The sequence below is a fragment of the Hoplias malabaricus genome, unplaced genomic scaffold (assembly GCF_029633855.1).
Source record: "Hoplias malabaricus isolate fHopMal1 unplaced genomic scaffold, fHopMal1.hap1 scaffold_118, whole genome shotgun sequence".
In the NCBI taxonomy this organism is placed as follows: domain Eukaryota; kingdom Metazoa; phylum Chordata; class Actinopteri; order Characiformes; family Erythrinidae; genus Hoplias; species Hoplias malabaricus.
In genome coordinates, this window is record NW_027101110.1 from 5,130 (window position 1) to 131,392 (window position 126,263).

General features: G+C 50.7%; 18 non-coding genes across 18 annotated transcripts; 17 read left to right on the plus strand and 1 right to left on the minus strand.

Annotated features, from left to right (window-relative positions):
• The first annotated feature begins 30,335 nt into the window (after nt 1-30,335).
• trnae-cuc (transfer RNA glutamic acid (anticodon CUC)) lies at nt 30,336-30,407 on the plus strand. The gene has a single exon. It is a non-coding gene; the product is annotated as a tRNA-Glu (tRNA).
• Nucleotides 30,408-35,046: 4,639 nt separating this feature from the next.
• trnae-cuc (transfer RNA glutamic acid (anticodon CUC)) lies at nt 35,047-35,118 on the plus strand. The gene has a single exon. It is a non-coding gene; the product is annotated as a tRNA-Glu (tRNA).
• Nucleotides 35,119-36,392: 1,274 nt separating this feature from the next.
• trnae-cuc (transfer RNA glutamic acid (anticodon CUC)) lies at nt 36,393-36,464 on the plus strand. The gene has a single exon. It is a non-coding gene; the product is annotated as a tRNA-Glu (tRNA).
• A 2,620-nt stretch (nt 36,465-39,084) lies between these two features.
• Nucleotides 39,085-39,156, plus strand: trnae-cuc (transfer RNA glutamic acid (anticodon CUC)). Its single transcript has one exon. It is a non-coding gene; the product is annotated as a tRNA-Glu (tRNA).
• Nucleotides 39,157-41,776: 2,620 nt separating this feature from the next.
• Nucleotides 41,777-41,848, plus strand: trnae-cuc (transfer RNA glutamic acid (anticodon CUC)). The gene has a single exon. It is a non-coding gene; the product is annotated as a tRNA-Glu (tRNA).
• Nucleotides 41,849-43,795: 1,947 nt separating this feature from the next.
• Nucleotides 43,796-43,867, plus strand: trnae-cuc (transfer RNA glutamic acid (anticodon CUC)). The gene has a single exon. It is a non-coding gene; the product is annotated as a tRNA-Glu (tRNA).
• A 3,964-nt stretch (nt 43,868-47,831) lies between these two features.
• Nucleotides 47,832-47,903, plus strand: trnae-cuc (transfer RNA glutamic acid (anticodon CUC)). Its single transcript has one exon. It is a non-coding gene; the product is annotated as a tRNA-Glu (tRNA).
• Nucleotides 47,904-48,932: 1,029 nt separating this feature from the next.
• On the minus strand, nt 48,933-49,019 carry trnas-gga (transfer RNA serine (anticodon GGA)). The gene is given in 2 exon segments: nt 48,933-48,968; nt 48,983-49,019. It is a non-coding gene; the product is annotated as a tRNA-Ser (tRNA).
• A 1,504-nt stretch (nt 49,020-50,523) lies between these two features.
• Nucleotides 50,524-50,595, plus strand: trnae-cuc (transfer RNA glutamic acid (anticodon CUC)). Its single transcript has one exon. It is a non-coding gene; the product is annotated as a tRNA-Glu (tRNA).
• A 2,620-nt stretch (nt 50,596-53,215) lies between these two features.
• On the plus strand, nt 53,216-53,287 carry trnae-cuc (transfer RNA glutamic acid (anticodon CUC)). The gene has a single exon. It is a non-coding gene; the product is annotated as a tRNA-Glu (tRNA).
• A 2,619-nt stretch (nt 53,288-55,906) lies between these two features.
• trnag-ccc (transfer RNA glycine (anticodon CCC)) lies at nt 55,907-55,978 on the plus strand. The gene has a single exon. It is a non-coding gene; the product is annotated as a tRNA-Gly (tRNA).
• A 601-nt stretch (nt 55,979-56,579) lies between these two features.
• On the plus strand, nt 56,580-56,651 carry trnae-cuc (transfer RNA glutamic acid (anticodon CUC)). The gene has a single exon. It is a non-coding gene; the product is annotated as a tRNA-Glu (tRNA).
• A 1,274-nt stretch (nt 56,652-57,925) lies between these two features.
• On the plus strand, nt 57,926-57,997 carry trnae-cuc (transfer RNA glutamic acid (anticodon CUC)). Its single transcript has one exon. It is a non-coding gene; the product is annotated as a tRNA-Glu (tRNA).
• Nucleotides 57,998-59,944: 1,947 nt separating this feature from the next.
• Nucleotides 59,945-60,016, plus strand: trnae-cuc (transfer RNA glutamic acid (anticodon CUC)). Its single transcript has one exon. It is a non-coding gene; the product is annotated as a tRNA-Glu (tRNA).
• Nucleotides 60,017-61,963: 1,947 nt separating this feature from the next.
• On the plus strand, nt 61,964-62,035 carry trnae-cuc (transfer RNA glutamic acid (anticodon CUC)). Its single transcript has one exon. It is a non-coding gene; the product is annotated as a tRNA-Glu (tRNA).
• A 24,154-nt stretch (nt 62,036-86,189) lies between these two features.
• Nucleotides 86,190-86,261, plus strand: trnae-cuc (transfer RNA glutamic acid (anticodon CUC)). Its single transcript has one exon. It is a non-coding gene; the product is annotated as a tRNA-Glu (tRNA).
• A 1,947-nt stretch (nt 86,262-88,208) lies between these two features.
• trnae-cuc (transfer RNA glutamic acid (anticodon CUC)) lies at nt 88,209-88,280 on the plus strand. The gene has a single exon. It is a non-coding gene; the product is annotated as a tRNA-Glu (tRNA).
• A 10,694-nt stretch (nt 88,281-98,974) lies between these two features.
• Nucleotides 98,975-99,046, plus strand: trnae-cuc (transfer RNA glutamic acid (anticodon CUC)). The gene has a single exon. It is a non-coding gene; the product is annotated as a tRNA-Glu (tRNA).
• Nucleotides 99,047-126,263: the final 27,217 nt, after the last annotated feature.

Consider the following 126,263-nt stretch of genomic DNA (forward strand, 5'->3'; position numbering starts at 1 on the left):
CCCTGAACTTAATCCTATCTCCTTCCTTTCAGAGGTGGCTGAAAACGGTGTCCCTGGTGGTCTAGTGGCTAGGATTCGGCGCTCTCACCGCCGCGGCCCGGGTTCGATTCCCGCTCAGGGAAGCGTGTGCTTTCTTGCACACCAAGTCCACTACAAGACTCTGGAAGCCCCCCACCCACATGCTGTGTAGGTTAAAGGAATGTAAAGCGTCCTCCTTCTGCTACTTCCTTTTTTGCCAAACTTCGAAACGACACGTTGCTGCCTCATTCACCACCTCCACACACCCACACCAGCGTGGCTTTATGCTTTCAAGTCTGCAAGTCTTTTAGGGAGGCAAGATAATGTTTGAGAAATTTGAATGGAACAGTGTAAATGATCCGTCACTGCCTTCAGCAGATTGCACTCTGGCATGCCAGCGCATCTGCAGGCAGGCACCTGGCCATGATATCCGGCAGTGGCGCGAGGGAAAAGAAAAGTCTTCTTCGAGCCGGATTTGAACCCGCGACCTAAGGATTGCCTTATTAACAACTACAGTCCTCCGCTCTACCAACTGAGCTATCAAAGGCGCAAGCCTAAAGAGTTGGACTGAAAACTGACAAGTGCATTTAGGACAGACTCGGATGCTCTCCTATGATTGTAGAACGAGTACATCTGGCAAAAGCCTAGCCCTAGCCCCTGAACTTAATCCTATCTCCTTCCTTTCAGAGGTGGCTGAAAACGGTGTCCCTGGTGGTCTAGTGGCTAGGATTCGGCGCTCTCACCGCCGCGGCCCGGGTTAGATTCCCGCTCAGGGAAGCGTGGGCTTTCTTGCACACCAAGTCCACTACAAGACTCTGGAAGCCCCCCACCCACATGCTGTGTAGGTTAAAGGAATGTAAAGCGTCCTCCTTCTGCTACTTCCTTTTTTGCCAAACTTCTAAACGACACGTTGCTGCCTCATTCACCACCTCCACACACCCACACCAGCGTGGCTTTATGCTTTCAAGTCTGCAAGTCTTTTAGGGAGGCAAGATAATGTTTGAGAAATTTGAATGGAACAGTGTAAATGATCCGTCACTGCCTTCAGCAGATTGCACTCTGGCATGCCAGCGCATCTGCAGGCAGGCACCTGGCCATGATATCCGGCAGTGGCGCGAGGGAAAAGAAAAGTCTTCTTCGAGCCGGATTTGAACCCGCGACCTAAGGATTGCCTTATTAACAACTACAGTCCTCCGCTCTACCAACTGAGCTATCAAAGGCGCTAGCCTAAAGAGTTGGACTGAAAACTGACAAGTGCATTTAGGACAGACTCGGATGCTCTCCTATGATTGTAGAACGAGTACATCTGGCAAAAGCCTAGCCCTAGCCCTTGAACTTAATCCTATCTCCTTCCTTTCAGACGTGGCTGAAAACGGTGTCCCTGGTGGTCTAGTGGCTAGGATTCGGCGCTCTCACAGCCACGGCCCGGGTTCGATTCCCGCTCAGGGAAGCGTGTGCTTTCTTGCACACCAAGTCCACTACAAGACTCTGGAAGCCCCCCACCCACATGCTGTGTAGGTTAAAGGAATGTAAAGCGTCCTCCTTCTGCTACTTCCTTTTTTGCCAAACTTCTAAACGACACGTTGCTGCCTCATTCACCACCTCCACACACCCACACCAGCGTGGCTTTATGCTTTCAAGTCTGCAAGTCTTTTAGGGAGGCAAGATAATGTTTGAGAAATTTTAATGGAACAGTGTAAATGATCCGTCACTGCCTTCAGCAGATTGCACTCTGGCATGCCAGCGCATCTGCAGGCAGGCACCTGGCCATGATATCCCGCAGTGGCGCGAGGGAAAAGAAAAGTCTTCTTCGAGCCGGATTTGAACCCACGACCTAAGGATCGCCTTATTAACAACTACAGTCCTCCACTCTACCAACTGAGCTATCAAAGGCGCTAGCCTAAAGAGTTGGACTGAAAACTGACAAGTGCATTTAGGACAGACTCGGATGCTCTCCTATGATTGTAGAACGAGTACATCTGGCAAAAGCCTAGCCCTAGCCCCTGAACTTAATCCTATCTCCTTACTTTCAGACGTGGGTGAAAACGGTGTCCCTGGTGGTCTAGTGGCTAGGATTCGGCGCTCTCACCGCCGCGGCCCGGGTTAGATTCCCGCTCAGGGAAGCGTGTGCTTTCTTGCACACCAAGTCCACTACAAGACTCTGGAAGCCCCCCACCCACATGCTGTGTAGGTTAAAGGAATGTAAAGCGTCCTCCTTCTGCTACTTCCTTTTTTGCCAAACTTCTAAACGACACGTTGCTGCCTCATTCACCACCTCCACACACCCACACCAGCGTGGCTTTATGCTTTCAAGTCTGCAAGTCTTTTAGGGAGGCAAGATAATGTTTGAGAAATTTGAATGGAACAGTGTAAATGATCCGTCACTGCCTTCAGCAGATTGCACTCTGGCATGCCAGCGCATCTGCAGGCAGGCACCTGGCCATGATATCCGGCAGTGGCGCGAGGGAAAAGAAAAGTCTTCTTCGAGCTGGATTTGAACCCGCGACCTAAGGATTGCCTTATTAACAACTACAGTCCTCCGCTCTACCAACTGAGCTATCAAAGGCGCTAGCCTAAAGAGTTGGACTGAAAACTGACAAGTGCATTTAGGACAGACTCGGATGCTCTCCTATGATTGTAGAACGAGTACATCTGGCAAATGCCTAGCCCTAGCCCCTGAACTTAATCCTATCTCCTTCCTTTCAGACGTGGCTGAAAACGGTGTCCCTGGTGGTCTAGTGGCTAGGATTCGGCGCTCTCTCAGCCGCGGCCTGGGTTCGATTCCCGGTCAGGGAAGCGTGTGCTTTCTTGCACACCAAGTCCACTACAAGACTCTGGAAGCCCCCCACCCACATGCTGTGTAGGTTAAAGGAATGTAAAGCGTCCTCCTTCTGCTACTTCCTTTTTTGCCAAACTTCTAAACGACACGTTGCTGCCTCATTCACCACCTCCACACACCCACACCAGCGTGGCTTTATGCTTTCAAGTCTGCAAGTCTTTTAGGGAGGCAAGATAAAGTTTGAGAAATTTGAATGGAACAGTGTAAATGATCCGTCACTGCCTTCAGCATATTGCACTCTGGCATGCCAGCGCATCTGCAGGCAGGCACCTGGCCATGATATCCGGCAGTGGCGCGAGGGAAAAGAAAAGTCTTCTTCGAGCCGGATTTGAACCCGCGACCTAAGGATTGCCTTATTAACAACTACAGTCCTCCGCTCTACCAACTGAGCTATCAAAGGTGCTAGCCTAAAGAGTTGGACTGAAAACTGACAAGTGCATTTAGGACAGACTCGGATGCTCTCCTATGATTGTAGAACGAGTACATCTGGCAAAAGCCTAGCCCTAGCCCCTGAACTTAATCCTATCTCCTTCCTTTCAGAGGTGGCTGAAAACGGTGTCCCTGGTGGTCTAGTGGCTAGGATTCGGCGCTCTCACCGCCGCGGCCCGGGTTCGATTCCCGCTCAGGGAAGCGTGTGCTTTCTTGCACACCAAGTCCACTACAAGACTCTGGAAGCCCCCCACCCACATGCTGTGTAGGTTAAAGGAATGTAAAGCGTCCTCCTTCTGCTACTTCCTTTTTTGCCAAACTTCGAAACGACACGTTGCTGCCTCATTCACCACCTCCACACACCCACACCAGCGTGGCTTTATGCTTTCAAGTCTGCAAGTCTTTTAGGGAGGCAAGATAATGTTTGAGAAATTTGAATGGAACAGTGTAAATGATCCGTCACTGCCTTCAGCAGATTGCACTCTGGCATGCCAGCGCATCTGCAGGCAGGCACCTGGCCATGATATCCGGCAGTGGCGCGAGGGAAAAGAAAAGTCTTCTTCGAGCCGGATTTGAACCCGCGACCTAAGGATTGCCTTATTAACAATTACAGTCCTCCGCTCTACCAACTGAGCTATCAAAGGCGCAAGCCTAAAGAGTTGGACTGAAAACTGACAAGTGCATTTAGGACAGACTCGGATGCTCTCCTATGATTGTAGAACGAGTACATCTGGCAAAAGCCTAGCCCTAGCCCCTGAACTTAATCCTATCTCCTTCCTTTCAGAGGTGGCTGAAAACGGTGTCCCTGGTGGTCTAGTGGCTAGGATTCGGCGCTCTCACCGCCGCGGCCCGGGTTAGATTCCCGCTCAGGGAAGCGTGTGCTTTCTTGCACACCAAGTCCACTACAAGACTCTGGAAGCCCCCCACCCACATGCTGTGTAGGTTAAAGGAATGTAAATCGTCCTCCTTCTGCTACTTCCTTTTTTGCCAAACTTCTAAACGACACGTTGCTGCCTCATTCACCACCTCCACACACCCACACCAGCGTGGCTTTATGCTTTCAAGTCTGCAAGTCTTTTAGGGAGGCAAGATAATGTTTGAGAAATTTGAATGGAACAGTGTAAATGATCCGTCACTGCCTTCAGCAGATTGCACTCTGGCATGCCAGCGCATCTGCAGGCAGGCACCTGGCCATGATATCCGGCAGTGGCGCGAGGGAAAAGAAAAGTCTTCTTCGAGCCGGATTTGAACCCGCGACCTAAGGATTGCCTTATTAACAACTACAGTCCTCCGCTCTACCAACTGAGCTATCAAAGGCGCTAGCCTAAAGAGTTGGACTGAAAACTGACAAGTGCATTTAGGACAGACTCGGATGCTCTCCTATGATTGTAGAACGAGTACATCTGGCAAAAGCCTAGCCCTAGCCCTTGAACTTAATCCTATCTCCTTCCTTTCAGACGTGGCTGAAAACGGTGTCCCTGGTGGTCTAGTGGCTAGGATTCGGCGCTCTCACAGCCACGGCCCGGGTTCGATTCCCGCTCAGGGAAGCGTGTGCTTTCTTGCACACCAAGTCCACTACAAGACTCTGGAAGCCCCCCACCCACATGCTGTGTAGGTTAAAGGAATGTAAAGCGTCCTCCTTCTGCTACTTCCTTTTTTGCCAAACTTCTAAACGACACGTTGCTGCCTCATTCACCACCTCCACACACCCACACCAGCGTGGCTTTATGCTTTCAAGTCTGCAAGTCTTTTAGGGAGGCAAGATAATGTTTGAGAAATTTTAATGGAACAGTGTAAATGATCCGTCACTGCCTTCAGCAGATTGCACTCTGGCATGCCAGCGCATCTGCAGGCAGGCACCTGGCCATGATATCCCGCAGTGGCGCGAGGGAAAAGAAAAGTCTTCTTCGAGCCGGATTTGAACCCACGACCTAAGGATCGCCTTATTAACAACTACAGTCCTCCGCTTTACCAACTGAGCTATCAAAGGTGCTAGCCTAAAGAGTTGGACTGAAAACTGACAAGTGCATTTAGGACAGACTCGGATGCTCTCCTATGATTGTAGAACGAGTACATCTGGCAAAAGCCTAGCCCTAGCCCCTGAACTTAATCCTATCTCCTTCCTTTCAGACGTGGCTGAAAACGGTGTCCCTGGTGGTCTAGTGGCTAGGATTCGGCGCTCTCACCGCCGCGGCCCGGGTTCGATTCCCGCTCAGGGAAGCGTGTGCTTTCTTGCACACCAAGTCCACTACAAGACTCTGGAAGCCCCCCACCCACATGCTGTGTAGGTTAAAGGAATGTAAAGCGTCCTCCTTCTGCTACTTCCTTTTTTGCCAAACTTCTAAACGACACGTTGCTGCCTCATTCACCACCTCCACACACCCACACCAGCGTGGCTTTATGCTTTCAAGTCTGCAAGTCTTTTAGGGAGGCAAGATAATGTTTGAGAAATTTGAATGGAACAGTGTAAATGATCCGTCACTGCCTTCAGCAGATTGCACTCTGGCATGCCAGCGCATCTGCAGGCAGGCACCTGGCCATGATATCCCGCAGTGGCGCGAGGGAAAAGAAAAGTCTTCTTCGAGCCGGATTTGAACCCGCGAGCTAAGGATCGCCTTAATAACAACGACAGTGCTCTGCTCTACCAACCGAGCTATCAAAGGTGCTAGCCTAAAGAGTTGGACTGAAAACTGACAAGTGCATTTAGGACAGACTCGGATGCTCTCCTATGATTGTAGAACGAGTACATCTGGCAAAAGCCTAGCCCTAGCCCCTGAACTTAATCCTATCTCCTTCCTTTCAGACGTGGCTGAAAACGGTGTCCCTGGTGGTCTAGTGGCTAGGATTCGGCGCTCTCACCGCCGCGGCCCGGGTTCGATTCCCGCTCAGGGAAGCGTGCGCTTTCTTGCACACCAAGTCCACTACAAGACTCTGGAAGCCCCCCACCCACATGCTGTGTAGGTTAAAGGAATGTAAAGCGTCATCCTTCTGCTACTTCCTTTTTTGCCAAACTTCTAAACGACACGTTGCTGCCTCATTCACCACCTCCACACACCCACACCAGCGTGGCTTTATGCTTTCAAGTCTGCAAGTCTTTTAGGGAGGCAAGATAATGTTTGAGAAATTTGAATGGAACAGTGTAAATGATCCGTCACTGCCTTCAGCAGATTGCACTCTGGCATGCCAGCGCATCTGCAGGCAGGCACCTGGCCATGATATCCGGCAGTGGCGCGAGGGAAAAGAAAAGTCTTCTTCGAGCCGGATTTGAACCCGCGACCTAAGGATTGCTTTATTAACAACTACAGTCCTCCGCTCTACCAACTGAGCTATCAAAGGTGCTAGCCTAAAGAGTTGGACTGAAAACTGACAAGTGCATTTAGGACAGACTCGGATGCTCTCCTATGATTGTAGAACGAGTACATCTGGCAAAAGCCTAGCCCTAGCCCCTGAACTTAATCCTATCTCCTTCCTTTCAGACGTGGCTGAAAACGGTGTCCCTGGTGGTCTAGTGGCTAGGATTCGGCGCTCTCACCGCCGCGGCCCGGGTTCGATTCCCGCTCAGGGAAGCGTGCGCTTTCTTGCACACCAAGTCCACTACAAGACTCTGGAAGCCCCCCACCCACATGCTGTGTAGGTTAAAGGAATGTAAAGCGTCATCCTTCTGCTACTTCCTTTTTTGCCAAACTTCTAAACGACACGTTGCTGCCTCATTCACCACCTCCACACACCCACACCAGCGTGGCTTTATGCTTTCAAGTCTGCAAGTCTTTTAGGGAGGCAAGATAATGTTTGAGAAATTTGAATGGAACAGTGTAAATGATCCGTCACTGCCTTCAGCAGATTGCACTCTGGCATGCCAGCGCATCTGCAGGCAGGCACCTGGCCATGATATCCGGCAGTGGCGCGAGGGAAAAGAAAAGTCTTCTTCGAGCCGGATTTGAACCCGCGACCTAAGGATTGCCTTATTAACAACTACAGTCCTCCGCTCTACCAACTGAGCTATCAAAGGCGCTAGCCTAAAGAGTTGGACTGAAAACTGACAAGTGCATTTAGGACAGACTCGGATGCTCTCCTATGATTGTAGAACGAGTACATCTGGCAAAAGCCTAGCCCTAGCCCCTGAACTTAATCCTATCTCCTTCCTTTCAGACGTGGCTGAAAACGGTGTCCCTGGTGGTCTAGTGGCTAGGATTCGGCGCTCTCACCGCCGCGGCCCGGGTTCGATTCCCGCTCAGGGAAGCGTGCGCTTTCTTGCACACCAAGTCCACTACAAGACTCTGGAAGCCCCCCACCCACATGCTGTGTAGGTTAAAGGAATGTAAAGCGTCATCCTTCTGCTACTTCCTTATTTGCCAAACTTCTAAACGACACGTTGCTGCCTCATTCACCACCTCCACACACCCACACCAGCGTGGCTTTATGCTTTCAAGTCTGCAAGTCTTTTAGGGAGGCAAGATAATGTTTGAGAAATTTGAATGGAACAGTGTAAATGATCCGTCACTGCCTTCAGCAGATTGCACTCTGGCATGCCAGCGCATCTGCAGGCAGGCACCTGGCCATGATATCCGGCAGTGGCGCGAGGGAAAAGAAAAGTCTTCTTCGAGCCGGATTTGAACCCGCGACCTAAGGATTGCTTTATTAACAACTACAGTCCTCCGCTCTACCAACTGAGCTATCAAAGGTGCCAGCCTAAAGAGTTGGACTGAAAACTGACAAGTGCATTTAGGACAGACTCGGATGCTCTCCTATGATTGTAGAACGAGTACATCTGGCAAAAGCCTAGCCCTAGCCCCTGAACTTAATCCTATCTCCTTCCTTTCAGACGTGGCTGAAAACGGTGTCCCTGGTGGTCTAGTGGCTAGGACTCGGCGCTCTCACCGCCGCGGCTCGGGTTCGATTCCCGCTCAGGGAAGCGTGTGCTTTCCTGCACACCAAGTCCACTACAAGACTCTGGAAGCCCCCCACCCACATGCTGTGTAGGTTAAAGGAATGTAAAGCGTCCTCCTTCTGCTACTTCCTTTTTTGCCAAACTTCGAAACGACACGTTGCTGCCTCATTCACCACCTCCACACACCCACACCAGCGTGGCTTTATGCTTTCAAGTCTGCAAGTCTTTTAGGGAGGCAAGATAATGTTTGAGAAATTTGAATGGAACAGTGTAAATGATCCGTCACTGCCTTCAGCAGATTGCACTCTGGCATGCCAGCGCATCTGCAGGCAGGCACCTGGCCATGATATCCCGCAGTGGCGCGAGGGAAAAGAAAAGTCTTCTTCGAGCCGGATTTGAACCCGCGAGCTAAGGATCGCCTTAATAACAACGACAGTGCTCCGCTCTACCAACCGAGCTATCAAAGGTGCTAGCCTAAAGAGTTGGACTGAAAACTGACAAGTGCATTTAGGACAGACTCGGATGCTCTCCTATGATTGTAGAACGAGTACATCTGGCAAAAGCCTAGCCCTAGCCCCTGAACTTAATCCTATCTCCTTCCTTTCAGACGTGGCTGAAAACGGTGTCCCTGGTGGTCTAGTGGCTAGGATTCGGCGCTCTCACCGCCGCGGCCCGGGTTCGATTCCCGCTCAGGGAAGCGTGCGCTTTCTTGCACACCAAGTCCACTACAAGACTCTGGAAGCCCCCCACCCACATGCTGTGTAGGTTAAAGGAATGTAAAGCGTCATCCTTCTGCTACTTCCTTTTTTGCCAAACTTCTAAACGACACGTTGCTGCCTCATTCACCACCTCCACACACCCACACCAGCGTGGCTTTATGCTTTCAAGTCTGCAAGTCTTTTAGGGAGGCAAGATAATGTTTGAGAAATTTGAATGGAACAGTGTAAATGATCCGTCACTGCCTTCAGCAGATTGCACTCTGGCATGCCAGCGCATCTGCAGGCAGGCACCTGGCCATGATATCCGGCAGTGGCGCGAGGGAAAAGAAAAGTCTTCTTCGAGCCGGATTTGAACCCGCGACCTAAGGATTGCCTTATTAACAACTACAGTCCTCCGCTCTACCAACTGAGCTATCAAAGGCGCTAGCCTAAAGAGTTGGACTGAAAACTGACAAGTGCATTTAGGACAGACTCGGATGCTCTCCTATGATTGTAGAACGAGTACATCTGGCAAAAGCCTAGCCCTAGCCCCTGAACTTAATCCTATCTCCTTCCTTTCAGACGTGGCTGAAAACGGTGTCCCTGGTGGTCTAGTGGCTAGGATTCGGCGCTCTCACCGCCGCGGCCCGGGTTCGATTCCCGCTCAGGGAAGCGTGTGCTTTCTTGCACACCAAGTCCACTACAAGACTCTGGAAGCCCCCCACCCACATGCTGTGTAGGTTAAAGGAATGTAAAGCGTCCTCCTTCTGCTACTTCCTTTTTTGGAAAACTTCGAAACGACACGTTGCTGCCTCATTCACCACCTCCACACACCCACACCAGCGTGGCTTTATGCTTTCAAGTCTGCAAGTCTTTTAGGGAGGCAAGATAATGTTTAAGAAATTTGAATGGAACAGTGTAAATGATCCGTCACTGCCTTCAGCAGATTGCACTCTGGCATGCCAGCGCATCTGCAGGCAGGCACCTGGCCATGATATCCCGCAGTGGCGCGAGGGAAAAGAAAAGTCTTCTTCGAGCCGGATTTGAACCCGCGAGCTAAGGATCGCCTTAATAACAACGACAGTGCTCTGCTCTACCAACCGAGCTATCAAAGGTGCTAGCCTAAAGAGTTGGACTGAAAACTGACAAGTGCATTTAGGACAGACTCGGATGCTCTCCTATGATTGTAGAACGAGTACATCTGGCAAAAGCCTAGCCCTAGCCCCTGAACTTAATCCTATCTCCTTCCTTTCAGACGTGGCTGAAAACGGTGTCCCTGGTGGTCTAGTGGCTAGGATTCGGCGCTCTCACCGCCGCGGCCCGGGTTCGATTCCCGCTCAGGGAAGCGTGCGCTTTCTTGCACACCAAGTCCACTACAAGACTCTGGAAGCCCCCCACCCACATGCTGTGTAGGTTAAAGGAATGTAAAGCGTCATCCTTCTGCTACTTCCTTTTTTGCCAAACTTCTAAACGACACGTTGCTGCCTCATTCACCACCTCCACACACCCACACCAGCGTGGCTTTATGCTTTCAAGTCTGCAAGTCTTTTAGGGAGGCAAGATAATGTTTGAGAAATTTGAATGGAACAGTGTAAATGATCCGTCACTGCCTTCAGCAGATTGCACTCTGGCATGCCAGCGCATCTGCAGGCAGGCACCTGGCCATGATATCCGGCAGTGGCGCGAGGGAGAAGAAAAGTCTTCTTCGAGCCGGATTTGAACCCGCGACCTAAGGATTGCCTTATTAACAACTACAGTCCTCCGCTCTACCAACTGAGCTATCAAAGGCGCTAGCCTAAAGAGTTGGACTGAAAACTGACAAGTGCATTTAGGACAGACTCGGATGCTCTCCTATGATTGTAGAACGAGTACATCTGGCAAAAGCCTAGCCCTAGCCCCTGAACTTAATCCTATCTCCTTCCTTTCAGACGTGGCTGAAAACGGTGTCCCTGGTGGTCTAGTGGCTAGGATTCGGCGCTCTCACCGCCGCGGCCCGGGTTCGATTCCCGCTCAGGGAAGCGTGTGCTTTCTTGCACACCAAGTCCACTACAAGACTCTGGAAGCCCCCCACCCACATGCTGTGTAGGTTAAAGGAATGTAAAGCGTCCTCCTTCTGCTACTTCCTTTTTTGGAAAACTTCGAAACGACACGTTGCTGCCTCATTCACCACCTCCACACACCCACACCAGCGTGGCTTTATGCTTTCAAGTCTGCAAGTCTTTTAGGGAGGCAAGATAATGTTTAAGAAATTTGAATGGAACAGTGTAAATGATCCGTCACTGCCTTCAGCATATTGCACTCTGGCATGCCAGCGCATCTGCAGGCAGGCACCTGGCCATGATATCCGGCAGTGGCGCGAGGGAAAAGAAAAGTCTTCTTCGAGCCGGATTTGAACCCGCGACCTAAGGATTGCTTTATTAACAACTACAGTCCTCCGCTCTACCAACTGAGCTATCAAAGGTGCCAGCCTAAAGAGTTGGACTGAAAACTGACAAGTGCATTTAGGACAGACTCGGATGCTCTCCTATGATTGTAGAACGAGTACATCTGGCAAAAGCCTAGCCCTAGCCCCTGAACTTAATCCTATCTCCTTCCTTTCAGACGTGGCTGAAAACGGTGTCCCTGGTGGTCTAGTGGCTAGGACTCGGCGCTCTCACCGCCGCGGCTTGGGTTCGATTCCCGCTCAGGGAAGCGTGTGCTTTCCTGCACACCAAGTCCACTACAAGACTCTGGAAGCCCCCCACCCACATGCTGTGTAGGTTAAAGGAATGTAAAGCGTCCTCCTTCTGCTACTTCCTTTTTTGCCAAACTTCGAAACGACACGTTGCTGCCTCATTCACCACCTCCACACACCCACACCAGCGTGGCTTTATGCTTTCAAGTCTGCAAGTCTTTTAGGGAGGCAAGATAATGTTTGAGAAATTTGAATGGAACAGTGTAAATGATCCGTCACTGCCTTCAGCAGATTGCACTCTGGCATGCCAGCGCATCTGCAGGCAGGCACCTGGCCATGATATCCGGCAGTGGCGCGAGGGAAAAGAAAAGTCTTCTTCGAGCCGGATTTGAACCCGCGACCTAAGGATTGCCTTATTAACAACTACAGTCCTCCGCTCTACCAACTGAGCTATCAAAGGCGCTAGCCTAAAGAGTTGGACTGAAAACTGACAAGTGCATTTAGGACAGACTCGGATGCTCTCCTATGATTGTAGAACGAGTACATCTGGCAAAAGCCTAGCCCTAGCCCCTGAACTTAATCCTATCTCCTTCCTTTCAGACGTGGCTGAAAACGGTGTCCCTGGTGGTCTAGTGGCTAGGATTCGGCGCTCTCACCGCCGCGGCCCGGGTTCGATTCCCGCTCAGGGAAGCGTGTGCTTTCTTGCACACCAAGTCCACTACAAGACTCTGGAAGCCCCCCACCCACATGCTGTGTAGGTTAAAGGAATGTAAAGCGTCCTCCTTCTGCTACTTCCTTTTTTGGAAAACTTCGAAACGACACGTTGCTGCCTCATTCACCACCTCCACACACCCACACCAGCGTGGCTTTATGCTTTCAAGTCTGCAAGTCTTTTAGGGAGGCAAGATAATGTTTAAGAAATTTGAATGGAACAGTGTAAATGATCCGTCACTGCCTTCAGCATATTGCACTCTGGCATGCCAGCGCATCTGCAGGCAGGCACCTGGCCATGATATCCGGCAGTGGCGCGAGGGAAAAGAAAAGTCTTCTTCGAGCCAGATTTGAACCCGCGACCTAAGGATTGCCTTATTAACAACTACAGTCCTCCGCTCTACCAACTGAGCTATCAAAGGCGCTAGCCTAAAGAGTTGGACTGAAAACTGACAAGTGCATTTAGGACAGACTCGGATGCTCTCCTATGATTGTAGAAAGAGTACATCTGGCAAAAGCCTAGCCCTAGCCCCTGAACTTAATCCTATCTCCTTCCTTTCAGACGTGGCTGAAAACGGTGTCCCTGGTGGTCTAGTGGCTAGGACTCGGCGCTCTCACCGCCGCGGCCCGGGTTCGATTCCCGCTCAGGGAAGCGTGTGCTTTCTTGCACACCAAGTCCACTACAAGACTCTGGAAGCCCCCCACCCACATGCTGTGTAGGTTAAAGGAATGTAAAGCGTCCTCCTTCTGCTACTTCCTTTTTTGCCAAACTTCTAAACGACACGTTGCTGCCTCATTCACCACCTCCACACACCCACACCAGCGTGGCTTTATGCTTTCAAGTCTGCAAGTCTTTTAGGGAGGCAAGATAATGTTTGAGAAATTTGAATGGAACAGTGTAAATGATCCGTCACTGCCTTCAGCAGATTGCACTCTGGCATGCCAGCGCATCTGCAGGCAGGCACCTGGCCATGATATCCCGCAGTGGCGCGAGGGAAAAGAAAAGTCTTCTTCGAGCCGGATTTGAACCCGCGAGCTAAGGATCGCCTTAATAACAACGACAGTGCTCTGCTCTACCAACCGAGCTATCAAAGGTGCTAGCCTAAAGAGTTGGACTGAAAACTGACAAGTGCATTTAGGACAGACTCGGATGCTCTCCTATGATTGTAGAACGAGTACATCTGGCAAAAGCCTAGCCCTAGCCCCTGAACTTAATCCTATCTCCTTCCTTTCAGACGTGGCTGAAAACGGTGTCCCTGGTGGTCTAGTGGCTAGGATTCGGCGCTCTCACCGCCGCGGCCCGGGTTCGATTCCCGCTCAGGGAAGCGTGCGCTTTCTTGCACACCAAGTCCACTACAAGACTCTGGAAGCCCCCCACCCACATGCTGTGTAGGTTAAAGGAATGTAAAGCGTCATCCTTCTGCTACTTCCTTTTTTGCCAAACTTCTAAACGACACGTTGCTGCCTCATTCACCACCTCCACACACCCACACCAGCGTGGCTTTATGCTTTCAAGTCTGCAAGTCTTTTAGGGAGGCAAGATAATGTTTGAGAAATTTGAATGGAACAGTGTAAATGATCCGTCACTGCCTTCAGCAGATTGCACTCTGGCATGCCAGCGCATCTGCAGGCAGGCACCTGGCCATGATATCCGGCAGTGGCGCGAGGGAAAAGAAAAGTCTTCTTCGAGCCGGATTTGAACCCGCGACCTAAGGATTGCCTTATTAACAACTACAGTCCTCCGCTCTACCAACTGAGCTATCAAAGGCGCTAGCCTAAAGAGTTGGACTGAAAACTGACAAGTGCATTTAGGACAGACTCGGATGCTCTCCTATGATTGTAGAACGAGTACATCTGGCAAAAGCCTAGCCCTAGCCCCTGAACTTAATCCTATCTCCTTCCTTTCAGACGTGGCTGAAAACGGTGTCCCTGGTGGTCTAGTGGCTAGGATTCGGCGCTCTCACCGCCGCGGCCCGGGTTCGATTCCCGCTCAGGGAAGCGTGTGCTTTCTTGCACACCAAGTCCACTACAAGACTCTGGAAGCCCCCCACCCACATGCTGTGTAGGTTAAAGGAATGTAAAGCGTCCTCCTTCTGCTACTTCCTTTTTTGGAAAACTTCGAAACGACACGTTGCTGCCTCATTCACCACCTCCACACACCCACACCAGCGTGGCTTTATGCTTTCAAGTCTGCAAGTCTTTTAGGGAGGCAAGATAATGTTTAAGAAATTTGAATGGAACAGTGTAAATGATCCGTCACTGCCTTCAGCATATTGCACTCTGGCATGCCAGCGCATCTGCAGGCAGGCACCTGGCCATGATATCCGGCAGTGGCGCGAGGGAAAAGAAAAGTCTTCTTCGAGCCAGATTTGAACCCGCGACCTAAGGATTGCCTTATTAACAACTACAGTCCTCCGCTCTACCAACTGAGCTATCAAAGGTGCTAGCCTAAAGAGTTGGACTGAAAACTGACAAGTGCATTTAGGACAGACTCGGATGCTCTCCTATGATTGTAGAACGAGTACATCTGGCAAAAGCCTAGCCCTAGCCCCTGAACTTAATCCTATCTACTTCCTTTCAGACGTGGCTGAAAACGGTGTCCCTGGTGGTCTAGTGGCTAGGACTCGGCGCTCTCACCGCCGCGGCCCGGGTTCGATTCCCGCTCAGGGAAGCGTGTGCTTTCTTGCACACCAAGTCCACTACAAGACTCTGGAAGCCCCCCACCCACATGCTGTGTAGGTTAAAGGAATGTAAAGCGTCCTCCTTCTGCTACTTCCTTTTTTGCCAAACTTCTAAACGACACGTTGCTGCCTCATTCACCACCTCCACACACCCACACCAGCGTGGCTTTATGCTTTCAAGTCTGCAAGTCTTTTAGGGAGGCAAGATAATGTTTGAGAAATTTGAATGGAACAGTGTAAATGATCCGTCACTGCCTTCAGCAGATTGCACTCTGGCATGCCAGCGCATCTGCAGGCAGGCACCTGGCCATGATATCCGGCAGTGGCGCGAGGGAAAAGAAAAGTCTTCTTCGAGCCGGATTTGAACCCGCGAGCTAAGGATCGCCTTAATAACAACGACAGTGCTCTGCTCTACCAACCGAGCTATCAAAGGTGCTAGCCTAAAGAGTTGGACTGAAAACTGACAAGTGCATTTAGGACAGACTCGGATGCTCTCCTATGATTGTAGAACGAGTACATCTGGCAAAAGCCTAGCCCTAGCCCCTGAACTTTATCCTATCTCCTTCCTTTCAGACGTGGCTGAAAACGGTGTCCCTGGTGGTCTAGTGGCTAGGATTCGGCGCTCTCACCGCCGCGGCCCGGGTTCGATTCCCGCTCAGGGAAGCGTGCGCTTTCTTGCACACCAAGTCCACTACAAGACTCTGGAAGCCCCCCACCCACATGCTGTGTAGGTTAAAGGAATGTAAAGCGTCCTCCTTCTGCTACTTCCTTTTTTGCCAAACTTCTAAACGACACGTTGCTGCCTCATTCACCACCTCCACACACCCACACCAGCGTGGCTTTATGCTTTCAAGTCTGCAAGTCTTTTAGGGAGGCAAGATAATGTTTGAGAAATTTGAATGGAACAGTGTAAATGATCCGTCACTGCCTTCAGCAGATTGCACTCTGGCATGCCAGCGCATCTGCAGGCAGGCACCTGGCCATGATATCCGGCAGTGGCGCGAGGGAAAAGAAAAGTCTTCTTCGAGCCGGATTTGAACCCGCGAGCTAAGGATCGCCTTAATAACAACGACAGTGCTCTGCTCTACCAACCGAGCTATCAAAGGTGCTAGCCTAAAGAGTTGGACTGAAAACTGACAAGTGCATTTAGGACAGACTCGGATGCTCTCCTATGATTGTAGAACGAGTACATCTGGCAAAAGCCTAGCCCTAGCCCCTGAACTTTATCCTATCTCCTTCCTTTCAGACGTGGCTGAAAGCGGTGTCCCTGGTGGTCTAGTGGCTAGGATTCGGCGCTCTCACTGCCGCGGCCCGGGTTCGATTCCCGCTCAGGGAAGCGTGCGCTTTCTTGCACACCAAGTCCACTACAAGACTCTGGAAGCCCCCCACCCACATGCTGTGTAGGTTAAAGGAATGTAAAGCGTCCTCCTTCTGCTACTTCCTTTTTTGCCAAACTTCTAAACGACACGTTGCTGCCTCATTCACCACCTCCACACACCCACACCAGCGTGGCTTTATGCTTTCAAGTCTGCAAGTCTTTTAGGGAGGCAAGATAATGTTTGAGAAATTTGAATGGAACAGTGTAAATGATCCGTCACTGCCTTCAGCAGATTGCACTCTGGCATGCCAGCGCATCTGCAGGCAGGCACCTGGCCATGATATCCGGCAGTGGCGCGAGGGAAAAGAAAAGTCTTCTTCGAGCCGGATTTGAACCCGCGACCTAAGGATTGCCTTATTAACAACTACAGTCCTCCGCTCTACCAACTGAGCTATCAAAGGCGCTAGCCTAAAGAGTTGGACTGAAAACTGACAAGTGCATTTAGGACAGACTCGGATGCTCTCCTATGATTGTAGAACGAGTACATCTGGCAAAAGCCTAGCCCTAGCCCCTGAACTTTATCCTATCTCCTTCCTTTCAGACGTGGCTGAAAACGGTGTCCCTGGTGGTCTAGTGGCTAGGATTCGGCGCTCTCACCGCCGCGGCCCGGGTTCGATTCCCGCTCAGGGAAGAGTGTGCTTTCTTGCACACCAAGTCCACTACAAGACTCTGGAAGCCCCCCACCCACATGCTGTGTAGGTTAAAGGAATGTAAAGCGTCCTCCTTCTGCTACTTCCTTTTTTGGAAAACTTCGAAACGACACGTTGCTGCCTCATTCACCACCTCCACACACCCACACCAGCGTGGCTTTATGCTTTCAAGTCTGCAAGTCTTTTAGGGAGGCAAGATAATGTTTAAGAAATTTGAATGGAACAGTGTAAATGATCCGTCACTGCCTTCAGCATATTGCACTCTGGCATGCCAGCGCATCTGCAGGCAGGCACCTGGCCATGATATCCGGCAGTGGCGCGAGGGAAAAGAAAAGTCTTCTTCGAGCCAGATTTGAACCCGCGACCTAAGGATTGCCTTATTAACAACTACAGTCCTCCGCTCTACCAACTGAGCTATCAAAGGTGCTAGCCTAAAGAGTTGGACTGAAAACTGACAAGTGCATTTAGGACAGACTCGGATGCTCTCCTATGATTGTAGAACGAGTACATCTGGCAAAAGCCTAGCCCTAGCCCCTGAACTTAATCCTATCTCCTTCCTTTCAGACGTGGCTGAAAACGGTGTCCCTGGTGGTCTAGTGGCTAGGACTCGGCGCTCTCACCGCCGCGGCCCGGGTTCGATTCCCGCTCAGGGAAGCGTGTGCTTTCTTGCACACCAAGTCCACTACAAGACTCTGGAAGCCCCCCACCCACATGCTGTGTAGGTTAAAGGAATGTAAAGCGTCCTCCTTCTGCTACTTCCTTTTTTGCCAAACTTCTAAACGACACGTTGCTGCCTCATTCACCACCTCCACACACCCACACCAGCGTGGCTTTATGCTTTCAAGTCTGCAAGTCTTTTAGGGAGGCAAGATAATGTTTGAGAAATTTGAATGGAACAGTGTAAATGATCCGTCACTGCCTTCAGCAGATTGCACTCTGGCATGCCAGCGCATCTGCAGGCAGGCACCTGGCCATGATATCCCGCAGTGGCGCGAGGGAAAAGAAAAGTCTTCTTCGAGCCGGATTTGAACCCGCGAGCTAAGGATCGCCTTAATAACAACGACAGTGCTCTGCTCTACCAACCGAGCTATCAAAGGTGCTAGCCTAAAGAGTTGGACTGAAAACTGACAAGTGCATTTAGGACAGACTCGGATGCTCTCCTATGATTGTAGAACGAGTACATCTGGCAAAAGCCTAGCCCTAGCCCCTGAACTTAATCCTATCTCCTTCCTTTCAGACGTGGCTGAAAACGGTGTCCCTGGTGGTCTAGTGGCTAGGATTCGGCGCTCTCACCGCCGCGGCCCGGGTTTGATTCCCGCTCAGGGAAGCGTGCGCTTTCTTGCACACCAAGTCCACTACAAGACTCTGGAAGCCCCCCACCCACATGCTGTGTAGGTTAAAGGAATGTAAAGCGTCATCCTTCTGCTACTTCCTTTTTTGCCAAACTTCTAAACGACACGTTGCTGCCTCATTCACCACCTCCACACACCCACACCAGCGTGGCTTTATGCTTTCAAGTCTGCAAGTCTTTTAGGGAGGCAAGATAATGTTTGAGAAATTTGAATGGAACAGTGTAAATGATCCGTCACTGCCTTCAGCAGATTGCACTCTGGCATGCCAGCGCATCTGCAGGCAGGCACCTGGCCATGATATCCGGCAGTGGCGCGAGGGAAAAGAAAAGTCTTCTTCGAGCCGGATTTGAACCCGCGACCTAAGGATTGCCTTATTAACAACTACAGTCCTCCGCTCTACCAACTGAGCTATCAAAGGCGCTAGCCTAAAGAGTTGGACTGAAAACTGACAAGTGCATTTAGGACAGACTCGGATGCTCTCCTATGATTGTAGAACGAGTACATCTGGCAAAAGCCTAGCCCTAGCCCCTGAACTTAATCCTATCTCCTTCCTTTCAGACGTGGCTGAAAACGGTGTCCCTGGTGGTCTAGTGGCTAGGATTCGGCGCTCTCACCGCCGCGGCCCGGGTTCGATTCCCGCTCAGGGAAGCGTGTGCTTTCTTGCACACCAAGTCCACTACAAGACTCTGGAAGCCCCCCACCCACATGCTGTGTAGGTTAAAGGAATGTAAAGCGTCCTCCTTCTGCTACTTCCTTTTTTGGAAAACTTCGAAACGACACGTTGCTGCCTCATTCACCACCTCCACACACCCACACCAGCGTGGCTTTATGCTTTCAAGTCTGCAAGTCTTTTAGGGAGGCAAGATAATGTTTAAGAAATTTGAATGGAACAGTGTAAATGATCCGTCACTGCCTTCAGCATATTGCACTCTGGCATGCCAGCGCATCTGCAGGCAGGCACCTGGCCATGATATCCGGCAGTGGCGCGAGGGAAAAGAAAAGTCTTCTTCGAGCCGGATTTGAACCCGCGACCTAAGGATTGCTTTATTAACAACTACAGTCCTCCGCTCTACCAACTGAGCTATCAAAGGTGCCAGCCTAAAGAGTTGGACTGAAAACTGACAAGTGCATTTAGGACAGACTCGGATGCTCTCCTATGATTGTAGAACGAGTACATCTGGCAAAAGCCTAGCCCTAGCCCCTGAACTTAATCCTATCTCCTTCCTTTCAGACGTGGCTGAAAACGGTGTCCCTGGTGGTCTAGTGGCTAGGACTCGGCGCTCTCACCGCCGCGGCTCGGGTTCGATTCCCGCTCAGGGAAGCGTGTGCTTTCCTGCACACCAAGTCCACTACAAGACTCTGGAAGCCCCCCACCCACATGCTGTGTAGGTTAAAGGAATGTAAAGCGTCCTCCTTCTGCTACTTCCTTTTTTGCCAAACTTCGAAACGACACGTTGCTGCCTCATTCACCACCTCCACACACCCACACCAGCGTGGCTTTATGCTTTCAAGTCTGCAAGTCTTTTAGGGAGGCAAGATAATGTTTGAGAAATTTGAATGGAACAGTGTAAATGATCCGTCACTGCCTTCAGCAGATTGCACTCTGGCATGCCAGCGCATCTGCAGGCAGGCACCTGGCCATGATATCCCGCAGTGGCGCGAGGGAAAAGAAAAGTCTTCTTCGAGCCGGATTTGAACCCGCGAGCTAAGGATCGCCTTAATAACAACGACAGTGCTCTGCTCTACCAACCAAGCTATCAAAGGTGCTAGCCTAAAGAGTTGGACTGAAAACTGACAAGTGCATTTAGGACAGACTCGGATGCTCTCCTATGATTGTAGAACAAGTACATCTGGCAAAAGCCTAGCCCTAGCCCCTGAACTTAATCCTATCTCCTTCCTTTCAGACGTGGCTGAAAACGGTGTCCCTGGTGGTCTAGTGGCTAGGATTCGGCGCTCTCACCGCCGCGGCCCGGGTTCGATTCCCGCTCAGGGAAGCGTGCGCTTTCTTGCACACCAAGTCCACTACAAGACTCTGGAAGCCCCCCACCCACATGCTGTGTAGGTTAAAGGAATGTAAAGCGTCCTCCTTCTGCTACTTCCTTTTTTGCCAAACTTCTAAACGACACGTTGCTGCCTCATTCACCACCTCCACACACCCACACCAGCGTGGCTTTATGCTTTCAAGTCTGCAAGTCTTTTAGGGAGGCAAGATAATGTTTGAGAAATTTGAATGGAACAGTGTAAATGATCCGTCACTGCCTTCAGCAGATTGCACTCTGGCATGCCAGCGCATCTGCAGGCAGGCACCTGGCCATGATATCCGGCAGTGGCGCGAGGGAAAAGAAAAGTCTTCTTCGAGCCGGATTTGAACCCGCGACCTAAGGATTGCCTCATTAACAACTACAGTCCTCCGCTCTACCAACTGAGCTATCAAAGGCGCTAGCCTAAAGAGTTGGACTGAAAACTGACAAGTGCATTTAGGACAGACTCGGATGCTCTCCTATGATTGTAGAACGAGTACATCTGGCAAAAGCCTAGCCCTAGCCCCTGAACATAATCCTATCTCCTTCCTTTCAGACGTGGCTGAAAACGGTGTCCCTGGTGGTCTAGTGGCTAGGATTCGGCGCTCTCACCGCCGCGGCCCGGGTTCGATTCCCGCTCAGGGAAGCGTGTGCTTTCTTGCACACCAAGTCCACTACAAGACTCTGGAAGCCCCCCACCCACATGCTGTGTAGGTTAAAGGAATGTAAAGCGTCCTCCTTCTGCTACTTCCTTTTTTGGAAAACTTCGAAACGACACGTTGCTGCCTCATTCACCACCTCCACACACCCACACCAGCGTGGCTTTATGCTTTCAAGTCTGCAAGTCTTTTAGGGAGGCAAGATAATGTTTAAGAAATTTGAATGGAACAGTGTAAATGATCCGTCACTGCCTTCAGCATATTGCACTCTGGCATGCCAGCGCATCTGCAGGCAGGCACCTGGCCATGATATCCGGCAGTGGCGCGAGGGAAAAGAAAAGTCTTCTTCGAGCCAGATTTGAACCCGCGACCTAAGGATTGCCTTATTAACAACTACAGTCCTCCGCTCTACCAACTGAGCTATCAAAGGTGCTAGCCTAAAGAGTTGGACTGAAAACTGACAAGTGCATTTAGGACAGACTCGGATGCTCTCCTATGATTGTAGAACGAGTACATCTGGCAAAAGCCTAGCCCTAGCCCCTGAACTTAATCCTATCTCCTTCCTTTCAGACGTGGCTGAAAACGGTGTCCCTGGTGGTCTAGTGGCTAGGACTCGGCGCTCTCACCGCCGCGGCCCGGGTTCGATTCCCGCTCAGGGAAGCGTGTGCTTTCTTGCACACCAAGTCCACTACAAGACTCTGGAAGCCCCCCACCCACATGCTGTGTAGGTTAAAGGAATGTAAAGCGTCCTCCTTCTGCTACTTCCTTTTTTGCCAAACTTCTAAACGACACGTTGCTGCCTCATTCACCACCTCCACACACCCACACCAGCGTGGCTTTATGCTTTCAAGTCTGCAAGTCTTTTAGGGAGGCAAGATAATGTTTGAGAAATTTGAATGGAACAGTGTAAATGATCCGTCACTGCCTTCAGCAGATTGCACTCTGGCATGCCAGCGCATCTGCAGGCAGGCACCTGGCCATGATATCCCGCAGTGGCGCGAGGGAAAAGAAAAGTCTTCTTCGAGCCGGATTTGAACCCGCGAGCTAAGGATCGCCTTAATAACAACGACAGTGCTCTGCTCTACCAACCGAGCTATCAAAGGTGCTAGCCTAAAGAGTTGGACTGAAAACTGACAAGTGCATTTAGGACAGACTCGGATGCTCTCCTATGATTGTAGAACGAGTACATCTGGCAAAAGCCTAGCCCTAGCCCCTGAACTTAATCCTATCTCCTTCCTTTCAGACGTGGCTGAAAACGGTGTCCCTGGTGGTCTAGTGGCTAGGATTCGGCGCTCTCACCGCCGCGGCCCGGGTTCGATTCCCGCTCAGGGAAGCGTGCGCTTTCTTGCACACCAAGTCCACTACAAGACTCTGGAAGCCCCCCACCCACATGCTGTGTAGGTTAAAGGAATGTAAAGCGTCATCCTTCTGCTACTTCCTTTTTTGCCAAACTTCTAAACGACACGTTGCTGCCTCATTCACCACCTCCACACACCCACACCAGCGTGGCTTTATGCTTTCAAGTCTGCAAGTCTTTTAGGGAGGCAAGATAATGTTTGAGAAATTTGAATGGAACAGTGTAAATGATCCGTCACTGCCTTCAGCAGATTGCACTCTGGCATGCCAGCGCATCTGCAGGCAGGCACCTGGCCATGATATCCGGCAGTGGCGCGAGGGAAAAGAAAAGTCTTCTTCGAGCCGGATTTGAACCCGCGACCTAAGGATTGCCTTATTAACAACTACAGTCCTCCGCTCTACCAACTGAGCTATCAAAGGCGCTAGCCTAAAGAGTTGGACTGAAAACTGACAAGTGCATTTAGGACAGACTCGGATGCTCTCCTATGATTGTAGAACGAGTACATCTGGCAAAAGCCTAGCCCTAGCCCCTGAACTTAATCCTATCTCCTTCCTTTCAGACGTGGCTGAAAACGGTGTCCCTGGTGGTCTAGTGGCTAGGATTCGGCGCTCTCACCGCCGCGGCCCGGGTTCGATTCCCGCTCAGGGAAGCGTGTGCTTTCTTGCACACCAAGTCCACTACAAGACTCTGGAAGCCCCCCACCCACATGCTGTGTAGGTTAAAGGAATGTAAAGCGTCCTCCTTCTGCTACTTCCTTTTTTGGAAAACTTCGAAACGACACGTTGCTGCCTCATTCACCACCTCCACACACCCACACCAGCGTGGCTTTATGCTTTCAAGTCTGCAAGTCTTTTAGGGAGGCAAGATAATGTTTAAGAAATTTGAATGGAACAGTGTAAATGATCCGTCACTGCCTTCAGCATATTGCACTCTGGCATGCCAGCGCATCTGCAGGCAGGCACCTGGCCATGATATCCGGCAGTGGCGCGAGGGAAAAGAAAAGTCTTCTTCGAGCCAGATTTGAACCCGCGACCTAAGGATTGCCTTATTAACAACTACAGTCCTCCGCTCTACCAACTGAGCTATCAAAGGTGCTAGCCTAAAGAGTTGGACTGAAAACTGACAAGTGCATTTAGGACAGACTCGGATGCTCTCCTATGATTGTAGAACGAGTACATCTGGCAAAAGCCTAGCCCTAGCCCCTGAACTTAATCCTATCTCCTTCCTTTCAGACGTGGCTGAAAACGGTGTCCCTGGTGGTCTAGTGGCTAGGACTCGGCGCTCTCACCGCCGCGGCCCGGGTTCGATTCCCGCTCAGGGAAGCGTGTGCTTTCTTGCACACCAAGTCCACTACAAGACTCTGGAAGCCCCCCACCCACATGCTGTGTAGGTTAAAGGAATGTAAAGCGTCCTCCTTCTGCTACTTCCTTTTTTGCCAAACTTCTAAACGACACGTTGCTGCCTCATTCACCACCTCCACACACCCACACCAGCGTGGCTTTATGCTTTCAAGTCTGCAAGTCTTTTAGGGAGGCAAGATAATGTTTGAGAAATTTGAATGGAACAGTGTAAATGATCCGTCACTGCCTTCAGCAGATTGCACTCTGGCATGCCAGCGCATCTGCAGGCAGGCACCTGGCCATGATATCCCGCAGTGGCGCGAGGGAAAAGAAAAGTCTTCTTCGAGCCGGATTTGAACCCGCGAGCTAAGGATCGCCTTAATAACAACGACAGTGCTCTGCTCTACCAACCGAGCTATCAAAGGTGCTAGCCTAAAGAGTTGGACTGAAAACTGACAAGTGCATTTAGGACAGACTCGGATGCTCTCCTATGATTGTAGAACGAGTACATCTGGCAAAAGCCTAGCCCTAGCCCCTGAACTTAATCCTATCTCCTTCCTTTCAGACGTGGCTGAAAACGGTGTCCCTGGTGGTCTAGTGGCTAGGATTCGGCGCTCTCACCGCCGCGGCCCGGGTTCGATTCCCGCTCAGGGAAGCGTGAGCTTTCTTGCACACCAAGTCCACTACAAGACTCTGGAAGCCCCCCACCCACATGCTGTGTAGGTTAAAGGAATGTAAAGCGTCATCCTTCTGCTACTTCCTTTTTTGCCAAACTTCTAAACGACACGTTGCTGCCTCATTCACCACCTCCACACACCCACACCAGCGTGGCTTTATGCTTTCAAGTCTGCAAGTCTTTTAGGGAGGCAAGATAATGTTTGAGAAATTTGAATGGAACAGTGTAAATGATCCGTCACTGCCTTCAGCAGATTGCACTCTGGCATGCCAGCGCATCTGCAGGCAGGCACCTGGCCATGATATCCGGCAGTGGCGCGAGGGAAAAGAAAAGTCTTCTTCGAGCCGGATTTGAACCCGCGACCTAAGGATTGCCTTATTAACAACTACAGTCCTCCGCTCTACCAACTGAGCTATCAAAGGCGCTAGCCTAAAGAGTTGGACTGAAAACTGACAAGTGCATTTAGGACAGACTCGGATGCTCTCCTATGATTGTAGAACGAGTACATCTGGCAAAAGCCTAGCCCTAGCCCCTGAACTTAATCCTATCTCCTTCCTTTCAGACGTGGCTGAAAACGGTGTCCCTGGTGGTCTAGTGGCTAGGATTCGGCGCTCTCACCGCCGCGGCCCGGGTTCGATTCCCGCTCAGGGAAGCGTGTGCTTTCTTGCACACCAAGTCCACTACAAGACTCTGGAAGCCCCCCACCCACATGCTGTGTAGGTTAAAGGAATGTAAAGCGTCCTCCTTCTGCTACTTCCTTTTTTGGAAAACTTCGAAACGACACGTTGCTGCCTCATTCACCACCTCCACACACCCACACCAGCGTGGCTTTATGCTTTCAAGTCTGCAAGTCTTTTAGGGAGGCAAGATAATGTTTAAGAAATTTGAATGGAACAGTGTAAATGATCCGTCACTGCCTTCAGCATATTGCACTCTGGCATGCCAGCGCATCTGCAGGCAGGCACCTGGCCATGATATCCGGCAGTGGCGCGAGGGAAAAGAAAAGTCTTCTTCGAGCCAGATTTGAACCCGCGACCTAAGGATTGCCTTATTAACAACTACAGTCCTCCGCTCTACCAACTGAGCTATCAAAGGTGCTAGCCTAAAGAGTTGGACTGAAAACTGACAAGTGCATTTAGGACAGACTCGGATGCTCTCCTATGATTGTAGAACGAGTACATCTGGCAAAAGCCTAGCCCTAGCCCCTGAACTTAATCCTATCTCCTTCCTTTCAGACGTGGCTGAAAACGGTGTCCCTGGTGGTCTAGTGGCTAGGACTCGGCGCTCTCACCGCCGCGGCCCGGGTTCGATTCCCGCTCAGGGAAGCGTGTGCTTTCTTGCACACCAAGTCCACTACAAGACTCTGGAAGCCCCCCACCCACATGCTGTGTAGGTTAAAGGAATGTAAAGCGTCCTCCTTCTGCTACTTCCTTTTTTGCCAAACTTCTAAACGACACGTTGCTGCCTCATTCACCACCTCCACACACCCACACCAGCGTGGCTTTATGCTTTCAAGTCTGCAAGTCTTTTAGGGAGGCAAGATAATGTTTGAGAAATTTGAATGGAACAGTGTAAATGATCCGTCACTGCCTTCAGCAGATTGCACTCTGGCATGCCAGCGCATCTGCAGGCAGGCACCTGGCCATGATATCCGGCAGTGGCGCGAGGGAAAAGAAAAGTCTTCTTCGAGCCGGATTTGAACCCGCGAGCTAAGGATCGCCTTAATAACAACGACAGTGCTCTGCTCTACCAACCGAGCTATCAAAGGTGCTAGCCCAAAGAGTTGGACTGAAAACTGACAAGTGCATTTAGGACAGACTCGGATGCTCTCCTATGATTGTAGAACGAGTACATCTGGCAAAAGCCTAGCCCTAGCCCCTGAACTTTATCCTATCTCCTTCCTTTCAGACGTGGCTGAAAACGGTGTCCCTGGTGGTCTAGTGGCTAGGATTCGGCGCTCTCACCGCCGCGGCCCGGGTTCGATTCCCGCTCAGGGAAGCGTGCGCTTTCTTGCACACCAAGTCCACTACAAGACTCTGGAAGCCCCCCACCCACATGCTGTGTAGGTTAAAGGAATGTAAAGCGTCCTCCTTCTGCTACTTCCTTTTTTGCCAAACTTCTAAACGACACGTTGCTGCCTCATTCACCACCTCCACACACCCACACCAGCGTGGCTTTATGCTTTCAAGTCTGCAAGTCTTTTAGGGAGGCAAGATAATGTTTGAGAAATTTGAATGGAACAGTGTAAATGATCCGTCACTGCCTTCAGCAGATTGCACTCTGGCATGCCAGCGCATCTGGAGGCAGGCACCTGGCCATGATATCCGGCAGTGGCGCGAGGGAAAAGAAAAGTCTTCTTCGAGCCGGATTTGAACCCGCGACCTAAGGATTGCCTTATTAACAACTACAGTCCTCCGCTCTACCAACTGAGCTATCAAAGGCGCTAGCCTAAAGAGTTGGACTGAAAACTGACAAGTGCATTTAGGACAGACTCGGATGCTCTCCTATGATTGTAGAACGAGTACATCTGGCAAAAGCCTAGCCCTAGCCCCTGAACTTAATCCTATCTCCTTCCTTTCAGACGTGGCTGAAAACGGTGTCCCTGGTGGTCTAGTGGCTAGGATTCGGCGCTCTCACCGCCGCGGCCCGGGTTCGATTCCCGCTCAGGGAAGCGTGTGCTTTCTTGCACACCAAGTCCACTACAAGACTCTGGAAGCCCCCCACCCACATGCTGTGTAGGTTAAAGGAATGTAAAGCGTCATCCTTCTGCTACTTCCTTTTTTGCCAAACTTCGAAACGACACGTTGCTGCCTCATTCACCACCTCCACACACCCACACCAGCGTGGCTTTATGCTTTCAAGTCTGCAAGTCTTTTAGGGAGGCAAGATAATGTTTGAGAAATTTGAATGGAACAGTGTAAATGATCCGTCACTGCCTTCAGCAGATTGCACTCTGGCATGCCAGCGCATCTGCAGGCAGGCACCTGGCCATGATATCCGGCAGTGGCGCGAGGGAAAAGAAAAGTCTTCTTCGAGCCGGATTTGAACCCGCGACCTAAGGATTGCCTTATTAACAACTACAGTCCTCCGCTCTACCAACTGAGCTATCAAAGGCGCTAGCCTAAAGAGTTGGACTGAAAACTGACAAGTGCATTTAGGACAGACTCGGATGCTCTCCTATGATTGTAGAACGAGTACATCTGGCAAAAGCCTAGCCCTAGCCCCTGAACTTAATCCTATCTCCTTCCTTTCAGACGTGGCTGAAAACGGTGTCCCTGGTGGTCTAGTGGCTAGGATTCGGCGCTCTCACCGCCGCGGCCCGGGTTCGATTCCCGCTCAGGGAAGCGTGTGCTTTCTTGCACACCAAGTCCACTACAAGACTCTGGAAGCCCCCCACCCACATGCTGTGTAGGTTAAAGGAATGTAAAGCGTCCTCCTTCTGCTACTTCCTTTTTTGGAAAACTTCGAAACGACACGTTGCTGCCTCATTCACCACCTCCACACACCCACACCAGCGTGGCTTTATGCTTTCAAGTCTGCAAGTCTTTTAGGGAGGCAAGATAATGTTTAAGAAATTTGAATGGAACAGTGTAAATGATCCGTCACTGCCTTCAGCATATTGCACTCTGGCATGCCAGCGCATCTGCAGGCAGGCACCTGGCCATGATATCCGGCAGTGGCGCGAGGGAAAAGAAAAGTCTTCTTCGAGCCAGATTTGAACCCGCGACCTAAGGATTGCCTTATTAACAACTACAGTCCTCCGCTCTACCAACTGAGCTATCAAAGGTGCTAGCCTAAAGAGTTGGACTGAAAACTGACAAGTGCATTTAGGACAGACTCGGATGCTCTCCTATGATTGTAGAACGAGTACATCTGGCAAAAGCCTAGCCCTAGCCCCTGAACTTAATCCTATCTCCTTCCTTTCAGACGTGGCTGAAAACGGTGTCCCTGGTGGTCTAGTGGCTAGGACTCGGCGCTCTCACCGCCGCGGCCCGGGTTCGATTCCCGCTCAGGGAAGCGTGTGCTTTCTTGCACACCAAGTCCACTACAAGACTCTGGAAGCCCCCCACCCACATGCTGTGTAGGTTAAAGGAATGTAAAGCGTCCTCCTTCTGCTACTTCCTTTTTTGCCAAACTTCTAAACGACACGTTGCTGCCTCATTCACCACCTCCACACACCCACACCAGCGTGGCTTTATGCTTTCAAGTCTGCAAGTCTTTTAGGGAGGCAAGATAATGTTTGAGAAATTTGAATGGAACAGTGTAAATGATCCGTCACTGCCTTCAGCAGATTGCACTCTGGCATGCCAGCGCATCTGCAGGCAGGCACCTGGCCATGATATCCGGCAGTGGCGCGAGGGAAAAGAAAAGTCTTCTTCGAGCCGGATTTGAACCCGCGAGCTAAGGATCGCCTTAATATCAACGACAGTGCTCTGCTCTACCAACCGAGCTATCAAAGGTGCTAGCCTAAAGAGTTGGACTGAAAACTGACAAGTGCATTTAGGACAGACTCGGATGCTCTCCTATGATTGTAGAACGAGTACATCTGGCAAAAGCCTAGCCCTAGCCCCTGAACTTTATCCTATCTCCTTCCTTTCAGACGTGGCTGAAAACGGTGTCCCTGGTGGTCTAGTGGCTAGGATTCGGCGCTCTCACCGCCGCGGCCCGGGTTCGATTCCCGCTCAGGGAAGCGTGCGCTTTCTTGCACACCAAGTCCACTACAAGACTCTGGAAGCCCCCCACCCACATGCTGTGTAGGTTAAAGGAATGTAAAGCGTCCTCCTTCTGCTACTTCCTTTTTTGCCAAACTTCTAAACGACACGTTGCTGCCTCATTCACCACCTCCACACACCCACACCAGCGTGGCTTTATGCTTTCAAGTCTGCAAGTCTTTTAGGGAGGCAAGATAATGTTTGAGAAATTTGAATGGAACAGTGTAAATGATCCGTCACTGCCTTCAGCAGATTGCACTCTGGCATGCCAGCGCATCTGGAGGCAGGCACCTGGCCATGATATCCGGCAGTGGCGCGAGGGAAAAGAAAAGTCTTCTTCGAGCCGGATTTGAACCCGCGACCTAAGGATTGCCTTATTAACAACTACAGTCCTCCGCTCTACCAACTGAGCTATCAAAGGCGCTAGCCTAAAGAGTTGGACTGAAAACTGACAAGTGCATTTAGGACAGACTCGGATGCTCTCCTATGATTGTAGAACGAGTACATCTGGCAAAAGCCTAGCCCTAGCCCCTGAACTTAATCCTATCTCCTTCCTTTCAGACGTGGCTGAAAACGGTGTCCCTGGTGGTCTAGTGGCTAGGATTCGGCGCTCTCACCGCCGCGGCCCGGGTTCGATTCCCGCTCAGGGAAGCGTGTGCTTTCTTGCACACCAAGTCCACTACAAGACTCTGGAAGCCCCCCACCCACATGCTGTGTAGGTTAAAGGAATGTAAAGCGTCCTCCTTCTGCTACTTCCTTTTTTGGAAAACTTCGAAACGACACGTTGCTGCCTCATTCACCACCTCCACACACCCACACCAGCGTGGCTTTATGCTTTCAAGTCTGCAAGTCTTTTAGGGAGGCAAGATAATGTTTAAGAAATTTGAATGGAACAGTGTAAATGATCCGTCACTGCCTTCAGCATATTGCACTCTGGCATGCCAGCGCATCTGCAGGCAGGCACCTGGCCATGATATCCGGCAGTGGCGCGAGGGAAAAGAAAAGTCTTCTTCGAGCCAGATTTGAACCCGCGACCTAAGGATTGCCTTATTAACAACTACAGTCCTCCGCTCTACCAACTGAGCTATCAAAGGTGCTAGCCTAAAGAGTTGGACTGAAAACTGACAAGTGCATTTAGGACAGACTCGGATGCTCTCCTATGATTGTAGAACGAGTACATCTGGCAAAAGCCTAGCCCTAGCCCCTGAACTTAATCCTATCTCCTTCCTTTCAGACGTGGCTGAAAACGGTGTCCCTGGTGGTCTAGTGGCTAGGACTCGGCGCTCTCACCGCCGCGGCCCGGGTTCGATTCCCGGTCAGGGAAGCGTGTGCTTTCTTGCACACCAAGTCCACTACAAGACTCTGGAAGCCCCCCACCCACATGCTGTGTAGGTTAAAGGAATGTAAAGCGTCCTCCTTCTGCTACTTCCTTTTTTGCCAAACTTCTAAACGACACGTTGCTGCCTCATTCACCACCTCCACACACCCACACCAGCGTGGCTTTATGCTTTCAAGTCTGCAAGTCTTTTAGGGAGGCAAGATAATGTTTGAGAAATTTGAATGGAACAGTGTAAATGATCCGTCACTGCCTTCAGCAGATTGCACTCTGGCATGCCAGCGCATCTGCAGGCAGGCACCTGGCCATGATATCCGGCAGTGGCGCGAGGGAAAAGAAAAGTCTTCTTCGAGCCGGATTTGAACCCGCGAGCTAAGGATCGCCTTAATAACAACGACAGTGCTCTGCTCTACCAACCGAGCTATCAAAGGTGCTAGCCTAAAGAGTTGGACTGAAAACTGACAAGTGCATTTAGGACAGACTCGGATGCTCTCCTATGATTGTAGAACGAGTACATCTGGCAAAAGCCTAGCCCTAGCCCCTGAACTTTATCCTATCTCCTTCCTTTCAGACGTGGCTGAAAACGGTGTCCCTGGTGGTCTAGTGGCTAGGATTCGGCGCTCTCACCGCCGCGGCCCGGGTTCGATTCCCGCTCAGGGAAGCGTGCGCTTTCTTGCACACCAAGTCCACTACAAGACTCTGGAAGCCCCCCACCCACATGCTGTGTAGGTTAAAGGAATGTAAAGCGTCCTCCTTCTGCTACTTCCTTTTTTGCCAAACTTCTAAACGACACGTTGCTGCCTCATTCACCACCTCCACACACCCACACCAGCGTGGCTTTATGCTTTCAAGTCTGCAAGTCTTTTAGGGAGGCAAGATAATGTTTGAGAAATTTGAATGGAACAGTGTAAATGATCCGTCACTGCCTTCAGCAGATTGCACTCTGGCATGCCAGCGCATCTGCAGGCAGGCACCTGGCCATGATATCCGGCAGTGGCGCGAGGGAAAAGAAAAGTCTTCTTCGAGCCGGATTTGAACCCGCGAGCTAAGGATCGCCTTAATAACAACGACAGTGCTCTGCTCTACCAACCGAGCTATCAAAGGTGCTAGCCTAAAGAGTTGGACTGAAAACTGACAAGTGCATTTAGGACAGACTCGGATGCTCTCCTATGATTGTAGAACGAGTACATCTGGCAAAAGCCTAGCCCTAGCCCCTGAACTTTATCCTATCTCCTTCCTTTCAGACGTGGCTGAAAGCGGTGTCCCTGGTGGTCTAGTGGCTAGGATTCGGCGCTCTCACTGCCGCGGCCCGGGTTCGATTCCCGCTCAGGGAAGCGTGCGCTTTCTTGCACACCAAGTCCACTACAAGACTCTGGAAGCCCCCCACCCACATGCTGTGTAGGTTAAAGGAATGTAAAGCGTCCTCCTTCTGCTACTTCCTTTTTTGCCAAACTTCTAAACGACACGTTGCTGCCTCATTCACCACCTCCACACACCCACACCAGCGTGGCTTTATGCTTTCAAGTCTGCAAGTCTTTTAGGGAGGCAAGATAATGTTTGAGAAATTTGAATGGAACAGTGTAAATGATCCGTCACTGCCTTCAGCAGATTGCACTCTGGCATGCCAGCGCATCTGCAGGCAGGCACCTGGCCATGATATCCGGCAGTGGCGCGAGGGAAAAGAAAAGTCTTCTTCGAGCCGGATTTGAACCCGCGACCTAAGGATTGCCTTATTAACAACTACAGTCCTCCGCTCTACCAACTGAGCTATCAAAGGCGCTAGCCTAAAGAGTTGGACTGAAAACTGACAAGTGCATTTAGGACAGACTCGGATGCTCTCCTATGATTGTAGAACGAGTACATCTGGCAAAAGCCTAGCCCTAGCCCCTGAACTTAATCCTATCTCCTTCCTTTCAGACGTGGCTGAAAATGGTGTCCCTGGTGGTCTAGTGGCTAGGATTCGGCGCTCTCACTGCCGCGGCCCGGGTTCGATTCCCGCTCAGGGAAGCGTGTGCTTTCTTGCACACCAAGTCCACTACAAGACTCTGGAAGCCCCCCACCCACATGCTGTGTAGGTTAAAGGAATGTAAAGCGTCCTCCTTCTGCTACTTCCTTTTTTGGAAAACTTCGAAACGACACGTTGCTGCCTCATTCACCACCTCCACACACCCACACCAGCGTGGCTTTATGCTTTCAAGTCTGCAAGTCTTTTAGGGAGGCAAGATAATGTTTAAGAAATTTGAATGGAACAGTGTAAATGATCCGTCACTGCCTTCAGCATATTGCACTCTGGCATGCCAGCGCATCTGCAGGCAGGCACCTGGCCATGATATCCCGCAGTGGCGCGAGGGAAAAGAAAAGTCTTCTTCGAGCCAGATTTGAACCCGCGACCTAAGGATTGCCTTATTAACAACTACAGTCCTCCGCTCTACCAACTGAGCTATCAAAAGTGCTAGCCTAAAGAGTTGGACTGAAAACTGACAAGTGCATTTAGGACAGACTCGGATGCTCTCCTATGATTGTAGAACGAGTACATCTGGCAAAAGCCTAGCCCTAGCCCCTGAACTTAATCCTATCTCCTTCCTTTCAGACGTGGCTGAAAATGGTGTCCCTGGTGGTCTAGTGGCTAGGACTCGGCGCTCTCACCGCCGCGGCCCGGGTTCGATTCCCGCTCAGGGAAGCGTGTGCTTTCTTGCACACCAAGTCCACTACAAGACTCTGGAAGCCCCCCACCCACATGCTGTGTAGGTTAAAGGAATGTAAAGCGTCCTCCTTCTGCTACTTCCTTTTTTGCCAAACTTCTAAACGACACGTTGCTGCCTCATTCACCACCTCCACACACCCACACCAGCCTGGCTTTATGCTTTCAAGTCTGCAAGTCTTTTAGGGAGGCAAGATAATGTTTGAGAAATTTGAATGGAACAGTGTAAATGATCCGTCACTGCCTTCAGCAGATTGCACTCTGGCATGCCAGCGCATCTGCAGGCAGGCACCTGGCCATGATATCCGGCAGTGGCGCGAGGGAAAAGAAAAGTCTTCTTCGAGCCGGATTTGAACCCGCGAGCTAAGGATCGCCTTAATAACAACGACAGTGCTCTGCTCTACCAACCGAGCTATCAAAGGTGCTAGCCTAAAGAGTTGGACTGAAAACTGACAAGTGCATTTAGGACAGACTCGGATGCTCTCCTATGATTGTAGAACGAGTACATCTGGCAAAAGCCTAGCCCTAGCCCCTGAACTTAATCCTATCTCCTTCCTTTCAGACGTGGCTGAAAACGGTGTCCCTGGTGGTCTAGTGGCTAGGATTCGGCGCTCTCACCGCCGCGGCCCGGGTTCGATTCCCGCTCAGGGAAGCGTCTGCTTTCTTGCACACCAAGTCCACTACAAGACTCTGGAAGCCCCCCACCCACATGCTGTGTAGGTTAAAGGAATGTAAAGCGTCCTCCTTCTGCTACTTCCTTTTTTGCCAAACTTCTAAACGACACGTTGCTGCCTCATTCACCACCTCCACACACCCACACCAGCGTGGCTTTATGCTTTCAAGTCTGCAAGTCTTTTAGGGAGGCAAGATAATGTTTGAGAAATTTGAATGGAACAGTGTAAATGATCCGTCACTGCCTTCAGCAGATTGCACTCTGGCATGCCAGCGCATCTGCAGGCAGGCACCTGGCCATGATATCCGGCAGTGGCGCGAGGGAAAAGAAAAGTCTTCTTCGAGCCGGATTTGAACCCGCGACCTAAGGATTGCCTTATTAACAACTACAGTCCTCCGCTCTACCAACTGAGCTATCAAAGGCGCTAGCCTAAAGAGTTGGACTGAAAACTGACAAGTGCATTTAGGACAGACTCAGATGCTCTCCTATGATTGTAGAACGAGTACATCTGGCAAAAGCCTAGCCCTAGCCCCTGAACTTAATCCTATCTCCTTCCTTTCAGACGTGGCTGAAAACGGTGTCCCTGGTGGTCTAGTGGCTAGGATTCGGCGCTCTCACCGCCGTGGCCCGGGTTCGATTCCCGCTCAGGGAAGCGTGTGCTTTCTTGCACACCAAGTCCACTACAAGACTCTGGAAGCCCCCCACCCACATGCTGTGTAGGTTAAAGGAATGTAAAGCGTCCTCCTTCTGCTACTTCCTTTTTTGCCAAACTTCTAAACGACACGTTGCTGCCTCATTCACCACCTCCACACACCCACACCAGCGTGGCTTTATGCTTTCAAGTCTGCAAGTCTTTTAGGGAGGCAAGATAATGTTTGAGAAATTTGAATGGAACAGTGTAAATGATCCGTCACTGCCTTCAGCAGATTGCACTCTGGCATGCCAGCGCATCTGCAGGCAGGCACCTGGCCATGATATCCGGCAGTGGCGCGAGGGAAAAGAAAAGTCTTCTTCGAGCCGGATTTGAACCCGCGACCTAAGGATTGCCTTATTAACAACTACAGTCCTCCGCTCTACCAACTGAGCTATCAAAGGCGCTAGCCTAAAGAGTTGGACTGAAAACTGACAAGTGCATTTAGGACAGACTCGGATGCTCTCCTATGATTGTAGAACGAGTACATCTGGCAAAAGCCTAGCCCTAGCCCCTGAACTTAATCCTATCTCCTTCCTTTCAGACGTGGCTGAAAACGGTGTCCCTGGTGGTCTAGTGGCTAGGATTCGGCGCTCTCACCGCCGTGGCCCGGGTTCGATTCCCGGTCAGGGAAGCGTGTGCTTTCTTGCACACCAAGTCCACTACAAGACTCTGGAAGTCCCCCACCCACATGCTGTGTAGGTTAAAGGAATGTAAAGCGTCCTCCTTCTGCTACTTCCTTTTTTGCCAAACTTCTAAACGACACGTTGCTGCCTCATTCACCACCTCCACACACCCACACCAGCGTGGCTTTATGCTTTCAAGTCTGCAAGTCTTTTAGGGAGGCAAGATAATGTTTGAGAAATTTGAATGGAACAGTGTAAATGATCCGTCACTGCCTTCAGCAGATTGCACTCTGGCATGCCAGCGCATCTGCAGGCAGGCACCTGGCCATGATATCCCGCAGTGGCGCGAGGGAAAAGAAAAGTCTTCTTCGAGCCTGATTTGAACCCGCGACCTAAGGATCGCCTTAATAACAACGACAGTGCTCTGCTCTACCAACCGAGCTATCAAAGGTGCTAGCCTAAAGAGTTGGACTGAAATCTGACAAGTGCATTTAGGACAGACTCGGATGCTCTCCTATGATTGTAGAACGAGTACATCTGGCAAAAGCCTAGCCCTAGCCCCTGAACTTAATCCTATCTCCTTCCTTTCAGACGTGACTGAAAACAGTGTCCCTGGTGGTCTAGTGGCTAGTATTCGGCGCTCTCACTGCCGCGGCCCGGGTTCGATTCCTGCTCAGGGAAGCGTGTGCTTTCTTGCACACCAAGTCCACTACAAGACTCTGGAAGCCCCCCACCCACATGCTGTGTAGGTTAAAGGAATGTAAAGCGTCCTCCTTCTGCTACTTCCTTTTTTGCCAAACTTCTAAACGACACGTTGCTGCCTCATTCACCACCTCCACACACCCACACCAGCGTGGCTTTATGCTTTCAAGTCTGCAAGTCTTTTAGGGAGGCAAGATAATGTTTGAGAAATTTGAATGGAACAGTGTAAATGATCCGTCACTGCCTTCAGCAGATTGCACTCTGGCATGCCAGCGCATCTGCAGGCAGGCACCTGGCCATGATATCCCGCAGTGGCGCGAGGGAAAAGAAAAGTCTTCTTCGAGCCGGATTTGAACCCACGACCTAAGGATCGCCTTATTAACAACTACAGTCCTCCGCTCTACCAACTGAGCTATCAAAGGTGCTAGCCTAAAGAGTTGGACTGAAAACTGACAAGTGCATTTAGGACAGACTCGGACGCTCTCCTATGATTGTAGAACGAGTACATCTGGCAAAAGCCTAGCCCTAGCCCCTGAACTTAATCCTATCTCCTTCCTTTTAGACGTGGCTGAAAACGGTGTCCCTGGTGGTCTAGTGGCTAGGATTCGGCGCTCTCACCGCCGTGGCCCGGGTTCGATTCCCGGTCAGGGAAGCGTGTGCTTTCTTGCACACCAAGTCCACTACAAGACTCTGGAAGTCCCCCACCCACATGCTGTGTAGGTTAAAGGAATGTAAAGCGTCCTCCTTCTGCTACTTCCTTTTTTGCCAAACTTCTAAACGACACGTTGCTGCCTCATTCACCACCTCCACACACCCACACCAGCGTGGCTTTATGCTTTCAAGTCTGCAAGTCTTTTAGGGAGGCAAGATAATGTTTGAGAAATTTGAATGGAACAGTGTAAATGATCCGTCACTGCCTTCAGCAGATTGCACTCTGGCATGCCAGCGCATCTGCAGGCAGGCACCTGGCCATGATATCCCGCAGTGGCGCGAGGGAAAAGAAAAGTCTTCTTCGAGCCGGATTTGAACCCGCGACCTAAGGATCGCCTTAATAACAACGACAGTGCTCTGCTCTACCAACCGAGCTATCAAAGGTGCTAGCCTAAAGAGTTGGACTGAAAACTGACAAGTGCATTTAGGACAGACTCGGATGCTCTCCTATGATTGTAGAACGAGTACATCTGGCAAAAGCCTAGCCCTAGCCCCTGAACTTAATCCTATCTCCTTCCTTTCAGACGTGGCTGAAAACGGTGTCCCTGGTGGTCTAGTGGCTAGGATTCGGCGCTCTCACCGCCGTGGCCCGGGTTCGATTCCCGCTCAGGGAAGCGTGTGCTTTCTTGCACACCAAGTCCACTACAAGACTCTGGAAGTCCCCCACCCACATGCTGTGTAGGTTAAAGGAATGTAAAGCGTCCTCCTTCTGCTACTTCCTTTTTTGCCAAACTTCTAAACGACACGTTGCTGCCTCATTCACCACCTCCACACACCCACACCAGCGTGGCTTTATGCTTTCAAGTCTGCAAGTCTTTTAGGGAGGCAAGATAATGTTTGAGAAATTTGAATGGAACAGTGTAAATGATCCGTCACTGCCTTCAGCAGATTGCACTCTGGCATGCCAGCGCATCTGCAGGCAGGCACCTGGCCATGATATCCGGCAGTGGCGCGAGGGAAAAGAAAAGTCTTCTTCGAGCCGGATTTGAACCCGCGACCTAAGGATTGCCTTATTAACAACTACAGTCCTCCGCTCTACCAACTGAGCTATCAAAGGCGCTAGCCTAAAGAGTTGGACTGAAAACTGACAAGTGCATTTAAGACAGACTCGGATGCTCTCCTATGATTGTAGAACGAGTACATCTGGCAAAAGCCTAGCCCTAGCCCCTGAACTTAATCCTATCTCCTTCCTTTCAGACGTGGCTGAAAATGGTGTCCCTGGTGGTCTAGTGGCTAGGATTCGGCGCTCTCACCGCCGCGGCCCGGGTTCGATTCCCGCTCAGGGAAGCGTGTGCTTTCTTGCACACCAAGTCCACTACAAGACTCTGGAAGCCCCCCACCCACATGCTGTGTAGGTTAAAGGAATGTAAAGCGTCCTCCTTCTGCTACTTCCTTTTTTGCCAAACTTCTAAACGACACGTTGCTGCCTCATTCACCACCTCCACACACCCACACCAGCGTGGCTTTATGCTTTCAAGTCTGCAAGTCTTTTAGGGAGGCAAGATAATGTTTGAGAAATTTGAATGGAACAGTGTAAATGATCCGTCACTGCCTTCAGCAGATTGCACTCTGGCATGCCAGCGCATCTGCAGGCAGGCACCTGGCCATGATATCCGGCAGTGGCGCGAGGGAAAAGAAAAGTCTTCTTCGAGCCGGATTTGAACCCGCGACCTAAGGATTGCCTTATTAACAACTACAGTCCTCCGCTCTACCAACTGAGCTATCAAAGGCGCTAGCCTAAAGAGTTGGACTGAAAACTGACAAGTGCATTTAGGACAGACTCGGATGCTCTCCTATGATTGTAGAACGAGTACATCTGGCAAAAGCCTAGCCCTAGCCCCTGAACTTAATCCTATCTCCTTCCTTTCAGACGTGGCTGAAAATGGTGTCCCTGGTGGTCTAGTGGCTAGGGTTCGGCGCTCTCACCGCCGCGGCCCGGGTTCGATTCCCGCTCAGGGAAGCGTGTGCTTTCTTGCACACCAAGTCCACTACAAGACTCTGGAAGCCCCCCACCCACATGCTGTGTAGGTTAAAGGAATGTAAAGCGTCCTCCTTCTGCTACTTCCTTTTTTGCCAAACTTCTAAACGACACGTTGCTGCCTCATTCACCACCTCCACACACCCACACCAGCGTGGCTTTATGCTTTCAAGTCTGCAAGTCTTTTAGGGAGGCAAGATAATGTTTGAGAAATTTGAATGGAACAGTGTAAATGATCCGTCACTGCCTTCAGCAGATTGCACTCTGGCATGCCAGCGCATCTGCAGGCAGGCACCTGGCCATGATATCCCGCAGTGGCGCGAGGGAAAAGAAAAGTCTTCTTCGAGCCGGATTTGAACCCGCGACCTAAGGATCGCCTTTTTAACAACTACAGTCCTCCGCTCTACCAACTGAGCTATCAAAGGTGCTAGCCTAAAGAGTTGGACTGAAAACTGACAAGTGCATTTAGGACAGACTCGGATGCTCTCCTATGATTGTAGAACGAGTACATCTGGCAAAAGCCTAGCCCTAGCCCCTGAACTTAATCCTATCTCCTTCCTTTCAGACGTGGCTGAAAACGGTGTCCCTGGTGGTCTAGTGGCTAGGATTCGGCGCTCTCACCGCCGTGGCCCGGGTTCGATTCCCGGTCAGGGAAGCGTGTGCTTTCTTGCACACCAAGTCCACTACAAGACTCTGGAAGTCCCCCACCCACATGCTGTGTAGGTTAAAGGAATGTAAAGCGTCCTCCTTCTGCTACTTCCTTTTTTGCCAAACTTCTAAACGACACGTTGCTGCCTCATTCACCACCTCCACACACCCACACCAGCGTGGCTTTATGCTTTCAAGTCTGCAAGTCTTTTAGGGAGGCAAGATAATGTTTGAGAAATTTGAATGGAACAGTGTAAATGATCCGTCACTGCCTTCAGCAGATTGCACTCTGGCATGCCAGCGCATCTGCAGGCAGGCACCTGGCCATGATATCCCGCAGTGGCGCGAGGGAAAAGAAAAGTCTTCTTCGAGCCGGATTTGAACCCGCGACCTAAGGATCGCCTTAATAACAACGACAGTGCTCTGCTCTACCAACCGAGCTATCAAAGGTGCTAGCCTAAAGAGTTGGACTGAAAACTGACAAGTGCATTTAGGACAGACTCGGATGCTCTCCTATGATTGTAGAACGAGTACATCTGGCAAAAGCCTAGCCCTAGCCCCTGAACTTAATCCTATCTCCTTCCTTTCAGACGTGGCTGAAAACGGTGTCCCTGGTGGTCTAGTGGCTAGGATTCGGCGCTCTCACCGCCGTGGCCCGGGTTCGATTCCCGCTCAGGGAAGCGTGTGCTTTCTTGCACACCAAGTCCACTACAAGACTCTGGAAGTCCCCCACCCACATGCTGTGTAGGTTAAAGGAATGTAAAGCGTCCTCCTTCTGCTACTTCCTTTTTTGCCAAACTTCTAAACGACACGTTGCTGCCTCATTCACCACCTCCACACACCCACACCAGCGTGGCTTTATGCTTTCAAGTCTGCAAGTCTTTTAGGGAGGCAAGATAATGTTTGAGAAATTTGAATGGAACAGTGTAAATGATCCGTCACTGCCTTCAGCAGATTGCACTCTGGCATGCCAGCGCATCTGCAGGCAGGCACCTGGCCATGATATCCGGCAGTGGCGCGAGGGAAAAGAAAAGTCTTCTTCGAGCCGGATTTGAACCCGCGACCTAAGGATTGCCTTATTAACAACTACAGTCCTCCGCTCTACCAACTGAGCTATCAAAGGCGCTAGCCTAAAGAGTTGGACTGAAAACTGACAAGTGCATTTAGGACAGACTCGGATGCTCTCCTATGATTGTAGAACGAGTACATCTGGCAAAAGCCTAGCCCTAGCCCCTGAACTTAATCCTATCTCCTTCCTTTCAGACGTGGCTGAAAATGGTGTCCCTGGTGGTCTAGTGGCTAGGATTCGGCGCTCTCACCGCCGCGGCCCGGGTTCGATTCCCGCTCAGGGAAGCGTGTGCTTTCTTGCACACCAAGTCCACTACAAGACTCTGGAAGCCCCCCACCCACATGCTGTGTAGGTTAAAGGAATGTAAAGCGTCCTCCTTCTGCTACTTCCTTTTTTGCCAAACTTCTAAACGACACGTTGCTGCCTCATTCACCACCTCCACACACCCACACCAGCGTGGCTTTATGCTTTCAAGTCTGCAAGTCTTTTAGGGAGGCAAGATAATGTTTGAGAAATTTGAATGGAACAGTGTAAATGATCCGTCACTGCCTTCAGCAGATTGCACTCTGGCATGCCAGCGCATCTGCAGGCAGGCACCTGGCCATGATATCCGGCAGTGGCGCGAGGGAAAAGAAAAGTCTTCTTCGAGCCGGATTTGAACCCGCGACCTAAGGATTGCCTTATTAACAACTACAGTCCTCCGCTCTACCAACTGAGCTATCAAAGGCACTAGCCTAAAGAGTTGGACTGAAAACTGACAAGTGCATTTAGGACAGACTCGGATGCTCTCCTATGATTGTAGAACGAGTACATCTGGCAAAAGCCTAGCCCTAGCCCCTGAACTTAATCCTATCTCCTTCCTTTCAGACGTGGCTGAAAATGGTGTCCCTGGTGGTCTAGTGGCTAGGGTTCGGCGCTCTCACCGCCGCGGCCCGGGTTCGATTCCCGCTCAGGGAAGCGTGTGCTTTCTTGCACACCAAGTCCACTACAAGACTCTGGAAGCCCCCCACCCACATGCTGTGTAGGTTAAAGGAATGTAAAGCGTCCTCCTTCTGCTACTTCCTTTTTTGCCAAACTTCTAAACGACACGTTGCTGCCTCATTCACCACCTCCACACACCCACACCAGCGTGGCTTTATGCTTTCAAGTCTGCAAGTCTTTTAGGGAGGCAAGATAATGTTTGAGAAATTTGAATGGAACAGTGTAAATGATCCGTCACTGCCTTCAGCAGATTGCACTCTGGCATGCCAGCGCATCTGCAGGCAGGCACCTGGCCATGATATCCCGCAGTGGCGCGAGGGAAAAGAAAAGTCTTCTTCGAGCCGGATTTGAACCCGCGACCTAAGGATCGCCTTTTTAACAACTACAGTCCTCCGCTCTACCAACTGAGCTATCAAAGGTGCTAGCCTAAAGAGTTGGACTGAAAACTGACAAGTGCATTTAGGACAGACTCGGATGCTCTCCTATGATTGTAGAACGAGTACATCTGGCAAAAGCCTAGCCCTAGCCCCTGAACTTAATCCTATCTCCTTCCTTTCAGACGTGGCTGAAAACGGTGTCCCTGGTGGTCTAGTGGCTAGGATTCGGCGCTCTCACCGCCGTGGCCCGGGTTCGATTCCCGGTCAGGGAAGCGTGTGCTTTCTTGCACACCAAGTCCACTACAAGACTCTGGAAGTCCCCCACCCACATGCTGTGTAGGTTAAAGGAATGTAAAGCGTCCTCCTTCTGCTACTTCCTTTTTTGCCAAACTTCTAAACGACACGTTGCTGCCTCATTCACCACCTCCACACACCCACACCAGCGTGGCTTTATGCTTTCAAGTCTGCAAGTCTTTTAGGGAGGCAAGATAATGTTTGAGAAATTTGAATGGAACAGTGTAAATGATCCGTCACTGCCTTCAGCAGATTGCACTCTGGCATGCCAGCGCATCTGCAGGCAGGCACCTGGCCATGATATCCCGCAGTGGCGCGAGGGAAAAGAAAAGTCTTCTTCGAGCCGGATTTGAACCCGCGACCTAAGGATCGCCTTATTAACAACTACAGTCCTCCGCTCTACCAACTGAGCTATCAAAGGTGCTAGCCTAAAGAGTTGGACTGAAAACTGACAAGTGCATTTAGGACAGACTCGGACGCTCTCCTATGATTGTAGAACGAGTACATCTGGCAAAAGCCTAGCCCTAGCCCCTGAACTTAATCCTATCTCCTTCCTTTTAGACGTGGCTGAAAACGGTGTCCCTGGTGGTCTAGTGGCTAGGATTCGGCGCTCTCACCGCCGTGGCCCGGGTTCGATTCCTGGTCAGGGAAGCGTGTGCTTTCTTGCACACCAAGTCCACTACAAGACTCTGGAAGTCCCCCACCCACATGCTGTGTAGGTTAAAGGAATGTAAAGCGTCCTCCTTCTGCTACTTCCTTTTTTGCCAAACTTCTAAACGACACGTTGCTGCCTCATTCACCACCTCCACACACCCACACCAGCGTGGCTTTATGCTTTCAAGTCTGCAAGTCTTTTAGGGAGGCAAGATAATGTTTGAGAAATTTGAATGGAACAGTGTAAATGATCCGTCACTGCCTTCAGCAGATTGCACTCTGGCATGCCAGCGCATCTGCAGGCAGGCACCTGGCCATGATATCCGGCAGTGGCGCGAGGGAAAAGAAAAGTCTTCTTCGAGCCGGATTTGAACCCGCGACCTAAGGATTGCCTTATTAACAAGTACAGTCCTCCGCTCTACCAACTGACCTATCAAAGGCGCTAGCCTAAAGAGTTGGACTGAAAACTGACAAGTGCATTTAGGACAGACTCGGATGCTCTCCTATGATTGTAGAACGAGTACATCTGGCAAAAGCCTAGCCCTAGCCCCTGAACTTAATCCTATCTCCTTCCTTTCAGACGTGGCTGAAAACGGTGTCCCTGGTGGTCTAGTGGCTAGGATTCGGCGCTCTCACCGCCGCGGCCCGGGTTCGATTCCCGCTCAGGGAAGCGTGTGCTTTCTTGCACACCAAGTCCACTACAAGACTCTGGAAGCCCCCCACCCACATGCTGTGTAGGTTAAAGGAATGTAAAGCGTCCTCCTTCTGCTACTTCCTTTTTTGCCAAACTTCTAAACGACACGTTGCTGCCTCATTCACCACCTCCACACACCCACACCAGCGTGGCTTTATGCTTTCAAGTCTGCAAGTCTTTTAGGGAGGCAAGATAATGTTTGAGAAATTTGAATGGAACAGTGTAAATGATCCGTCACTGCCTTCAGCAGATTGCACTCTGGCATGCCAGCGCATCTGCAGGCAGGCACCTGGCCATGATATCCCGCAGTGGCGCGAGGGAAAAGAAAAGTCTTCTTCGAGCCGGATTTGAACCCGCGACCTAAGGATCGCCTTATTAACAACTACAGTCCTCCGCTCTACCAACTGAGCTATCAAAGGCACTAGCCTAAAGAGTTGGACTGAAAACTGACAAGTGCATTTAGGACAGACTCGGATGCTCTCCTATGATTGTAGAACGAGTACATCTGGCAAAAGCCTAGCCCTAGCCCCTGAACTTAATCCTATCTCCTTCCTTTCAGACATGGGTGAAAACGGTGTCCCTGGTGGTCTAGTGGCTAGGATTCGGCGCTCTCACCGCCGTGGCCCGGGTTCGATTCCCGGTCAGGGAAGCGTGTGCTTTCTTGCACACCAAGTCCACTACAAGACTCTGGAAGTCCCCCACCCACATGCTGTGTAGGTTAAAGGAATGTAAAGCGTCCTCCTTCTGCTACTTCCTTTTTTGCCAAACTTCTAAACGACACGTTGCTGCCTCAATCACCACCTCCACACACCCACACCAGCGTGGCTTTATGCTTTCAAGTCTGCAAGTCTTTTAGGGAGGCAAGATAATGTTTGAGAAATTTGAATGGAACAGTGTAAATGATCCGTCACTGCCTTCAGCAGATTGCACTCTGGCATGCCAGCGCATCTGCAGGCAGGCACCTGGCCATGATATCCCGCAGTGGCGCGAGGGAAAAGAAAAGTCTTCTTCGAGCCTGATTTGAACCCGCGACCTAAGGATCGCCTTAATAACAACGACAGTGCTCTGCTCTACCAACCGAGCTATCAAAGGTGCTAGCCTAAAGAGTTGGACTGAAATCTGACAAGTGCATTTAGGACAGACTCGGATGCTCTCCTATGATTGTAGAACGAGTACATCTGGCAAAAGCCTAGCCCTAGCCCCTGAACTTAATCCTATCTCCTTCCTTTCAGACGTGGCTGAAAACGGTGTCCCTGGTGGTCTAGTGGCTAGGATTCGGCGCCCTCTCCGCCGTGGCCTGGGTTCGATTTTGGTCAGGGAAGCGTGTGCTTTCTTGCACACCAAGTCCACTACAAGACTCTGGAAGCCCCCCACCCACATGCTGTGTAGGTTAAAGGAATGTAAAGCGTCCTCCTTCTGCTACTTCCTTTTTTGCCAAACTTCTAAACGACACGTTGCTGCCTCATTCACCACCTCCACACACCCACACCAGCGTGGCTTTATGCTTTCAAGTCTGCAAGTCTTTTAGGGAGGCAAGATAATGTTTGAGAAATTTGAATGGAACAGTGTAAATGATCCGTCACTGCCTTCAGCATATTGCACTCTGGCATGCCAGCGCATCTGCAGGCAGGCACCTGGCCATGATATCCCGCAGTGGCGCGAGGGAAAAGAAAAGTCTTCTTCGAGCCTGATTTGAACCCGCGACCTAAGGATCGCCTTAATAACAACGACAGTGCTCTGCTCTACCAACCGAGCTATCAAAGGTGCTAGCCTAAAGAGTTGGACTGAAATCTGACAAGTGCATTTAGGACAGACTCGGATGCTCTCCTATGATTGTAGAACGAGTACATCTGGCAAAAGCCTAGCCCTAGCCCCTGAACTTAATCCTATCTCCTTCCTTTCAGACGTGGCTGAAAACGGTGTCCCTGGTGGTCTAGTGGCTAGGATTCGGCGCCCTCTCCGCCGCGGCCTGGGTTCGATTTTGGTCAGGGAAGCGTGTGCTTTCTTGCACACCAAGTCCACTACAAGACTCTGGAAGCCCCCCACCCACATGCTGTGTAGGTTAAAGGAATGTAAAGCGTCCTCCTTCTGCTACTTCCTTTTTTGCCAAACTTCTAAACGACACGTTGCTGCCTCATTCACCACCTCCACACACCCACACCAGCGTGGCTTTATGCTTTCAAGTCTGCAAGTCTTTTAGGGAGGCAAGATAATGTTTGAGAAATTTGAATGGAACAGTGTAAATGATCCGTCACTGCCTTCAGCATATTGCACTCTGGCATGCCAGCGCATCTGCAGGCAGGCACCTGGCCATGATATCCGGCAGTGGCGCGAGGGAAAAGAGAAGTCTTCTTCAAGCCGGATTTGAACCCGCGACCTAAGGATTACCTTATTAACAACTACAGTCCTCCGCTCTACCAACTGAGCTATCAAAGGCGCTAGCCAACAGAGTTGGACTGAAAACTGACAAGTGCATTTAGGACAGACTCGGATGCTCTCCTATGATTGTAGAACGAGTACATCTGGCAAAAGCCTAGCCCTAGCCCCTGAACTTAATCCTATCTCCTTCCTTTCAGACGTGGCTGAAAACGGTGTCCCTGGTGGTCTGGTGGCTAGGATTCGGCGCTCTCACCGCCGCGGCCTGGGTTCGATTCCCGGTCAGGGAAGCGTCTGCTTTCTTGCACACCAAGTCCACTACAAGACTCTGGAAGCCCCCCACCCACATGCTGTGTAGGTTAAAGGAATGTAAAGCGTCCTCCTTCTGCTACTTCCTTTTTTGCCAAACTTCTAAACGACACGTTGCTGCCTCATTCACCACCTCCACACACCCACACCAGCGTGGCTTTATGCTTTCAAGTCTGCAAGTCTTTTAGGGAGGCAAGATAATGTTTGAGAAATTTGAATGGAACAGTGTAAATGATCCGTCACTGCCTTCAGCATATTGCACTCTGGCATGCCAGCGCATCTGCAGGCAGGCACCTGGCCATGATATCCGGCAGTGGCGCGAGGGAAAAGAGAAGTCTTCTTCGAGCCGGATTTGAACCCGCGACCTAAGGATCGCCTTATTAACAACGACAGTGCTCTGCTCTACCAACTGAGCTATCAAAGGTGCTAGCCTAAAGAGTTGGACTGAAAACTGACAAGTGCATTTAGGACAGACTCGGATGCTCTCCTATGATTGTAGAACGAGTACATCTGGCAAAAGCCTAGCCCTAGCCCCTGAACTTAATCCTATCTCCTTCCTTTCAGACGTGGCTGAAAACGGTGTCCCTGGTGGTCTGGTGGCTAGGATTCGGCGCTCTCACCGCCGCGGCCTGGGTTCGATTCCCGGTCAGGGAAGCGTCTGCTTTCTTGCACACCAAGTCCACTACAAGACTCTGGAAGCCCCCCACCCACATGCTGTGTAGGTTAAAGGAATGTAAAGCGTCCTCCTTCTGCTACTTCCTTTTTTGCCAAACTTCTAAACGACACGTTGCTGCCTCATTCACCACCTCCACACACCCACACCAGCGTGGCTTTATGCTTTCAAGTCTGCAAGTCTTTTAGGGAGGCAAGATAATGTTTGAGAAATTTGAATGGAACAGTGTAAATGATCCGTCACTGCCTTCAGCAGATTGCACTCTGGCATGCCAGCGCATCTGCAGGCAGGCACCTGGCCATGATATCCGGCAGTGGCGCGAGGGAAAAGAAAAGTCTTCTTCGAGCCAGATTTGAACCTGCGACCTAAGGATTGCCTTATTAACAACTACAGTCCTCCGCTCTACCAACTGAGCTATCAAAGGCGCTAGCCTAAAGAGTTGGACTGAAAACTGACAAGTGCATTTAGGACAGACTCGGATGCTCTCCTATGATTGTAGAACGAGTACATCTGGCAAAAGCCTAGCCCTAGCCCCTGAACTTAATCCTATCTCCTTCCTTTCAGACGTGGCTGAAAACGGTGTCCCTGGTGGTCTAGTGGCTAGGATTCGGAGCTCTCACCGCCGCGGCCCGGGTTCGATTCCCGGTCAGGGAAGCGTCTGCTTTCTTGCACACCAAGTCCACTACAAGACTCTGGAAGCCCCCCACCCACATGCTGTGTAGGTTAAAGGAATGTAAAGCGTCCTCCTTCTGCTACTTCCTTTTTTGCCAAACTTCTAAACGACACGTTGCTGCCTCATTCACCACCTCCACACACCCACACCAGCGTGGCTTTATGCTTTCAAGTCTGCAAGTCTTTTAGGGAGGCAAGATAATGTTTGAGAAATTTGAATGGAACAGTGTAAATGATCCGTCACTGCCTTCAGCAGATTGCACTCTGGCATGCCAGCGCATCTGCAGGCAGGCACCTGGCCATGATATCCCGCAGTGGCGCGAGGGAAAAGAAAAGTCTTCTTCGAGCCGGATTTGAACCCGCGACCTAAGGATCGCCTTATTAACAACTACAGTCCTCTGCTCTACCAACTGAGCTATCAAAGGTGCTAGCCTAAAGAGTTGGACTGAAAACTGACAAGTGCATTTAGGACAGACTCGGATGCTCTCCTATGATTGTAGAACGAGTACATCTGGCAAAAGCCTAGCCCTAGCCCCTGAACTTAATCCTATCTCCTTCCTTTCAGACATGGCTGAAAACGGTGTCCCTGGTGGTCTAGTGGCTAGGATTCGGCGCTCTCACCGCCGCGGCCCGGGTTCGATTCCCGGTCAGGGAAGTGTCTGCTTTCTTGCACACCAAGTCCACTACAAGACTCTGGAAGCCCCCCACCCACATGCTGTGTAGGTTAAAGGAATGTAAAGCGTCCTCCTTCTGCTACTTCCTTTTTTGCCAAACTTCTAAACGACACGTTGCTGCCTCATTCACCACCTCCACACACCCACACCAGCGTGGCTTTATGCTTTCAAGTCTGCAAGTCTTTTAGGGAGGCAAGATAATGTTTGAGAAATTTGAATGGAACAGTGTAAATGATCCGTCACTGCCTTCAGCAGATTGCACTCTGGCATGCCAGCGCATCTGCAGGCAGGCACCTGGCCATGATATCCGGCAGTGGCGCGAGGGAAAAGAAAAGTCTTCTTCGAGCCGGATTTGAACCCGCGACCTAAGGATTGCCTTATTAACAACTACAGTCCTCCGCTCTACCAACTGAGCTATCAAAGGCGCTAGCCTAAAGAGTTGGACTGAAAACTGACAAGTGCATTTAGGACAGACTCGGATGCTCTCCTATGATTGTAGAACGAGTACATCTGGCAAAAGCCTAGCCCTAGCCCCTGAACTTAATCCTATCTCCTTCCTTTCAGACGTGGCTGAAAACCGTGTCCCTGGTGGTCTAGTGGCTAGGATTCGGAGCTCTCACCGCCGCGGCCCGGGTTCGATTCCCGGTCAGGGAAGCGTCTGCTTTCTTGCACACCAAGTCCACTACAAGACTCTGGAAGCCCCCCACCCACATGCTGTGTAGGTTAAAGGAATGTAAAGCGTCCTCCTTCTGCTACTTCCTTTTTTGCCAAACTTCTAAACGACACGTTGCTGCCTCATTCACCACCTCCACACACCCACACCAGCGTGGCTTTATGCTTTCAAGTCTGCAAGTCTTTTAGGGAGGCAAGATAATGTTTGAGAAATTTGAATGGAACAGTGTAAATGATCCGTCACTGCCTTCAGCAGATTGCACTCTGGCATGCCAGCGCATCTGCAGGCAGGCACCTGGCCATGATATCCCGCAGTGGCGCGAGGGAAAAGAAAAGTCTTCTTCGAGCCGGATTTGAACCCGCGACCTAAGGATCGCCTTATTAACAACTCCAGTCCTCTGCTCTACCAACTGAGCTATCAAAGGTGCTAGCCTAAAGAGTTGGACTGAAAATTGACAAGTGCATTTAGGACAGACTCGGATGCTCTCCTATGATTGTAGAACGAGTACATCTGGCAAAAGCCTAGCCCTAGCCCCTGAACTTAATCCTATCTCCTTCCTTTCAGACATGGCTGAAAATGGTGTCCCTGGTGGTCTAGTGGCTAGGATTAGGCGCTCTCACCGCCGCGGCCCGGGTTCGATTCCCGCTCAGGGAAGCGTGTGCTTGCTTGCACACCAAGTCCACTACAAGACTCTGGAAGTCCCCCACCCACATGCTGTGTAGGTTAAAGGAATGTAAAGCGTCCTCCTTCTGCTACTTCCTTTTTTGCCAAACTTCTAAACGACACGTTGCTGCCTCATTCACCACCTCCACACACCCACACCAGCGTGGCTTTATGCTTTCAAGTCTGCAAGTCTTTTAGGGAGGCAAGATAATGTTTGAGAAATTTGAATGGAACAGTGTAAATGATCCGTCACTGCCTTCAGCAGATTGCACTCTGGCATGCCAGCGCATCTGCAGGCAGGCACCTGGCCATGATATCCTGCAGTGGCGCGAGGGAAAAGAAAAGTCTTCTTCGAGCCGGATTTGAACCCGCGACCTAAGGATTGCCTTATTAACAACTACAGTCCTCCGCTCTACCAACTGAGCTATCAAAGGCGCTAGCCTAAAGAGTTGGACTGAAAACTGACAAGTGCATTTAGGACAGACTCGGATGCTCTCCTATGATTGTAGAACGAGTACATCTGGCAAAAGCCTAGCCCTAGCCCCTGAACTTAATCCTATCTCCTTCCTTTCAGACATGGCTGAAAACGGTGTCCCTGGTGGTCTAGTGGCTAGGATTCGGCGCTCTCACCGCCGCGGCCCGGGTTCGATTCCCGCTCAGGGAAGCGTGTGCTTGCTTGCACACCAAGTCCACTACAAGACTCTGGAAGTCCCCCACCCACATGCTGTGTAGGTTAAAGGAATGTAAAGCGTCCTCCTTCTGCTACTTCCTTTTTTGCCAAACTTCTAAACGACACGTTGCTGCCTCATTCACCACCTCCACACACCCACACCAGCGTGGCTTTATGCTTTCAAGTCTGCAAGTCTTTTAGGGAGGCAAGATAATGTTTGAGAAATTTGAATGGAACAGTGTAAATGATCCGTCACTGCCTTCAGCAGATTGCACTCTGGCATGCCAGCGCATCTGCAGGCAGGCACCTGGCCATGATATCCTGCAGTGGCGCGAGGGAAAAGAAAAGTCTTCTTCGAGCCGGATTTGAACCCGCGACCTAAGGATTGCCTTATTAACAACTACAGTCCTCCGCTCTACCAACTGAGCTATCAAAGGCGCTAGCCTAAAGAGTTGGACTGAAAACTGACAAGTGCATTTAGGACAGACTCGGATGCTCTCCTATGATTGTAGAACGAGTACATCTGGCAAAAGCCTAGCCCTAGCCCCTGAACTTAATCCTATCTCCTTCCTTTCAGACATGGCTGAAAACGGTGTCCCTGGTGGTCTAGTGGCTAGGATTCGGCGCTCTCACCGCCGTGGCCCGGGTTCGATTCCCGGTCAGGGAAGCGTGTGCTTTCTTGCACACCAAGTCCACTACAAGACTCTGGAAGTCCCCCACCCACATGCTGTGTAGGTTAAAGGAATGTAAAGCGTCCTCCTTCTGCTACTTCCTTTTTTGCCAAACTTCTAAACGACACGTTGCTGCCTCATTCACCACCTCCACACACCCACACCAGCGTGGCTTTATGCTTTCAAGTCTGCAAGTCTTTTAGGGAGGCAAGATAATGTTTGAGAAATTTGAATGGAACAGTGTAAATGATCCGTCACTGCCTTCAGCAGATTGCACTCTGGCATGCCAGCGCATCTGCAGGCAGGCACCTGGCCATGATATCCCGCAGTGGCGCGAGGGAAAAGAAAAGTCTTCTTCGAGCCTGATTTGAACCCGCGACCTAAGGATCGCCTTAATAACAACGACAGTGCTCTGCTCTACCAACCGAGCTATCAAAGGTGCTAGCCTAAAGAGTTGGACTGAAATCTGACAAGTGCATTTAGGACAGACTCGGATGCTCTCCTATGATTGTAGAACGAGTACATCTGGCAAAAGCCTAGCCCTAGCCCCTGAACTTAATCCTATCTCCTTCCTTTCAGACGTGGCTGAAAACAGTGTCCCTGGTGGTCTAGTGGCTAGGATTCGGCGCTCTCACCGCCGCGGCCCGGGTTCGATTCCTGCTCAGGGAAGCGTGTGCTTTCTTGCACACCAAGTCCACTACAAGACTCTGGAAGCCCCCCACCCACATGCTGTGTAGGTTAAAGGAATGTAAAGCGTCCTCCTTCTGCTACTTCCTTTTTTGCCAAACTTCTAAACGACACGTTGCTGCCTCATTCACCACCTCCACACACCCACACCAGCGTGGCTTTATGCTTTCAAGTCTGCAAGTCTTTTAGGGAGGCAAGATAATGTTTGAGAAATTTGAATGGAACAGTGTAAATGATCCGTCACTGCCTTCAGCAGATTGCACTCTGGCATGCCAGCGCATCTGCAGGCAGGCACCTGGCCATGATATCCCGCAGTGGCGCGAGGGAAAAGAAAAGTCTTCTTCGAGCCGGATTTGAACCCGCGACCTAAGGATCGCCTTATTAACAACTACAGTCCTCCGCTCTACCAACTGAGCTATCAAAGGTGCTAGCCTAAAGAGTTGGACTGAAAACTGACAAGTGCATTTAGGACAGACTCGGACGCTCTCCTATGATTGTAGAACGAGTACATCTGGCAAAAGCCTAGCCCTAGCCCCTGAACTTAATCCTATCTCCTTCCTTTTAGACGTGGCTGAAAACGGTGTCCCTGGTGGTCTAGTGGCTAGGATTCGGCGCTCTCACCGCCGTGGCCCGGGTTCGATTCCTGGTCAGGGAAGCGTGTGCTTTCTTGCACACCAAGTCCACTACAAGACTCTGGAAGTCCCCCACCCACATGCTGTGTAGGTTAAAGGAATGTAAAGCGTCCTCCTTCTGCTACTTCCTTTTTTGCCAAACTTCTAAACGACACGTTGCTGCCTCATTCACCACCTCCACACACCCACACCAGCGTGGCTTTATGCTTTCAAGTCTGCAAGTCTTTTAGGGAGGCAAGATAATGTTTGAGAAATTTGAATGGAACAGTGTAAATGATCCGTCACTGCCTTCAGCAGATTGCACTCTGGCATGCCAGCGCATCTGCAGGCAGGCACCTGGCCATGATATCCGGCAGTGGCGCGAGGGAAAAGAAAAGTCTTCTTCGAGCCGGATTTGAACCCGCGACCTAAGGATTGCCTTATTAACAAGTACAGTCCTCCGCTCTACCAACTGACCTATCAAAGGCGCTAGCCTAAAGAGTTGGACTGAAAACTGACAAGTGCATTTAGGACAGACTCGGATGCTCTCCTATGATTGTAGAACGAGTACATCTGGCAAAAGCCTAGCCCTAGCCCCTGAACTTAATCCTATCTCCTTCCTTTCAGACGTGGCTGAAAACGGTGTCCCTGGTGGTCTAGTGGCTAGGATTCGGCGCTCTCACCGCCGCGGCCCGGGTTCGATTCCCGCTCAGGGAAGCGTGTGCTTTCTTGCACACCAAGTCCACTACAAGACTCTGGAAGCCCCCCACCCACATGCTGTGTAGGTTAAAGGAATGTAAAGCGTCCTCCTTCTGCTACTTCCTTTTTTGCCAAACTTCTAAACGACACGTTGCTGCCTCATTCACCACCTCCACACACCCACACCAGCGTGGCTTTATGCTTTCAAGTCTGCAAGTCTTTTAGGGAGGCAAGATAATGTTTGAGAAATTTGAATGGAACAGTGTAAATGATCCGTCACTGCCTTCAGCAGATTGCACTCTGGCATGCCAGCGCATCTGCAGGCAGGCACCTGGCCATGATATCCCGCAGTGGCGCGAGGGAAAAGAAAAGTCTTCTTCGAGCCGGATTTGAACCCGCGACCTAAGGATCGCCTTATTAACAACTACAGTCCTCCGCTCTACCAACTGAGCTATCAAAGGCACTAGCCTAAAGAGTTGGACTGAAAACTGACAAGTGCATTTAGGACAGACTTGGATGCTCTCCTATGATTGTAGAACGAGTACATCTGGCAAAAGCCTAGCCCTAGCCCCTGAACTTAATCCTATCTCCTTCCTTTCAGACATGGCTGAAAACGGTGTCCCTGGTGGTCTAGTGGCTAGGATTCGGCGCTCTCACCGCCGTGGCCCGGGTTCGATTCCCGGTCAGGGAAGCGTGTGCTTTCTTGCACACCAAGTCCACTACAAGACTCTGGAAGTCCCCCACCCACATGCTGTGTAGGTTAAAGGAATGTAAAGCGTCCTCCTTCTGCTACTTCCTTTTTTGCCAAACTTCTAAACGACACGTTGCTGCCTCAATCACCACCTCCACACACCCACACCAGCGTGGCTTTATGCTTTCAAGTCTGCAAGTCTTTTAGGGAGGCAAGATAATGTTTGAGAAATTTGAATGGAACAGTGTAAATGATCCGTCACTGCCTTCAGCAGATTGCACTCTGGCATGCCAGCGCATCTGCAGGCAGGCACCTGGCCATGATATCCCGCAGTGGCGCGAGGGAAAAGAAAAGTCTTCTTCGAGCCTGATTTGAACCCGCGACCTAAGGATCGCCTTAATAACAACGACAGTGCTCTGCTCTACCAACCGAGCTATCAAAGGTGCTAGCCTAAAGAGTTGGACTGAAATCTGACAAGTGCATTTAGGACAGACTCGGATGCTCTCCTATGATTGTAGAACGAGTACATCTGGCAAAAGCCTAGCCCTAGCCCCTGAACTTAATCCTATCTCCTTCCTTTCAGACGTGGCTGAAAACGGTGTCCCTGGTGGTCTAGTGGCTAGGATTCGGCGCCCTCTCCGCCGCGGCCTGGGTTCGATTTTGGTCAGGGAAGCGTGTGCTTTCTTGCACACCAAGTCCACTACAAGACTCTGGAAGCCCCCCACCCACATGCTGTGTAGGTTAAAGGAATGTAAAGCGTCCTCCTTCTGCTACTTCCTTTTTTGCCAAACTTCTAAACGACACGTTGCTGCCTCATTCACCACCTCCACACACCCACACCAGCGTGGCTTTATGCTTTCAAGTCTGCAAGTCTTTTAGGGAGGCAAGATAATGTTTGAGAAATTTGAATGGAACAGTGTAAATGATCCGTCACTGCCTTCAGCATATTGCACTCTGGCATGCCAGCGCATCTGCAGGCAGGCACCTGGCCATGATATCCGGCAGTGGCGCGAGGGAAAAGAGAAGTCTTCTTCAAGCCGGATTTGAACCCGCGACCTAAGGATTACCTTATTAACAACTACAGTCCTCCGCTCTACCAACTGAGCTATCAAAGGCGCTAGCCAACAGAGTTGGACTGAAAACTGACAAGTGCATTTAGGACAGACTCGGATGCTCTCCTATGATTGTAGAACGAGTACATCTGGCAAAAGCCTAGCCCTAGCCCCTGAACTTAATCCTATCTCCTTCCTTTCAGACGTGGCTGAAAACGGTGTCCCTGGTGGTCTGGTGGCTAGGATTCGGCGCTCTCACCGCCGCGGCCTGGGTTCGATTCCCGGTCAGGGAAGCGTCTGCTTTCTTGCACACCAAGTCCACTACAAGACTCTGGAAGCCCCCCACCCACATGCTGTGTAGGTTAAAGGAATGTAAAGCGTCCTCCTTCTGCTACTTCCTTTTTTGCCAAACTTCTAAACGACACGTTGCTGCCTCATTCACCACCTCCACACACCCACACCAGCGTGGCTTTATGCTTTCAAGTCTGCAAGTCTTTTAGGGAGGCAAGATAATGTTTGAGAAATTTGAATGGAACAGTGTAAATGATCCGTCACTGCCTTCAGCATATTGCACTCTGGCATGCCAGCGCATCTGCAGGCAGGCACCTGGCCATGATATCCGGCAGTGGCGCGAGGGAAAAGAGAAGTCTTCTTCGAGCCGGATTTGAACCCGCGACCTAAGGATCGCCTTATTAACAACGACAGTGCTCCGCTCTACCAACTGAGCTATCAAAGGTGCTAGCCTAAAGAGTTGGACTGAAAACTGACAAGTGCATTTAGGACAGACTCGGATGCTCTCCTATGATTGTAGAACGAGTACATCTGGCAAAAGCCTAGCCCTAGCCCCTGAACTTAATCCTATCTCCTTCCTTTCAGACGTGGCTGAAAACGGTGTCCCTGGTGGTCTGGTGGCTAGGATTCGGCGCTCTCACCGCCGCGGCCTGGGTTCGATTCCCGGTCAGGGAAGCGTCTGCTTTCTTGCACACCAAGTCCACTACAAGACTCTGGAAGCCCCCCACCCACATGCTGTGTAGGTTAAAGGAATGTAAAGCGTCCTCCTTCTGCTACTTCCTTTTTTGCCAAACTTCTAAACGACACGTTGCTGCCTCATTCACCACCTCCACACACCCACACCAGCGTGGCTTTATGCTTTCAAGTCTGCAAGTCTTTTAGGGAGGCAAGATAATGTTTGAGAAATTTGAATGGAACAGTGTAAATGATCCGTCACTGCCTTCAGCAGATTGCACTCTGGCATGCCAGCGCATCTGCAGGCAGGCACCTGGCCATGATATCCGGCAGTGGCGCGAGGGAAAAGAAAAGTCTTCTTCGAGCCAGATTTGAACCTGCGACCTAAGGATTGCCTTATTAACAACTACAGTCCTCCGCTCTACCAACTGAGCTATCAAAGGCGCTAGCCTAAAGAGTTGGACTGAAAACTGACAAGTGCATTTAGGACAGACTCGGATGCTCTCCTATGATTGTAGAACGAGTACATCTGGCAAAAGCCTAGCCCTAGCCCCTGAACTTAATCCTATCTCCTTCCTTTCAGACGTGGCTGAAAACGGTGTCCCTGGTGGTCTAGTGGCTAGGATTCGGAGCTCCCACCGCTGCGGCCCGGGTTCGATTCCCGGTCAGGGAAGCGTCTGCTTTCTTGCACACCAAGTCCACTACAAGACTCTGGAAGCCCCCCACCCACATGCTGTGTAGGTTAAAGGAATGTAAAGCGTCCTCCTTCTGCTACTTCCTTTTTTGCCAAACTTCTAAACGACACGTTGCTGCCTCATTCACCACCTCCACACACCCACACCAGCGTGGCTTTATGCTTTCAAGTCTGCAAGTCTTTTAGGGAGGCAAGATAATGTTTGAGAAATTTGAATGGAACAGTGTAAATGATCCGTCACTGCCTTCAGCAGATTGCACTCTGGCATGCCAGCGCATCTGCAGGCAGGCACCTGGCCATGATATCCCGCAGTGGCGCGAGGGAAAAGAAAAGTCTTCTTCGAGCCGGATTTGAACCCGCGACCTAAGGATCGCCTTATTAACAACTACAGTCCTCTGCTCTACCAACTGAGCTATCAAAGGTGCTAGCCTAAAGAGTTGGACTGAAAACTGACAAGTGCATTTAGGACAGACTCGGATGCTCTCCTATGATTGTAGAACGAGTACATCTGGCAAAAGCCTAGCCCTAGCCCCTGAACTTAATCCTATCTCCTTCCTTTCAGACATGGCTGAAAACGGTGTCCCTGGTGGTCTAGTGGCTAGGATTCGGCGCTCTCACCGCCGCGGCCCGGGTTCGATTCCCGGTCAGGGAAGTGTCTGCTTTCTTGCACACCAAGTCCACTACAAGACTCTGGAAGCCCCCCACCCACATGCTGTGTAGGTTAAAGGAATGTAAAGCGTCCTCCTTCTGCTACTTCCTTTTTTGCCAAACTTCTAAACGACACGTTGCTGCCTCATTCACCACCTCCACACACCCACACCAGCGTGGCTTTATGCTTTCAAGTCTGCAAGTCTTTTAGGGAGGCAAGATAATGTTTGAGAAATTTGAATGGAACAGTGTAAATGATCCGTCACTGCCTTCAGCAGATTGCACTCTGGCATGCCAGCGCATCTGCAGGCAGGCACCTGGCCATGATATCCGGCAGTGGCGCGAGGGAAAAGAAAAGTCTTCTTCGAGCCGGATTTGAACCCGCGACCTAAGGATTGCCTTATTAACAACTACAGTCCTCCGCTCTACCAACTGAGCTATCAAAGGCGCTAGCCTAAAGAGTTGGACTGAAAACTGACAAGTGCATTTAGGACAGACTCGGATGCTCTCCTATGATTGTAGAACGAGTACATCTGGCAAAAGCCTAGCCCTAGCCCCTGAACTTAATCCTATCTCCTTCCTTTCAGACGTGGCTGAAAACCGTGTCCCTGGTGGTCTAGTGGCTAGGATTCGGAGCTCTCACCGCCGCGGCCCGGGTTCGATTCCCGGTCAGGGAAGCGTCTGCTTTCTTGCACACCAAGTCCACTACAAGACTCTGGAAGCCCCCCACCCACATGCTGTGTAGGTTAAAGGAATGTAAAGCGTCCTCCTTCTGCTACTTCCTTTTTTGCCAAACTTCTAAACGACACGTTGCTGCCTCATTCACCACCTCCACACACCCACACCAGCGTGGCTTTATGCTTTCAAGTCTGCAAGTCTTTTAGGGAGGCAAGATAATGTTTGAGAAATTTGAATGGAACAGTGTAAATGATCCGTCACTGCCTTCAGCAGATTGCACTCTGGCATGCCAGCGCATCTGCAGGCAGGCACCTGGCCATGATATCCCGCAGTGGCGCGAGGGAAAAGAAAAGTCTTCTTCGAGCCGGATTTGAACCCGCGACCTAAGGATCGCCTTATTAACAACTACAGTCCTCTGCTCTACCAACTGAGCTATCAAAGGTGCTAGCCTAAAGAGTTGGACTGAAAACTGACAAGTGCATTTAGGACAGACTCGGATGCTCTCCTATGATTGTAGAACGAGTACATCTGGCAAAAGCCTAGCCCTAGCCCCTGAACTTAATCCTATCTCCTTCCTTTCAGACATGGCTGAAAATGGTGTCCCTGGTGGTCTAGTGGCTAGGATTCGGCGCTCTCACCGCCGCGACCCGGGTTCGATTCCCGGTCAGGGAAGTGTCTGCTTTCTTGCACACCAAGTCCACTACAAGACTCTGGAAGCCCCCCACCCACATGCTGTGTAGGTTAAAGGAATGTAAAGCGTCCTCCTTCTGCTACTTCCTTTTTTGCCAAACTTCTAAACGACACGTTGCTGCCTCATTCACCACCTCCACACACCCACACCAGCGTGGCTTTATGCTTTCAAGTCTGCAAGTCTTTTAGGGAGGCAAGATAATGTTTGAGAAATTTGAATGGAACAGTGTAAATGATCCGTCACTGCCTTCAGCAGATTGCACTCTGGCATGCCAGCGCATCTGCAGGCAGGCACCTGGCCATGATATCCGGCAGTGGCGCGAGGGAAAAGAAAAGTCTTCTTCGAGCCGGATTTGAACCCGCGACCTAAGGATTGCCTTATTAACAACTACAGTCCTCCGCTCTACCAACTGAGCTATCAAAGGCGCTAGCCTAAAGAGTTGGACTGAAAACTGACAAGTGCATTTAGGACAGACTCGGATGCTCTCCTATGATTGTAGAACGAGTACATCTGGCAAAAGCCTAGCCCTAGCCCCTGAACTTAATCCTATCTCCTTCCTTTCAGATGTGGCTGAAAACGGTGTCCCTGGTGGTCTAGTGGCTAGGATTCGGCGCTCTCACCGCCGTGGCCCGGGTTCGATTCCCGCTCAGGGAAGCGTCTGCTTTCTTGCACACCAAGTCCACTACAAGACTCTGGAAGCCCCCCACCCACATGCTGTGTAGGTTAAAGGAATGTAAAGCGTCCTCCTTCTGCTACTTCCTTTTTTGCCAAACTTCTAAACGACACGTTGCTGCCTCATTCACCACCTCCACACACCCACACCAGCGTGGCTTTATGCTTTCAAGTCTGCAAGTCTTTTAGGGAGGCAAGATAATGTTTGAGAAATTTGAATGGAACAGTGTAAATGATCCGTCACTGCCTTCAGCAGATTGCACTCTGGCATGCCAGCGCATCTGCAGGCAGGCACCTGGCCATGATATCCTGCAGTGGCGCGAGGGAAAAGAAAAGTCTTCTTCGAGCTGGATTTGAACCCGCGACCTAAGGATTGCCTTATTAACAACTACAGTCCTCCGCTCTACCAACTGAGCTATCAAAGGCACTAGCCTAAAGAGTTGGACTGAAAACTGACAAGTGCATTTAGGACAGACTCGGATGCTCTCCTATGACTGTAGAACGAGTACATCTGGCAAAAGCCTAGCCCTAGCCCCTGAACTTAATCCTATCTCCTTCCTTTCAGAGGTGGTTGAAAACGGTGTCCCTGGTGGTCTAGTGGCTAGGATTCGGCGCTCTCACCGCCGCGGCCCGGGTTCGATTCCCGCTCAGGGAAGCGTGTGCTTTCTTGCACACCAAGTCCACTACAAGACTCTGGAAGCCCCCCACCCACATGCTGTGTAGGTTAAAGGAATGTAAAGCGTCCTCCTTCTGCTACTTCCTTTTTTGCCAAACTTCTAAACGACACGTTGCTGCCTCATTCACCACCTCCACACACCCACACCAGCGTGGCTTTATGCTTTCAAGTCTGCAAGTCTTTTAGGGAGGCAAGATAATGTTTGAGAAATTTGAATGGAACAGTGTAAATGATCCGTCACTGCCTTCAGCAGATTGCACTCTGGCATGCCAGCGCATCTGCAGGCAGGCACCTGGCCATGATATCCGGCAGTGGCGCGAGGGAAAAGAAAAGTCTTCTTCGAGCCGGATTTGAACCCGCGACCTAAGGATTGCCTTATTAACAACTACAGTCCTCCGCTCTACCAACTGAGCTATCAAAGGCGCTAGCCTAAAGAGTTGGACTGAAAACTGACAAGTGCATTTAGGACAGACTCGGATGCTCTCCTATGATTGTAGAACGAGTACATCTGGCAAAAGCCTAGCCCTAGCCCCTGAACTTAATCCTATCTCCTTCCTTTCAGATGTGGCTGAAAACGGTGTCCCTGGTGGTCTAGTGGCTAGGATTCGGCGCTCTCACCGCCGCGGCCCGGGTTCGATTCCCGGTCAGGGAAGAGTCTGCTTTCTTGCACACCAAGTCCACTACAAGACTCTGGAAGCCCCCCACCCACATGCTGTGTAGGTTAAAGGAATGTAAAGCGTCCTCCTTCTGCTACTTCCTTTTTTGCCAAACTTCTAAACGACACGTTGCTGCCTCATTCACCACCTCCACACACCCACACCAGCGTGGCTTTATGCTTTCAAGTCTGCAAGTCTTTTAGGGAGGCAAGATAATGTTTGAGAAATTTGAATGGAACAGTGTAAATGATCCGTCACTGCCTTCAGCAGATTGCACTCTGGCATGCCAGCGCATCTGCAGGCAGGCACCTGGCCATGATATCCCGCAGTGGCGCGAGGGAAAAGAAAAGTCTTCTTCGAGCCGGATTTGAACCCGCGACCTAAGGATCGCCTTATTAACAACTACAGTCCTCTGCTCTACCAACTGAGCTATCAAAGGTGCTAGCCTAAAGAGTTGGACTGAAAACTGACAAGTGCATTTAGCACAGACTCGGATGCTCTCCTATGATTGTAGAACGAGTACATCTGGCAAAAGCCTAGCCCTAGCCCCTGAACTTAATCCTATCTCCTTCCTTTCTGACATGGCTGAAAATGGTGTCCCTGGTGGTCTAGTGGCTAGGATTCGGCGCTCTCACCGCCGTGGCCCGGGTTCGATTCCCGCTCAGGGAAGCGTCTGCTTTCTTGCACACCAAGTCCACTACAAGACTCTGGAAGCCCCCCACCCACATGCTGTGTAGGTTAAAGGAATGTAAAGCGTCCTCCTTCTGCTACTTCCTTTTTTGCCAAACTTCTAAACGACACGTTGCTGCCTCATTCACCACCTCCACACACCCACACCAGCGTGGCTTTATGCTTTCAAGTCTGCAAGTCTTTTAGGGAGGCAAGATAATGTTTGAGAAATTTGAATGGAACAGTGTAAATGATCCGTCACTGCCTTCAGCAGATTGCACTCTGGCATGCCAGCGCATCTGCAGGCAGGCACCTGGCCATGATATCCTGCAGTGGCGCGAGGGAAAAGAAAAGTCTTCTTCGAGCTGGATTTGAACCCGCGACCTAAGGATTGCCTTATTAACAACTACAGTCCTCCGCTCTACCAACTGAGCTATCAAAGGCACTAGCCTAAAGAGTTGGACTGAAAACTGACAAGTGCATTTAGGACAGACTCGGATGCTCTCCTATGACTGTAGAACGAGTACATCTGGCAAAAGCCTAGCCCTAGCCCCTGAACTTAATCCTATCTCCTTCCTTTCAGAGGTGGTTGAAAACGGTGTCCCTGGTGGTCTAGTGGCTAGGATTCGGCGCTCTCACCGCCGCGGCCCGGGTTCGATTCCCGCTCAGGGAAGCGTGTGCTTTCTTGCACACCAAGTCCACTACAAGACTCTGGAAGCCCCCCACCCACATGCTGTGTAGGTTAAAGGAATGTAAAGCGTCCTCCTTCTGCTACTTCCTTTTTTGCCAAACTTCTAAACGACACGTTGCTGCCTCATTCACCACCTCCACACACCCACACCAGCGTGGCTTTATGCTTTCAAGTCTGCAAGTCTTTTAGGGAGGCAAGATAATGTTTGAGAAATTTGAATGGAACAGTGTAAATGATCCGTCACTGCCTTCAGCAGATTGCACTCTGGCATGCCAGCGCATCTGCAGGCAGGCACCTGGCCATGATATCCGGCAGTGGCGCGAGGGAAAAGAAAAGTCTTCTTCGAGCCGGATTTGAACCCGCGACCTAAGGATTGCCTTATTAACAACTACAGTCCTCCGCTCTACCAACTGAGCTATCAAAGGCGCTAGCCTAAAGAGTTGGACTGAAAACTGACAAGTGCATTTAGGACAGACTCGGATGCTCTCCTATGATTGTAGAACGAGTACATCTGGCAAAAGCCTAGCCCTAGCCCCTGAACTTAATCCTATCTCCTTCCTTTCAGATGTGGCTGAAAACGGTGTCCCTGGTGGTCTAGTGGCTAGGATTCGGCGCTCTCACCGCCGCGGCCCGGGTTCGATTCCCGGTCAGGGAAGAGTCTGCTTTCTTGCACACCAAGTCCACTACAAGACTCTGGAAGCCCCCCACCCACATGCTGTGTAGGTTAAAGGAATGTAAAGCGTCCTCCTTCTGCTACTTCCTTTTTTGCCAAACTTCTAAACGACACGTTGCTGCCTCATTCACCACCTCCACACACCCACACCAGCGTGGCTTTATGCTTTCAAGTCTGCAAGTCTTTTAGGGAGGCAAGATAATGTTTGAGAAATTTGAATGGAACAGTGTAAATGATCCGTCACTGCCTTCAGCAGATTGCACTCTGGCATGCCAGCGCATCTGCAGGCAGGCACCTGGCCATGATATCCCGCAGTGGCGCGAGGGAAAAGAAAAGTCTTCTTCGAGCCGGATTTGAACCCGCGACCTAAGGATCGCCTTATTAACAACTACAGTCCTCTGCTCTACCAACTGAGCTATCAAAGGTGCTAGCCTAAAGAGTTGGACTGAAAACTGACAAGTGCATTTAGCACAGACTCGGATGCTCTCCTATGATTGTAGAACGAGTACATCTGGCAAAAGCCTAGCCCTAGCCCCTGAACTTAATCCTATCTCCTTCCTTTCTGACATGGCTGAAAATGGTGTCCCTGGTGGTCTAGTGGCTAGGATTCGGCGCTCTCACCGCCGTGGCCCGGGTTCGATTCCCGCTCAGGGAAGCGTCTGCTTTCTTGCACACCAAGTCCACTACAAGACTCTGGAAGCCCCCCACCCACATGCTGTGTAGGTTAAAGGAATGTAAAGCGTCCTCCTTCTGCTACTTCCTTTTTTGCCAAACTTCTAAACGACACGTTGCTGCCTCATTCACCACCTCCACACACCCACACCAGCGTGGCTTTATGCTTTCAAGTCTGCAAGTCTTTTAGGGAGGCAAGATAATGTTTGAGAAATTTGAATGGAACAGTGTAAATGATCCGTCACTGCCTTCAGCAGATTGCACTCTGGCATGCCAGCGCATCTGCAGGCAGGCACCTGGCCATGATATCCTGCAGTGGCGCGAGGGAAAAGAAAAGTCTTCTTCGAGCTGGATTTGAACCCGCGACCTAAGGATTGCCTTATTAACAACTACAGTCCTCCGCTCTACCAACTGAGCTATCAAAGGCACTAGCCTAAAGAGTTGGACTGAAAACTGACAAGTGCATTTAGGACAGACTCGGATGCTCTCCTATGACTGTAGAACGAGTACATCTGGCAAAAGCCTAGCCCTAGCCCCTGAACTTAATCCTATCTCCTTCCTTTCAGAGGTGGTTGAAAACGGTGTCCCTGGTGGTCTAGTGGCTAGGATTCGGCGCTCTCACCGCCGCGGCCCGGGTTCGATTCCCGCTCAGGGAAGCGTGTGCTTTCTTGCACACCAAGTCCACTACAAGACTCTGGAAGCCCCCCACCCACATGCTGTGTAGGTTAAAGGAATGTAAAGCGTCCTCCTTCTGCTACTTCCTTTTTTGCCAAACTTCTAAACGACACGTTGCTGCCTCATTCACCACCTCCACACACCCACACCAGCGTGGCTTTATGCTTTCAAGTCTGCAAGTCTTTTAGGGAGGCAAGATAATGTTTGAGAAATTTGAATGGAACAGTGTAAATGATCCGTCACTGCCTTCAGCAGATTGCACTCTGGCATGCCAGCGCATCTGCAGGCAGGCACCTGGCCATGATATCCGGCAGTGGCGCGAGGGAAAAGAAAAGTCTTCTTCGAGCCGGATTTGAACCCGCGACCTAAGGATTGCCTTATTAACAACTACAGTCCTCCGCTCTACCAACTGAGCTATCAAAGGCGCTAGCCTAAAGAGTTGGACTGAAAACTGACAAGTGCATTTAGGACAGACTCGGATGCTCTCCTATGATTGTAGAACGAGTACATCTGGCAAAAGCCTAGCCCTAGCCCCTGAACTTAATCCTATCTCCGTCCTTTCAGACGTGGCTGAAAACCGTGTCCCTGGTGGTCTAGTGGCTAGGATTCGGCGCTCTCACCGCCGCGGCCCGGGTTCGATTCCCGCTCAGGGAAGCGTGTGCTTTCTTGCACACCAAGTCCACTACAAGACTCTGGAAGCCCCCCACCCACATGCTGTGTAGGTTAAAGGAATGTAAAGCGTCCTCCTTCTGCTACTTCCTTTTTTGCCAAACTTCTAAACGACACGTTGCTGCCTCATTCACCACCTCCACACACCCACACCAGCGTGGCTTTATGCTTTCAAGTCTGCAAGTCTTTTAGGGAGGCAAGATAATGTTTGAGAAATTTGAATGGAACAGTGTAAATGATCCGTCACTGCCTTCAGCAGATTGCACTCTGGCATGCCAGCGCATCTGCAGGCAGGCACCTGGCCATGATATCCTGCAGTGGCGCGAGGGAAAAGAAAAGTCTTCTTCGAGCTGGATTTGAACCCGCGACCTAAGGATTGCCTTATTAACAACTACAGTCCTCCGCTCTACCAACTGAGCTATCAAAGGCGCTAGCCTAAAGAGTTGGACTGAAAACTGACAAGTGCATTTAGGACAGACTCGGATGCTCTCCTATGACTGTAGAACGAGTACATCTGGCAAAAGCCTAGCCCTAGCCCCTGAACTTAATCCTATCTCCTTCCTTTCAGAGGTGGTTGAAAACGGTGTCCCTGGTGGTCTAGTGGCTAGGATTCGGCGCTCTCACCGCCGCGGCCCGGGTTCGATTCCCGCTCAGGGAAGCGTGTGCTTTCTTGCACAACAAGTCCACTACAAGACTCTGGAAGCCCCCCACCCACATGCTGTGTAGGTTAAAGGAATGTAAAGCGTCCTCCTTCTGCTACTTCCTTTTTTGCCAAACTTCTAAACGACACGTTGCTGCCTCATTCACCACCTCCACACACCCACACCAGCGTGGCTTTATGCTTTCAAGTCTGCAAGTCTTTTAGGGAGGCAAGATAATGTTTGAGAAATTTGAATGGAACAGTGTAAATGATCCGTCACTGCCTTCAGCAGATTGCACTCTGGCATGCCAGCGCATCTGCAGGCAGGCACCTGGCCATGATATCCGGCAGTGGCGCGAGGGAAAAGAAAAGTCTTCTTCGAGCCGGATTTGAACCCGCGACCTAAGGATTGCCTTATTAACAACTACAGTCCTCCGCTCTACCAACTGAGCTATCAAAGGCGCTAGCCTAAAGAGTTGGACTGAAAACTGACAAGTGCATTTAGGACAGACTCGGATGCTCTCCTATGACTGTAGAACGAGTACATCTGGCAAAAGCCTAGCCCTAGCCCCTGAACTTAATCCTATCTCCTTCCTTTCAGAGGTGGTTGAAAACGGTGTCCCTGGTGGTCTAGTGGCTAGGATTCGGCGCTCTCACCGCCGCGGCCCGGGTTCGATTCCCGCTCAGGGAAGCGTGTGCTTTCTTGCACACCAAGTCCACTACAAGACTCTGGAAGCCCCCCACCCACATGCTGTGTAGGTTAAAGGAATGTAAAGCGTCCTCCTTCTGCTACTTCCTTTTTTGCCAAACTTCTAAACGACACGTTGCTGCCTCATTCACCACCTCCACACACCCACACCAGCGTGGCTTTATGCTTTCAAGTCTGCAAGTCTTTTAGGGAGGCAAGATAATGTTTGAGAAATTTGAATGGAACAGTGTAAATGATCCGTCACTGCCTTCAGCAGATTGCACTCTGGCATGCCAGCGCATCTGCAGGCAGGCACCTGGCCATGATATCCGGCAGTGGCGCGAGGGAAAAGAAAAGTCTTCTTCGAGCCGGATTTGAACCCGCGACCTAAGGATTGCCTTATTAACAACTACAGTCCTCCGCTCTACCAACTGAGCTATCAAAGGCGCTAGCCTAAAGAGTTGGACTGAAAACTGACAAGTGCATTTAGGACAGACTCGGATGCTCTCCTATGATTGTAGAACGAGTACATCTGGCAAAAGCCTAGCCCTAGCCCCTGAACTTAATCCTATCTCCTTCCTTTCAGACGTGGCTGAAAACCGTGTCCCTGGTGGTCTAGTGGCTAGGATTCGGCGCTCTCACCGCCGCGGCCCGGGTTCGATTCCCGCTCAGGGAAGCGTGTGCTTTCTTGCACACCAAGTCCACTACAAGACTCTGGAAGCCCCCCACCCACATGCTGTGTAGGTTAAAGGAATGTAAAGCGTCCTCCTTCTGCTACTTCCTTTTTTGCCAAACTTCTAAACGACACGTTGCTGCCTCATTCACCACCTCCACACACCCACACCAGCGTGGCTTTATGCTTTCAAGTCTGCAAGTCTTTTAGGGAGGCAAGATAATGTTTGAGAAATTTGAATGGAACAGTGTAAATGATCCGTCACTGCCTTCAGCAGATTGCACTCTGGCATGCCAGCGCATCTGCAGGCAGGCACCTGGCCATGATATCCCGCAGTGGCGCGAGGGAAAAGAAAAGTCTTCTTCGAGCCGGATTTGAACCCGCGACCTAAGGATTGCCTTATTAACAACTACAGTCCTCCGCTCTACCAACTGAGCTATCAAAGGCGCTAGCCTAAAGAGTTGGACTGAAAACTGACAAGTGCATTTAGGACAGACTCGGATGCTCTCCTATGATTGTAGAACGAGTACATCTGGCAAAAGCCTAGCCCTAGCCCCTGAACTTAATCCTATCTCCTTCCTTTCAGACGTGGCTGAAAACCGTGTCCCTGGTGGTCTAGTGGCTAGGATTCGGCGCTCTCACCGCCGCGGCCCGGGTTCGATTCCCGCTCAGGGAAGCGTGTGCTTTCTTGCACACCAAGTCCACTACAAGACTCTGGAAGCCCCCCACCCACATGCTGTGTAGGTTAAAGGAATGTAAAGCGTCCTCCTTCTGCTACTTCCTTTTTTGCCAAACTTCTAAACGACACGTTGCTGCCTCATTCACCACCTCCACACACCCACACCAGCGTGGCTTTATGCTTTCAAGTCTGCAAGTCTTTTAGGGAGGCAAGATAATGTTTGAGAAATTTGAATGGAACAGTGTAAATGATCCGTCACTGCCTTCAGCAGATTGCACTCTGGCATGCCAGCGCATCTGCAGGCAGGCACCTGGCCATGATATCCTGCAGTGGCGCGAGGGAAAAGAAAAGTCTTCTTCGAGCTGGATTTGAACCCGCGACCTAAGGATTGCCTTATTAACAACTACAGTCCTCCGCTCTACCAACTGAGCTATCAAAGGCGCTAGCCTAAAGAGTTGGACTGAAAACTGACAAGTGCATTTAGGACAGACTCGGATGCTCTCCTATGACTGTAGAACGAGTACATCTGGCAAAAGCCTAGCCCTAGCCCCTGAACTTAATCCTATCTCCTTCCTTTCAGAGGTGGTTGAAAACGGTGTCCCTGGTGGTCTAGTGGCTAGGATTCGGCGCTCTCACCGCCGCGGCCCGGGTTCGATTCCCGCTCAGGGAAGCGTGTGCTTTCTTGCACACCAAGTCCACTACAAGACTCTGGAAGCCCCCCACCCACATGCTGTGTAGGTTAAAGGAATGTAAAGCGTCCTCCTTCTGCTACTTCCTTTTTTGCCAAACTTCTAAACGACACGTTGCTGCCTCATTCACCACCTCCACACACCCACACCAGCGTGGCTTTATGCTTTCAAGTCTGCAAGTCTTTTAGGGAGGCAAGATAATGTTTGAGAAATTTGAATGGAACAGTGTAAATGATCCGTCACTGCCTTCAGCAGATTGCACTCTGGCATGCCAGCGCATCTGCAGGCAGGCACCTGGCCATGATATCCGGCAGTGGCGCGAGGGAAAAGAAAAGTCTTCTTCGAGCCGGATTTGAACCCGCGACCTAAGGATTGCCTTATTAACAACTACAGTCCTCCGCTCTACCAACTGAGCTATCAAAGGCGCTAGCCTAAAGAGTTGGACTGAAAACTGACAAGTGCATTTAGGACAGACTCGGATGCTCTCCTATGACTGTAGAACGAGTACATCTGGCAAAAGCCTAGCCCTAGCCCCTGAACTTAATCCTATCTCCTTCCTTTCAGACGTGGCTGAAAACGGTGTCCCTGGTGGTCTGGTGGCTAGGATTCGGCGCTCTCACCGCCGCGGCCCGGGTTCGATTCCCGCTCAGGGAAGCGTGTGCTTTCTTGCACACCAAGTCCACTACAAGACTCTGGAAGCCCCCCACCCACATGCTGTGTAGGTTAAAGGAATGTAAAGCGTCCTCCTTCTGCTACTTCCTTTTTTGCCAAACTTCTAAACGACACGTTGCTGCCTCATTCACCACCTCCACACACCCACACCAGCGTGGCTTTATGCTTTCAAGTCTGCAAGTCTTTTAGGGAGGCAAGATAATGTTTGAGAAATTTGAATGGAACAGTGTAAATGATCCGTCACTGCCTTCAGCAGATTGCACTCTGGCATGCCAGCGCATCTGCAGGCAGGCACCTGGCCATGATATCCGGCAGTGGCGCGAGGGAAAAGAAAAGTCTTCTTCGAGCCGGATTTGAACCCGCGACCTAAGGATTGCCTTATTAACAACTACAGTCCTCCGCTCTACCAACTGAGCTATCAAAGGCGCTAGCCTAAAGAGTTGGACTGAAAACTGACAAGTGCATTTAGGACAGACTCGGATGCTCTCCTATGATTGTAGAACGAGTACATCTGGCAAAAGCCTAGCCCTAGCCCCTGAACTTAATCCTATCTCCTTCCTTTCAGACGTGGCTGAAAACGGTGTCCCTGGTGGTCTAGTGGCTAGGATTCGGCGCTCTCACCGCCGCGGCCCGGGTTCGATTCCCGCTCAGGGAAGCGTGTGCTTTCTTGCACACCAAGTCCACTACAAGACTCTGGAAGCCCCCCACCCACATGCTGTGTAGGTTAAAGGAATGTAAAGCGTCCTCCTTCTGCTACTTCCTTTTTTGCCAAACTTCTAAACGACACGTTGCTGCCTCATTCACCACCTCCACACACCCACACCAGCGTGGCTTTATGCTTTCAAGTCTGCAAGTCTTTTAGGGAGGCAAGATAATGTTTGAGAAATTTGAATGGAACAGTGTAAATGATCCGTCACTGCCTTCAGCAGATTGCACTCTGGCATGCCAGCGCATCTGCAGGCAGGCACCTGGCCATGATATCCGGCAGTGGCGCGAGGGAAAAGAAAAGTCTTCTTCGAGCCGGATTTGAACCCGCGACCTAAGGATTGCCTTATTAACAACTACAGTCCTCCGCTCTACCAACTGAGCTATCAAAGGCGCTAGCCTAAAGAGTTGGACTGAAAACTGACAAGTGCATTTAGGACAGACTCGGATGCTCTCCTATGATTGTAGAACGAGTACATCTGGCAAAAGCCTAGCCCTAGCCCCTGAACTTAATCCTATCTCCTTCCTTTCAGACGTGGCTGAAAACGGTGTCCCTGGTGGTCTGGTGGCTAGGATTCGGCGCTCTCACCGCCGCGGCCCGGGTTCGATTCCCGCTCAGGGAAGCGTGTGCTTTCTTGCACACCAAGTCCACTACAAGACTCTGGAAGCCCCCCACCCACATGCTGTGTAGGTTAAAGGAATGTAAAGCGTCCTCCTTCTGCTACTTCCTTTTTTGCCAAACTTCTAAACGACACGTTGCTGCCTCATTCACCACCTCCACACACCCACACCAGCGTGGCTTTATGCTTTCAAGTCTGCAAGTCTTTTAGGGAGGCAAGATAATGTTTGAGAAATTTGAATGGAACAGTGTAAATGATCCGTCACTGCCTTCAGCAGATTGCACTCTGGCATGCCAGCGCATCTGCAGGCAGGCACCTGGCCATGATATCCTGCAGTGGCGCGAGGGAAAAGAAAAGTCTTCTTCGAGCTGGATTTGAACCCGCGACCTAAGGATTGCCTTATTAACAACTACAGTCCTCCGCTCTACCAACTGAGCTATCAAAGGCGCTAGCCTAAAGAGTTGGACTGAAAACTGACAAGTGCATTTAGGACAGACTCGGATGCTCTCCTATGACTGTAGAACGAGTACATCTGGCAAAAGCCTAGCCCTAGCCCCTGAACTTAATCCTATCTCCTTCCTTTCAGAGGTGGTTGAAAACGGTGTCCCTGGTGGTCTAGTGGCTAGGATTCGGCGCTCTCACCGCCGCGGCCCGGGTTCGATTCCCGCTCAGGGAAGCGTGTGCTTTCTTGCACACCAAGTCCACTACAAGACTCTGGAAGCCCCCCACCCACATGCTGTGTAGGTTAAAGGAATGTAAAGCGTCCTCCTTCTGCTACTTCCTTTTTTGCCAAACTTCTAAACGACACGTTGCTGCCTCATTCACCACCTCCACACACCCACACCAGCGTGGCTTTATGCTTTCAAGTCTGCAAGTCTTTTAGGGAGGCAAGATAATGTTTGAGAAATTTGAATGGAACAGTGTAAATGATCCGTCACTGCCTTCAGCAGATTGCACTCTGGCATGCCAGCGCATCTGCAGGCAGGCACCTGGCCATGATATCCGGCAGTGGCGCGAGGGAAAAGAAAAGTCTTCTTCGAGCCGGATTTGAACCCGCGACCTAAGGATTGCCTTATTAACAACTACAGTCCTCCGCTCTACCAACTGAGCTATCAAAGGCGCTAGCCTAAAGAGTTGGACTGAAAACTGACAAGTGCATTTAGGACAGACTCGGATGCTCTCCTATGACTGTAGAACGAGTACATCTGGCAAAAGCCTAGCCCTAGCCCCTGAACTTAATCCTATCTCCTTCCTTTCAGACGTGGCTGAAAACGGTGTCCCTGGTGGTCTGGTGGCTAGGATTCGGCGCTCTCACCGCCGCGGCCCGGGTTCGATTCCCGCTCAGGGAAGCGTGTGCTTTCTTGCACACCAAGTCCACTACAAGACTCTGGAAGCCCCCCACCCACATGCTGTGTAGGTTAAAGGAATGTAAAGCGTCCTCCTTCTGCTACTTCCTTTTTTGCCAAACTTCTAAACGACACGTTGCTGCCTCATTCACCACCTCCACACACCCACACCAGCGTGGCTTTATGCTTTCAAGTCTGCAAGTCTTTTAGGGAGGCAAGATAATGTTTGAGAAATTTGAATGGAACAGTGTAAATGATCCGTCACTGCCTTCAGCAGATTGCACTCTGGCATGCCAGCGCATCTGCAGGCAGGCACCTGGCCATGATATCCGGCAGTGGCGCGAGGGAAAAGAAAAGTCTTCTTCGAGCCGGATTTGAACCCGCGACCTAAGGATTGCCTTATTAACAACTACAGTCCTCCGCTCTACCAACTGAGCTATCAAAGGCGCTAGCCTAAAGAGTTGGACTGAAAACTGACAAGTGCATTTAGGACAGACTCGGATGCTCTCCTATGATTGTAGAACGAGTACATCTGGCAAAAGCCTAGCCCTAGCCCCTGAACTTAATCCTATCTCCTTCCTTTCAGACGTGGCTGAAAACGGTGTCCCTGGTGGTCTAGTGGCTAGGATTCGGCGCTCTCACCGCCGCGGCCCGGGTTCGATTCCCGCTCAGGGAAGCGTCTGCTTTCTTGCACACCAAGTCCACTACAAGACTCTGGAAGCCCCCCACCCACATGCTGTGTAGGTTAAAGGAATGTAAAGCGTCCTCCTTCTGCTACTTCCTTTTTTGCCAAACTTCTAAACGACACGTTGCTGCCTCATTCACCACCTCCACACACCCACACCAGCGTGGCTTTATGCTTTCAAGTCTGCAAGTCTTTTAGGGAGGCAAGATAATGTTTGAGAAATTTGAATGGAACAGTGTAAATGATCCGTCACTGCCTTCAGCAGATTGCACTCTGGCATGCCAGCGCATCTGCAGGCAGGCACCTGGCCATGATATCCGGCAGTGGCGCGAGGGAAAAGAAAAGTCTTCTTCGAGCCGGATTTGAACCCGCGACCTAAGGATTGCCTTATTAACAACTACAGTCCTCCGCTCTACCAACTGAGCTATCAAAGGCGCTAGCCTAAAGAGTTGGACTGAAAACTGACAAGTGCATTTAGGACAGACTCGGATGCTCTCCTATGATTGTAGAACGAGTACATCTGGCAAAAGCCTAGCCCTAGCCCCTGAACTTAATCCTATCTCCTTCCTTTCAGACGTGGCTGAAAACGGTGTCCCTGGTGGTCTGGTGGCTAGGATTCGGCGCTCTCACCGCCGCGGCCCGGGTTCGATTCCCGCTCAGGGAAGCGTGTGCTTTCTTGCACACCAAGTCCACTACAAGACTCTGGAAGCCCCCCACCCACATGCTGTGTAGGTTAAAGGAATGTAAAGCGTCCTCCTTCTGCTACTTCCTTTTTTGCCAAACTTCTAAACGACACGTTGCTGCCTCATTCACCACCTCCACACATCCACACCAGCGTGGCTTTATGCTTTCAAGTCTGCAAGTCTTTTAGGGAGGCAAGATAATGTTTGAGAAATTTGAATGGAACAGTGTAAATGATCCGTCACTGCCTTCAGCAGATTGCACTCTGGCATGCCAGCGCATCTGCAGGCAGGCACCTGGCCATGATATCCGGCAGTGGCGCGAGGGAAAAGAAAAGTCTTCTTCGAGCCGGATTTGAACCCGCGACCTAAGGATTGCCTTATTAACAACTACAGTCCTCCGCTCTACCAACTGAGCTATCAAAGGCGCTAGCCTAAAGAGTTGGACTGAAAACTGACAAGTGCATTTAGGACAGACTCGGATGCTCTCCTATGATTGTAGAACGAGTACATCTGGCAAAAGCCTAGCCCTAGCCCCTGAACTTAATCCTATCTCCTTCCTTTCAGACGTGGCTGAAAACGGTGTCCCTGGTGGTCTGGTGGCTAGGATTCGGCGCTCTCACCGCCGCGGCCCGGGTTCGATTCCCGCTCAGGGAAGCGTGTGCTTTCTTGCACACCAAGTCCACTACAAGACTCTGGAAGCCCCCCACCCACATGCTGTGTAGGTTAAAGGAATGTAAAGCGTCCTCCTTCTGCTACTTCCTTTTTTGCCAAACTTCTAAACGACACGTTGCTGCCTCATTCACCACCTCCACACACCCACACCAGCGTGGCTTTATGCTTTCAAGTCTGCAAGTCTTTTAGGGAGGCAAGATAATGTTTGAGAAATTTGAATGGAACAGTGTAAATGATCCGTCACTGCCTTCAGCAGATTGCACTCTGGCATGCCAGCGCATCTGCAGGCAGGCACCTGGCCATGATATCCGGCAGTGGCGCGAGGGAAAAGAAAAGTCTTCTTCGAGCCGGATTTGAACCCGCGACCTAAGGATTGCCTTATTAACAACTACAGTCCTCCGCTCTACCAACTGAGCTATCAAAGGCGCTAGCCTAAAGAGTTGGACTGAAAACTGACAAGTGCATTTAGGACAGACTCGGATGCTCTCCTATGACTGTAGAACGAGTACATCTGGCAAAAGCCTAGCCCTAGCCCCTGAACTTAATCCTATCTCCTTCCTTTCAGACGTGGCTGAAAACGGTGTCCCTGGTGGTCTGGTGGCTAGGATTCGGCGCTCTCACCGCCGCGGCCCGGGTTCGATTCCCGCTCAGGGAAGCGTGTGCTTTCTTGCACACCAAGTCCACTACAAGACTCTGGAAGCCCCCCACCCACATGCTGTGTAGGTTAAAGGAATGTAAAGCGTCCTCCTTCTGCTACTTCCTTTTTTGCCAAACTTCTAAACGACACGTTGCTGCCTCATTCACCACCTCCACACACCCACACCAGCGTGGCTTTATGCTTTCAAGTCTGCAAGTCTTTTAGGGAGGCAAGATAAAGTTTGAGAAATTTGAATGGAACAGTGTAAATGATCCGTCACTGCCTTCAGCATATTGCACTCTGGCATGCCAGCGCATCTGCAGGCAGGCACCTGGCCATGATATCCGGCAGTGGCGCGAGGGAAAAGAAAAGTCTTCTTCGAGCCGGATTTGAACCCGCGACCTAAGGATTGCCTTATTAACAACTACAGTCCTCCGCTCTACCAACTGAGCTATCAAAGGCGCTAGCCTAAAGAGTTGGACTGAAAACTGACAAGTGCATTTAGGACAGACTCGGATGCTCTCCTATGATTGTAGAACGAGTACATCTGGCAAAAGCCTAGCCCTAGCCCCTGAACTTAATCCTATCTCCTTCCTTTCAGACGTGGCTGAAAACGGTGTCCCTGGTGGTCTAGTGGCTAGGATTCGGCGCTCTCACCGCCGCGGCCCGGGTTCGATTCCTGCTCAGGGAAGCGTGTGCTTTCTTGCACACCAAGTCCACTACAAGACTCTGGAAGCCCCCCACCCACATGCTGTGTAGGTTAAAGGAATGTAAAGCGTCCTCCTTCTGCTACTTCCTTTTTTGCCAAACTTCTAAACGACACGTTGCTGCCTCATTCACCACCTCCACACACCCACACCAGCGTGGCTTTATGCTTTCAAGTCTGCAAGTCTTTTAGGGAGGCAAGATAAAGTTTGAGAAATTTGAATGGAACAGTGTAAATGATCCGTCACTGCCTTCAGCATATTGCACTCTGGCATGCCAGCGCATCTGCAGGCAGGCACCTGGCCATGATATCCGGCAGTGGCGCGAGGGAAAAGAAAAGTCTTCTTCGAGCCGGATTTGAACCCGCGACCTAAAGATTGCCTTATTAACAACTACAGTCCTCCGCTCTACCAACTGAGCTATCAAAGGTGCTAGCCTAAAGAGTTGGACTGAAAACTGACAAGTGCATTTAGGACAGACTCGGATGCTCTCCTATGATTGTAGAACGAGTACATCTGGCAAAAGCCTAGCCCTAGCCCCTGAACTTAATCCTATCTCCTTCCTTTCAGACGTGGCTGAAAACGGTGTCCCTGGTGGTCTAGTGGCTAGGATTCGGCGCTCTCACCGCCGCGGCCCGGGTTCGATTCCCGCTCAGGGAAGCGTGTGCTTTCTTGCACACCAAGTCCACTACAAGACTCTGGAAGCCCCCCACCCACATGCTGTGTAGGTTAAAGGAATGTAAAGCGTCCTCCTTCTGCTACTTCCTTTTTTGCCAAACTTCTAAACGACACGTTGCTGCCTCATTCACCACCTCCACACACCCACACCAGCGTGGCTTTATGCTTTCAAGTCTGCAAGTCTTTTAGGGAGGCAAGATAATGTTTGAGAAATTTGAATGGAACAGTGTAAATGATCCGTCACTGCCTTCAGCAGATTGCACTCTGGCATGCCAGCGCATCTGCAGGCAGGCACCTGGCCATGATATCCGGCAGTGGCGCGAGGGAAAAGAAAAGTCTTCTTCGAGCCGGATTTGAACCCGCGACCTAAGGATTGCCTTATTAACAACTACAGTCCTCCGCTCTACCAACTGAGCTATCAAAGGCGCTAGCCTAAAGAGTTGGACTGAAAACTGACAAGTGCATTTAGGACAGACTCGGATGCTCTCCTATGATTGTAGAACGAGTACATCTGGCAAAAGCCTAGCCCTAGCCCCTGAACTTAATCCTATCTCCTTCCTTTCAGACGTGGCTGAAAACGGTGTCCCTGGTGGTCTGGTGGCTAGGATTCGGCGCTCTCACTGCCGCGGCCCGGGTTCGATTCCCGCTCAGGGAAGCGTGTGCTTTCTTGCACACCAAGTCCACTACAAGACTCTGGAAGCCCCCCACCCACATGCTGTGTAGGTTAAAGGAATGTAAAGCGTCCTCCTTCTGCTACTTCCTTTTTTGCCAAACTTCTAAACGACACGTTGCTGCCTCATTCACCACCTCCACACACCCACACCAGCGTGGCTTTATGCTTTCAAGTCTGCAAGTCTTTTAGGGAGGCAAGATAATGTTTGAGAAATTTGAATGGAACAGTGTAAATGATCCGTCACTGCCTTCAGCAGATTGCACTCTGGCATGCCAGCGCATCTGCAGGCAGGCACCTGGCCATGATATCCGGCAGTGGCGCGAGGGAAAAGAAAAGTCTTCTTCGAGCCGGATTTGAACCCGCGACCTAAGGATTGCCTTATTAACAACTACAGTCCTCCGCTCTACCAACTGAGCTATCAAAGGCGCTAGCCTAAAGAGTTGGACTGAAAACTGACAAGTGCATTTAGGACAGACTCGGATGCTCTCCTATGATTGTAGAACGAGTACATCTGGCAAAAGCCTAGCCCTAGCCCCTGAACTTAATCCTATCTCCTTCCTTTCAGACGTGGCTGAAAACGGTGTCCCTGGTGGTCTGGTGGCTAGGATTCGGCGCTCTCACAGCCGCGGCCCGGGTTCGATTCCCGCTCAGGGAAGCGTGTGCTTTCTTGCACACCAAGTCCACTACAAGACTCTGGAAGCCCCCCACCCACATGCTGTGTAGGTTAAAGGAATGTAAAGCGTCCTCCTTCTGCTACTTCCTTTTTTGCCAAACTTCTAAACGACACGTTGCTGCCTCATTCACCACCTCCACACACCCACACCAGCGTGGCTTTATGCTTTCAAGTCTGCAAGTCTTTTAGGGAGGCAAGATAATGTTTGAGAAATTTGAATGGAACAGTGTAAATGATCCGTCACTGCCTTCAGCAGATTGCACTCTGGCATGCCAGCGCATCTGCAGGCAGGCACCTGGCCATGATATCCGGCAGTGGCGCGAGGGAAAAGAAAAGTCTTCTTCGAGCCGGATTTGAACCCGCGACCTAAGGATTGCCTTATTAACAACTACAGTCCTCCGCTCTACCAACTGAGCTATCAAAGGCGCTAGCCTAAAGAGTTGGACTGAAAACTGACAAGTGCATTTAGGACAGACTCGGATGCTCTCCTATGACTGTAGAACGAGTACATCTGGCAAAAGCCTAGCCCTAGCCCCTGAACTTAATCCTATCTCCTTCCTTTCAGACGTGGCTGAAAACGGTGTCCCTGGTGGTCTGGTGGCTAGGATTCGGCGCTCTCACCGCCGCGGCCCGGGTTCGATTCCCGCTCAGGGAAGCGTGTGCTTTCTTGCACACCAAGTCCACTACAAGACTCTGGAAGCCCCCCACCCACATGCTGTGTAGGTTAAAGGAATGTAAAGCGTCCTCCTTCTGCTACTTCCTTTTTTGCCAAACTTCTAAACGACACGTTGCTGCCTCATTCACCACCTCCACACACCCACACCAGCGTGGCTTTATGCTTTCAAGTCTGCAAGTCTTTTAGGGAGGCAAGATAATGTTTGAGAAATTTGAATGGAACAGTGTAAATGATCCGTCACTGCCTTCAGCAGATTGCACTCTGGCATGCCAGCGCATCTGCAGGCAGGCACCTGGCCATGATATCCGGCAGTGGCGCGAGGGAAAAGAAAAGTCTTCTTCGAGCCGGATTTGAACCCGCGACCTAAGGATTGCCTTATTAACAACTACAGTCCTCCGCTCTACCAACTGAGCTATCAAAGGCGCTAGCCTAAAGAGTTGGACTGAAAACTGACAAGTGCATTTAGGACAGACTCGGATGCTCTCCTATGACTGTAGAACGAGTACATCTGGCAAAAGCCTAGCCCTAGCCCCTGAACTTAATCCTATCTCCTTCCTTTCAGACGTGGCTGAAAACGGTGTCCCTGGTGGTCTGGTGGCTAGGATTCGGCGCTCTCACCGCCGCGGCCCGGGTTCGATTCCCGCTCAGGGAAGCGTGTGCTTTCTTGCACACCAAGTCCACTACAAGACTCTGGAAGCCCCCCACCCACATGCTGTGTAGGTTAAAGGAATGTAAAGCGTCCTCCTTCTGCTACTTCCTTTTTTGCCAAACTTCTAAACGACACGTTGCTGCCTCATTCACCACCTCCACACACCCACACCAGCGTGGCTTTATGCTTTCAAGTCTGCAAGTCTTTTAGGGAGGCAAGATAAAGTTTGAGAAATTTGAATGGAACAGTGTAAATGATCCGTCACTGCCTTCAGCAGATTGCACTCTGGCATGCCAGCGCATCTGCAGGCAGGCACCTGGCCATGATATCCCGCAGTGGCGCGAGGGAAAAGAAAAGTCCTCTTCGAGCCGGATTTGAACCCGCGACCTAAGGATCGCCTTATTAACAACGACAGTGCTCTGCTCTACCAACTGAGCTATCAAAGGTGCTAGCCTAAGGAGTTGGACTGAAAACTGACAAGTGCATTTAGGACAGACTCGGATGCTCTCCTATGATTGTAGAACGAGTACATCTGGCAAAAGCCTAGCCCTAGCCCCTGAACTTAATCCTATCTCCTTCCTTTCAGACGTGGCTGAAAACGGTGTCCCTGCTGGTCTAGTGGCTAGGATTCCGCGCTCTCTCAGCCGCGGCCTGGGTTCGATTCCCGCTCAGGGAAGCGTGTGCTTTCTTGCACACCAAGTCCACTACAAGACTCTGGAAGCCCCCCACCCACATGCTGTGTAGGTTAAAGGAATGTAAAGCGTCCTCCTTCTGCTACTTCCTTTTTTGCCAAACTTCTAAACGACACGTTGCTGCCTCATTCACCACCTCCACACACCCACACCAGCGTGGCTTTATGCTTTCAAGTCTGCAAGTCTTTTAGGGAGGCAAGATAAAGTTTGAGAAATTTGAATGGAACAGTGTAAATGATCCGTCACTGCCTTCAGCATATTGCACTCTGGCATGCCAGCGCATCTGCAGGCAGGCACCTGGCCATGATATCCGGCAGTGGCGCGAGGGAAAAGAAAAGTCTTCTTCGAGCCGGATTTGAACCCGCAACCTAAGGATTGCCTTATTAACAACTACAGTCCTCCGCTCTACCAACTGAGCTATCAAAGGTGCTAGCCTAAAGAGTTGGACTGAAAACTGACAAGTGCATTTAGGACAGACTCGGATGCTCTCCTATGATTGTAGAACGAGTACATCTGGCAAAAGCCTAGCCCTAGCCCCTGAACTTAATCCTATCTCCTTCCTTTCAGACGTGGCTGAAAACGGTGTCCCTGGTGGTCTAGTGGCTAGGATTCGGCGCTCTCACCGCCGCGGCCCGAGTTCGATTCCCGCTCAGGGAAGCGTGTGCTTTCTTGCACACCAAGTCCACTACAAGACTCTGGAAGCCCCCCACCCACATGCTGTGTAGGTTAAAGGAATGTAAAGCGTCCTCCTTCTGCTACTTCCTTTTTTGCCAAACTTCTAAACGACACGTTGCTGCCTCATTCACCACCTCCACACACCCACACCAGCGTGGCTTTATGCTTTCAAGTCTGCAAGTCTTTTAGGGAGGCAAGATAATGTTTGAGAAATTTGAATGGAACAGTGTAAATGATCCGTCACTGCCTTCAGCAGATTGCACTCTGGCATGCCAGCGCATCTGCAGGCAGGCACCTGGCCATGATATCCGGCAGTGGCGCGAGGGAAAAGAAAAGTCTTCTTCGAGCCGGATTTGAACCCGCGACCTAAGGATTGCCTTATTAACAACTACAGTCCTCCGCTCTACCAACTGAGCTATCAAAGGCGCTAGCCTAAAGAGTTGGACTGAAAACTGACAAGTGCATTTAGGACAGACTCGGATGCTCTCCTATGATTGTAGAACGAGTACATCTGGCAAAAGCCTAGCCCTAGCCCCTGAACTTAATCCTATCTCCTTCCTTTCAGACGTGGCTGAAAACGGTGTCCCTGGTGGTCTGGTGGCTAGGATTCGGCGCTCTCACCGCCGCGGCCCGGGTTCGATTCCCGCTCAGGGAAGCGTGTGCTTTCTTGCACACCAAGTCCACTACAAGACTCTGGAAGCCCCCCACCCACATGCTGTGTAGGTTAAAGGAATGTAAAGCGTCCTCCTTCTGCTACTTCCTTTTTTGCCAAACTTCTAAACGACACGTTGCTGCCTCATTCACCACCTCCACACACCCACACCAGCGTGGCTTTATGCTTTCAAGTCTGCAAGTCTTTTAGGGAGGCAAGATAAAGTTTGAGAAATTTGAATGGAACAGTGTAAATGATCCGTCACTGCCTTCAGCAGATTGCACTCTGGCATGCCAGCGCATCTGCAGGCAGGCACCTGGCCATGATATCCGGCAGTGGCGCGAGGGAAAAGAAAAGTCTTCTTCGAGCCGGATTTGAACCCGCGACCTAAGGATTGCCTTATTAACAACTACAGTCCTCCGCTCTACCAACTGAGCTATCAAAGGCGCTAGCCTAAAGAGTTGGACTGAAAACTGACAAGTGCATTTAGGACAGACTCGGATGCTCTCCTATGATTGTAGAACGAGTACATCTGGCAAAAGCCTAGCCCTAGCCCCTGAACTTAATCCTATCTCCTTCCTTTCAGACGTGGCTGAAAACGGTGTCCCTGGTGGTCTGGTGGCTAGGATTCGGCGCTCTCACCGCAGCGGCCCGGGTTCGATTCCCGCTCAGGGAAGCGTGTGCTTTCTTGCACACCAAGTCCACTACAAGACTCTGGAAGCCCCCCACCCACATGCTGTGTAGGTTAAAGGAATGTAAAGCGTCCTCCTTCTGCTACTTCCTTTTTTGCCAAACTTCTAAACGACACGTTGCTGCCTCATTCACCACCTCCACACACCCACACCAGCGTGGCTTTATGCTTTCAAGTCTGCAAGTCTTTTAGGGAGGCAAGATAATGTTTGAGAAATTTGAATGGAACAGTGTAAATGATCCGTCACTGCCTTCAGCATATTGCACTCTGGCATGCCAGCGCATCTGCAGGCAGGCACCTGGCCATGATATCCGGCAGTGGCGCGAGGGAAAAGAAAAGTCTTCTTCGAGCCGGATTAGAACCCGCGACCTAAGGATTGCCTTATTAACAACTACAGTCCTCCGCTCTACCAACTGAGCTATCAAAGGTGCTAGCCTAAAGAGTTGGACTGAAAACTGACAAGTGCATTTAGGACAGACTCGGATGCTCTCCTATGATTGTAGAACGAGTACATCTGGCAAAAGCCTAGCCCTAGCCCCTGAACTTAATCCTATCTCCTTCCTTTCAGACGTGGCTGAAAATGGTGTCCCTGGTGGTCTAGTGGCTAGGATTCGGCGCTCTCACCGCTGCAGCCTGGGTTCGATTCCCGCTCAGGGAAGCGTGTGCTTTCTTGCACACCAAGTCCACTACAAGACTCTGGAAGCCCCCCACCCACATGCTGTGTAGGTTAAAGGAATGTAAAGCGTCCTCCTTCTGCTACTTCCTTTTTTGCCAAACTTCTAAACGACACGTTGCTGCCTCATTCACCACCTCCACACACCCACACCAGCGTGGCTTTATGCTTTCAAGTCTGCAAGTCTTTTAGGGAGGCAAGATAATGTTTGAGAAATTTGAATGGAACAGTGTAAATGATCCGTCACTGCCTTCAGCAGATTGCACTCTGGCATGCCAGCGCATCTGCAGGCAGGCACCTGGCCATGATATCCGGCAGTGGCGCGAGGGAAAAGAAAAGTCTTCTTCGAGCCGGATTTGAACCCGCGACCTAAGGATTGCCTTATTAACAACTACAGTCCTCCGCTCTACCAACTGAGCTATCAAAGGCGCTAGCCTAAAGAGTTGGACTGAAAACTGACAAGTGCATTTAGGACAGACTCGGATGCTCTCCTATGATTGTAGAACGAGTACATCTGGCAAAAGCCTAGCCCTAGCCCCTGAACTTAATCCTATCTCCTTCCTTTCAGACGTGGCTGAAAACGGTGTCCCTGGTGGTCTAGTGGCTAGGATTCGGCGCTCTCACCGCCACGGCCCGGGTTCGATTCCCGCTCAGGGAAGCGTGTCCTTTCTTGCACACCAAGTCCACTACAAGACTCTGGAAGCCCCCCACCCACATGCTGTGTAGGTTAAAGGAATGTAAAGCGTCCTCCTTCTGCTACTTCCTTTTTTGCCAAACTTCTAAACGACACGTTGCTGCCTCATTCACCACCTCCACACACCCACACCAGCGTGGCTTTATGCTTTCAAGTCTGCAAGTCTTTTAGGGAGGCAAGATAAAGTTTGAGAAATTTGAATGGAACAGTGTAAATGATCCGTCACTGCCTTCAGCAGATTGCACTCTGGCATGCCAGCGCATCTGCAGGCAGGCACCTGGCCATGATATCCGGCAGTGGCGCGAGGGAAAAGAAAAGTCTTCTTCGAGCCGGATTTGAACCCGCGACCTAAGGATTGCCTTATTAACAACTACAGTCCTCCGCTCTACCAACTGAGCTATCAAAGGCGCTAGCCTAAAGAGTTGGACTGAAAACTGACAAGTGCATTTAGGACAGACTCGGATGCTCTCCTATGATTGTAGAACGAGTACATCTGGCAAAAGCCTAGCCCTAGCCCCTGAACTTAATCCTATCTCCTTCCTTTCAGACGTGGCTGAAAATGGTGTCCCTGGTGGTCTAGTGGCTAGGATTCGGCGCTCTCACCGCCGCAGCCTGGGTTCGATTCCCGCTCAGGGAAGCGTGTGCTTTCTTGCACACCAAGTCCACTACAAGACTCTGGAAGCCCCCCACCCACATGCTGTGTAGGTTAAAGGAATGTAAAGCGTCCTCCTTCTGCTACTTCCTTTTTTGCCAAACTTCTAAACGACACGTTGCTGCCTCATTCACCACCTCCACACACCCACACCAGCGTGGCTTTATGCTTTCAAGTCTGCAAGTCTTTTAGGGAGGCAAGATAATGTTTGAGAAATTTGAATGGAACAGTGTAAATGATCCGTCACTGCCTTCAGCAGATTGCACTCTGGCATGCCAGCGCATCTGCAGGCAGGCACCTGGCCATGATATCCGGCAGTGGCGCGAGGGAAAAGAAAAGTCTTCTTCGAGCCGGATTTGAACCCGCGACCTAAGGATTGCCTTATTAACAACTACAGTCCTCCGCTCTACCAACTGAGCTATCAAAGGCGCTAGCCTAAAGAGTTGGACTGAAAACTGACAAGTGCATTTAGGACAGACTCGGATGCTCTCCTATGATTGTAGAACGAGTACATCTGGCAAAAGCCTAGCCCTAGCCCCTGAACTTAATCCTATCTCCTTCCTTTCAGACGTGGCTGAAAACGGTGTCCCTGGTGGTCTAGTGGCTAGGATTCGGCGCTCTCACCGCCACGGCCCGGGTTCGATTCCCGCTCAGGGAAGCGTGTCCTTTCTTGCACACCAAGTCCACTACAAGACTCTGGAAGCCCCCCACCCACATGCTGTGTAGGTTAAAGGAATGTAAAGCGTCCTCCTTCTGCTACTTCCTTTTTTGCCAAACTTCTAAACGACACGTTGCTGCCTCATTCACCACCTCCACACACCCACACCAGCGTGGCTTTATGCTTTCAAGTCTGCAAGTCTTTTAGGGAGGCAAGATAAAGTTTGAGAAATTTGAATGGAACAGTGTAAATGATCCGTCACTGCCTTCAGCAGATTGCACTCTGGCATGCCAGCGCATCTGCAGGCAGGCACCTGGCCATGATATCCGGCAGTGGCGCGAGGGAAAAGAAAAGTCTTCTTCGAGCCGGATTTGAACCCGCGACCTAAGGATTGCCTTATTAACAACTACAGTCCTCCGCTCTACCAACTGAGCTATCAAAGGCGCTAGCCTAAAGAGTTGGACTGAAAACTGACAAGTGCATTTAGGACAGACTCGGATGCTCTCCTATGATTGTAGAACGAGTACATCTGGCAAAAGCCTAGCCCTAGCCCCTGAACTTAATCCTATCTCCTTCCTTTCAGACGTGGCTGAAAACGGTGTCCCTGGTGGTCTGGTGGCTAGGATTCGGCGCTCTAACCGCCGCGGCCCGGGTTCGATTCCCGCTCAGGGAAGCGTGTGCTTTCTTGCACACCAAGTCCACTACAAGACTCTGGAAGCCCCCCACCCACATGCTGTGTAGGTTAAAGGAATGTAAAGCGTCCTCCTTCTGCTACTTCCTTTTTTGCCAAACTTCTAAACGACACGTTGCTGCCTCATTCACCACCTCCACACACCCACACCAGCGTGGCTTTATGCTTTCAAGTCTGCAAGTCTTTTAGGGAGGCAAGATAAAGTTTGAGAAATTTGAATGGAACAGTGTAAATTATCCGTCACTGCCTTCAGCATATTGCACTCTGGCATGCCAGCGCATCTGCAGGCAGGCACCTGGCCATGATATCCCGCAGTGGCGCGAGGGAAAAGAAAAGTCTTCTTCGAGCCGGATTTGAACCCGCGACCTAAGGATCGCCTTATTAACAACAACAGTGCTCTGCTCTACCAACTGAGCTATCAAAGGTGCTAGCCTAAAGAGTTGGACTGAAAACTGACAAGTGCATTTAGGACAGACTCGGATGCTCTCCTATGATTGTAGAACGAGTACATCTGGCAAAAGCCTAGCCCTAGCCCCTGATCTTAATCCTATCTCCTTCCTTTCAGACGTGGCTGAAAACGGTGTCCCTGGTGGTCTAGTGGCTAGGTTTCGGCGCCCTCTCCGCCGCGGCCTGGGTTCGATTTTGGTCAGGGAAGCGTGTGCTTTCTTGCACACCAAGTCCACTACAAGACTCTGGAAGCCCCCCACCCACATGCTGTGTAGGTTAAAGGAATGTAAAGCGTCCTCCTTCTGCTACTTCCTTTTTTGCCAAACTTCTAAACGACACGTTGCTGCCTCATTCACCACCTCCACACACCCACACCAGCATGGCTTTATGCTTTCAAGTCTGCAAGTCTTTTAGGGAGGCAAGATAAAGTTTGAGAAATTTGAATGGAACAGTGTAAATTATCCGTCACTGCCTTCAGCATATTGCACTCTGGCATGCCAGCGCATCTGCAGGCAGGCACCTGGCCATGATATCCGGCAGTGGCGCGAGGGAAAAGAAAAGTCTTCTTCGAGCCAGATTTGAACCCGCGACCTAAGGATTGCCTTATTAACAACTACAGTCCTCCACTCTACCAACTGAGCTATCAAAGGTGCTAGCCTAAAGAGTTGGACTGAAAACTGACAAGTGCATTTAGGACAGACTCGGATGCTCTCCTATGATTGTAGAACGAGTACATCTGGCAAAAGCCTAGCCCTAGCCCCTGAACTTAATCCTATCTCCTTCCTTTCAGACATGGCTGAAAACGGTGTCCCTGGTGGTCTAGTGGCTAGGATTCGGCGCTCTCACCGCCACGGCCTGGGTTCGATTCCCGCTCAGGGAAGCGTCTGCTTTCTTGCACACCAAGTCCACTACAAGACTCTGGAAGCCCCCCACCCACATGCTGTGTAGGTTAAAGGAATGTAAAGCGTCCTCCTTCTGCTACTTCCTTTTTTGCCAAACTTCTAAACGACACGTTGCTGCCTCATTCACCACCTCCACACACCCACACCAGCGTGGCTTTATGCTTTCAAGTCTGCAAGTCTTTTAGGGAGGCAAGATAAAGTTTGAGAAATTTGAATGGAACAGTGTAAATTATCCGTCACTGCCTTCAGCATATTGCACTCTGGCATGCCAGCGCATCTGCAGGCAGGCACCTGGCCATGATATCCCGCAGTGGCGCGAGGGAAAAGAAAAGTCTTCTTCGAGCCGGATTTGAACCCGCGACCTAAGGATCGCCTTATTAACAACAACAGTGCTCTGCTCTACCAACTGAGCTATCAAAGGTGCTAGCCTAAAGAGTTGGACTGAAAACTGACAAGTGCATTTAGGACAGACTCGGATGCTCTCCTATGATTGTAGAACGAGTACATCTGGCAAAAGCCTAGCCCTAGCCCCTGATCTTAATCCTATCTCCTTCCTTTCAGACGTGGCTGAAAACGGTGTCCCTGGTGGTCTAGTGGCTAGGTTTCGGCGCCCTCTCCGCCGCGGCCTGGGTTCGATTTTGGTCAGGGAAGCGTGTGCTTTCTTGCACACCAAGTCCACTACAAGACTCTGGAAGCCCCCCACCCACATGCTGTGTAGGTTAAAGGAATGTAAAGCGTCCTCCTTCTGCTACTTCCTTTTTTGCCAAACTTCTAAACGACACGTTGCTGCCTCATTCACCACCTCCACACACCCACACCAGCATGGCTTTATGCTTTCAAGTCTGCAAGTCTTTTAGGGAGGCAAGATAAAGTTTGAGAAATTTGAATGGAACAGTGTAAATTATCCGTCACTGCCTTCAGCATATTGCACTCTGGCATGCCAGCGCATCTGCAGGCAGGCACCTGGCCATGATATCCGGCAGTGGCGCGAGGGAAAAGAAAAGTCTTTTTCGAGCCGGATTTGAACCCGCGACCTAAGGATTGCCTTATTAACAACTACAGTCCTCCACTCTACCAACTGAGCTATCAAAGGTGCTAGCCTAAAGAGTTGGACTGAAAACTGACAAGTGCATTTAGGACAGACTCGGATGCTCTCCTATGATTGTAGAACGAGTACATCTGGCAAAAGCCTAGCCCTAGCCCCTGAACTTAATCCTATCTCCTTCCTTTCAGACGTGGCTGAAAACGGTGTCCCTGGTGGTCTAGTGGCTAGGATTCGGCGCTCTCACCGCCGCGGCCCGGGTTCGATTCCCGGTCAGGGAAGCGTGTGCTTTCTTGCACACCAAGTCCACTACAAGACTCTGGAAGCCCCCCACCCACATGCTGTGTAGGTTAAAGGAATGTAAAGCGTCCTCATTCTGCTACTTCCTTTTTTGCCAAACTTCTAAACGACACGTTGCTGCCTCATTCACTACCTCCACACACCCACACCAGCGTGGCTTTATGCTTTCAAGTCTGCAAGTCTTTTAGGGAGGCAAGATAAAGTTTGAGAAATTTGAATGGAACAGTGTAAATTATCCGTCACTGCCTTCAGCATATTGCACTCTGGCATGCCAGCGCATCTGCAGGCAGGCACCTGGCCATGATATCCCGCAGTGGCGCGAGGGAAAAGAAAAGTCTTCTTCGAGCCGGATTTGAACCCGCGACCTAAGGATCGCCTTATTAACAACTACAGTCCTCTGCTCTACCAACTGAGCTATCAAAGGTGCTAGCCAACAGAGTTGGACTGAAAACTGACAAGTGCATTTAGGACAGACTCGGATGCTCTCCTATGATTGTAGAACGAGTACATCTGGCAAAAGCCTAGCCCTAGCCCCTGAACTTAATCCTATCTCCTTCCTTTCAGACGTGGCTGAAAATGGTGTCCCTGGTGGTCTAGTGGCTAGGATTCGGCGCTCTCACCGCCACGGCCCGGGTTCGATTCCCGCTCAGGGAAGCGTGTGCTTTCTTGCACACCAAGTCCACTACAAGACTCTGGAAGCCCCCCACCCACATGCTGTGTAGGTTAAAGGAATGTAAAGCGTCCTCCTTCTGCTACTTCCTTTTTTGCCAAACTTCTAAACGACACGTTGCTGCCTCATTCACCACCTCCACACACCCACACCAGCGTGGCTTTATGCTTTCAAGTCTGCAAGTCTTTTAGGGAGGCAAGATAAAGTTTGAGAAATTTGAATGGAACAGTGTAAATTATCCGTCACTGCCTTCAGCATATTGCACTCTGGCATGCCAGCGCATCTGCAGGCAGGCACCTGGCCATGATATCCCGCAGTGGCGCGAGGGAAAAGAAAAGTCTTCTTCGAGCCGGATTTGAACCCGCGACCTAAGGATCGCCTTATTAACAACAACAGTGCTCTGCTCTACCAACTGAGCTATCAAAGGTGCTAGCCTAAAGAGTTGGACTGAAAACTGACAAGTGCATTTAGGACAGACTCGGATGCTCTTCTATGATTGTAGAACGAGTACATCTGGCAAAAGCCTAGCCCTAGCCCCTGAACTTAATCCTATCTCCTTCCTTTCAGACGTGGCTGAAAACAGTGTCCCTGGTGGTCTAGTGGCTAGGATTCGGCGCTCTCACCGCCACGGCCCGGGTTCGATTCCCGGTCAGGGAAGCGTGTGCTTTCTTGCACACCAAGTCCACTACAAGACTCTGGAAGCCCCCCACCCACATGCTGTGTAGGTTAAAGGAATGTAAAGCGTCCTCATTCTGCTACTTCCTTTTTTGCCAAACTTCTAAACGACACGTTGCTGCCTCATTCACTACCTCCACACACCCACACCAGCGTGGCTTTATGCTTTCAAGTCTGCAAGTCTTTTAGGGAGGCAAGATAAAGTTTGAGAAATTTGAATGGAACAGTGTAAATTATCCGTCACTGCCTTCAGCATATTGCACTCTGGCATGCCAGCGCATCTGCAGGCAGGCACCTGGCCATGATATCCCGCAGTGGCGCGAGGGAAAAGAAAAGTCTTCTTCGAGCCGGATTTGAACCCGCGACCTAAGGATCGCCTTATTAACAACTACAGTCCTCTGCTCTACCAACTGAGCTATCAAAGGTGCTAGCCAACAGAGTTGGACTGAAAACTGACAAGTGCATTTAGGACAGACTCGGATGCTCTCCTATGATTGTAGAACGAGTACATCTGGCAAAAGCCTAGCCCTAGCCCCTGAACTTAATCCTATCTCCTTCCTTTCAGACGTGGCTGAAAACGGTGTCCCTGGTGGTCTAGTGGCTAGGATTCGGCGCTCTCACCGCCGCGGCCCGGGTTCGATTCCCGGTCAGGGAAGCGTGTGCTTTCTTGCACACCAAGTCCACTACAAGACTCTGGAAGCCCCCCACCCACATGCTGTGTAGGTTAAAGGAATGTAAAGCGTCCTCCTTCTGCTACTTCCTTTTTTGCCAAACTTCTAAACGACACGTTGCTGCCTCATTCACCACCTCCACACACCCACACCAGCGTGGCTTTATGCTTTCAAGTCTGCAAGTCTTTTAGGGAGGCAAGATAAAGTTTGAGAAATTTGAATGGAACAGTGTAAATTATCCGTCACTGCCTTCAGCATATTGCACTCTGGCATGCCAGCGCATCTGCAGGCAGGCACCTGGCCATGATATCCCGCAGTGGCGCGAGGGAAAAGAAAAGTCTTCTTCGAGCCGGATTTGAACCCGCGACCTAAGGATCGCCTTATTAACAACTACAGTCCTCTGCTCTACCAACTGAGCTATCAAAGGTGCTAGCCAACAGAGTTGGACTGAAAACTGACAAGTGCATTTAGGACAGACTCGGATGCTCTCCTATGATTGTAGAACGAGTACATCTGGCAAAAGCCTAGCCCTAGCCCCTGAACTTAATCCTATCTCCTTCCTTTCAGACGTGGCTGAAAACGGTGTCCCTGGTGGTCTAGTGGCTAGGATTCGGCGCTCTCACCGCCGCCGCCCGGGTTCGATTCCCGCTCAGGGAAGCGTGTGCTTTCTTGCACACCAAGTCCACTACAAGACTCTGGAAGCCCCCCACCCACATGCTGTGTAGGTTAAAGGAATGTAAAGCGTCCTCCTTCTGCTACTTCCTTTTTTGCCAAACTTCTAAACGACACGTTGCTGCCTCATTCACCACCTCCACACACCCACACCAGCGTGGCTTTATGCTTTCAAGTCTGCAAGTCTTTTAGGGAGGCAAGATAAAGTTTGAGAAATTTGAATGGAACAGTGTAAATTATCCGTCACTGCCTTCAGCATATTGCACTCTGGCATGCCAGCGCATCTGCAGGCAGGCACCTGGCCATGATATCCCGCAGTGGCGCGAGGGAAAAGAAAAGTCTTCTTCGAGCCGGATTTGAACCCGCGACCTAAGGATCGCCTTATTAACAACTACAGTCCTCTGCTCTACCAACTGAGCTATCAAAGGTGCTAGCCAACAGAGTTGGACTGAAAACTGACAAGTGCATTTAGGACAGACTCGGATGCTCTCCTATGATTGTAGAACGAGTACATCTGGCAAAAGCCTAGCCCTAGCCCCTGAACTTAATCCTATCTCCTTCCTTTCAGACGTGGCTGAAAACGGTGTCCCTGGTGGTCTAGTGGCTAGGATTCGGCGCTCTCACCGCCGCCGCCCGGGTTCGATTCCCGCTCAGGGAAGCGTGTGCTTTCTTGCACACCAAGTCCACTACAAGACTCTGGAAGCCCCCCACCCACATGCTGTGTAGGTTAAAGGAATGTAAAGCGTCCTCCTTCTGCTACTTCCTTTTTTGCCAAACTTCTAAACGACACGTTGCTGCCTCATTCACCACCTCCACACACCCACACCAGCGTGGCTTTATGCTTTCAAGTCTGCAAGTCTTTTAGGGAGGCAAGATAATGTTTGAGAAATTTGAATGGAACAGTGTAAATGATCCGTCACTGCCTTCAGCAGATTGCACTCTGGCATGCCAGCGCATCTGCAGGCAGGCACCTGGCCATGATATCCGGCAGTGGCGCGAGGGAAAAGAAAAGTCTTCTTCGAGCCGGATTTGAACCCGCGACCTAAGGATTGCCTTATTAACAACTACAGTCCTCCGCTCTACCAACTGAGCTATCAAAGGCGCTAGCCTAAAGAGTTGGACTGAAAACTGACAAGTGCATTTAGGACAGACTCGGATGCTCTCCTATGATTGTAGAACGAGTACATCTGGCAAAAGCCTAGCCCTAGCCCCTGAACTTAATCCTATCTCCTTCCTTTCAGACGTGGCTGAAAACGGTGTCCCTGGTGGTCTAGTGGCTAGGATTCGGCGCTCTCACCGCCACGGCCCGGGTTCGATTCCCGCTCAGGGAAGCGTGTCCTTTCTTGCACACCAAGTCCACTACAAGACTCTGGAAGCCCCCCACCCACATGCTGTGTAGGTTAAAGGAATGTAAAGCGTCCTCCTTCTGCTACTTCCTTTTTTGCCAAACTTCTAAACGACACGTTGCTGCCTCATTCACCACCTCCACACACCCACACCAGCGTGGCTTTATGCTTTCAAGTCTGCAAGTCTTTTAGGGAGGCAAGATAAAGTTTGAGAAATTTGAATGGAACAGTGTAAATGATCCGTCACTGCCTTCAGCAGATTGCACTCTGGCATGCCAGCGCATCTGCAGGCAGGCACCTGGCCATGATATCCGGCAGTGGCGCGAGGGAAAAGAAAAGTCTTCTTCGAGCCGGATTTGAACCCGCGACCTAAGGATTGCCTTATTAACAACTACAGTCCTCCGCTCTACCAACTGAGCTATCAAAGGCACTAGCCTAAAGAGTTGGACTGAAAACTGACAAGTGCATTTAGGACAGACTCGGATGCTCTCCTATGATTGTAGAACGAGTACATCTGGCAAAAGCCTAGCCCTAGCCCCTGAACTTAATCCTATCTCCTTCCTTTCAGACGTGGCTGAAAACAGTGTCCCTGGTGGTCTGGTGGCTAGGATTCGGCGCTCTCACCGCCGCGGCCCGGGTTCGATTCCCGCTCAGGGAAGCGTGTGCTTTCTTGCACACCAAGTCCACTACAAGACTCTGGAAGCCCCCCACCCACATGCTGTGTAGGTTAAAGGAATGTAAAGCGTCCTCCTTCTGCTACTTCCTTTTTTGCCAAACTTCTAAACGACACGTTGCTGCCTCATTCACCACCTCCACACACCCACACCAGCGTGGCTTTATGCTTTCAAGTCTGCAAGTCTTTTAGGGAGGCAAGATAATGTTTGAGAAATTTGAATGGAACAGTGTAAATGATCCGTCACTGCCTTCAGCATATTGCACTCTGGCATGCCAGCGCATCTGCAGGCAGGCACCTGGCCATGATATCCGGCAGTGGCGCGAGGGAAAAGAAAAGTCTTCTTCGAGCCGGATTAGAACCCGCGACCTAAGGATTGCCTTATTAACAACTACAGTCCTCCGCTCTACCAACTGAGCTATCAAAGGTGCTAGCCTAAAGAGTTGGACTGAAAACTGACAAGTGCATTTAGGACAGACTCGGATGCTCTCCTATGATTGTAGAACGAGTACATCTGGCAAAAGCCTAGCCCTAGCCCCTGAACTTAATCCTATCTCCTTCCTTTCAGACGTGGCTGAAAACGGTGTCCCTGGTGGTCTGGTGGCTAGGATTCGGCGCTCTCACCGCCGCGGCCCGGGTTTGATTCCCGCTCAGGGAAGCGTGTGCTTTCTTGCACACCAAGTCCACTACAAGACTCTGGAAGCCCCCCACCCACATGCTGTGTAGGTTAAAGGAATGTAAAGCGTCCTCCTTCTGCTACTTCCTTTTTTGCCAAACTTCTAAACGACACGTTGCTGCCTCATTCACCACCTCCACACACCCACACCAGCGTGGCTTTATGCTTTCAAGTCTGCAAGTCTTTTAGGGAGGCAAGATAATGTTTGAGAAATTTGAATGGAACAGTGTAAATGATCCGTCACTGCCTTCAGCATATTGCACTCTGGCATGCCAGCGCATCTGCAGGCAGGCACCTGGCCATGATATCCGGCAGTGGCGCGAGGGAAAAGAAAAGTCTTCTTCGAGCCGGATTAGAACCCGCGACCTAAGGATTGCCTTATTAACAACTACAGTCCTCCGCTCTACCAACTGAGCTATCAAAGGTGCTAGCCTAAAGAGTTGGACTGAAAACTGACAAGTGCATTTAGGACAGACTCGGATGCTCTCCTATGATTGTAGAACGAGTACATCTGGCAAAAGCCTAGCCCTAGCCCCTGAACTTAATCCTATCTCCTTCCTTTCAGACGTGGCTGAAAACGGTGTCCCTGGTGGTCTAGTGGCTAGGATTCGGCGCTCTCACCGCCACGGCCTGGGTTCGATTCCCGCTCAGGGAAGCGTGTGCTTTCTTGCACACCAAGTCCACTACAAGACTCTGGAAGCCCCCCACCCACATGCTGTGTAGGTTAAAGGAATGTAAAGCGTCCTCCTTCTGCTACTTCCTTTTTTGCCAAACTTCTAAACGACACGTTGCTGCCTCATTCACCACCTCCACACACCCACACCAGCGTGGCTTTATGCTTTCAAGTCTGCAAGTCTTTTAGGGAGGCAAGATAATGTTTGAGAAATTTGAATGGAACAGTGTAAATGATCCGTCACTGCCTTCAGCAGATTGCACTCTGGCATGCCAGCGCATCTGCAGGCAGGCACCTGGCCATGATATCCGGCAGTGGCGCGAGGGAAAAGAAAAGTCTTCTTCGAGCCGGATTTGAACCCGCGACCTAAGGATTGCCTTATTAACAACTACAGTCCTCCGCTCTACCAACTGAGCTATCAAAGGCGCTAGCCTAAAGAGTTGGACTGAAAACTGACAAGTGCATTTAGGACAGACTCGGATGCTCTCCTATGATTGTAGAACGAGTACATCTGGCAAAAGCCTAGCCCTAGCCCCTGAACTTAATCCTATCTCCTTCCTTTCAGACGTGGCTGAAAACGGTGTCCCTGGTGGTCTAGTGGCTAGGATTCGGCGCTCTCACCGCCACGGCCCGGGTTCGATTCCCGCTCAGGGAAGCGTGTCCTTTCTTGCACACCAAGTCCACTACAAGACTCTGGAAGCCCCCCACCCACATGCTGTGTAGGTTAAAGGAATGTAAAGCGTCCTCCTTCTGCTACTTCCTTTTTTGCCAAACTTCTAAACGACACGTTGCTGCCTCATTCACCACCTCCACACACCCACACCAGCGTGGCTTTATGCTTTCAAGTCTGCAAGTCTTTTAGGGAGGCAAGATAAAGTTTGAGAAATTTGAATGGAACAGTGTAAATGATCCGTCACTGCCTTCAGCAGATTGCACTCTGGCATGCCAGCGCATCTGCAGGCAGGCACCTGGCCATGATATCCGGCAGTGGCGCGAGGGAAAAGAAAAGTCTTCTTCGAGCCGGATTTGAACCCGCGACCTAAGGATTGCCTTATTAACAACTACAGTCCTCCGCTCTACCAACTGAGCTATCAAAGGCACTAGCCTAAAGAGTTGGACTGAAAACTGACAAGTGCATTTAGGACAGACTCGGATGCTCTCCTATGATTGTAGAACGAGTACATCTGGCAAAAGCCTAGCCCTAGCCCCTGAACTTAATCCTATCTCCTTCCTTTCAGACGTGGCTGAAAACAGTGTCCCTGGTGGTCTGGTGGCTAGGATTCGGCGCTCTCACCGCCGCGGCCCGGGTTCGATTCCCGCTCAGGGAAGCGTGTGCTTTCTTGCACACCAAGTCCACTACAAGACTCTGGAAGCCCCCCACCCACATGCTGTGTAGGTTAAAGGAATGTAAAGCGTCCTCCTTCTGCTACTTCCTTTTTTGCCAAACTTCTAAACGACACGTTGCTGCCTCATTCACCACCTCCACACACCCACACCAGCGTGGCTTTATGCTTTCAAGTCTGCAAGTCTTTTAGGGAGGCAAGATAATGTTTGAGAAATTTGAATGGAACAGTGTAAATGATCCGTCACTGCCTTCAGCATATTGCACTCTGGCATGCCAGCGCATCTGCAGGCAGGCACCTGGCCATGATATCCGGCAGTGGCGCGAGGGAAAAGAAAAGTCTTCTTCGAGCCGGATTAGAACCCGCGACCTAAGGATTGCCTTATTAACAACTACAGTCCTCCGCTCTACCAACTGAGCTATCAAAGGTGCTAGCCTAAAGAGTTGGACTGAAAACTGACAAGTGCATTTAGGACAGACTCGGATGCTCTCCTATGATTGTAGAACGAGTACATCTGGCAAAAGCCTAGCCCTAGCCCCTGAACTTAATCCTATCTCCTTCCTTTCAGACGTGGCTGAAAACGGTGTCCCTGGTGGTCTGGTGGCTAGGATTCGGCGCTCTCACCGCCGCGGCCCGGGTTTGATTCCCGCTCAGGGAAGCGTGTGCTTTCTTGCACACCAAGTCCACTACAAGACTCTGGAAGCCCCCCACCCACATGCTGTGTAGGTTAAAGGAATGTAAAGCGTCCTCCTTCTGCTACTTCCTTTTTTGCCAAACTTCTAAACGACACGTTGCTGCCTCATTCACCACCTCCACACACCCACACCAGCGTGGCTTTATGCTTTCAAGTCTGCAAGTCTTTTAGGGAGGCAAGATAATGTTTGAGAAATTTGAATGGAACAGTGTAAATGATCCGTCACTGCCTTCAGCATATTGCACTCTGGCATGCCAGCGCATCTGCAGGCAGGCACCTGGCCATGATATCCGGCAGTGGCGCGAGGGAAAAGAAAAGTCTTCTTCGAGCCGGATTAGAACCCGCGACCTAAGGATTGCCTTATTAACAACTACAGTCCTCCGCTCTACCAACTGAGCTATCAAAGGTGCTAGCCTAAAGAGTTGGACTGAAAACTGACAAGTGCATTTAGGACAGACTCGGATGCTCTCCTATGATTGTAGAACGAGTACATCTGGCAAAAGCCTAGCCCTAGCCCCTGAACTTAATCCTATCTCCTTCCTTTCAGACGTGGCTGAAAACGGTGTCCCTGGTGGTCTAGTGGCTAGGATTCGGCGCTCTCACCGCCACGGCCTGGGTTCGATTCCCGCTCAGGGAAGCGTGTGCTTTCTTGCACACCAAGTCCACTACAAGACTCTGGAAGCCCCCCACCCACATGCTGTGTAGGTTAAAGGAATGTAAAGCGTCCTCCTTCTGCTACTTCCTTTTTTGCCAAACTTCTAAACGACACGTTGCTGCCTCATTCACCACCTCCACACACCCACACCAGCGTGGCTTTATGCTTTCAAGTCTGCAAGTCTTTTAGGGAGGCAAGATAATGTTTGAGAAATTTGAATGGAACAGTGTAAATGATCCGTCACTGCCTTCAGCAGATTGCACTCTGGCATGCCAGCGCATCTGCAGGCAGGCACCTGGCCATGATATCCGGCAGTGGCGCGAGGGAAAAGAAAAGTCTTCTTCGAGCCGGATTTGAACCCGCGACCTAAGGATTGCCTTATTAACAACTACAGTCCTCCGCTCTACCAACTGAGCTATCAAAGGCGCTAGCCTAAAGAGTTGGACTGAAAACTGACAAGTGCATTTAGGACAGACTCGGATGCTCTCCTATGATTGTAGAACGAGTACATCTGGCAAAAGCCTAGCCCTAGCCCCTGAACTTAATCCTATCTCCTTCCTTTCAGACGTGGCTGAAAACGGTGTCCCTGGTGGTCTAGTGGCTAGGATTCGGTGCTCTCACCGCCACGGCCCGGGTTCGATTCCCGCTCAGGGAAGCGTGTGCTTTCTTGCACACCAAGTCCACTACAAGACTCTGGAAGCCCCCCACCCACATGCTGTGTAGGTTAAAGGAATGTAAAGCGTCCTCCTTCTGCTACTTCCTTTTTTGCCAAACTTCTAAACGACACGTTGCTGCCTCATTCACCACCTCCACACACCCACACCAGCGTGGCTTTATGCTTTCAAGTCTGCAAGTCTTTTAGGGAGGCAAGATAAAGTTTGAGAAATTTGAATGGAACAGTGTAAATGATCCGTCACTGCCTTCAGCAGATTGCACTCTGGCATGCCAGCGCATCTGCAGGCAGGCACCTGGCCATGATATCCGGCAGTGGCGCGAGGGAAAAGAAAAGTCTTCTTCGAGCCGGATTTGAACCCGCGACCTAAGGATTGCCTTATTAACAACTACAGTCCTCCGCTCTACCAACTGAGCTATCAAAGGCGCTAGCCTAAAGAGTTGGACTGAAAACTGACAAGTGCATTTAGGACAGACTCGGATGCTCTCCTATGATTGTAGAACGAGTACATCTGGCAAAAGCCTAGCCCTAGCCCCTGAACTTAATCCTATCTCCTTCCTTTCAGACGTGGCTGAAAACGGTGTCCCTGGTGGTCTGGTGGCTAGGATTCGGCGCTCTCACTGCCGCGGCCCGGGTTCGATTCCCGCTCAGGGAAGCGTGTGCTTTCTTGCACACCAAGTCCACTACAAGACTCTGGAAGCCCCCCACCCACATGCTGTGTAGGTTAAAGGAATGTAAAGCGTCCTCCTTCTGCTACTTCCTTTTTTGCCAAACTTCTAAACGACACGTTGCTGCCTCATTCACCACCTCCACACACCCACACCAGCGTGGCTTTATGCTTTCAAGTCTGCAAGTCTTTTAGGGAGGCAAGATAAAGTTTGAGAAATTTGAATGGAACAGTGTAAATTATCCGTCACTGCCTTCAGCATATTGCACTCTGGCATGCCAGCGCATCTGCAGGCAGGCACCTGGCCATGATATCCCGCAGTGGCGCGAGGGAAAAGAAAAGTCTTCTTCGAGCCGGATTTGAACCCGCGACCTAAGGATCGCCTTATTAACAACAACAGTGCTCTGCTCTACCAACTGAGCTATCAAAGGTGCTAGCCTAAAGAGTTGGACTGAAAACTGACAAGTGCATTTAGGACAGACTCGGATGCTCTCCTATGATTGTAGAACGAGTACATCTGGCAAAAGCCTAGCCCTAGCCCCTGATCTTAATCCTATCTCCTTCCTTTCAGACGTGGCTGAAAACGGTGTCCCTGGTGGTCTAGTGGCTAGGTTTCGGCGCCCTCTCCGCCGCGGCCTGGGTTCGATTTTGGTCAGGGAAGCGTGTGCTTTCTTGCACACCAAGTCCACTACAAGACTCTGGAAGCCCCCCACCCACATGCTGTGTAGGTTAAAGGAATGTAAAGCGTCCTCCTTCTGCTACTTCCTTTTTTGCCAAACTTCTAAACGACACGTTGCTGCCTCATTCACCACCTCCACACACCCACACCAGCATGGCTTTATGCTTTCAAGTCTGCAAGTCTTTTAGGGAGGCAAGATAAAGTTTGAGAAATTTGAATGGAACAGTGTAAATTATCCGTCACTGCCTTCAGCATATTGCACTCTGGCATGCCAGCGCATCTGCAGGCAGGCACCTGGCCATGATATCCGGCAGTGGCGCGAGGGAAAAGAAAAGTCTTCTTCGAGCCGGATTTGAACCCGCGACCTAAGGATTGCCTTATTAACAACTACAGTCCTCCACTCTACCAACTGAGCTATCAAAGGTGCTAGCCTAAAGAGTTGGACTGAAAACTGACAAGTGCATTTAGGACAGACTCGGATGCTCTCCTATGATTGTAGAACGAGTACATCTGGCAAAAGCCTAGCCCTAGCCCCTGAACTTAATCCTATCTCCTTCCTTTCAGACGTGGCTGAAAACGGTGTCCCTGGTGGTCTAGTGGCTAGGATTCGGCGCTCTCACCGCCACGGCCCGGGTTCGATTCCCGCTCAGGGAAGCGTGTGCTTTCTTGCACACCAAGTCCACTACAAGACTCTGGAAGCCCCCCACCCACATGCTGTGTAGGTTAAAGGAATGTAAAGCGTCCTCCTTCTGCTACTTCCTTTTTTGCCAAACTTCTAAACGACACGTTGCTGCCTCATTCACCACCTCCACACACCCACACCAGCGTGGCTTTATGCTTTCAAGTCTGCAAGTCTTTTAGGGAGGCAAGATAAAGTTTGAGAAATTTGAATGGAACAGTGTAAATTATCCGTCACTGCCTTCAGCATATTGCACTCTGGCATGCCAGCGCATCTGCAGGCAGGCACCTGGCCATGATATCCCGCAGTGGCGCGAGGGAAAAGAAAAGTCTTCTTCGAGCCGGATTTGAACCCGCGACCTAAGGATCGCCTTATTAACAACAACAGTGCTCTGCTCTACCAACTGAGCTATCAAAGGTGCTAGCCTAAAGAGTTGGACTGAAAACTGACAAGTGCATTTAGGACAGACTCGGATGCTCTCCTATGATTGTAGAACGAGTACATCTGGCAAAAGCCTAGCCCTAGCCCCTGATCTTAATCCTATCTCCTTCCTTTCAGACGTGGCTGAAAACGGTGTCCCTGGTGGTCTAGTGGCTAGGTTTCGGCACCCTCTCCGCCGCGGCCTGGGTTCGATTTTGGTCAGGGAAGCGTGTGCTTTCTTGCACACCAAGTCCACTACAAGACTCTGGAAGCCCCCCACCCACATGCTGTGTAGGTTAAAGGAATGTAAAGCGTCCTCCTTCTGCTACTTCCTTTTTTGCCAAACTTCTAAACGACACGTTGCTGCCTCATTCACCACCTCCACACACCCACACCAGCATGGCTTTATGCTTTCAAGTCTGCAAGTCTTTTAGGGAGGCAAGATAAAGTTTGAGAAATTTGAATGGAACAGTGTAAATTATCCGTCACTGCCTTCAGCATATTGCACTCTGGCATGCCAGCGCATCTGCAGGCAGGCACCTGGCCATGATATCCGGCAGTGGCGCGAGGGAAAAGAAAAGTCTTTTTCGAGCCGGATTTGAACCCGCGACCTAAGGATTGCCTTATTAACAACTACAGTCCTCCACTCTACCAACTGAGCTATCAAAGGTGCTAGCCTAAAGAGTTGGACTGAAAACTGACAAGTGCATTTAGGACAGACTCGGATGCTCTCCTATGATTGTAGAACGAGTACATCTGGCAAAAGCCTAGCCCTAGCCCCTGAACTTAATCCTATCTCCTTCCTTTCAGACGTGGCTGAAAACAGTGTCCCTGGTGGTCTAGTGGCTAGGATTCGGCGCTCTCACCGCCGCGGCCCGGGTTCGATTCCCGGTCAGGGAAGCGTGTGCTTTCTTGCACACCAAGTCCACTACAAGACTCTGGAAGCCCCCCACCCACATGCTGTGTAGGTTAAAGGAATGTAAAGCGTCCTCATTCTGCTACTTCCTTTTTTGCCAAACTTCTAAACGACACGTTGCTGCCTCATTCACTACCTCCACACACCCACACCAGCGTGGCTTTATGCTTTCAAGTCTGCAAGTCTTTTAGGGAGGCAAGATAAAGTTTGAGAAATTTGAATGGAACAGTGTAAATTATCCGTCACTGCCTTCAGCATATTGCACTCTGGCATGCCAGCGCATCTGCAGGCAGGCACCTGGCCATGATATCCCGCAGTGGCGCGAGGGAAAAGAAAAGTCTTCTTCGAGCCGGATTTGAACCCGCGACCTAAGGATCGCCTTATTAACAACTACAGTCCTCTGCTCTACCAACTGAGCTATCAAAGGTGCTAGCCAACAGAGTTGGACTGAAAACTGACAAGTGCATTTAGGACAGACTCGGATGCTCTCCTATGATTGTAGAACGAGTACATCTGGCAAAAGCCTAGCCCTAGCCCCTGAACTTAATCCTATCTCCTTCCTTTCAGACGTGGCTGAAAATGGTGTCCCTGGTGGTCTAGTGGCTAGGATTCGGCGCTCTCACCGCCACGGCCCGGGTTCGATTCCCGCTCAGGGAAGCGTGTGCTTTCTTGCACACCAAGTCCACTACAAGACTCTGGAAGCCCCCCACCCACATGCTGTGTAGGTTAAAGGAATGTAAAGCGTCCTCCTTCTGCTACTTCCTTTTTTGCCAAACTTCTAAACGACACGTTGCTGCCTCATTCACCACCTCCACACACCCACACCAGCGTGGCTTTATGCTTTCAAGTCTGCAAGTCTTTTAGGGAGGCAAGATAAAGTTTGAGAAATTTGAATGGAACAGTGTAAATTATCCGTCACTGCCTTCAGCATATTGCACTCTGGCATGCCAGCGCATCTGCAGGCAGGCACCTGGCCATGATATCCCGCAGTGGCGCGAGGGAAAAGAAAAGTCTTCTTCGAGCCGGATTTGAACCCGCGACCTAAGGATCGCCTTATTAACAACAACAGTGCTCTGCTCTACCAACTGAGCTATCAAAGGTGCTAGCCTAAAGAGTTGGACTGAAAACTGACAAGTGCATTTAGGACAGACTCGGATGCTCTTCTATGATTGTAGAACGAGTACATCTGGCAAAAGCCTAGCCCTAGCCCCTGAACTTAATCCTATCTCCTTCCTTTCAGACGTGGCTGAAAACGGTGTCCCTGGTGGTCTAGTGGCTAGGATTCGGCGCTCTCACCGCCACGGCCCGGGTTCGATTCCCGGTCAGGGAAGCGTGTGCTTTCTTGCACACCAAGTCCACTACAAGACTCTGGAAGCCCCCCACCCACATGCTGTGTAGGTTAAAGGAATGTAAAGCGTCCTCATTCTGCTACTTCCTTTTTTGCCAAACTTCTAAACGACACGTTGCTGCCTCATTCACTACCTCCACACACCCACACCAGCGTGGCTTTATGCTTTCAAGTCTGCAAGTCTTTTAGGGAGGCAAGATAAAGTTTGAGAAATTTGAATGGAACAGTGTAAATTATCCGTCACTGCCTTCAGCATATTGCACTCTGGCATGCCAGCGCATCTGCAGGCAGGCACCTGGCCATGATATCCCGCAGTGGCGCGAGGGAAAAGAAAAGTCTTCTTCGAGCCGGATTTGAACCCGCGACCTAAGGATCGCCTTATTAACAACTACAGTCCTCTGCTCTACCAACTGAGCTATCAAAGGTGCTAGCCAACAGAGTTGGACTGAAAACTGACAAGTGCATTTAGGACAGACTCGGATGCTCTCCTATGATTGTAGAACGAGTACATCTGGCAAAAGCCTAGCCCTAGCCCCTGAACTTAATCCTATCTCCTTCCTTTCAGACGTGGCTGAAAACGGTGTCCCTGGTGGTCTAGTGGCTAGGATTCGGCGCTCTCACCGCCGCGGCCTGGGTTCGATTCCCGCTCAGGGAAGCGTGTGCTTTCTTGCACACCAAGTCCACTACAAGACTCTGGAAGCCCCCCACCCACATGCTGTGTAGGTTAAAGGAATGTAAAGCGTCCTCCTTCTGCTACTTCCTTTTTTGCCAAACTTCTAAACGACACGTTGCTGCCTCATTCACCACCTCCACACACCCACACCAGCGTGGCTTTATGCTTTCAAGTCTGCAAGTCTTTTAGGGAGGCAAGATAAAGTTTGAGAAATTTGAATGGAACAGTGTAAATTATCCGTCACTGCCTTCAGCATATTGCACTCTGGCATGCCAGCGCATCTGCAGGCAGGCACCTGGCCATGATATCCCGCAGTGGCGCGAGGGAAAAGAAAAGTCTTCTTCGAGCCGGATTTGAACCCGCGACCTAAGGATCGCCTTATTAACAACTACAGTCCTCTGCTCTACCAACTGAGCTATCAAAGGTGCTAGCCAACAGAGTTGGACTGAAAACTGACAAGTGCATTTAGGACAGACTCGGATGCTCTCCTATGATTGTAGAACGAGTACATCTGGCAAAAGCCTAGCCCTAGCCCCTGAACTTAATCCTATCTCCTTCCTTTCAGACGTGGCTGAAAACGGTGTCCCTGGTGGTCTAGTGGCTAGGATTCGGCGCTCTCACCGCCGCGGCCCGGGTTCGATTCCCGCTCAGGGAAGCGTGTGCTTTCTTGCACACCAAGTCCACTACAAGACTCTGGAAGCCCCCCACCCACATGCTGTGTAGGTTAAAGGAATGTAAAGCGTCCTCCTTCTGCTACTTCCTTTTTTGCCAAACTTCTAAACGACACGTTGCTGCCTCATTCACCACCTCCACACACCCACACCAGCGTGGCTTTATGCTTTCAAGTCTGCAAGTCTTTTAGGGAGGCAAGATAAAGTTTGAGAAATTTGAATGGAACAGTGTAAATTATCCGTCACTGCCTTCAGCATATTGCACTCTGGCATGCCAGCGCATCTGCAGGCAGGCACCTGGCCATGATATCCCGCAGTGGCGCGAGGGAAAAGAAAAGTCTTCTTCGAGCCGGATTTGAACCCGCGACCTAAGGATCGCCTTATTAACAACTACAGTCCTCTGCTCTACCAACTGAGCTATCAAAGGTGCTAGCCAACAGAGTTGGACTGAAAACTGACAAGTGCATTTAGGACAGACTCGGATGCTCTCCTATGATTGTAGAACGAGTACATCTGGCAAAAGCCTAGCCCTAGCCCCTGAACTTAATCCTATCTCCTTCCTTTCAGACGTGGCTGAAAACGGTGTCCCTGGTGGTCTAGTGGCTAGGATTCGGCGCTCTCACCGCCGCGGCCCGGGTTCGATTCCCGCTCAGGGAAGCGTGTGCTTTCTTGCACACCAAGTCCACTACAAGACTCTGGAAGCCCCCCACCCACATGCTGTGTAGGTTAAAGGAATGTAAAGCGTCCTCCTTCTGCTACTTCCTTTTTTGCCAAACTTCTAAACGACACGTTGCTGCCTCATTCACCACCTCCACACACCCACACCAGCGTGGCTTTATGCTTTCAAGTCTGCAAGTCTTTTAGGGAGGCAAGATAATGTTTGAGAAATTTGAATGGAACAGTGTAAATGATCCGTCACTGCCTTCAGCAGATTGCACTCTGGCATGCCAGCGCATCTGCAGGCAGGCACCTGGCCATGATATCCGGCAGTGGCGCGAGGGAAAAGAAAAGTCTTCTTCGAGCCGGATTTGAACCCGCGACCTAAGGATTGCCTTATTAACAACTACAGTCCTCCGCTCTACCAACTGAGCTATCAAAGGCGCTAGCCTAAAGAGTTGGACTGAAAACTGACAAGTGCATTTAGGACAGACTCGGATGCTCTCCTATGATTGTAGAACGAGTACATCTGGCAAAAGCCTAGCCCTAGCCCCTGAACTTAATCCTATCTCCTTCCTTTCAGACGTGGCTGAAAACGGTGTCCCTGGTGGTCTAGTGGCTAGGATTCGGCGCTCTCACCGCCATGGCCCGGGTTCGATTCCCGCTCAGGGAAGCGTGTGCTTTCTTGCACACCAAGTCCACTACAAGACTCTGGAAGCCCCCCACCCACATGCTGTGTAGGTTAAAGGAATGTAAAGCGTCCTCCTTCTGCTACTTCCTTTTTTGCCAAACTTCTAAACGACACGTTGCTGCCTCATTCACCACCTCCACACACCCACACCAGCGTGGCTTTATGCTTTCAAGTCTGCAAGTCTTTTAGGGAGGCAAGATAAAGTTTGAGAAATTTGAATGGAACAGTGTAAATTATCCGTCACTGCCTTCAGCATATTGCACTCTGGCATGCCAGCGCATCTGCAGGCAGGCACCTGGCCATGATATCCCGCAGTGGCGCGAGGGAAAAGAAAAGTCTTCTTCGAGCCGGATTTGAACCCGCGACCTAAGGATCGCCTTATTAACAACAACAGTGCTCTGCTCTACCAACTGAGCTATCAAAGGTGCTAGCCAAAAGAGTTGGACTGAAAACTGACAAGTGCATTTAGGACAGACTCGGATGCTCTCCTATGATTGTAGAACGAGTACATCTGGCAAAAGCCTAGCCCTAGCCCCTGAACTTAATCCTATCTCCTTCCTTTCAGACGTGGCTGAAAACGGTGTCCCGGGTGGTCTAGTGGCTAGGATTCGGCGCTCTCACCGCCACGGCCCGGGTTCGATTCCCGGTCAGGGAAGCGTGTGCTTTCTTGCACACCAAGTCCACTACAAGACTCTGGAAGCCCCCCACCCACATGCTGTGTAGGTTAAAGGAATGTAAAGCGTCCTCATTCTGCTACTTCCTTTTTTGCCAAACTTCTAAACGACACGTTGCTGCCTCATTCACTACCTCCACACACCCACACCAGCGTGGCTTTATGCTTTCAAGTCTGCAAGTCTTTTAGGGAGGCAAGATAAAGTTTGAGAAATTTGAATGGAACAGTGTAAATTATCCGTCACTGCCTTCAGCATATTGCACTCTGGCATGCCAGCGCATCTGCAGGCAGGCACCTGGCCATGATATCCCGCAGTGGCGCGAGGGAAAAGAAAAGTCTTCTTCGAGCCGGATTTGAACCCGCGACCTAAGGATCGCCTTATTAACAACTACAGTCCTCTGCTCTACCAACTGAGCTATCAAAGGTGCTAGCCAACAGAGTTGGACTGAAAACTGACAAGTGCATTTAGGACAGACTCGGATGCTCTCCTATGATTGTAGAACGAGTACATCTGGCAAAAGCCTAGCCCTAGCCCCTGAACTTAATCCTATCTCCTTCCTTTCAGACGTGGCTGAAAACGGTGTCCCTGGTGGTCTAGTGGCTAGGATTCGGCGCTCTCACCGCCGCGGCCTGGGTTCGATTCCCGCTCAGGGAAGCGTGTGCTTTCTTGCACACCAAGTCCACTACAAGACTCTGGAAGCCCCCCACCCACATGCTGTGTAGGTTAAAGGAATGTAAAGCGTCCTCCTTCTGCTACTTCCTTTTTTGCCAAACTTCTAAACGACACGTTGCTGCCTCATTCACCACCTCCACACACCCACACCAGCGTGGCTTTATGCTTTCAAGTCTGCAAGTCTTTTAGGGAGGCAAGATAAAGTTTGAGAAATTTGAATGGAACAGTGTAAATTATCCGTCACTGCCTTCAGCATATTGCACTCTGGCATGCCAGCGCATCTGCAGGCAGGCACCTGGCCATGATATCCCGCAGTGGCGCGAGGGAAAAGAAAAGTCTTCTTCGAGCCGGATTTGAACCCGCGACCTAAGGATCGCCTTATTAACAACTACAGTCCTCTGCTCTACCAACTGAGCTATCAAAGGTGCTAGCCAACAGAGTTGGACTGAAAACTGACAAGTGCATTTAGGACAGACTCGGATGCTCTCCTATGATTGTAGAACGAGTACATCTGGCAAAAGCCTAGCCCTAGCCCCTGAACTTAATCCTATCTCCTTCCTTTCAGACGTGGCTGAAAACGGTGTCCCTGGTGGTCTAGTGGCTAGGATTCGGCGCTCTCACCGCCGCGGCCCGGGTTCGATTCCCGCTCAGGGAAGCGTGTGCTTTCTTGCACACCAAGTCCACTACAAGACTCTGGAAGCCCCCCACCCACATGCTGTGTAGGTTAAAGGAATGTAAAGCGTCCTCCTTCTGCTACTTCCTTTTTTGCCAAACTTCTAAACGACACGTTGCTGCCTCATTCACCACCTCCACACACCCACACCAGCGTGGCTTTATGCTTTCAAGTCTGCAAGTCTTTTAGGGAGGCAAGATAATGTTTGAGAAATTTGAATGGAACAGTGTAAATGATCCGTCACTGCCTTCAGCAGATTGCACTCTGGCATGCCAGCGCATCTGCAGGCAGGCACCTGGCCATGATATCCGGCAGTGGCGCGAGGGAAAAGAAAAGTCTTCTTCGAGCCGGATTTGAACCCGCGACCTAAGGATTGCCTTATTAACAACTACAGTCCTCCGCTCTACCAACTGAGCTATCAAAGGCGCTAGCCTAAAGAGTTGGACTGAAAACTGACAAGTGCATTTAGGACAGACTCGGATGCTCTCCTATGATTGTAGAACGAGTACATCTGGCAAAAGCCTAGCCCTAGCCCCTGAACTTAATCCTATCTCCTTCCTTTCAGACGTGGCTGAAAACGGTGTCCCTGGTGGTCTAGTGGCTAGGATTCGGCGCTCTCACCGCCATGGCCCGGGTTCGATTCCCGCTCAGGGAAGCGTGTGCTTTCTTGCACACCAAGTCCACTACAAGACTCTGGAAGCCCCCCACCCACATGCTGTGTAGGTTAAAGGAATGTAAAGCGTCCTCCTTCTGCTACTTCCTTTTTTGCCAAACTTCTAAACGACACGTTGCTGCCTCATTCACCACCTCCACACACCCACACCAGCGTGGCTTTATGCTTTCAAGTCTGCAAGTCTTTTAGGGAGGCAAGATAAAGTTTGAGAAATTTGAATGGAACAGTGTAAATTATCCGTCACTGCCTTCAGCATATTGCACTCTGGCATGCCAGCGCATCTGCAGGCAGGCACCTGGCCATGATATCCCGCAGTGGCGCGAGGGAAAAGAAAAGTCTTCTTCGAGCCGGATTTGAACCCGCGACCTAAGGATCGCCTTATTAACAACAACAGTGCTCTGCTCTACCAACTGAGCTATCAAAGGTGCTAGCCAAAAGAGTTGGACTGAAAACTGACAAGTGCATTTAGGACAGACTCGGATGCTCTCCTATGATTGTAGAACGAGTACATCTGGCAAAAGCCTAGCCCTAGCCCCTGAACTTAATCCTATCTCCTTCCTTTCAGACGTGGCTGAAAACGGTGTCCCGGGTGGTCTAGTGGCTAGGATTCGGCGCTCTCACCGCCACGGCCCGGGTTCGATTCCCGCTCAGGGAAGCGTGTGCTTTCTTGCACACCAAGTCCACTACAAGACTCTGGAAGCCCCCCACCCACATGCTGTGTAGGTTAAAGGAATGTAAAGCGTCCTCCTTCTGCTACTTCCTTTTTTGCCAAACTTCTAAACGACACGTTGCTGCCTCATTCACCACCTCCACACACCCACACCAGCGTGGCTTTATGCTTTCAAGTCTGCAAGTCTTTTAGGGAGGCAAGATAAAGTTTGAGAAATTTGAATGGAACAGTGTAAATTATCCGTCACTGCCTTCAGCATATTGCACTCTGGCATGCCAGCGCATCTGCAGGCAGGCACCTGGCCATGATATCCCGCAGTGGCGCGAGGGAAAAGAAAAGTCTTCTTCGAGCCGGATTTGAACCCGCGACCTAAGGATCGCCTTATTAACAACTACAGTCCTCTGCTCTACCAACTGAGCTATCAAAGGTGCTAGCCAACAGAGTTGGACTGAAAACTGACAAGTGCATTTAGGACAGACTCGGATGCTCTCCTATGATTGTAGAACGAGTACATCTGGCAAAAGCCTAGCCCTAGCCCCTGAACTTAATCCTATCTCCTTCCTTTCAGACGTGGCTGAAAACGGTGTCCCTGGTGGTCTAGTGGCTAGGATTCGGCGCTCTCACAGCCGCGGCCCGGGTTCGATTCCCGCTCAGGGAAGCGTGTGCTTTCTTGCACACCAAGTCCACTACAAGACTCTGGAAGCCCCCCACCCACATGCTGTGTAGGTTAAAGGAATGTAAAGCGTCCTCCTTCTGCTACTTCCTTTTTTGCCAAACTTCTAAACGACACGTTGCTGCCTCATTCACCACCTCCACACACCCACACCAGCGTGGCTTTATGCTTTCAAGTCTGCAAGTCTTTTAGGGAGGCAAGATAATGTTTGAGAAATTTGAATGGAACAGTGTAAATGATCCGTCACTGCCTTCAGCAGATTGCACTCTGGCATGCCAGCGCATCTGCAGGCAGGCACCTGGCCATGATATCCGGCAGTGGCGCGAGGGAAAAGAAAAGTCTTCTTCGAGCCGGATTTGAACCCGCGACCTAAGGATTGCCTTATTAACAACTACAGTCCTCCGCTCTACCAACTGAGCTATCAAAGGCGCTAGCCTAAAGAGTTGGACTGAAAACTGACAAGTGCATTTAGGACAGACTCGGATGCTCTCCTATGATTGTAGAACGAGTACATCTGGCAAAAGCCTAGCCCTAGCCCCTGAACTTAATCCTATCTCCTTCCTTTCAGACGTGGCTGAAAACGGTGTCCCTGGTGGTCTAGTGGCTAGGATTCGGCGCTCTCTCCGCCGCGGCCTGGGTTCGATTCCCGGTCAGGGAAGCGTGTGCTTTCTTGCACACCAAGTCCACTACAAGACTCTGGAAGCCCCCCACCCACATGCTGTGTAGGTTAAAGGAATGTAAAGCGTCTTCCTTCTGCTACTTCCTTTTTTGCCAAACTTCTAAACGACACGTTGCTGCCTCATTCACCACCTCCACACACCCACACCAGCGTGGCTTTATGCTTTCAAGTCTGCAAGTCTTTTAGGGAGGCAAGATAAAGTTTGAGAAATTTGAATGGAACAGTGTAAATTATCCGTCACTGCCTTCAGCATATTGCACTCTGGCATGCCAGCGCATCTGCAGGCAGGCACCTGGCCATGATATCCCGCAGTGGCGCGAGGGAAAAGAAAAGTCTTCTTCGAGCCGGATTTGAACCCGCGACCTAAGGATCGCCTTATTAACAACAACAGTGCTCTGCTCTACCAACTGAGCTATCAAAGGTGCTAGCCTAAAGAGTTGGACTGAAAACTGACAAGTGCATTTAGGACAGACTCGGATGCTCTCCTATGATTGTAGAACGAGTACATCTGGCAAAAGCCTAGCCCTAGCCCCTGATCTTAATCCTATCTCCTTCCTTTCAGACGTGGCTGAACACTCTATCAGATTTGGTCTAGTGGCTAGGTTTCGGCGCCCTCTCCGCCGCGGCCTGGGTTCGATTTTGGTCAGGGAAGCGTGTGCTTTCTTGCACACCAAGTCCACTACAAGACTCTGGAAGCCCCCCACCCACATGCTGTGTAGGTTAAAGGAATGTAAAGCGTCCTCCTTCTGCTACTTCCTTTTTTGCCAAACTTCTAAACGACACGTTGCTGCCTCATTCACCACCTCCACACACCCACACCAGCATGGCTTTATGCTTTCAAGTCTGCAAGTCTTTTAGGGAGGCAAGATAAAGTTTGAGAAATTTGAATGGAACAGTGTAAATTATCCGTCACTGCCTTCAGCATATTGCACTCTGGCATGCCAGCGCATCTGCAGGCAGGCACCTGGCCATGATATCCGGCAGTGGCGCGAGGGAAAAGAAAAGTCTTCTTCGAGCCGGATTTGAACCCGCGACCTAAGGATTGCCTTATTAACAACTACAGTCCTCCACTCTACCAACTGAGCTATCAAAGGTGCTAGCCTAAAGAGTTGGACTGAAAACTGACAAGTGCATTTAGGACAGACTCGGATGCTCTCCTATGATTGTAGAACGAGTACATCTGGCAAAAGCCTAGCCCTAGCCCCTGAACTTAATCCTATCTCCTTCCTTTCAGACGTGGCTGAAAACGGTGTCCCTGGTGGTCTAGTGGCTAGGATTCGGCGCTCTCACCGCCACGGCCCGGGTTCGATTCCCGCTCAGGGAAGCGTGTGCTTTCTTGCACACCAAGTCCACTACAAGACTCTGGAAGCCCCCCACCCACATGCTGTGTAGGTTAAAGGAATGTAAAGCGTCCTCCTTCTGCTACTTCCTTTTTTGCCAAACTTCTAAACGACACGTTGCTGCCTCATTCACCACCTCCACACACCCACACCAGCGTGGCTTTATGCTTTCAAGTCTGCAAGTCTTTTAGGGAGGCAAGATAAAGTTTGAGAAATTTGAATGGAACAGTGTAAATTATCCGTCACTGCCTTCAGCATATTGCACTCTGGCATGCCAGCGCATCTGCAGGCAGGCACCTGGCCATGATATCCCGCAGTGGCGCGAGGGAAAAGAAAAGTCTTCTTCGAGCCGGATTTGAACCCGCGACCTAAGGATCGCCTTATTAACAACTACAGTCCTCTGCTCTACCAACTGAGCTATCAAAGGTGCTAGCCAACAGAGTTGGACTGAAAACTGACAAGTGCATTTAGGACAGACTCGGATGCTCTCCTATGATTGTAGAACGAGTACATCTGGCAAAAGCCTAGCCCTAGCCCCTGAACTTAATCCTATCTCCTTCCTTTCAGACGTGGCTGAAAACGGTGTCCCTGGTGGTCTAGTGGCTAGGATTCGGCGCTCTCACCGCCGCGGCCCGGGTTCGATTCCCGCTCAGGGAAGCGTGTGCTTTCTTGCACACCAAGTCCACTACAAGACTCTGGAAGCCCCCCACCCACATGCTGTGTAGGTTAAAGGAATGTAAAGCGTCCTCCTTCTGCTACTTCCTTTTTTGCCAAACTTCTAAACGACACGTTGCTGCCTCATTCACCACCTCCACACACCCACACCAGCGTGGCTTTATGCTTTCAAGTCTGCAAGTCTTTTAGGGAGGCAAGATAATGTTTGAGAAATTTGAATGGAACAGTGTAAATGATCCGTCACTGCCTTCAGCAGATTGCACTCTGGCATGCCAGCGCATCTGCAGGCAGGCACCTGGCCATGATATCCGGCAGTGGCGCGAGGGAAAAGAAAAGTCTTCTTCGAGCCGGATTTGAACCCGCGACCTAAGGATTGCCTTATTAACAACTACAGTCCTCCGCTCTACCAACTGAGCTATCAAAGGCGCTAGCCTAAAGAGTTGGACTGAAAACTGACAAGTGCATTTAGGACAGACTCGGATGCTCTCCTATGATTGTAGAACGAGTACATCTGGCAAAAGCCTAGCCCTAGCCCCTGAACTTAATCCTATCTCCTTCCTTTCAGACGTGGCTGAAAACGGTGTCCCTGGTGGTCTAGTGGCTAGGATTCGGCGCTCTCACCGCCATGGCCCGGGTTCGATTCCCGCTCAGGGAAGCGTGTGCTTTCTTGCACACCAAGTCCACTACAAGACTCTGGAAGCCCCCCACCCACATGCTGTGTAGGTTAAAGGAATGTAAAGCGTCCTCCTTCTGCTACTTCCTTTTTTGCCAAACTTCTAAACGACACGTTGCTGCCTCATTCACCACCTCCACACACCCACACCAGCGTGGCTTTATGCTTTCAAGTCTGCAAGTCTTTTAGGGAGGCAAGATAAAGTTTGAGAAATTTGAATGGAACAGTGTAAATTATCCGTCACTGCCTTCAGCATATTGCACTCTGGCATGCCAGCGCATCTGCAGGCAGGCACCTGGCCATGATATCCCGCAGTGGCGCGAGGGAAAAGAAAAGTCTTCTTCGAGCCGGATTTGAACCCGCGACCTAAGGATCGCCTTATTAACAACAACAGTGCTCTGCTCTACCAACTGAGCTATCAAAGGTGCTAGCCAAAAGAGTTGGACTGAAAACTGACAAGTGCATTTAGGACAGACTCGGATGCTCTCCTATGATTGTAGAACGAGTACATCTGGCAAAAGCCTAGCCCTAGCCCCTGAACTTAATCCTATCTCCTTCCTTTCAGACGTGGCTGAAAACGGTGTCCCGGGTGGTCTAGTGGCTAGGATTCGGCGCTCTCACCGCCACGGCCCGGGTTCGATTCCCGCTCAGGGAAGCGTGTGCTTTCTTGCACACCAAGTCCACTACAAGACTCTGGAAGCCCCCCACCCACATGCTGTGTAGGTTAAAGGAATGTAAAGCGTCCTCCTTCTGCTACTTCCTTTTTTGCCAAACTTCTAAACGACACGTTGCTGCCTCATTCACCACCTCCACACACCCACACCAGCGTGGCTTTATGCTTTCAAGTCTGCAAGTCTTTTAGGGAGGCAAGATAAAGTTTGAGAAATTTGAATGGAACAGTGTAAATTATCCGTCACTGCCTTCAGCATATTGCACTCTGGCATGCCAGCGCATCTGCAGGCAGGCACCTGGCCATGATATCCCGCAGTGGCGCGAGGGAAAAGAAAAGTCTTCTTCGAGCCGGATTTGAACCCGCGACCTAAGGATCGCCTTATTAACAACTACAGTCCTCTGCTCTACCAACTGAGCTATCAAAGGTGCTAGCCAACAGAGTTGGACTGAAAACTGACAAGTGCATTTAGGACAGACTCGGATGCTCTCCTATGATTGTAGAACGAGTACATCTGGCAAAAGCCTAGCCCTAGCCCCTGAACTTAATCCTATCTCCTTCCTTTCAGACGTGGCTGAAAACGGTGTCCCTGGTGGTCTAGTGGCTAGGATTCGGCGCTCTCACAGCCGCGGCCCGGGTTCGATTCCCGCTCAGGGAAGCGTGTGCTTTCTTGCACACCAAGTCCACTACAAGACTCTGGAAGCCCCCCACCCACATGCTGTGTAGGTTAAAGGAATGTAAAGCGTCCTCCTTCTGCTACTTCCTTTTTTGCCAAACTTCTAAACGACACGTTGCTGCCTCATTCACCACCTCCACACACCCACACCAGCGTGGCTTTATGCTTTCAAGTCTGCAAGTCTTTTAGGGAGGCAAGATAATGTTTGAGAAATTTGAATGGAACAGTGTAAATGATCCGTCACTGCCTTCAGCAGATTGCACTCTGGCATGCCAGCGCATCTGCAGGCAGGCACCTGGCCATGATATCCGGCAGTGGCGCGAGGGAAAAGAAAAGTCTTCTTCGAGCCGGATTTGAACCCGCGACCTAAGGATTGCCTTATTAACAACTACAGTCCTCCGCTCTACCAACTGAGCTATCAAAGGCGCTAGCCTAAAGAGTTGGACTGAAAACTGACAAGTGCATTTAGGACAGACTCGGATGCTCTCCTATGATTGTAGAACGAGTACATCTGGCAAAAGCCTAGCCCTAGCCCCTGAACTTAATCCTATCTCCTTCCTTTCAGACGTGGCTGAAAACGGTGTCCCTGGTGGTCTAGTGGCTAGGATTCGGCGCTCTCTCCGCCGCGGCCTGGGTTCGATTCCCGGTCAGGGAAGCGTGTGCTTTCTTGCACACCAAGTCCACTACAAGACTCTGGAAGCCCCCCACCCACATGCTGTGTAGGTTAAAGGAATGTAAAGCGTCTTCCTTCTGCTACTTCCTTTTTTGCCAAACTTCTAAACGACACGTTGCTGCCTCATTCACCACCTCCACACACCCACACCAGCGTGGCTTTATGCTTTCAAGTCTGCAAGTCTTTTAGGGAGGCAAGATAAAGTTTGAGAAATTTGAATGGAACAGTGTAAATTATCCGTCACTGCCTTCAGCATATTGCACTCTGGCATGCCAGCGCATCTGCAGGCAGGCACCTGGCCATGATATCCCGCAGTGGCGCGAGGGAAAAGAAAAGTCTTCTTCGAGCCGGATTTGAACCCGCGACCTAAGGATCGCCTTATTAACAACAACAGTGCTCTGCTCTACCAACTGAGCTATCAAAGGTGCTAGCCTAAAGAGTTGGACTGAAAACTGACAAGTGCATTTAGGACAGACTCGGATGCTCTCCTATGATTGTAGAACGAGTACATCTGGCAAAAGCCTAGCCCTAGCCCCTGATCTTAATCCTATCTCCTTCCTTTCAGACGTGGCTGAAAACGGTGTCCCTGGTGGTCTAGTGGCTAGGTTTCGGCGCCCTCTCCGCCGCGGCCTGGGTTCGATTTTGGTCAGGGAAGCGTGTGCTTTCTTGCACACCAAGTCCACTACAAGACTCTGGAAGCCCCCCACCCACATGCTGTGTAGGTTAAAGGAATGTAAAGCGTCCTCCTTCTGCTACTTCCTTTTTTGCCAAACTTCTAAACGACACGTTGCTGCCTCATTCACCACCTCCACACACCCACACCAGCATGGCTTTATGCTTTCAAGTCTGCAAGTCTTTTAGGGAGGCAAGATAAAGTTTGAGAAATTTGAATGGAACAGTGTAAATTATCCGTCACTGCCTTCAGCATATTGCACTCTGGCATGCCAGCGCATCTGCAGGCAGGCACCTGGCCATGATATCCGGCAGTGGCGCGAGGGAAAAGAAAAGTCTTCTTCGAGCCGGATTTGAACCCGCGACCTAAGGATTGCCTTATTAACAACTACAGTCCTCCACTCTACCAACTGAGCTATCAAAGGTGCTAGCCTAAAGAGTTGGACTGAAAACTGACAAGTGCATTTAGGACAGACTCGGATGCTCTCCTATGATTGTAGAACGAGTACATCTGGCAAAAGCCTAGCCCTAGCCCCTGAACTTAATCCTATCTCCTTCCTTTCAGACGTGGCTGAAAACGGTGTCCCTGGTGGTCTAGTGGCTAGGATTCGGCGCTCTCACCGCCACGGCCCGGGTTCGATTCCCGCTCAGGGAAGCGTGTGCTTTCTTGCACACCAAGTCCACTACAAGACTCTGGAAGCCCCCCACCCACATGCTGTGTAGGTTAAAGGAATGTAAAGCGTCCTCCTTCTGCTACTTCCTTTTTTGCCAAACTTCTAAACGACACGTTGCTGCCTCATTCACCACCTCCACACACCCACACCAGCGTGGCTTTATGCTTTCAAGTCTGCAAGTCTTTTAGGGAGGCAAGATAAAGTTTGAGAAATTTGAATGGAACAGTGTAAATTATCCGTCACTGCCTTCAGCATATTGCACTCTGGCATGCCAGCGCATCTGCAGGCAGGCACCTGGCCATGATATCCCGCAGTGGCGCGAGGGAAAAGAAAAGTCTTCTTCGAGCCGGATTTGAACCCGCGACCTAAGGATCGCCTTATTAACAACAACAGTGCTCTGCTCTACCAACTGAGCTATCAAAGGTGCTAGCCTAAAGAGTTGGACTGAAAACTGACAAGTGCATTTAGGACAGACTCGGATGCTCTCCTATGATTGTAGAACGAGTACATCTGGCAAAAGCCTAGCCCTAGCCCCTGATCTTAATCCTATCTCCTTCCTTTCAGACGTGGCTGAAAACGGTGTCCCTGGTGGTCTAGTGGCTAGGTTTCGGCGCCCTCTCCGCCGCGGCCTGGGTTCGATTTTGGTCAGGGAAGCGTGTGCTTTCTTGCACACCAAGTCCACTACAAGACTCTGGAAGCCCCCCACCCACATGCTGTGTAGGTTAAAGGAATGTAAAGCGTCCTCCTTCTGCTACTTCCTTTTTTGCCAAACTTCTAAACGACACGTTGCTGCCTCATTCACCACCTCCACACACCCACACCAGCATGGCTTTATGCTTTCAAGTCTGCAAGTCTTTTAGGGAGGCAAGATAAAGTTTGAGAAATTTGAATGGAACAGTGTAAATTATCCGTCACTGCCTTCAGCATATTGCACTCTGGCATGCCAGCGCATCTGCAGGCAGGCACCTGGCCATGATATCCGGCAGTGGCGCGAGGGAAAAGAAAAGTCTTTTTCGAGCCGGATTTGAACCCGCGACCTAAGGATTGCCTTATTAACAACTACAGTCCTCCACTCTACCAACTGAGCTATCAAAGGTGCTAGCCTAAAGAGTTGGACTGAAAACTGACAAGTGCATTTAGGACAGACTCGGATGCTCTCCTATGATTGTAGAACGAGTACATCTGGCAAAAGCCTAGCCCTAGCCCCTGAACTTAATCCTATCTCCTTCCTTTCAGACGTGGCTGAAAATGGTGTCCCTGGTGGTCTAGTGGCTAGGATTCGGCGCTCTCACCGCCACGGCCCGGGTTCGATTCCCGCTCAGGGAAGCGTGTGCTTTCTTGCACACCAAGTCCACTACAAGACTCTGGAAGCCCCCCACCCACATGCTGTGTAGGTTAAAGGAATGTAAAGCGTCCTCCTTCTGCTACTTCCTTTTTTGCCAAACTTCTAAACGACACGTTGCTGCCTCATTCACCACCTCCACACACCCACACCAGCGTGGCTTTATGCTTTCAAGTCTGCAAGTCTTTTAGGGAGGCAAGATAAAGTTTGAGAAATTTGAATGGAACAGTGTAAATTATCCGTCACTGCCTTCAGCATATTGCACTCTGGCATGCCAGCGCATCTGCAGGCAGGCACCTGGCCATGATATCCCGCAGTGGCGCGAGGGAAAAGAAAAGTCTTCTTCGAGCCGGATTTGAACCCGCGACCTAAGGATCGCCTTATTAACAACAACAGTGCTCTGCTCTACCAACTGAGCTATCAAAGGTGCTAGCCTAAAGAGTTGGACTGAAAACTGACAAGTGCATTTAGGACAGACTCGGATGCTCTTCTATGATTGTAGAACGAGTACATCTGGCAAAAGCCTAGCCCTAGCCCCTGAACTTAATCCTATCTCCTTCCTTTCAGACGTGGCTGAAAACGGTGTCCCTGGTGGTCTAGTGGCTAGGATTCGGCGCTCTCACCGCCACGGCCCGGGTTCGATTCCCGGTCAGGGAAGCGTGTGCTTTCTTGCACACCAAGTCCACTACAAGACTCTGGAAGCCCCCCACCCACATGCTGTGTAGGTTAAAGGAATGTAAAGCGTCCTCATTCTGCTACTTCCTTTTTTGCCAAACTTCTAAACGACACGTTGCTGCCTCATTCACTACCTCCACACACCCACACCAGCGTGGCTTTATGCTTTCAAGTCTGCAAGTCTTTTAGGGAGGCAAGATAAAGTTTGAGAAATTTGAATGGAACAGTGTAAATTATCCGTCACTGCCTTCAGCATATTGCACTCTGGCATGCCAGCGCATCTGCAGGCAGGCACCTGGCCATGATATCCCGCAGTGGCGCGAGGGAAAAGAAAAGTCTTCTTCGAGCCGGATTTGAACCCGCGACCTAAGGATCGCCTTATTAACAACTACAGTCCTCTGCTCTACCAACTGAGCTATCAAAGGTGCTAGCCAACAGAGTTGGACTGAAAACTGACAAGTGCATTTAGGACAGACTCGGATGCTCTCCTATGATTGTAGAACGAGTACATCTGGCAAAAGCCTAGCCCTAGCCCCTGAACTTAATCCTATCTCCTTCCTTTCAGACGTGGCTGAAAACGGTGTCCCTGGTGGTCTAGTGGCTAGGATTCGGCGCTCTCACCGCCGCGGCCCGGGTTCGATTCCCGCTCAGGGAAGCGTGTGCTTTCTTGCACACCAAGTCCACTACAAGACTCTGGAAGCCCCCCACCCACATGCTGTGTAGGTTAAAGGAATGTAAAGCGTCCTCCTTCTGCTACTTCCTTTTTTGCCAAACTTCTAAACGACACGTTGCTGCCTCATTCACCACCTCCACACACCCACACCAGCGTGGCTTTATGCTTTCAAGTCTGCAAGTCTTTTAGGGAGGCAAGATAAAGTTTGAGAAATTTGAATGGAACAGTGTAAATTATCCGTCACTGCCTTCAGCATATTGCACTCTGGCATGCCAGCGCATCTGCAGGCAGGCACCTGGCCATGATATCCCGCAGTGGCGCGAGGGAAAAGAAAAGTCTTCTTCGAGCCGGATTTGAACCCGCGACCTAAGGATCGCCTTATTAACAACTACAGTCCTCTGCTCTACCAACTGAGCTATCAAAGGTGCTAGCCAACAGAGTTGGACTGAAAACTGACAAGTGCATTTAGGACAGACTCGGATGCTCTCCTATGATTGTAGAACGAGTACATCTGGCAAAAGCCTAGCCCTAGCCCCTGAACTTAATCCTATCTCCTTCCTTTCAGACGTGGCTGAAAACGGTGTCCCTGGTGGTCTAGTGGCTAGGATTCGGCGCTCTCACCGCCGCGGCCCGGGTTCGATTCCCGCTCAGGGAAGCGTGTGCTTTCTTGCACACCAAGTCCACTACAAGACTCTGGAAGCCCCCCACCCACATGCTGTGTAGGTTAAAGGAATGTAAAGCGTCCTCCTTCTGCTACTTCCTTTTTTGCCAAACTTCTAAACGACACGTTGCTGCCTCATTCACCACCTCCACACACCCACACCAGCGTGGCTTTATGCTTTCAAGTCTGCAAGTCTTTTAGGGAGGCAAGATAATGTTTGAGAAATTTGAATGGAACAGTGTAAATGATCCGTCACTGCCTTCAGCAGATTGCACTCTGGCATGCCAGCGCATCTGCAGGCAGGCACCTGGCCATGATATCCGGCAGTGGCGCGAGGGAAAAGAAAAGTCTTCTTCGAGCCGGATTTGAACCCGCGACCTAAGGATTGCCTTATTAACAACTACAGTCCTCCGCTCTACCAACTGAGCTATCAAAGGCGCTAGCCTAAAGAGTTGGACTGAAAACTGACAAGTGCATTTAGGACAGACTCGGATGCTCTCCTATGATTGTAGAACGAGTACATCTGGCAAAAGCCTAGCCCTAGCCCCTGAACTTAATCCTATCTCCTTCCTTTCAGACGTGGCTTAAAACGGTGTCCCTGGTGGTCTAGTGGCTAGGATTCGGCGCTCTCACCGCCATGGCCCGGGTTCGATTCCCGCTCAGGGAAGCGTGTGCTTTCTTGCACACCAAGTCCACTACAAGACTCTGGAAGCCCCCCACCCACATGCTGTGTAGGTTAAAGGAATGTAAAGCGTCCTCCTTCTGCTACTTCCTTTTTTGCCAAACTTCTAAACGACACGTTGCTGCCTCATTCACCACCTCCACACACCCACACCAGCGTGGCTTTATGCTTTCAAGTCTGCAAGTCTTTTAGGGAGGCAAGATAAAGTTTGAGAAATTTGAATGGAACAGTGTAAATTATCCGTCACTGCCTTCAGCATATTGCACTCTGGCATGCCAGCGCATCTGCAGGCAGGCACCTGGCCATGATATCCCGCAGTGGCGCGAGGGAAAAGAAAAGTCTTCTTCGAGCCGGATTTGAACCCGCGACCTAAGGATCGCCTTATTAACAACAACAGTGCTCTGCTCTACCAACTGAGCTATCAAAGGTGCTAGCCAAAAGAGTTGGACTGAAAACTGACAAGTGCATTTAGGACAGACTCGGATGCTCTCCTATGATTGTAGAACGAGTACATCTGGCAAAAGCCTAGCCCTAGCCCCTGAACTTAATCCTATCTCCTTCCTTTCAGACGTGGCTGAAAACGGTGTCCCTGGTGGTCTAGTGGCTAGGATTCGGCGCTCTCACCGCCACGGCCCGGGTTCGATTCCCGCTCAGGGAAGCGTGTGCTTTCTTGCACACCAAGTCCACTACAAGACTCTGGAAGCCCCCCACCCACATGCTGTGTAGGTTAAAGGAATGTAAAGCGTCCTCCTTCTGCTACTTCCTTTTTTGCCAAACTTCTAAACGACACGTTGCTGCCTCATTCACCACCTCCACACACCCACACCAGCGTGGCTTTATGCTTTCAAGTCTGCAAGTCTTTTAGGGAGGCAAGATAATGTTTGAGAAATTTGAATGGAACAGTGTAAATGATCCGTCACTGCCTTCAGCAGATTGCACTCTGGCATGCCAGCGCATCTGCAGGCAGGCACCTGGCCATGATATCCGGCAGTGGCGCGAGGGAAAAGAAAAGTCTTCTTCGAGCCGGATTTGAACCCGCGACCTAAGGATTGCCTTATTAACAACTACAGTCCTCCGCTCTACCAACTGAGCTATCAAAGGCGCTAGCCTAAAGAGTTGGACTGAAAACTGACAAGTGCATTTAGGACAGACTCGGATGCTCTCCTATGATTGTAGAACGAGTACATCTGGCAAAAGCCTAGCCCTAGCCCCTGAACTTAATCCTATCTCCTTCCTTTCAGACGTGGCTTAAAACGGTGTCCCTGGTGGTCTAGTGGCTAGGATTCGGCGCTCTCACCGCCATGGCCCGGGTTCGATTCCCGCTCAGGGAAGCGTGTGCTTTCTTGCACACCAAGTCCACTACAAGACTCTGGAAGCCCCCCACCCACATGCTGTGTAGGTTAAAGGAATGTAAAGCGTCCTCCTTCTGCTACTTCCTTTTTTGCCAAACTTCTAAACGACACGTTGCTGCCTCATTCACCACCTCCACACACCCACACCAGCGTGGCTTTATGCTTTCAAGTCTGCAAGTCTTTTAGGGAGGCAAGATAAAGTTTGAGAAATTTGAATGGAACAGTGTAAATTATCCGTCACTGCCTTCAGCATATTGCACTCTGGCATGCCAGCGCATCTGCAGGCAGGCACCTGGCCATGATATCCCGCAGTGGCGCGAGGGAAAAGAAAAGTCTTCTTCGAGCCGGATTTGAACCCGCGACCTAAGGATCGCCTTATTAACAACAACAGTGCTCTGCTCTACCAACTGAGCTATCAAAGGTGCTAGCCAAAAGAGTTGGACTGAAAACTGACAAGTGCATTTAGGACAGACTCGGATGCTCTCCTATGATTGTAGAACGAGTACATCTGGCAAAAGCCTAGCCCTAGCCCCTGAACTTAATCCTATCTCCTTCCTTTCAGACGTGGCTGAAAACGGTGTCCCTGGTGGTCTAGTGGCTAGGATTCGGCGCTCTCACCGCCACGGCCCGGGTTCGATTCCCGCTCAGGGAAGCGTGTGCTTTCTTGCACACCAAGTCCACTACAAGACTCTGGAAGCCCCCCACCCACATGCTGTGTAGGTTAAAGGAATGTAAAGCGTCCTCCTTCTGCTACTTCCTTTTTTGCCAAACTTCTAAACGACACGTTGCTGCCTCATTCACCACCTCCACACACCCACACCAGCGTGGCTTTATGCTTTCAAGTCTGCAAGTCTTTTAGGGAGGCAAGATAAAGTTTGAGAAATTTGAATGGAACAGTGTAAATTATCCGTCACTGCCTTCAGCATATTGCACTCTGGCATGCCAGCGCATCTGCAGGCAGGCACCTGGCCATGATATCCCGCAGTGGCGCGAGGGAAAAGAAAAGTCTTCTTCGAGCCGGATTTGAACCCGCGACCTAAGGATCGCCTTATTAACAACTACAGTCCTCTGCTCTACCAACTGAGCTATCAAAGGTGCTAGCCAACAGAGTTGGACTGAAAACTGACAAGTGCATTTAGGACAGACTCGGATGCTCTCCTATGATTGTAGAACGAGTACATCTGGCAAAAGCCTAGCCCTAGCCCCTGAACTTAATCCTATCTCCTTCCTTTCAGACGTGGCTGAAAACGGTGTCCCTGGTGGTCTAGTGGCTAGGATTCGGCGCTCTCACAGCCGCGGCCCGGGTTCGATTCCCGCTCAGGGAAGCGTGTGCTTTCTTGCACACCAAGTCCACTACAAGACTCTGGAAGCCCCCCACCCACATGCTGTGTAGGTTAAAGGAATGTAAAGCGTCCTCCTTCTGCTACTTCCTTTTTTGCCAAACTTCTAAACGACACGTTGCTGCCTCATTCACCACCTCCACACACCCACACCAGCGTGGCTTTATGCTTTCAAGTCTGCAAGTCTTTTAGGGAGGCAAGATAATGTTTGAGAAATTTGAATGGAACAGTGTAAATGATCCGTCACTGCCTTCAGCAGATTGCACTCTGGCATGCCAGCGCATCTGCAGGCAGGCACCTGGCCATGATATCCGGCAGTGGCGCGAGGGAAAAGAAAAGTCTTCTTCGAGCCGGATTTGAACCCGCGACCTAAGGATTGCCTTATTAACAACTACAGTCCTCCGCTCTACCAACTGAGCTATCAAAGGCGCTAGCCTAAAGAGTTGGACTGAAAACTGACAAGTGCATTTAGGACAGACTCGGATGCTCTCCTATGATTGTAGAACGAGTACATCTGGCAAAAGCCTAGCCCTAGCCCCTGAACTTAATCCTATCTCCTTCCTTTCAGACGTGGCTGAAAATGGTGTCCCTGGTGGTCTAGTGGCTAGGATTCGGCGCTCTCACCGCCACGGCCCGGGTTCGATTCCCGCTCAGGGAAGCGTGTGCTTTCTTGCACACCAAGTCCACTACAAGACTCTGGAAGCCCCCCACCCACATGCTGTGTAGGTTAAAGGAATGTAAAGCGTCCTCCTTCTGCTACTTCCTTTTTTGCCAAACTTCTAAACGACACGTTGCTGCCTCATTCACCACCTCCACACACCCACACCAGCGTGGCTTTATGCTTTCAAGTCTGCAAGTCTTTTAGGGAGGCAAGATAAAGTTTGAGAAATTTGAATGGAACAGTGTAAATTATCCGTCACTGCCTTCAGCATATTGCACTCTGGCATGCCAGCGCATCTGCAGGCAGGCACCTGGCCATGATATCCCGCAGTGGCGCGAGGGAAAAGAAAAGTCTTCTTCGAGCCGGATTTGAACCCGCGACCTAAGGATCGCCTTATTAACAACAACAGCGCTCTGCTCTACCAACTGAGCTATCAAAGGTGCTAGCCTAAAGAGTTGGACTGAAAACTGACAAGTGCATTTAGGACAGACTCGGATGCTCTCCTATGATTGTAGAACGAGTACATCTGGCAAAAGCCTAGCCCTAGCCCCTGAACTTAATCCTATCTCCTTCCTTTCAGACGTGGCTGAAAACGGTGTCCCTGGTGGTCTAGTGGCTAGGATTCGGCGCTCTCTCCGCCGCGGCCTGGGTTCGATTCCCGGTCAGGGAAGCGTGTGCTTTCTTGCACACCAAGTCCACTACAAGACTCTGGAAGCCCCCCACCCACATGCTGTGTAGGTTAAAGGAATGTAAAGCGTCTTCCTTCTGCTACTTCCTTTTTTGCCAAACTTCTAAACGACACGTTGCTGCCTCATTCACCACCTCCACACACCCACACCAGCGTGGCTTTATGCTTTCAAGTCTGCAAGTCTTTTAGGGAGGCAAGATAAAGTTTGAGAAATTTGAATGGAACAGTGTAAATTATCCGTCACTGCCTTCAGCATATTGCACTCTGGCATGCCAGCGCATCTGCAGGCAGGCACCTGGCCATGATATCCCGCAGTGGCGCGAGGGAAAAGAAAAGTCTTCTTCGAGCCGGATTTGAACCCGCGACCTAAGGATCGCCTTATTAACAACAACAGTGCTCTGCTCTACCAACTGAGCTATCAAAGGTGCTAGCCTAAAGAGTTGGACTGAAAACTGACAAGTGCATTTAGGACAGACTCGGATGCTCTCCTATGATTGTAGAACGAGTACATCTGGCAAAAGCCTAGCCCTAGCCCCTGATCTTAATCCTATCTCCTTCCTTTCAGACGTGGCTGAAAACGGTGTCCCTGGTGGTCTAGTGGCTAGGTTTCGGCGCCCTCTCCGCCGCGGCCTGGGTTCGATTTTGGTCAGGGAAGCGTGTGCTTTCTTGCACACCAAGTCCACTACAAGACTCTGGAAGCCCCCCACCCACATGCTGTGTAGGTTAAAGGAATGTAAAGCGTCCTCCTTCTGCTACTTCCTTTTTTGCCAAACTTCTAAACGACACGTTGCTGCCTCATTCACCACCTCCACACACCCACACCAGCATGGCTTTATGCTTTCAAGTCTGCAAGTCTTTTAGGGAGGCAAGATAAAGTTTGAGAAATTTGAATGGAACAGTGTAAATTATCCGTCACTGCCTTCAGCATATTGCACTCTGGCATGCCAGCGCATCTGCAGGCAGGCACCTGGCCATGATATCCGGCAGTGGCGCGAGGGAAAAGAAAAGTCTTCTTCGAGCCGGATTTGAACCCGCGACCTAAGGATTGCCTTATTAACAACTACAGTCCTCCACTCTACCAACTGAGCTATCAAAGGTGCTAGCCTAAAGAGTTGGACTGAAAACTGACAAGTGCATTTAGGACAGACTCGGATGCTCTCCTATGATTGTAGAACGAGTACATCTGGCAAAAGCCTAGCCCTAGCCCCTGAACTTAATCCTATCTCCTTCCTTTCAGACGTGGCTGAAAACGGTGTCCCTGGTGGTCTAGTGGCTAGGATTCGGCGCTCTCACCGCCACGGCCCGGGTTCGATTCCCGCTCAGGGAAGCGTGTGCTTTCTTGCACACCAAGTCCACTACAAGACTCTGGAAGCCCCCCACCCACATGCTGTGTAGGTTAAAGGAATGTAAAGCGTCCTCCTTCTGCGACTTCCTTTTTTGCCAAACTTCTAAACGACACGTTGCTGCCTCATTCACCACCTCCACACACCCACACCAGCGTGGCTTTATGCTTTCAAGTCTGCAAGTCTTTTAGGGAGGCAAGATAAAGTTTGAGAAATTTGAATGGAACAGTGTAAATTATCCGTCACTGCCTTCAGCATATTGCACTCTGGCATGCCAGCGCATCTGCAGGCAGGCACCTGGCCATGATATCCCGCAGTGGCGCGAGGGAAAAGAAAAGTCTTCTTCGAGCCGGATTTGAACCCGCGACCTAAGGATCGCCTTATTAACAACAACAGTGCTCTGCTCTACCAACTGAGCTATCAAAGGTGCTAGCCTAAAGAGTTGGACTGAAAACTGACAAGTGCATTTAGGACAGACTCGGATGCTCTCCTATGATTGTAGAACGAGTACATCTGGCAAAAGCCTAGCCCTAGCCCCTGATCTTAATCCTATCTCCTTCCTTTCAGACGTGGCTGAAAACGGTGTCCCTGGTGGTCTAGTGGCTAGGTTTCGGCGCCCTCTCCGCCGCGGCCTGGGTTCGATTTTGGTCAGGGAAGCGTGTGCTTTCTTGCACACCAAGTCCACTACAAGACTCTGGAAGCCCCCCACCCACATGCTGTGTAGGTTAAAGGAATGTAAAGCGTCCTCCTTCTGCTACTTCCTTTTTTGCCAAACTTCTAAACGACACGTTGCTGCCTCATTCACCACCTCCACACACCCACACCAGCATGGCTTTATGCTTTCAAGTCTGCAAGTCTTTTAGGGAGGCAAGATAAAGTTTGAGAAATTTGAATGGAACAGTGTAAATTATCCGTCACTGCCTTCAGCATATTGCACTCTGGCATGCCAGCGCATCTGCAGGCAGGCACCTGGCCATGATATCCGGCAGTGGCGCGAGGGAAAAGAAAAGTCTTTTTCGAGCCGGATTTGAACCCGCGACCTAAGGATTGCCTTATTAACAACTACAGTCCTCCACTCTACCAACTGAGCTATCAAAGGTGCTAGCCTAAAGAGTTGGACTGAAAACTGACAAGTGCATTTAGGACAGACTCGGATGCTCTCCTATGATTGTAGAACGAGTACATCTGGCAAAAGCCTAGCCCTAGCCCCTGAACTTAATCCTATCTCCTTCCTTTCAGACGTGGCTGAAAATGGTGTCCCTGGTGGTCTAGTGGCTAGGATTCGGCGCTCTCACCGCCACGGCCCGGGTTCGATTCCCGCTCAGGGAAGCGTGTGCTTTCTTGCACACCAAGTCCACTACAAGACTCTGGAAGCCCCCCACCCACATGCTGTGTAGGTTAAAGGAATGTAAAGCGTCCTCCTTCTGCTACTTCCTTTTTTGCCAAACTTCTAAACGACACGTTGCTGCCTCATTCACCACCTCCACACACCCACACCAGCGTGGCTTTATGCTTTCAAGTCTGCAAGTCTTTTAGGGAGGCAAGATAAAGTTTGAGAAATTTGAATGGAACAGTGTAAATTATCCGTCACTGCCTTCAGCATATTGCACTCTGGCATGCCAGCGCATCTGCAGGCAGGCACCTGGCCATGATATCCCGCAGTGGCGCGAGGGAAAAGAAAAGTCTTCTTCGAGCCGGATTTGAACCCGCGACCTAAGGATCGCCTTATTAACAACAACAGTGCTCTGCTCTACCAACTGAGCTATCAAAGGTGCTAGCCTAAAGAGTTGGACTGAAAACTGACAAGTGCATTTAGGACAGACTCGGATGCTCTTCTATGATTGTAGAACGAGTACATCTGGCAAAAGCCTAGCCCTAGCCCCTGAACTTAATCCTATCTCCTTCCTTTCAGACGTGGCTGAAAACGGTGTCCCTGGTGGTCTAGTGGCTAGGATTCGGCGCTCTCACCGCCACGGCCCGGGTTCGATTCCCGGTCAGGGAAGCGTGTGCTTTCTTGCACACCAAGTCCACTACAAGACTCTGGAAGCCCCCCACCCACATGCTGTGTAGGTTAAAGGAATGTAAAGCGTCCTCATTCTGCTACTTCCTTTTTTGCCAAACTTCTAAACGACACGTTGCTGCCTCATTCACTACCTCCACACACCCACACCAGCGTGGCTTTATGCTTTCAAGTCTGCAAGTCTTTTAGGGAGGCAAGATAAAGTTTGAGAAATTTGAATGGAACAGTGTAAATTATCCGTCACTGCCTTCAGCATATTGCACTCTGGCATGCCAGCGCATCTGCAGGCAGGCACCTGGCCATGATATCCCGCAGTGGCGCGAGGGAAAAGAAAAGTCTTCTTCGAGCCGGATTTGAACCCGCGACCTAAGGATCGCCTTATTAACAACTACAGTCCTCTGCTCTACCAACTGAGCTATCAAAGGTGCTAGCCAACAGAGTTGGACTGAAAACTGACAAGTGCATTTAGGACAGACTCGGATGCTCTCCTATGATTGTAGAACGAGTACATCTGGCAAAAGCCTAGCCCTAGCCCCTGAACTTAATCCTATCTCCTTCCTTTCAGACGTGGCTGAAAACGGTGTCCCTGGTGGTCTAGTGGCTAGGATTCGGCGCTCTCACCGCCGCGGCCCGGGTTCGATTCCCGCTCAGGGAAGCGTGTGCTTTCTTGCACACCAAGTCCACTACAAGACTCTGGAAGCCCCCCACCCACATGCTGTGTAGGTTAAAGGAATGTAAAGCGTCCTCCTTCTGCTACTTCCTTTTTTGCCAAACTTCTAAACGACACGTTGCTGCCTCATTCACCACCTCCACACACCCACACCAGCGTGGCTTTATGCTTTCAAGTCTGCAAGTCTTTTAGGGAGGCAAGATAAAGTTTGAGAAATTTGAATGGAACAGTGTAAATTATCCGTCACTGCCTTCAGCATATTGCACTCTGGCATGCCAGCGCATCTG